Here is a 119,053-nt window from a genome sequence, read left to right as displayed (position 1 = left end):
TCAGAGACCTGGCAGTGTGGTGCCAGGACAACAACCTTTCATGACAGCACCTATTCCCCACTCAGGATACTGAAAAGATTTGGCATGGGTCCTCAGATCCTCAAAAGGTTCTACAGCTGCACCATCGAGAGCATGGTTGCTGACTGGTTGCATCACTGCCTGGTATGGCAACTGCTCAGCCTCCGACCGCAAGGAACTACAGAGGCTAGGGCGTAAGGCCCAGTACATTACTGGGGCCAAGCTTCCTGCCATCCAGGACCTCTATACCAGACGGTGTCAGAGGAAGGCCCTGGAAATTGTCAAAGACTCCAGACACCCTAGACATAGACTGTTCTCTCTGCTACCGCAAGGCAAGTGGTACCGGAGCGCCAAGTCTAGGTCCAAGAGGCTTCTTAATAGCTTCTACCCCCAAGCCATAAGACTCCTGAACAGCTAATCAAATGGCTACCCAGACTATTTGCAGTGCCCTCCCCCCTTTTACGCTGCTGCTACTCTGTTATTATCTATGCATAGTCACTTTTTCTCTACCTACATGTAAATATTACCTTGACCAACCTTATATTTCTTAACTGCATTGTAGGTTAAGGGCTTGTAAGTAAGCATTTCACTGTATTCGGCACATGTGACAAATACAATTAGATTTGATTTGATTTAGTCCAGGTAGCCATTTGATTAGCTATTTATCAGTCTTGTTTAGCAGTCTTATGGCTTGGGGGTAGAAGCTATTCAGGGTCCTGTTGGTTCCAGACTTGATGCACTGGTATCCGCTTGACGTGCGGTAGCAGAGAGAACAATCTATTGCTTGGGTGGCTGGAGGGGAATAGGCTTTGTCGTGCCCTCTTCACGACTGTCTTTGTGCGTTTGGACCATGATAGTTTTTTTTGGTGATGTGGACACCAAGGAAGTTGAAGCTCTCAACCTGCTCCACTACAGCCCTGTCAATGAGAATGGGGGCATGCTCAGTCTTCCTTTTCCTGTAGCCCACAATGATCTCCTTTGTCTTGATCACAGAGGGAAAGGTTGTTATCCTGGCACCACACGGGCAGGTCTCTGACCTCCTCCCTATAGGCTGTCTAATCGTTGTCGGTGATCAGGTCTACCACTGTTGTGTCATCGGCAAACTTGATGGTGTTGGAGTCGTTCCTGGCCATGCAGTCATGAGTGAACAGGGAGTACAGGACTGAGCACACACCCCCGAGGGGCCCCCATGTTGAGGATCAGCGTGGCGGATGTGTTGTTACCTCCCCTTACCACCTGGGGGCGGCCCGACTATATTAGCCACGACTTACCATTCTTCGCGCAGCTTCAAATGTCGAACAAAGTTGGAAGTTGTTGCTCCTCCCTCCATCTGATATTTTCTTCCTGCATGTTCTGCAAGTTGCAATACGTTTTTTTTTGATACAGCATTGTCTTTATATCCGAAAATAATCATTTTGGGTATCATCTTTCCAAGGGCTCCATCTGAATTCACCTGCTGACATTCCTCTGCACTCCCATGCGCAACATCTCTCAGCTGGCACAATCTGATTGGCTGCTGTCCTTTTCAAACTGTAAGACGTTACTTGAAGAGTTGATGCACTGCACTTTTTTAAAATAGCATCATTTTTAATATTTGGGCTTGGGGAGGGTATCATCGGCTATGAAAAGCCAACTGACATTTACTCCTGAGGTGCTGACCTGTTGCACCCTCGACAACCACTGTGATTATTATTATTTGACCCTGCTGGTCATCTATGAACATCTCCACCCGGCACAGCCAGAAGAGGACTGGCCACCCCTCATAACCTGGTTCCTCTCTAGGTTTCTTCCTAGGGAGTTTTTCCTAGCCACCGTGCTTCTACACCTGCATTGTTTGCTGTTTGGGGTTTTAGGCTGGGTTTCTGTACAGCACTTTGTGACATCAGCTGATGTAAAAAGGGCTTTATAAATACATTTGATTGATTGATCAAATCAGTCCAAGATAAGTCACGAGTCATTGGTGTTAAAGTTAAAGTTGAGTTGCAAGTCATCATGTTTGTGACTCGAGTCCACACCTCTGGTACATAGGCATGTCATTTTTACTCGTAATTTATTCACTCTGTATTTATGTCACTATTTCCTTTTTTTAATCTTTAACTCTGCATTGTTGGAAAAGGACCCTTAAGTAAGCATATCACTGTTAGTGTACACTTGTTGGCTTCAAAGCATGTGACAAAGACAATTTTATTCGATTTTTTAATTATTTTTCCTTTTCAAGTGTCCCTGTCTATCACGGAAAGCTTCCCAGACACAATGAATGCTGGGAAAGCACAGGAGAACAATGTATTTCACGACCCACTTCATCGAGAGAGCGCGATTATGAGAGACGTCTGTCAGGGGAAAACCAGTCGCCCATCCAGTCTCCTCTCCATCCGCTAGAGTAAACACACACACAGGGTCTCCAACTCCCCACCACACGGGCTGCCTCGTCTGCCCCTCCTGTCAGTATGTGTCATATCAGTAGGTCCATTGGGAAAGCTGCCATTTATGACAACTGCCCAAGTTACCAGACCGACAGCCACCAGGCAGCATATGGTGACTCCGATGGCCCAGTTGGTTGGAGCATGGTGTTTGGAGCACAAATCTTAGATTTGATTCCTGCATGGGCCAAATATGTTCAAAGGCCCAGTGCAGTCAAAATGATGTTCTTCCTGCAGTTATCATATTGAACAGCTGATGAAACAGAGTTTACCCCTCCCCACTCAGAGACAGTCCAAGCAAAATTCTTGCATGCATCTGTTGAAAGACTATCATGAGGCATATGCCCCAGTAAGAACCCAAGTTCATGACCCTTAGGACTCAATGACTGCGGTCAAATTCTCAAATGGCCTCATTACATCCATAATTGGCTCCTTCTCATGACTATAAAGATAAGAGGACTAATTAGGGTTGTATGAGATTGCTTTCACCTATAAAGACCTTCTGATCAGGTGAGAGGAGAGCTGACAATCAGCCAACGTCTACATCTCTAGGTAACTGTCCCCTTCTTTCTTAGGGTAGATGGATGGTGTCGCTGTTCTAGTGAATTGCAAAATTACAACATGTGCAGACAATTATTTTGCTATGAAATTAAATGTCTGACATGTGATTCTTAAGTGAATGTAGTTGATTTTATTGAATCGGCAGTGGATATTTGTAATAGACAGAGGCAATGAACACATTTGGCGTAAAGTGGTCCATCTGCACTTAGAAACCCTTTATTTTCAGATTCTGGGGTATTTACTTCATTTTCTGCTGCTTTCTGACAATATCACCACCATGAATCAACCAACGTCATTTAACACTCAAAATAGACATTACATTTAACATCTAATTCCAAAACAGTCACAACAAGCACTCTGGGTTTGGTTTCCTAGGCGAATATCATCATTCACTTTTATTAAAAGCGTCATAACAGTTCATCATACGATGTTCCAAAAAAATAATAGACACAAAAAAAAACATTTACAACGTATGTCTGTAAACTTCAAGGCTAGTTAGAATTGAGGTAATGCTGTTCAGCTTGGTGGCTAAAAGAAACAAAAAGTCCATCCAAAGAGAAAAGGTACCTGATTATTTTACTCTTACACCAGTGCATCATCAGGAATAGTGAGACGAATTGCTTGCAGAACGTTTTAATGTCATCCTTTGTATGCAATTTGGTTTCTCTTTTTCACCAACACTTGTAGTTGTGTTTAAATGGGAGAGCGATGTTTGAAACATTCAAAAGCTGCCTTGGGTTATTGCTGTCTCCCTCCGCGTTGTGGGAGAGACGACTCTCCTCCGCTCGGTTTTGTCAGTGTCAGACTCGGGGCCATCGGTCGCTGTGAAACTGGAAAACTGTTTCTATAACCGGTGTGACTTGGAAGAGTCAGACAATATGGGTGTTAATAGTAGACAGAAAACAGGTACTGAGAAGGGTAATGGGAGAGGAACGGTTGGAGGGTGACGGTAGGACCGTCAGGTTGGATTGTTAGAGTGTAAGACTACAGGAATAGACAGTCGGGTGTGTGTGTGGGTGTAGACGTGTGTGTGATTATCAGTGAGAGACTGGAAACAGTCAGGTTGGATTGTTAGAGTGTAAGACTACAGGAATAGACAGTCGGGTGTGTGTGGGTGTAGACGTGTGTGTGTGTGTGTGATCGTCAGTGAGGGACTGGGAACAGTCAGATTATTAGGCCATCTGATTTGTGAGAACTTCATCCTGCTCTTAAAAGCAGAACAACAGCAAAATCTAAATTACCCATGATCCTATTCATCAGCAGCATATAGACAGACGCTTAATGCCGTTAAATTGTACGCCACTGGAGAGATACGAGATGCTACATACTGTCACAATATCCACAAAAATATTTCATAATAAATGAACCAGAAAAGCAGCATAGCACTATTGGAACGATTAATTCCTATAATAATATTTGAGGAAATTTCCCATTTCATCTAGAATGCACCGTTCAGTGAACAAAGACCAAAAATAACACCCTTAAAACATCCGCAAAACTCTACTTCAGTTAGCTTTTTCCCTGACTATGCCATTAACAATACATTAAGAGCCTTTTAGCTACATATGCTCTCCCTGATTTAAATGTTTACCTGTGAAAGAAACAAAAACAATGAAAACAAAAGAAAAAACAAATTCATATGTTTGGATATCAAGTTGGTGGGGGGGGGGGGGGGGGGGTCAAAGGCCAGTTAGATTCAGTCACTTCTCTTCCTCTTCAAGGGCATCCTCTCCTTCCTCCAGGTCTTCCGGTGAGTCGGCTTCCCCTGCCAATGCGGAGGTCTCATCTTCTAGCGCAGACGACTCTGCAGTCTTCTCCAGGCTCTCAGCTGAGTCACTGTCATCAGCAGTCTCTGGGTCTGCGATAGCGGCAGCAGGGCAGTCCAGGGCAACCTGGTTGGGCTCCTTCTCCTGGCCCTGAGCTCCAGAGGCAACCCCCATGGCTCCAGCCATGGCACTCTGCAGGTCGGTCAGGGCAGTGGGGGGGAAGCCAGGCAGGGTGAGACCTCCCAGGCCAGGGGGCAGGAACATGTAGGGGGAAAAGAGCCCCGGGGCCATGGTGGAGAGCAGGAAGGGATTGAAGGCCATGGAGTTAGCCGACATGCCGGAGGAGGCCGTAGCGGCAGCAGCCACATTCAGAGCCGCAGCCTCCCCAATAGCCTTGCTCGACTCTTCTTCCTCCCCAGTGTCGTCTTTCTCCTCATCCTGCTCTTCTCCACCCTCCCTGGCGTCTCTCTTCGATGTCTCGTCCGAATCGTCCTCGTTGTTGGTGCCATTGGAGGCTGCAGCAGGGGAGGCTGCAGCCAGGTTGCTTGCGAACAGGCCTCCCAGGCCAAACATGTTGGGCAGAACGCCCATACCAGCCATGCCAGGCAGCATGAGAGGCAGCATGGCCGAGGCGTGTTTAGCGTCAGCCCCCCCCATGCCGGGGAAGCCCATGAGCTGCAGCTGCAGACTCTGGAGGCTCTGTAGGCCCTGCAAGCTGGTGAGGTCCATGCCTCCAAACAGGCTGTTTATCAGCAGGGGGTTAAGGCCCCCAGAGGATGCAGCCGCTGTTGCCTTGGCGATCTCCGATTTGGGACGTCTTCCCCGACGACGGACGCCCTCCTCACGCACCAAGGGCCCAGTTAGGAGACGGTCGAACATGGCCTCAGGGAGGAAGCCCTAAGGAAGGGAGAGGAGACCAGTTAGTTTGACATTACACTCATGGCAGTCAATGATAATTTAGCGATTAGGCATCAATTTCTATTCAAACATCAGAGTTCAAACTGCTTGTTGCAATTCCATCAGATAGTCAAAATATAAAACAAGTGCTGATTGGAATAATTTGATGGCTAAACAGGAGGACAAATGACTCACCGATTGCTTGACAATGTCAGTCCAGTCTGGAGCGACGGCAAAATCTGAGTTCTCCAGGAGCCATCTGGGAAGATCCTTCATGGGAGGGGCCATGGCTCCACCCATCTGGGAAAGAAATGGAACAAAATGGTTCATAAGCTACCAATACATTCAGTTCTGCTATGAAAAGGCAAATTAGGTCTTTGAAACTGTTGCTACACAGCGACCAATGCATTTGTGAAAATTGATTTGTACCGAAATGAGCCCAAACCTTTCTGTACCGAAATGAGCCCAAACCTTTCTGTACCGAAATGAGCCCAAACCTTTCTGTACCGAAATGAGCCCAAACCTTTCTTCCATTTCTCCGGTTGACCACGGGAACCCTCTCTTCTCCGGTGAGCGTGTTGATGTCGATCTTGTTGGGGTTCCGGCAGCGGTGTCTCTTTTGCTTGGGTTTGGGGAACTGGGAGGAGAGGAGAGTCTCCTCACTCTTCTACAGTGAGGCAGATGGGAGAAGGGACAGGGTTTAGGAACCATGACAGGACCAGACATGAGATTTTTTTATACTTTTTAGTATACTACAAACGTTACAAAATGGAATAGCTAAATGTTATATTTTGTAACCATAGTTGAATCACTGAAAGGGTTGTGGTAAGATTTGATTTAGGAAAGGGAACAGGGGGTTGAAGGTAAGGGGAAAGTCATATTCCACATGAATGGATAGTTCCACTGGATAGGGAAATCTGATAAATATTGTATACAAAAAAAGTCTAGTACATACTGGTGTGTACGCAGTAGGCATGTCCATGGTGTATGTGGGGTGCTGTCTGAGCCAGTCACTCAGGTCTTTGTTAGAGGGGGTACCAGCCTCCCTGTCCTCCATAGCGCTGACAGAGGGGACACGGGCGGAGGTGCTGGGAATGTTGTGGTGGTGGGAACGTGGGGGCATCTGCAACCCCTCCACTGAAGCTTTGGTCCTCTCTGAATCCTCCTGTTGCGGGAAGGCAGGAGAAACTGTTCACTACCATGTAAAATTAAATCATAATCTGGTCACTACCATGTCAAATTAAATCATAATCTGTTCACTACCATGTCAAATTAAATCATAATCTGTTCACTACCATGTCAAATTAAATCAGAATCTGTTCACTACCATGTAAAATTAAATCAGAATCTGTTCACTACCATGTCAAATTAAATCAGAATCTGTTCACTACCATGTAAAATTAAATCAGAATCTGTTCACTACCATGTAAAATTAAATCATAATCTGTTCACTACCATGTAAAATTAAATCAGAATCTGTTCACTACCATGTCAAATTAAATCAGAATCTGTTCACTACCATGTAAAATTAAATCAGAATCTGTTCACTACCATGTAAAATTAAATCAGAATCTGTTCACTACCATGTCAAATTAAATCAGAATCTGTTCACTACCATGTCAAATTAAATCAGAATCTGTTCACTACCATGTCAAATTAAATCAGAATCTGTTCACTACCATGTCAAATTAAATCAGAATCTGTTCACTACCATGTAAAATTAAATCAGAATCTGTTCACTACCATGTCAAATTAAATCAGAATCTGTTCACTACCATGTCAAATTAAATCAGAATCTGTTCACTACCATGTCAAATTAAATCAGAATCTGTTCACTACCATGTCAAATTAAATCAGAATCTGTTCACTACCATGTCAAATTAAATCATAATCTGTTCACTACCATGTCAAATTAAATCAGAATCTGTTCACTACCATGTCAAATTAAATCAGAATCTGTTCACTACCATGTCAAATTAAATCAGAATCTGTTCACTACCATGTCAAATTAAATCAGAATCTGTTCACTACCATGTAAAATTAAATCAGAATCTGTTCACTACCATGTCAAATTAAATCAGAATCTGTTCACTACCATGTCAAATTAAATCAGAATCTGTTCACTACCATGTAAAATTAAATCAGAATCTGTTCACTACCATGTAAAATTAAATCAGAATCTGTTCACTACCATGTAAAATTAAATCAGAATCTGTTCACTACCATGTAAAATTAAATCAGAATCTGTTCACTACCATGTCAAATTAAATCAGAATCTGTTCACTACCATGTCAAATTAAATCAGAATCTGTTCACTACCATGTCAAATTAAATCAGAATCTGTTCACTACCATGTCAAATTAAATCAGAATCTGTTCACTACCATGTAAAATTAAATCAGAATCTGTTCACTACCATGTCAAATTAAATCAGAATCTGTTCACTACCATGTCAAATTAAATCAGAATCTGTTCACTACCATGTCAAATTAAATCAGAATCTGTTCACTACCATGTCAAATTAAATCAGAATCTGTTCACTACCATGTCAAATTAAATCAGAATCTGTTCACTACCATGTAAAATTAAATCAGAATCTGTTCACTACCATGTAAAATTAAATCAGAATCTGTTCACTACCATGTCAAATTAAATCAGAATCTGTTCACTACCATGTCAAATTAAATCAGAATCTGTTCACTACCATGTCAAATTAAATCATAGAGTATGTGTGTGATTTATTTTACATTTTTTAAAATCAAATCTATACTGAAAAAGAATAAACGCAACATAAGCTATTTCAAAGATTTTATATAGCTCATAAGGAAATCAGTCAATTGAAATAAATTCATTAGACCCTAATCTATGGACTGGGAATACAGATATGCATCTGATATGCATCTGTCTAACCACTAGATACCTTAAAAACAATTGGCCTCACAATGGGCCTTGTCATGGTATTTCTGCCCATCCCATAACCTCACCTCCACCATGAGGCACTCTGTTCACAACTTTGACATCAGAAAACCGCTCGCCAACACGATGCCATACAAATGGTCTGAGGTTGAGGCCGGTTGGATGTACTGCCAAATTCTAAATCTACGTTGGAGGTGGCTTATGGTTGATAAATGAACATTCAATTCTCTGGCAACAGCTCTGGTGGACATTTCTGCAGTCAGCATGCCAATTGCACTCAACATTTTGGACATCACATTTTGGACATCTGTGGCATTGTGTTGTGTGACAAAACTGCATATTTTAGAGTGGCCTTTTATTGTCCCCGAGCACAAGGTTTACCTGTGTAATGATCATGCTGTTTAATCAGCTTCTTTATATGCCACACCTGTCAGGTGGATGGATTATCTTGGCAAAGATTTAATGCTCACTAACAGGGAAGTGAACAGAGACAGAGAAATCAGCTTTTTGTGATTATGGAACATATCTGGGATATTTTATTTCAGCTCGGGAAACATGGAACCAACACTTCACAGTTGCATTTTCCTTCAGTGTAATTTGATGTTTTCATTCCTATCAAATTTGTTTGAATGTAGTTTAGCCTAATTGAGAAAGCATGCCGTTTGCCAAAAATATCCAATCTGTATAATGTTCAGGGCATTTTACAAAAATGTTCAAAACTATATCCATCTGTGTATTTTCTTTATAGTTATTCACGCAACATGTATTTCTCTAGTAATGAGTCCTGTACCGTGGCTCCTCTCATGAACAGCAGCTCCAGCCCCTCCACATTTTTCCTGCGGCCCCGCCTCCTCCTGGTGGGCAGGTCAGCCTCGGCCAATGAGCAGTTGGCCCTGTGTCTGGAGGGTGTGGCCGCCTGCAGAAGCTCCATCTGTGCCTTGAGGGCAGCAGGTGACACCATGCTGCTGGAGAAGCTCACCGGGGACGGCGCTGAAGACTTGTGGTGCTGGTGCAGAATACCCTGGAAAAGATAAACCAGTATGGAAACTTTTAGAGTAAACGAATAGACTAAAATATAATATAATAATAATATAATACTTTACATATTTGATGAATTTATATAAATAGACGTTATGATAAATACATTTTATTTTAATGGGATCCATTTTACTCATACACATTTTATAACATTTTTATTTAACCTTTATTTAACTAGGAAAGTCAGTTAAGAAAAAAATATTATTTTCAATGACGGCCTAGGAACAGTGGGTTAACTGCCTGTTCAGGGGCAGAACGACAGATTGTCAGCTCGGGGGTTTGAACTTGCAACCTTCCAGTCCAACGCTCTAACCACTAGGCTACCCTGCCGCACATGATCCCATTGAGATTAAAAATATTTTAAAAAAAATCAGGGACCTGACCCAAAACTATAATTTAAAAAATTATACAATGCAGTTGTAAAAAGTGAAGCATAATTCTCATTTCTGAATGTAGTATTAATTCCTAATTCTAAAGACTGTGCCTTGGTAAGATCCATGGCCTGGCTCTGGGACTCTGCAGCGTGAGACTCTCTGAGCTGGGCCACCATATCCATCAGGTTCCTGCGCTTGGCCGCACGCTCCGCCTCTATCTCCACCTTCCTCCGCCTGCGACGACGCTGCTTCGGCAATGATATGCTTAGAGCATCCTCCTATACAGAGGGAGGGAGGGAGGGAGGGAGGAAGGGAAGAAGAGAGGGAGGGAGGGAGGGAGGGAGGGAGGGAGGGAAGAAGAGAGGGAGGGAGGAAGGGAAGAAGAGAGGGAGGGAGGGAGGGAAGAAGAGAGGGAGGGAGGAAGGGAAGAAGAGAGGGAGGGAGGAAGGGAAGAAGAGAGGGAGGGAGGAAGGGAAGAAGAGAGGGAGGGAGGAAGGGAAGAAGAGAGGGAGGGAGGAAGGGAAGAAGAGAGGGAGGGAGGGAGGAAGGGAAGAAGAGAGGGAGGAAGGGAAGAAGAGAGGGAGGGAGGGAGGAAGGGAAGAAGAGAGGGAGGGAGGGAGGGAAGAAGAGAGGGAGGGAGGGAGGGAAGAAGAGAGGGAGGGAGGGAAGAAGAGAGGGAGGGAGGGAGGGAAGAAGAGAGGGAGGGAGGGAGGGAAGAAGAGAGGGAGGGAGGAAGGGAAGAAGAGAGGGAGGGAGGAAGGGAAGAAGAGAGGGAGGGAGGGAGGAAGGGAAGAAGAGAGGGAGGGAGGGAGGGAGGGAAGAAGAGAGGGAGGGAGGGAGGGAGGGAAGAAGAGAGGGAGGGAGGGAGGGAGGGAAGAAGAGAGGGAGGGAGGGAGGGAAGAAGAGAGGGAGGGAGGGAAGAAGAGAGGGAGGGAGGGAAGAAGAGAGGGAGGGAAGAAGAGAGGGAGGGAGGGAGGGAAGAAGAGAGGGAGGGAGGGAGGGAGGGAAGGAGGGAGGGAGGGAGGGAAGAAGAGAGGGAGGGAGGGAGGGAAGAAGAGAGGGAGGGAGGGAGGGAGGGAGGAAGGGAAGAAGAGAGGGAGGGAGGGAGGGAAGAAGAGAGGGAAGAAGAGAGGGAGGGAAGAAGAGAGGGAGGGAAGAAGAGAGGGAGGGGAGAAGAGAGGGAGGGAAGAAGAGAGGGAGGGAAGAAGAGAGGGAGGGAAGAAGAGAGGGAGGGAAGAAGAGAGGGAGGGAAGAAGAGAGGGAGGGAGAGAAGAAGAGAGGGAGGGAGGGAGAGAAGAAGAGAGGGAGGGAGGGAGAGAAGAAGAGAGGAGGGAGGGAGAGAAGAAGAGAGGGAGGGAGGGAGAGAAGAAGAGAGGGAGGGAGGGAAGAAGAGAGGGAGGGAGGGAAGAAGAGAGGGAGAGAGAGAAGAAGAGAGGGAGGGAGGGAAGAAGAGAGGGAGGGATGATTAAGATGTGATCACAACAACACTTAAAATCAATGAAAGTAAACTGCAATGATGTAAGGAATAAGTGTTTTTAGGATTAATAAAGGAATATCTATTTACAGACTGCATCAATAAATTAACTTCAATCAATTTATTTTGAAGGATTAATATCTCGATAAAGTATGCAGTTAGAACAAACTAAACCTACTTTGGGAGGGTAGGGATAGTCTTCAGCTAGCGGTTTCGGGCCTAGCTAGCGACTTACATTAACCTGGGGCGAGAGGGTGAGGTCCTCGCTGCCACTGAAGTTGGTCTGAGCGGCCGCTGCCATCGACAGTTCGGCCAGGCTCCGCCTCGGCATGGGGCTTTCAGACGTCATGGGGCCGGGGTATCCAGGCAACAGGCCCGGGAAGTCGAAGAACTGGCGTCGGTTGGCGGGCCACTTGCCCTTGATGACCGCATCGCAGATGTTGTCCATGCGATTGATCATGACACGGTCCTGGAAGGAGGGGACAGAATTAATTCTAGAGCAGGGGTTTTTATAGAATACCACTAGTACTTTCATGATGGAGTGATGTCTGACTTGAACAGGGCTTTGCTTGTTATATCAATACAGAACTTAAAGGGAACTCATGGCTACCATTTTATGTCTCTGTGTGCAGTTTGACAAAAGTAGGTGGACACCTGCTTGTCAAAAATCTCATTACAAAATCATGGATATTAATATGGAGTTGGTCTCCCCTTTGCTGTTACAACAGCCTTCACTCTTCTGGGAAGACTTTCCACTAGATGTTGGAACATTGCTGCGGGGACTTGCTTCCATTCAGCCACAAGAGCATTAGTGAGGTCAGGAACTGATGTTGGGCGATTAGGCCTGGCTCGCAGTCGGCATTCCATTTCATCCCAAAGGTGTTTGATGGGGTTGAGGTCAGGGCTCTGTGCAGGCCAGTCAAGTTCTTCCACACTGATCGACAAACCATTTCAGTATGGACCTCGCTTTGTGCACGGTGGCACTGTCATGCTGAAATAAGAAAAGACCTACCATAAAGTTGGAATCGTCTAGAATGTCATTGTATGCTGTGACGTTAAGATTTTCATTCACTGGAACTAAAAGGTCTAGCCCGAACCATGAAGAACAGCCACAGACCTTTATTTCTCCTCCACCAAACTTTACAGTTGACACTATGCATTGGGGCAGGTATTGTTCTCCTGGCATCTGCCCAACCCAGATTTGTTCGGACTGCCAGATGGTGATGCATTATTCACCACTTCAGGGAACGCGTTTCCACTGCTCCAGGGTCCAATGGAGGCCAGATTTACACCACTCCAGATGGTGATGCATTATTCATCACTTCAGGGAACGCGTTTCCACTGCTCCAGGGTCCAATGGAGGCCAGATTTACACCACTCCAGATGGTGATGCATTATTCATCACTTCAGGGAACGCGTTTCCACTGCTCCAGGGTCCAATGGAGGCCAGATTTACACCACTCCAGATGGTGATGCATTATTCATCACTTCAGGGAACGCGTTTCCACTGCTCCAGGGTCCAATGGAGGCCAGATTTACACCACTCCAGCTGACGCTTGACATTGCACATGTTGATCTTAGGCTTGTGTGAGGCTGCTCGCCCATGGAAACCCATTTCATGAAGCTCCCGATGAACAGTTAATGTGCTGACGTTGCTTCCAGTGGCAGCTTGGAACGCAGTAGTGAGTGTTGCAACCGAGGACAGATGATTTTTACATGCTAATTGCTTCAGCACTCGGAGGTTCCATTCTGTGAAGTTGTGTGGCCTACCACTTCGCAGCTGAGCCGTTGTTGCTCCTAGACGCTTCCACTTACAGTAACAGCACTTACAGCACTTACAGTTGACTGGGGTAGCTCTAGCAGGGCAGACATTTGAGGTGGTGGCATCCTATGATGGTGCCATCCTATGATGGTGCCATGTTGAAAGTTGCTGCGCTCTCCAGTAAGGCCATTCTACTGCCAATGTTTCTCTATGGAGATTGCAAGGCATGCTAGCAGTTACGCTAATGCTAGTTAGCAACTTCCTTCAAACTGCAGACAGACATAAAAATGGTACCCACGAGTTCATCTGACTCTGGGGAAGTAGATAACGGGCTTCATGTCAAAATATTGAAGTATTCCTTTAACACTCTGTCCAAGGAGTACTTTATGTACACCAAACATTAGGAACACCTTCCTAAAATTGAGTTACACACAATTTTTGTCTTGATAATTCACCCTCAATGTCACACACACAATCCATGTCTCAATTGTATCAAGGCTTAAAAATCCTTCTTTAACCTGTCTCCTCCCCTTCATCTACACTGATTGGTGGATTTAACAAGTGACATCAATAAGGGATCATAGCTTCACCTGGATTCACCCGATCAGTCTGTCACGGAATGAGCAGGTGTTCTTAATGTTTTGTACACTCAATGTATATAGTGTGCGCCTAACGTCCACTGACAGTTCCAACAACGTGTGTTGAATACATATGTTGAAAAAAATTCATTTGTATATATTGTTGGGGGTCAATGGTCAACATGGACGGGTGTTTTCATTTGTGTATTCATATAATTCACCACTACATTAGTACATATGAGAATGTATATCTGACTGAATGTATATCGTTTACTACCAACCTTGGGCCAGAAGGATGAGGTAGTTCTCTCCTGGAGGGCCGGGATGGCAGAGGGCTCTTCCTCGGGGCAGAACCCGTCGCGGGTCTCGTCTCTGGCTGTGGTGCTCAGTGAGGCGTTGCTCTCCTCGTCAAAGTTCTTCTGCTCTGAGGTGGCGCCCGCTGAAAATCAACAACAGTGCTTTGTCAATACCAGCCACAGGAGAATCTACAAATGGCTTCATATACAGTACTTCCTTAATAATACAGCAGAATACTACGAGAACCATACAGTAAGTCCTCAATGCAAGCCTAAGAAGCCTAATTATACAAACACACAGCCATGTCCTTTCTAAATGCCATCTAAAGCAGACCAACTACACACTGCCACTAACTGTTGTGGCTGGCTTCAACATAAAGCAGTAGACCCAACTAAAGCAGACCAACTACACACTGCCCCTAACTGTTGTGGCTGGCTTCAACATAAAGCAGTAGACCCAACTGTTTGTCTAGACTTTTACAGACGCACTGTTGAAATGCATTCAAACACCACTTGCCCTAAAATGGCATTTTTCCATGTGAAAATACTTTTTTAAGCAATGGAGTTAGGAGTAGGACCTACCTTCAGCTTGAGAGGACTTCTCAGACTTGTCGTCTTCCTCCATCTTCTCCTCATCGGGCCCTTTCTCAGCCACTGGTTTAGGAGACTTGGCAAGGCTTCCTTCTTTCTCATCTCTCTCTTCCTTCTTGGTTCCCTGCTCTTCTGATGCTTTAGGAGACTCTGGTTTCTCCAGGAAGTCCAGCTTTTTGTCCTGGTCCTTGGTCTCCTCAGTGGGAGCTTTGTACTCCTTCTCGGGTTTGGCCTCCTTGGAAGTCTCTCCGTCAGCGTCGCTGGTGACCTCCACTTCCTCCTCTCTGTCTTCCTCCTCTCCCTTCACCTTCTTGGGAGACCCGGCCTTCTCTTCCTTCTTCGCCTCCATCTCTTCTTCCTTGCCTTCGTCTGGTTTCTCAGGTTTAGTACATGGAATATCATCACCTTCCTCTTTCATCTCCTTCCCTTCTTCCTCCTCCTGGACAGGTAAGGATTTCTCAGCACCAGCAGTAGCTGTGGCCTGCTCAGTGGAAGAGGAAGAAGCAGTAGAGAGAGCTCCATCGCGGGGCGGCTGAGGCACCCCAGCCGATGTCCCCTTGGTGAACTTCCTGTGGGCCTCCAGGAAGCCCAGCGCAGGGTCGTTGAGGATGTGGTAGTCAGTGCGGCTCACGCCGTGCTTGGAGGCGCCCAGGAGGAGGTCGTGGTCGTGCCGGCGGCAGGCCCACCACTCGGGCAGGTCGGAGCTAGGCTGGCAGAGGCGCAGGCGCTCACCTAGCAGGGGGTTGGGCAGCACCTGCTCGCGAATGCGACGCAGCAGCTCAATGCGGTAGAGGGTGCGTGAGGCGCGCTCCTCCGTGATGGGGTCGATGATCAGGGTAGGGTCTGGGAGCTCTGCCAGATAGAACAGAGGGAGGGAGGAAGGAGGGTGGGGGTAGATAAGGAGTAAGAGGGTGGGGGTAGATAAGGAGTAAGAGGGTGGAAGGGAAGAAGGAGGGTGGGGTAGATAGGAGTAAGAGGGTGGGGTAGATAAGGAGGAAGGAGGGTGGGAGGGGGGTGGGGAGAGGGAGAGAGAGATGGGGATAAAGGAAGAGTTATGTCTTTTCAGGGAAAAGTCCTTTGCTTAAGCGCAAGCATATTTAACTATGAGTGAGGGTTGTTGTGGTCGGAGACAACAGAACTAGATCATTGAGTGCCCTTACCTGTGTTGGCCTTGACCTGCATGCGACACACCCGCTTGCACATGGCCACGAAGGAGAAGTAGTATTTCTCCAGGCTCTCGTCACTCTTCTTGTCCAGCCGGGCGAAGGCCCTGAACTGGGTCCAGTCAAAGAGCTGGCGGTCCGTGTCATAGATCACACCAAACGTGGACACAACCCGGTAGAAGTCTGATTCCTCACGCCTGGTCCACCTCAGGGAACAAGACAAGGAAAGGGTTAATCCAACAACCAATGGGACGAAAAGCAATGCATGAATAGTGTATTGATAAGGAGACTGGAACATTGTGGGTACTGTAGTACAGTTAGAAGTAGGTCTTCTCAAACGATCATACAGGAACAGTTGATATTGGAGAGCTTCTTGTAGTTCTAATGCCTTCTATACAGCAGGCTAACAAATTATACTGTTTATTATACACAAGTCATCATAAACTGTTAATATGGTTTATCTTGTACAGCATCAGTCATCAGAGATTTATACCTCTGACGCCTCTCTTTGAAGGCGGCCCCTCCTTCCGCCGGGAGCACCGTCGCCTCAGGTATAAAAGCTCCGCCCTTGGCCATATAAGGACTTCCCTCTGCCATGAAGGCTCCGTCCTCCTGCACGTAGGCCCCTCCTCCGTCTGTGACCATGGAGAAGAGATGTTCTCGGGGCCGGCGGCGGCGGCGTCCGTCGGGCCGGGCCATGGCTTCCTGGCGGAGCTGCTCCCTCTTGTGCGTGCGCTGGTAGGCCGTGATGAGGCGGCGGAGTCTAGCGGTGAGGGCCGAGGCCGCCGGCCAGTACAGACGACCCGCCCCTCTGCTGCCTGCTATATTCTCACCTGGTTTAGCTGGGAGGAGGAGGAATATTAGAACTACTAAATGAGTCTGCATACTGTTGAAATGATTCTGAAGAGCAACTTTGGTTTCTTTGGATGTGCACATTGGTGGTTTGATACAAAATATAAATGTTTAAAATAAATCACTTAAATGATGGACTGATGAAGGGTAAATGATCCTCTGATTTGTAACAGATTGCTAGCAAATGTCATTTTCAACCTTTTTATTCCACTTATCCCAAATGGTGTTTTGTAATATATGACAAAGCTAGACAAGCCCAGTCACTCACTTACATTCACCACTCTCAATGTCCACAGTCTCGTCTTTGTCATCCAGGGGTGAGTTCGCAAAGTCCTCCATCTCATCTTTAAAGGTCATGCGGAGAGGCTTGTACTCGGGGTCTTCATCCTCTCTGTACACACAAAAAAACAGGGATGGAACGAAAGAGAAACAGAATGAAACAAAGGAGCAGGGAAAAGAGGGGAACACGGGAAAGAATATGGGGAGATGGGAGGTTGGAATGAAAAGGAAAAAAAGGTGGTGAGAGAAAAGATGAACAAATGGAGAGAGACAGGAGGTGGAAAAGAGGAGGGAAAATGTGGTGGTGGTGAATATTGGCTGAGTGTCTTACCCCTCCGGACCATCTGCCATCATGTCCGCCCCCCTCTGCTCTGCAGCGATGGCCTTGGCGTCGGGCATGCCCACCCGCTCCAAGAAACACAGCGCAGGGTCGGCACGCATCGAGTTATACTTCTCATAGCCTGGATAGACAGACAGGAAGACAGACAGACAGACAGGAAGACAGACAGACAGACAGACAGGAAGACAGACAGACAGACAGGAAGACAGACAGACAGACAGGAAGACAGACAGACAGACAGGAAGACAGACAGACAGACAGGAAGACAGACAGACAGACAGGAAGACAGACAGACAGACAGGAAGACAGACAGACAGACAGGAAGACAGACAGACAGACAGGAAGACAGACAGACAGACAGGAAGACAGACAGACAGGAACACAGACAGACAGGAACACAGACAGACAGGAACACAGACAGACAGGAACACAGACAGACAGGAACACAGAAAATGGGTAAGACAGTGATTGAATTACTGAGTTCTACTTTTCACATCGGGGGAGGAGGAGAGAGGAAGTGGGTGAGAGATTATTGAATTATTATGACTGGGAACCTACCTAACAAGGCCTAGAACTAAGTCCAGTTTGAATGACAATTCACATTGAAACTATATAGGCTACACACACCTAGCCGTCAGTCACGAAAGACACCGTAGCATCAATCATGAAAGATAACGAAATGCAATACCACGCCAGAAGGATCCACTTGCATACAGAGATAAAACTAAACCATTATGAAGTTCAATCAGAATAAAAACAACTGCCATCCGTATGAAATGCAGCTGAAGAGGAGAGAAAAACAGAAAGCATGACCCCAGGGTCCAGATGCAGACAGAGGGCAGCGCCTGTTGGAGTGTGTGTCTGACTGGTTGTGTCAGTGGGTGTGTGGACAAGAAAATCTGTGTCTAAGTGTGTGTGCGCATTTGCCCAAGTGTGCCAGCGAACGAGAGAGATGCCCGTTGAAGTCGTCCAAGCAGAACAGATAAGAGCCTGCAGATCCGACTAAGCACGGCGGGTGGGAGGAGGGAGGGAGAGAGGCACAGGCTGGACAACCGTGACAGTGAGCAGACCAGACCATCAGCCCCCCCCTCCCCAAAGCCCCCGCAGAACATCACATTTCAATTAGGATTTATGCGGTGACACATTGTTCCTAACCGCCGCTGTGCCCCGAGCCAAGCGCTAATCATGAGGGGCTTTTATAGGCCATCACTCTTCCCTCTTGCAGTCCTGGAGAGTGTGCGTGAGTGTTGTGTGAGACAGTGTGTGTTTGTACGTTGTGTGCGTGTAGGGTGTGTGAGGCAGAGAGCAGCATCCTCCCCAGGCCTCCCAAGTGAATGAGGATTATGATTAACTATAGGCTAGCTCTATTGTATCCATGTGTGTTTGAGACAGATGTGTGTGTGTGTGTGTGTGTGTGTGTATGCTTGTCAGGGCTGAGGCACAGGGTGGCAATTACAGAGAATAATGACAATTATCCCAAATGAATATTAATCACCATCAATATAATTACCACTATTAAATCATTACAATTCTAGCTTGTAATCTTGTTTGGCACTGTAATACAATTCAAATGGTCCAATGTAAACCAGCTAACTCATAGCTAGAAGAGATCAAACAGACGTGCGTCAACCAACTGTGGTGGACAGAACACTGTCTAACCATGAAGTACCACACGTCCACACACCGACAGCCTCTTCTCGGGCGGCTGGACATGGCCACCAATCAATCTCCTGACATCTCACTGAGCCAGCTGTGCTCCGCGGTCGCTATGGGAACACCAATCAAGCTGAAAAAGCCAGGGTTGTGCGTGTGAAGCGGAGGGGTTGGGCTTACCGTGTTTGAAGACACCGATGAGCAGCGATTTGTCTGCCTCGCTGTCCCACCAATCGGCGGGCACCTCGGCGTGGAAAGGCTGAGGGATCCAGATATCCATTTCACTGTGGGCTCAAACCAAGGAGAGAGAGAGAGAGAAAAAGACAGACCGAGGGACAGGCGGAGAGACAGGCGGAGAGACAGGCGGAGAGGAAAACGGATTAAAATGGTCTAAAATCAACACACAATCATTTAATCTGATGTGTGTCTGTAATGGGCCCCATCTCCAGGGGTCTGGAGGAAATATGGTCATTAGCCAACTCTGGAACATCTCGACAGAGGCCAAATGGTACCCTATTCACAACATTGCGCCTTGACCAGAGCCAAAAGTAGTGCACTATATATGGAAAAGGGTGCCATTTGGGAAGCAGGCCATCTGGAAAGAGACATAGGCAGAAGAGGCTGTCCCCACCACCGTCCCCACCACCCGACCACCGTCCCCGCCACCAGACCACCGTCCCCACCACCGTCCCTGCCACCCGACCACCGTCCCCGCCACCAGACCACCTTCCCCGCCACCGTCCCCACCACCCGACCACCGTCCCCGCCACCAGACCACCGTCCCCGCCACCAGACCACCGTCCCCGCCACCCGACCACCGTCCCCGCCACCAGACCACCGTCCCCGCCACCAGACCACCGTCCCCGCCACCGTCCCCACCACCAGACCACCGTCCCCGCCACCAGACCACCGTCCCCGCCACCAGACCACCGTCCCCGCCACCAGACCACCGTCCCCACCACCCGACCACCGTCCCCACCACCAGACCACCGTCCCCACCACCGTCCCCGCCACCCGACCACCGTCCCCGCCACCCGACCACCGTCCCCGCCACCCGACCACCGTCCCCGCCACCAGACCACCGTCCCCGCCACCAGACCACCGTCCCCGCCACCAGACCACCGTCCAGACCGCCACCAGACCACCGTCCAGACCACCACCCGACCACCATCACCAGTACCAGACTACTGTCCTGATGCCCGCAATACAGACATGCTGGCTGGCACATGCACACACACACCATCAAGTAGCACATTTATAGGCGTACCCAGACACACACTCTTCGTCACTAACTAGCTGGCACATACACACATGACCAAAGGTATGTGGACACCTGCTCGTTGAACATCTCATTCCAAAATCATCATCATTAATATGGAGTTGGTTCCCCCCTTTGCTGCTATAACAGCCTTCTCTCTTCTGTGAAGGCTTTCCACTAGATGTTGGAATATTTATGCAGGGACTTACATCCATTCAGCCACAAGCATTAGTGAGGTTGGGCACTGATGTTGGGCGATCAGGCCTGGCTCTGTGCCGGCCAGTCAAGTTCTTCCACACGATCTTGACAAACCATTTCTGTATGGACCTCGCTTTGTGCACGAGGGCATTGTCATGCTGAAACAAGAAGGGGCCTTCCCCAAACTGTTGCCACAAAGTTGGAAGCACAGAATCGTCTAGAATGTCATTGAATGCTGTAGAATTAAGATTTCCCTTCACTGGAACTAAGGGGCCCAAACCATGAAAAACAGCTCCAGACCATTATTCCTGCTCCAACAAACTTTAAAGTTGGCACTATGCATTCAGGTAGGTAGCGTTCTCCTGGAATCCACCAACCCCAGATTCATCTGTCAGACTGCCAGATGGTGAATCCAGATGGTGAATCACTCCAGAGAACGTGTTTCTACTGCTCCAGAGTCCAATGGCGACGCGATTTACAGCACTCCAGCCGACACTTGGCATTGTGCGTGATCTTAGGCTTGTGTGTGTTTGCTCAGCCATGGAAAACCATTTCTTGAAACTCCCGAGGAACAGTTATTGTGCTGACGTTGCTTCCAGAGGCAGTTTGGAACTCGGTAGAGAGTGTTGCAGAGGCAGTTTGGAACTCGGTAGAGAGTGTTGCAACTGAGGAAAGTATATTTTCGCGCGCTGCGTGCTTCAGCCCTCAGTGGTCCCGTTCTGTGAGCTTCTGTGGCCTACCAACTTCACGTCTGAGCTGTTGTTGCTCCTAGACGTTTCAACTACACAATAACAGCTCTAGCAGGCCAGAAATTTGACAAACTGACTAATTGAAAAGGTGGCATCCTATGACGGTGCCACGTTGAAAGTCATTGAGCTCTTCAGTAAGGCCATTCTAATGCCAATGTTTGTCTATGGAGATTTCATGGCTATGTGCTTCATTTTATACACGTGTCAGCAATGGGTGTGGCTGAAACAACCAAATCCACCACTAATTTGAAGGGGTGTCCACATACTTTTGTATATATAGTGTATATGCGCGATAACACACTAACTGGCGCACATATGCATGCACACACAATAACAGCATTTTATTCAGCGAAGAGCCTCAGATGCCATCAATACGGAGCACACGTTTCTGCATTATACATGCATGCACATCTGGGTGAGGGGCGGAACTCGGGGATGGAAGAGGGAGAGAGGGAAGATCAAGCAGGCAGGGGCTTGGGTGTGTTGGAGAGATGAAGGAGCATGGATGCCAACCTTGAGTCTGTTCCCTCTAGGATCCTGTCGGCGTGGTCACCGATGACTTCCTGTCGCAGATAGTAGAGCATACGGACCCTCAGGAGAACTCTGTGGGAGGGAGAGAGAGGGGAAAGAGAGAGAGGGGAAAGAGAGAGAGGGGAAAGAGAGAGAGGGGAAAGAGAGAGAGGGGAAAGAGAGAGAGGGGAAAGAGAGAGAGGGGAAAGAGAGGAGAGGGGAAAGAGAGAAAAGGGGGGGAGATATATATAGAGAGATTGGAGGGAGAAAGAAAATGATACGGAGAGAGGGGGAGGGTAAAAAAAAGAAAGTGAGTTTTTAAACTCTGGTCCGTGCACGTGTGCCAGCAGCAGTAGCTGGGTAGAGCGACAGTAGTGGCTCTTTGGCACGAACCCCTGCCCATCCATCATGCTGCCAGGCCTGATTAGCCACGCTGCGCACCAGCCTCCGCGCCTGACAGATGGCACCACATAATCACCCCTGTGTGTGCCGCCTTTCACCCACATCCAACAGGTCTGCCTGGCACCTGGCCTGGCGCCAGCCTCGGCCCCAAAAACCTGGCCATCGCAAAATCTCCCCAACAACAGCAGAGTAGAAAGAAGAAGAGCGGAGAGGAGAAGAGTTGTGGCCAAGGAAGGAGGAGTAAATAGGACACTGCCTAGAACTAAACAAAAGACTGAAGTGAAAAGTGTGTTGGTGTTTGTCACTAGCAGCTCATGGGAAATAGGATTACTGGGGACTGTGTTCTAAATGAAACCTCCATGTGTGGAAACTGGGTGTTTTGTGTTTGGTTTGAGGTTCGAGGTCAAAGGGCTGACAAAAGGCTCACTTCTTCTTGTGGCATTTGAACGACAGTGTTGGGGTTAGAGGTCAGAATTTGGGGTTAAAGGTCAGTTGTGACTTACTTGTTACAGTGGTGTTTGAGGTGTCTCTTGTAGCTGTCCTCCTGCAGTAGCAGGTCAGGGTTACAGCTGGCCAGCCACTCTGCCCTGGGGAGCTGGGGAGGGGGGGCTGGTTTCCCTTTCTTCCCCTTACGACCCCGCGGTACTGGAGTAGACAGACCTACAATTAGAGGGGGGAGTATTACAATGGGCAGACTCACAGGTTCAAAATGTCAAATTCAGATGACATCTCTTTAAACAAGAGACTTGGGTTGGACAAGCCTATTATCAGCAAATACTTGATTATTTATTTAAACAATTTGAAATGGCTATTTGCAAACTATCATTGAAAACAATAGCAACTAATTGAGCCAATTGGAGTTTTTTTTAACCAATCAGAATCTAGCGTTGGCTTCTGAGTGAAACCAATGAGGATTAAGGTCAAACAAGACAAGGAAGTTCAGAATCTGAACCAGTTGGAACCAGACCGCCACAATGTTAGAGAAAGGTCAGGTCAAGAGTTGTGGGGAAGGGGGCTTGAGTGAGGGAGGGACTTAAGTGGTGGGACTGTGAAAAATCCTATGGAATTCAATGGATGTTTATTCACTCTACTCCTACAAGTGGTTATTGGGAAGGCCTTGCGGAGCAGTTCATCAGGGTGTTACTGAGTGGAAAGTGTGTGTTTGTTATGTTGTAGCTAAGCTATAGTTGTGCTGCGTTAGGAGTGTGTAGGGATACATACCGGAGTGGTTGGTGAGTGTGCGGCTCTGTCCGTCCTCAGAGGGCGTGATGAGGTCCCAGATGAAGCGCTTGATGTTCTCGTCGCCACGGTAGTGCAGCAGGCAGTAGGCCAGCAGGGCGCGGCAGATGGTCTCCACGTCTTGTTCCTGCAGGGGCCGCTTGAAACGCCCACGGGACAGGATGTCTCCCCAGCGACCCCACCTAGCAGGGAGGAGAGAGAGAGGGAGGGGAATTTAGTCTGGAGTATTATCATATATCCTGATGATTGACATTTACAGTCTCGGGCTGGGAGGTTTCATATTGTTACATCCCTCCCTATCCACTACAGTAAATGAAGAGAGGAGGGGGTCGGTGTGGATGGGGCTGTGTTATGTCTGGCTCTCTGAACTTCAACCACGGTCCAATGTCACACCGCCATCTGATTCCGTGACACAATTCGTTCATGACTGCACATTCAACTGACATCCCATCTCCCTACCGCGGGTGACCCAGAGTAGAACACCAACAAGTGACAACCGACCGAAGACTCGTCTCTCCCTAAATGCTTTTACACAACGGTGAGATAACCCTAGTTGGCATGCAACCCACCAACACCTAAATTCTAGTACAATCAATTTGACTCTGTGTTTGTGGGTCGACGGAGACTAGGTCTGGGTTAGGGAAGGGGATAGAGAGAGGGAGTCAATGGCAGCACCGTCAGTTGAGGGGAAGAGTCCTCAGACGTGATGGCTCTATAATTTGCCCTATAGCCCAGTGGTCTAGACAGTAGTCGAGTCGGTCGGATTGTGAAAAACAATCCCAATCCCGTTGGTGCGTGCAGCCAGCCGTGATCTGTCACTATAGAAGGCAGTCGGGCAGGGCGACTAATAGTGTGGGTGTGTGTGATTGGTTCACTGTGCGGGTGTGTGTGATTGGTTCACTACTAGGATGTTGGGTCATATTAGGAGTGCATGCAAGATGGATCTGTGCTCGTGTGTGTGCAAGTATGCAGGCATGTTTAATGGTCCCATGCGTGTCGGAGCCTCAGATTGCTGTGTAAGTTAAATGACCCTACATGTGAGTGGACAAGCATTAGCACTCTGTGACCATTATTTCCCCCCAGACCACCGCAGCATGTGTTCAGCCACTGAAGTAAGCACACATCCCTAGACCTCATCATACTTCAAGGACCTGGCAGCCAATAAACCAGACAGGATATGAGATCTCTCAGGTGGACTCCCTGAGCGAGAAGATGTAGATATGGTAATATCCCTCTGGTATGCTTGTGGCAGTGTCTGACATATTTCTTACATCCCCCCTGCAGTCTCAGGAGTCTAGAGGTAGACATTGGAATGGGCACGTCTCCATACCAAATTTACCACTATGGCAAAACCAAGTAGTCTGTCAAGACTGCAAAGTGGATAGTTAACCAAATCATTAAACATCTACTAAATTTGCTCAGGTCTACGAGGGGTATGTAGTAGGTGTACCGACCTGCACATACTCTTAATCGTATCCATAAATTGACAGTCGGATTGGATGATACTAGTGATCGGAAAAAACTGTTTTCATATGCCTAAGTTGGTCAGAAGGTGCATCAGCGGTTCATATTTTCCCTACCCTCTCCCCGCTAGTTAGATGTTATGCACATTGATAGCTTGCTAAATATTATGCACATTGATAGCTTGCTAGATGTTATGCACATTGATAGCTTGCTAAATATTATGCACATTGATAGCTTGCTAGATGTTATGCACATTGATAGCTTGCTAGATGTTATGCACATTGATAGCTTGCTAGATGTTATGCACATTGATAGCTTGTTAGATGTTATGCACATTGATAGCTTGTTAGATGTTATGCACATTGATAGCTTGTTAGATGTTATGCACATTGATAGCTTGTTAGATGTTATGCACATTGATAGCTTGTTAGATGTTATGCACATTGATAGCTTGTTAGATGTTATGCACATTGATAGCTTGTTAGATGTTATGCAAATTGATAGCTTGTTAGATGTTATGCACATTGATAGCTTGTTAGATGTTATGCACATTGATAGCTTGTTAGATGTTATGCACATTGATAGCTTGTTAGATGTTATGCAAATTGACAGCTTGCTAGATATTATGCACATTGATAGCTTGTTAGATGTTATGCAAATTGACAGCTTGTTAGATGTTATGCACATTGATAGCTTGTTAGATGTTATGCAAATTGATAGCTTGTTAGATGTTATGCACATTGATAGCTTGTTAGATGTTATGCACATTGATAGCTTGTTAGATGTTATGCACATTGATAGCTTGTTAGATGTTATGCAAATTGACAGCTTGCTAGATATTATGCACATTGATAGCTTGTTAGATGTTATGCAAATTGACAGCTTGTTAGATGTTATGCACATTGATAGCTTGTTAGATGTTATGCAAATTTATAGCTTGTTAGATGTTATGCACATTGATAGCTTGTTAGATGTTATGCACATTGATAGCTTGTTAGATGTTATGCACATTGATAGCTTGTTAGATGTTATGCAAATTGACAGCTTGCTAGATATTATGCACATTGATAGCTTGCCATCATAGTATTTGGCTAGCAGGAGGCAGCAGCAATCTAAATGATCAAACCGAAAGAGAAGTGATTGGGTGAAATGATTAAACAAGCGAGGACACAAAGCAATCAAAGCAGCAGGATTAGCGTACAGCCTGCCCTTCTATTTACAAACAGACAAACTAGCCAGTTGAGTTTAGACTAAGTAGCACTTCGCACTTGATTGAAAGATGTAAGTTGGCACCCATAAATACAAGTTTTAGATCACAGACAATTACAAAAAAACCTCTTGATCATATATCGGGAAAATTGCTTATATCCATTATGATACCGGTTTTGTCCGACTACTCGGCACGCCCCTAGTATCTAGAGTTACCCTTCCAAAAGGGCCAGGGTTTAGAGAACAGTCAACCTTTCTGAAAGACTAACAAACATGTTAGAGATGTCCACTCACCCATAAACCAGCAGGTTCTTCTCCACCCTGAAGCACTCGCTGCGGGGGTACCCGTGAGCTCGGTCCTGGGGTCGCCTGAGTTTGGTCAAGGGCTTCTCATTCTCGCCGTCACTTTCCAGCTCAGAGAACTCTGCCAATTCGTCCTCCTTCATCGAGCTGTAGTGGCGTGTCTGCTTCCGCACCCTCGGAGTGTCAATCACAAGGGTGTTCTTGGAGAAAAACAATACGTGTCAAAAAAAGCAATCACACTTTCCCCTCTCCTCCATCTCCCAAGTGTTAAAATGCTAAAAAAAAAAAGGGTAGCATGTTTTTATTATTTACCTCATTAGCATAGTTTCCCTGCTAAACTCAATATAGCTATAAAAAAACAGCTGACGTGTCTGTTTATGCGGCTGGATTAAGTGCTATACTCCAGGGCCCTTGAGGAGAGGGAGGGCGAGTACGGGAGCGGCGTGGAGGAGAGGAGAGAAAGGACTTGCTTTAGACTGACTAAGTGATGTCTCTGCTCCCCTCCGGAGGCAGCGTAAGCTGCTTACTGCCTCTGGGTCCACTGAAGAGGAGGAACTCAGGGTAATTAAGGAATATAAAGAGATTCCCACGGCCACCATTTTAAATTAGCTCACCGCAGCCCAGTTATGATTAGGGCTCCACACATGGCTAGCCTGGGGTAATAAGACAAATTAATTAACGCTTATGAGGGAGAGAATACCACTGATCTCCGATATTGTAACGTGGCGTCTACAGGGAGGGGAAATGCTGGTGTGGTTTCTACCATTCCCATAGCGGTTAAGAGCGTTGGGCCAGTACCTTTCCCCCCTTTCCTCTCTCTCTAGTCTACAGAGTGACTCTTGGAAAGCCCTTTGTTAACAGAGAGTTGGGTAACATCAAAAGGGTGGTGAACAGAACCATATTTCGGTAATCCAACCAGTTGAAAATATGCGTTGGTACTTAAAGAATATGATGTCAGATCAGTTGTCATCTGAGACATTACTGATGATAGGATGACAAACTGTATCCTGGAAAGTCTACACATTCTAGTTATCAGATTCACATGGAATTGTTGTGCAATTTAAACATTTAAATATGAAACTATTTGTGAAAAGATGAAATGTAATTTTAGCTTCTAAATGAGAGAATTGTTTCCATAAGGTAAATTCTGTTCACTCTGTGGCCCCGCCCAAGTGAACAGACATTGGTTGTAAACTATGAAACACGCCCTTCTCTCCCCACTACATAAGCCCCTGTTAATGAAATTAACATGTGTTCCCGAGGAAGACGGTCCATACGTTAAAAGGGCTAATATCAAACTACAGAACTAAGCAAACTTCAGCATGAGCTTTAAGTATGGCAACTTGGTATGAACTTTGAACTTTTATTCACTAATGAAGTGATACTTCCTAGCCATTGAGTGAGCAGCAGCAGCTGTAAACGTGGGCTTGGAAAGGACGGACAAAGTATCTCTTCTACCAAACACACGACGGTACGACAACGTATGCGTTCTACCACAAGACATAGTGGGGCAAAAAAGTATTTAGTCAGCCACCAATTGTGCAAGTTCTCCCACTTAAAAAGATGAGGCCTGTAATTTCCATCATAGGTATACTTCAACTATGACAGACAAAATGAGAAACGAAAATCACATTGTAGGATTTTTAATGAATTTATTTGCAAATTATGGTGGAAAATAAGTATTTGGTCACCTACAAAGAAGCAATATTTCTGACTCACAGATCTGTAACTTCTTTAAGAGGCTCCTCTGTCCTCCACTCATTACCTGTATTAATGGCACCTGTTTGAACTTGTTATCAGTATAAAAGACACCTGTCCACAACCTCAAACAGTCACACTCCAAACTCCACTATGGGCAAGGCCAAAGAGCTGTCAAAGGACACCAGAAACAAAATTGTAGACCTGCACCAGGCTGGGAAGACTGAATCTACAATAGGAAGCAGCTTGGTTTGAAGAAATCAACTGTGGGAGCAATTATTAGGAAATGGAAGACATACAAGACCACTGATAATCTCCCTCGATCTGGGGCTCCACGCAAGATCTCACCCCGTGGGGTCAAAATAATCACAAGAACGGTGAGCAAAAATCCCAGAACCACACGGGGGGACCTAGTGAATGACCTGCAGAGAGCTGGGACCAAAGTAACAAAGCCTACCATCAGTAACACACTACGCCGCCAGGGACTCAAATCCTGCAGTGCCAGACGTGTCCCCCTGCTTAAGCCAGTACATGTCCAGGCCCGTCTGAAGTTTGCTAGAGAGCATTTGGATGATCCAGAAGAAGACTGGGAGAATGTCATATGCTCAGATGAAACCAAAATATAACTTTTTGGTAAAAACTCAACTTGTCGTGTTTGGAGGACAAAGAATGCTGAGTTGCATCCAAAGAACACCATACCTACTGTGAAGCATGGGGGTGGAAACATCATGCTTTGGGGCTGTTTTTCTGCAAAGGGACCAGGACGACTGATCCGTGTAAAGGAAAGAATGAATGGGGCCATGTATCGTGAGATTTTGAGTGAAAATCTATTTCCATCAGCAAGGGCATTGAAGATGAAACGTGGCTGGGTCTTTCAGCATGACAATGATCCCAAACACACCGCCCGGGCAACAAAGGAATACTTTTTTGCCCCACTGTATTCTTCAAAGGACAAGGGAGATCTTTGTTGGGCAACATGGCCTTCCATCTACGACCAACCTATTGAAGCACCGCTCAGAGTAGATATTTCTTGCATTTTCCTTTTCCAAATGGGCGGTTATTTAGAATGCATAAGATTCTGTATTTACGATAGCATAGCTTCACAAGGTCCGATCAGAGACCAAATTCCTTTGTTCCTAAGTCTTCCGGTGCTTTCATTCAAAACCCAACCCCCTTTCTTTGTGTAACCAGCCGTCATACCTGTTCTGTCCACCAGGGACGTTTTCTTTTATGACATAATTAGTAATCAATATATGACCCATCCTGTGTGTGTAACTGTGTGATTGGTTAGGTATTTAGTAAATAAATAATTAAACCAAATTTTGTATTGCTGATTCAACTTGTTAGCCAGGGTTTGTGAAGATATCTGAAGTCGTAGAATTCTTGGTTGAGACTGAATAAGGTGACGATTAAGAATTGACCGCTATTGATGTAAAAGATTATCAGGTCTAAGAGTTTATTCGGAAGATAACAGCTCTATAAACATTATTTTCGTCGTACCCCGACTTTCTAGTTAATTACATTTACATGATTAGTTCAATCAGGTAATATTAATTACAGAAAAATGATTTTATAGAAAAGCATGTCATTTCACTTAATCCGGCATAGCAAAGACACAACAGGCGTCTCACAGTAACACAATGCAATTTATTGCCCTGGCCACATCTGCAGTCCTCATGCCTCCTTGCAGCATGCCTAAGGCACGTTCAGGCAGATGAGCAGGGATCCTGGGCATCTTTCTTTTTGTGCTTTTCAGAGTCAGTAGAAAGGCATCTTTAGTGTCCTAAGTTTTCATAACTGTGACCTTAATTGCCTACCGTCTGTAAGCTGTTAGTGTCTAAATGACTGTTCCACAGGTGCATGTTCGTTAATTGTTTATGGTTCATTGAACAAGCATGAGAAACAGTGTTTAAACTTTACAATGAAGATATGTGAAGTTATTTGGATTTTTAAGAATCATCTTTGAAAGACAGGGTCCTGAAAAAGGGACATTTATAATTGATTTATTAAGACATACAAGGATGTCTCTGAAAAACACTGATGTAAAAAAATTCAAATGTAATGATATTGATCTCAAAAGATACCTAACGATTAAACAGAGCAGTAGCTAAGTTTATCTGTCTGAAACAAGTGCCACTGTGACTAGGGCTAATTAGCCTTCTTGTTTTTGCCTTGGTATCATTTTGGAATAGAGTATCTTGATGGTATCTAATATTGTGATATTAAACCTGGTATTGGTATCAAAGTCAAAATTCTGGTATCGTGATAACGCTACCGGTTACAGTTCAACCCTCAGTATTTTTTTGTTGTTGCATTCCTTGAGAGACAAATACTGACCAAGCCAAGTCTTTGCCCCTTACGTCATCCCTGTTACACTACATTTCCCACAATACATTTTCTCGAAGCTCACCCGTCCATTGATGGCTTCCATGTCGAGCTCCGCCTTCTTGGCCCACTTCTGCCAGAAGTCCGGGTCCTCCAGGGAAATGTCCGTCCTGTTCCCAGCAGCCACAAAGCTCGCCTGGGGAGTATGGGTAAAAGAAGAAACGGTCCCAACGGTGAATCTCCTGAATGCATTTTCTCCACCTTTCTTTTCCAATTACACTTTTGATCTCAAAAAAGTGCTGCTGGGTTGGCCACTGGAACAAGCTCCCACTGACACTGCACAGTTTGATTCTGAAAGAGCCTGGCTCTCTACTGGTAATGGGCCATCAATGGGCCATCAAAACACCTAGACCCATTGACTTGAATGGGAAATCTCTTATAGTAATTCAATTCCGATGTTACTGACCACGCTACAGAAATGGTGCTAAGAACACATGGGAGACAGCGTATTGAAGCTACCTTGGCGAAGGTGGACCCCTTGCCCTCGGACTCAATGGTGATGGTCTGGGTTCGTCTCAGGAGGATCTGGTCAATGTCCTCTTCACAGAACTTTGAGCCCTCGTCCTCCTCGTCCATCAGAGCTCCGTAGGCTCCTTTACGGAGGAGGTCCTCCACCTCCTTCTTAGACAGCTGTGGAACCTGAGGTGGTGGAGCACATTTGATGGTTTAGACTACTGAGCTCAGTATATCAACAATAGTTCACCTTTATTAAGACAATTAAGTATGGTTGAGAAGAACCTCTCTTCACAAAGGCAGGTGAGCAATCTGTTTTAGAGATGTTTTCAACAGGGGTGCACACAGAACGTTGAAAAACAATACTAACATGTCCCCAAGCCTTGTCTTACTTTTTAACTGTGTCAGAGCTGTGTTAACTGTGTGTTTGTGTGTCTTACCCCGTTGGCTGCATTTTCTCGGCCACTCATGGACTGCAGCACAGCCTTGTCGAGGCCCAGCTTGAGGCTGGCCTTGTCAAACATCTCCCTCTCATAGGAGTTCCTGGTGATCAGCCTGTAGATCTTCACTGCCTTGCTCTGGCCAATCCTGTGGCATCTGGCTTGCGCCTGAGAGAGGGAGAGGAAAAGAGTGAGAAAGATAAAATAAAAAAATAAAAAACTTGCTTAGATTGAGTAAAGCATAGACCAACTGACAACAACAAACAAAGTCATGTAGTGGTGTACCAGTGGTGTGATAATTGTTTGTTTCCTGTTTTATGAGTTTCTATGAACCCGTGTACTGTGTTTCAACATGTGTCTTTACTGTATCTTAACAGAACTGTCTTCTTTCAAAGTTTACTGAAGTAGCACGGTATTTACCTGTGTAGTAGTGACCACAGTATTCCAGAAATTGCATTTTCAACTTGAGTATTTAACAAAGTGGTAATGCTCTATTTGCAAGCCCAGCCCACTCACCTGTAAATCATTCTGGGGGTTCCAATCAGAGTCAAAGATGATGCAGGTGTCGGCAGCGGTCAGGTTGATGCCCAGACCTCCGGCCCGGGTACACAACAGGAATACAAAGCGGTCAGAGTCCGGACGAGAGAAACGGTCAATTGCAGCCTGCCGGAGGTTACCCCTCACACGGCCATCGATACGCTCATACGGGTACCTGGTCGGAAGGAGACAGTCATAGTCAGCTTTAGCAACAGATAAAACACAATCATAAAAAACAACCCACATTTAAGACTTTGTCATTGATGTGCTCACGCAGATGACTAGTAAAATACATTACATTTATATATAGTATGAAATATGGTGAAGCTCAAATGCATTACCCCTCACACGGCCATCATCAGAAGAAATAATCTATGGAGCAGCATTATAGGCTGACCACACCGCTCACGTCGCGTGCGTTGCAAAATAAATTTTGAGATCTATGTTATTCAATTATTGCATCCAAATACTCGCACGCGCCAACGAGCGTCTGCGTTGCCATGGGCTAAAATAGAAGTAATTCCTATTTCTGACGCAGATCGCGCTGCAAGCCCTGCCTCTCCCATCTCCTCATTGGTTTATAGAAGCAGGTACCCACGTGCCATCTCCTCATTGGTTATACCCACATGGGTGATTGAAAGACGAAATGTGTTGCCGGTTGTCGTGGTAATACTATGAAAGTGTAGATGCCATATAAGATCACCATATAAGTTCAAAGATGAAAAAGCCTGGAAGGAGGAGAGATGACTAGAAGTGATTCGGTTGACCGTTTTATATATGTGGATTAACTGTCGGAGTAGAGGACCTTGTGCATTTCAGGTAAAATAACAACTCAATGTTTATATTCCAGGACAAATTAGCTAGCAACAGCAAGCTAGCTAAATAGGACAAATTAGCTAGCAAGTGAAAGCCAACTAGCTAAATTGCCATACATGTTTAATGCTTTTCGACCTGTCCCCAAATTAATGTCATTGGTTCAGAATTTGTTTTGATATTTTAACCTGCGTGTCGTGATCGCGTTTGGTGAAGGGGGACAAAATAAATGTATGCATTATAGCGCACGATGGCGCACGCACGCAGCCAGTTTGGGTTCCGTGTTAGGGTAGGGTTCTCAAAATCACACATTTAAAAAAATATATATATATATATATATTTTTAAAAGAATTGGCTTGCAGGCCGCATCTGGCACACAGGGCCCCAGTTTCAGTCCCCTGGGTTAGGTAAGAGTGGAATGGAAAAGAAAATCTGGGAGAGAACATAAAAGGGGTACTTCGAATCAAATCTTCAGGGGTAAAAGGTCAGATCCGTACCGTTTCTGGATGAGGTAGTCCTCCAGGATGTCCAGGCAGCGCACCATCTGGGAGAAGACGAGGACCCTGTGTCCCCCGGCCTTCAGCTTGGGCAGCAGCTTATCGATCAGCACCAGCTTGCCCGCTGCCTGGATCATGGCCTGTAGGTGGAATTGGGGCATCTCGGCATGGTGGTTCTCACGGAAGTCGTCCAGGATCTTCTCCTCTGCACCTAGAACATCATTAAACAAACAGCCATGCATCAGAATCATTAAAAGCAGTGAGACTAAACCCAGCAAGTTCACAAACCAACCCAAGCTAAGTACTAACAGAGGTTAGGGCACGTCCTGTTCCCCCTCCCCCCAAGAAAATTCAACACTCAGAGCATCCAAAATAAACACTTTAAGCCAAAGGACTGAGTGAGGACTATGTTAGTGTGTGTTAAGCCTGGCACCTAGCTAAACTCAGCTAGGTGACCTGAACGAATGTGTTCACATACTCCCTTAAAAGACCTTCCCTTGAAAAATGTGAGATAAAAGCAGCAATGGTACTGTTTGTCCATATTGGAGATGCCGTAGCCAGTACAAAGACTTCAAAATAGTCAGAATTCATCTAAGATTACTCAAGACAACTGTCATTCATATAAACTTGTTTGTCGAGGAGATCTTAGAACCAATCACCAACGAAGGGACGTAGACTTCGAGAACAAATGTAGCGTGCACGAACAGCTGGAAAAACCTTTGCGGAAGACCAAAACGTCACAAAATGGTGTCATAATATATGCATAAACTGTTCAGGATGGGAAGCATGCGGACGCCTTTTGTGTGTGTGTTCCATACCATTGATGAGGTAGGGGTGGTTGCAGCACTTCCTCAGCTCCATCATGGTGTTGAGCAGGTTGGGGACCTGTGCACCTCCGCCTCCCCATGCGCCACCTCCTCCTCCCGGTCCTCCTTTAGACAGGAAGGAGAAGTTCTTCTCCAGGATGGCCCGGTAGTACTTCTTCTGGATGTTGGTCAGCTCCACCTGAGAACAGGAGATGGGAAAGACATCAGTTAGGTAAACTCAGTGGAGAGAAATGACATCAGTTAGGTAAACTCAGTGGAGAGAAATGACATCAGTTAGGTAAACTCAGTGGAGAGAAATGACATCAGTTAGGTAAACTCAGTGGAGAGAAATTACATCATTTGACCATGAGGAACGGACACAAAGTCAAACACAGAAACAAACACCTCGATGATGGTCTCCTCCTTGGGGGCCAGGTTCTTCTCCACGTCCTCCTTGAGACGTCGCAGCATCATGGGCTTCAGGATGGCCTGCAGCTTCTGGACCTGCTCCTCAGTCTTGAGGTCTCCAAACTCCTGCATGAAGGTGTTCTCAGAGGGGAAGCGTTCAGGCTCCAGGAAGTTGAGCAGACTGAAGAGCTCCTCCACCGTGTTCTGCAGGGGGGTCCCGGTCAGCAGCACCTTGTGCTCCTTTATAGAGGGAGAGGAGGACTTGGTTTTTACTATACTTAGGTCCTTCCAGTATGTCATTATAGATGGGTTTTTTATTACTCCTGTGATAGGAGAGGACGAAGGGGGAAACGTCCAACTGATGTCCATAAAATATGAGCATTTTATCAATAACTATTGCTTATTTTCCAACAGGTTCAATGGCAAGTATTCCAAAAAAACACAGGAGAAATAGAAGTTAACAACTAGACATCTCTCCATGTCAACTCACCATGTCCATCATCTTAAGACCCTCCAGCAGTTTGCAGTTCCTGTTCTTGAGGCGGTGAGCCTCGTCGATGACCACACAGCGCCACGAGACGCTGCGCAGCTCCGGACAGTCTGTCAGAATCATCTCAAATGTGGTGATGACCGCATGGAATTTGTACGCTCCCTTTATCACACGACCCTGAAGATGGAGGGAGGAGAAGACAGAGAGCGAGGTCAGAACACAGGGACGAGCGTCATGGTGTATGGCCAGTAGTTTTTCCTACTTAACTTAAATCGGGAAAACTCTGGACCCTGGTCAGGGAAATCTGGCCTTTGGTCAATTTACTGAATCAAAATGGACTCAACATAATGTAAAACATATTTGCTCAATATGAGGTTGGTGGAGTAAGTTTACACATTTAAATGGTTAGTGGAGTAGGTTATGGTCACATTTCAGTCACTCATTATTTGGTCGGTACAGTCAGTGTGGAGCTCTGATTAATGTTGTTAAATACCTGACTGTCTAAGGTGCTTCTTGTGGGATTATTCCTAGATTAGGGTTAAGAACCAACTGTACCATACTATACTGTATCCATGTGGCTAGGAAGGCTTGAGTGTCTGTCACTTAGGCCTGAGTCCTGTGAGGTTATGGTTTGTTATGTAATGGTAAGTTTATGGTGTGGTTGGGTTCGCCTCGCAGGCCGGAGTTACATAGCTATAGAACCGTTGCATTAAGGTCATGTTACGTCAGGTCATGCCTGTAGTGGATGGTACTGTTATAGTCATGGTTACAGTACGCTCACAACGTACCTGCACGTCGCGGTAGTTCATTTCGTAGGCCTGGATGGTCTTGCGGCTGGCCTGGCTGCCGTGGTAGACGATCACGTTGAGTTCGGTCCAGGTGCGGAACTCCCTCTCCCAGTTTGGAATGGTGGAGAGGGGGGCGATGACCAGGAAGGGCCCGTGGATCCCCTTCAGGTAGATCTCATAGAGGAATGTGATGGACTGGATGGTCTTGCCCAGGCCCATTTCATCTGCTAGGATGCAGTTCCGTCTGGAGGGGAACAAAGAGAGAACATGATGAAAGGGGAACAATGAGTCACCAGTCACTGTATTAGCAGTAGTGAGTAATGTGAATGGGTCTCCTAGGAGGGCAGAAAGGAGAGAAAACAGTGCAAATGAATGAGATGTAACAGGGATAGTCCGCGTCTCAAATTACACCCTATTCACAGTGTAGTGCCCTACCTATGACCAGAGACCTAGATAGAGCACTATATTGGCACTAGTGTGTCCTTAAGTCTCTGTGCACTCTATTTGTGAGTGAGTAATCTAATGAACAGTTAGATAACCCTGTAAAGGCAGATCAATGACACTCAAACTAAGAAGTTGGCTGTGTGGCTATTGCATCATACTGACTGACTGTTTGTGTGTTGTGTGCAGCAGTGGTAGATCACACATTAATGATTGGTGTGAGAAAAGCACAGATTGGGTACACACATGTCCCTGCAACACATGGGTTGGAGGACACAATATGGGGCATGGATGTGTTGATTGTATTTACACATGCTGGGTGACATGGTTCAGTATTATCTATGCGAGTGTGTTGGATAAACACATAGCATATATGGTCCTACTTGTTATTGAGTAGTTGTGGGTTATGAAGGCAGACTTTAGTCTGTAGATATCTTGTATATTATACTATGTAATAGTTCCATAATATATACAGTATCAGTAGATATCTTGTATATTATACTATGTAATAGTTCCATAATATATACAGTACCAGTCAAAAAATTGGACACCTATTAATTCCATTGTATTTCTTTATTTTTTACTATTTGCTACATTTTTGAAATGTCTTTCCTTCTTAATGCGTTTGAGCCAATCAGTTGTGTTGTGTATACAGAAGATAGCCCTATTTGGTTAAAGTCCATATGGCGAGAACAGCTCAAATAAGCAGAGAAATGACAGGCCATCATTACTTTAAGATTTGAAGCTCAGTCAATCCGAAAGACTTCAAGATTCTTCAAGTACAGTCGCAAAAACCATCAAGCACTATGATGAAACTGGCTCTCATGAGGACCGCCATAGGACAGGAAGATCCAGAGTTACCTCTGCTGCAGAGCATGAGTTCATTAGTGTTAACTGCACCTCAGATTGCAACCCAAATAAATGCGCCAGAGTTCAAGTAACAGACCCATCTCAACATCAACTGTTCAGAGGAGACTGTGTGAATCAGGCCTTCATGGTCAAATTGCTGCAAAGAAACCACTACTAAAGGACACCAATAATAAGAAGAGACTTGCTTGGGCCAAGAAAAACTGGCAATGGACATTAGACCAGTGGAAATCTGTCCTCTGTCCAAATTTCAGATATTTGTTTCCAACCACAGTGTCTTTGTGAGACGCAGAGTAGGTGAACGGATGATCTCTGCATGTGTGGTTTCCACTGTGATGCTTTGCTGGTGACACTGTCAGTGATTTATTAAGAATTCAAGGCACAATTAACCAGCATGTCTATGAACAGCATTCTGCAGCAATACACCATCCCATCTCGTTTGCGCTTAGTGGGACTATCATTTGTTTTCAATAGGACAATGACCCAACATACAAGCTGTGTGAGGGTTATTTTTTTATTTAACTAGGCAAGGCAGTTAAGAACAAATTCTTATTTACAATGACAGCCTAGGAACAGTGGGTTAACAGCCTTGTTCAGGGGCAGAATGACAGCTCGAGGATTTGATCAAGCAACCTTTGGGTTACTGGCCCAACGCTCTAACCACTAGGCTACCTGCCACCCCTATTTGACCAAGAAGGAGAGTGATGGAGTACTTAATCAGATGACCTGGGCTCCACAATCACCCAACCTCAAACCAATTGAGATGGTTTGGGATGAGTTGGACCGCAGATTGAAGGAAAAGCAGCCAACAAGTGCTCAGCATATGTGGGAACTCCTTTAAGACTGTTGGACAAGCATTCCTCATGAAGCTGGTTGAGAATGACAAGAGTGTGCAAAGCTGTCATCAAGGCAAAGGGTGGCTTTTGAAGAATCTAAAATATATTTTGATTTGTTTAACACTTTTTTGGTTAGTACATGATTCCATATGTGTTATTTCAAAGTTTATGTCTTCACTATTATTCTACAACGTAGAAAATTGTAAAAATAAAGAAAAACCCTTGAATGAGTAGGTGTCCAAACTTTTGACTGGTACTATACATGTTATATACAGTGGGGAGAACAAGTATTTGATAACCTGCAAAATCGGCAGTGTATCTTACTTACAAAGCATGTAGAGGTCTGTAATTTTGATCATAGGTACACTTCAACTGTGAAAGACGGAATCTAAAATCCAGAAAATCACACTGTATGATTAAGTAATTCATTTGCATTTTATTGCATGACATAAGTATTTGATCACCTACCAACCAGTAAGAATTCCGGCTCTCACAGACCTGTTAGTTTTTCTTTAAGAAGCCCTCCTGTTCTCCACTCATTACCTGCACCTGTTTGAACTCGTTACCTGTATAAAAGACACCTAAAACAGACTCTAACCTCTCCACAATGGCCAAGACCAGAGAGCTGTGTAAGGACATCAGGGATAAAATTGTAGACTTGCACAAGGCTGGGATGGGCTACAGGACAATAGGCAAACGGCTTGGTGAGAAGTCAACTACTGTTGGCGCAATTATTAGAAAATGGAAGAAGTTCAAGATGACGGTCAATCACCCTCGGTCTGGGGCTCCATGCAAGATCTCACCTCGTGGGGCATCAATGATCATGAGGAAGGTGAGGGATCAGCCCAGAACTACACGGCAGGACCTGGTCAATGACCTGAAGAGAGCTGGGACCACAGTCTCAAAGAAAACCATTAGTAACACACTATGCCGTCATGGATTAAAATCCTGCAGCACACGCAAGGTCCCCCAGCTCAAGCCAGCGCATGTCCAGGCCCGTCTGAAGTTTGCCAATGACCATCTGGATGATCCAGAGGAGGAATGGGAGAAGGTCATGTGGTCTGATGAGACAAAAATAGAGCTTTTTGGTCTGAACTCCACTCGCCCTGTTTGGAGGAAGAAGAAGGATGAGTACAACCCCAAGAACACCATCCCAACCGTGAAGCATGGAGGAGGAAACATCGTTCTTTGGGGATGCTTTTCTGCAAAGGGGACAGGACGACAGCACCGTATTGAGGGGAGGATGGATGGGGCCATGTATCGCGAGATCTTGGCCAACAACCTCCTTCCCTCAGTAAGAGCATTGAAGATGGGTCGTGGCTGGGTCTTCCAGCATGACAACGACCCAAAACACACAGCCAAGGCAACTAAGGAGTGGCTCCGTAAGAAGCATCTCAAGGTCCTGGAGTGGCCTAGCCAGTCTCCAGACCTGAACCCAATAGAAAATCTTTGGAGGGAGCTGAAAGTCCATATTGCCAAGCGACAGCCCCGAAACCTGAAGGATCTGGAGAAGGTCTGTATGGAGGAGTGGGTCAAAATCCCTGCTCTAGTGTGTGCAAACCTGGTCAAGAACTACAGGAAACGTATGATCTCTGTAATTGCAAACAAAGGTTTCTGTACCAAATATTAAGTTCTGCTTTTCTGCTGTATAAAATACTTATGTAATGCAATAAAATGCAAATTAATTACTTAAAAATCATAAAATGTGATTTTCTGGAATTTTTTTTATTTTTAGATTCCATCTCTCACAGTTGACGTGTACCTATGACAACAATTACAGACCTCTACATGCTCTGTAAGTAGGAAAACCTGCAAAATCGGCAGTGTATCAAATACTTGTTCTCGCCACTGTAATTGAGTCTCACACACACACACGTCATATATCTGAACACATGCACACACGAACAGTAGGTTTTAGTACTTCTCCTTACGTATTGTACCAGTTGAAGAGCAGCCAGTTCACTCCCTCCAGCTGGTAATCCCTGAGTGCGTTGTCGTTTTTATAATCCCTGGAACTCTCGGATTTCTGCCAGTTTTCGGTGGGAGGTCGCTCCTGTTTAAAATAAAAGTCTACCGTTAGTGGTTTCTGTGCGACCGTTAAAGGGCTGGGACCGTTAAAGGGCTGGGGCCAGAAAAGGGCAGCAGGGGAGTGTATAGTGTGTCTACCGTTAGTGGTTTCTGTGCGACCGTTAAAGGGCCGGGGCCAGAAAAGGGCAGCAGGGGAGTGTATAGTGTGTCTACCGTTAGTGGTTTCTGTGCGACCGTTAAAGGGCCGGGGCCAGAAAAGGGCAGCAGGGGAGTGTATAGTGTGTGTGATGTTTTTATTTTACACACCACGCGTTTGGTCTCGGGCTGACGGGCCGCCACGGCCTCGTACTCATCGATCTTGGCCTGGTCGATGTCGGCCTTCAGCTCCCAAGTTATATCCTCATAGGGCAGGGAACACCACTTCACCAGGTACAGCTTTACAGGCTGGGGGGGCAGAGAGAGGTTGGGGTTAGTGTGTGTGTTGGGGGGGGGGGAAGGCGTGCGCGTGTTGGGGGGGTTAGTGTGCGTGTGTACTGTTAGTGTGAGTGTGTTGGGGGGGTGTTAGTGTGCGTGTAATTTGGGGGGGGGGGGATGTTAGTGTGCGTGTGTGTATTGGGGGGAATAGTGTGCGTGTGTGTGTTGGGGGGTTAGTGTGCGTGTGTGTGTTGGGGGGGTTAGTGTGCGTGTGTGTGTTGGGGGGGGGGTTAGTGTGCGTGTGTGTGTTGGGGGGGGGGTTAGTGTGCGTGTGTGTGTGTTGGGGGGGTTAGTGTGCGTGTGTGTGTGTTGGGGGGGTTAGTGTGCGTGTGTGTGTGTTGGGGGGGGTTAGTGTGCGCGCGTGTGTGTTGGGGGGTTAGTGTGCGCGCGTGTGTGTTGGGGGGGGTTAGTGTGCGTGCGTGTGTGTGTATTGGGTGGGGGTTAGTGTGCATGTGTGTGTATTGGGTGGGTTAGTGTGCGTGTGTGTGTATTGGGTGGGTTAGTGTGCGTGTGTGTGTATTGGGTGGGTTAGTGTGCGTGTGTGTGTATTGGGTGGGTTAGTGTGCGTGTGTGTGTATTGGGTGGGTTAGTGTGCGTGTGTGTGTATTGGGTGGGTTAGTGTGCGTGTGTGTGTATTGGGTGGGTTAGTGTGCGTGTGTGTGTATTGGGTGGGTTAGTGTGCGTGTGTGTGTGTTGGGTGGGGAATAGTGTGTGTGTGTGTTGGGTGGGGAATAGTGTGTGTGTGTGTTGGGTGGGGAATAGTGTGTGTGTGTGTTGGGTGGGGAATAGTGTGTGTTGGGTGGGGAATAGTGTGTGTTGGGTGGGGAATAGTGTGTGTGTGTGTTGGGTGGGGAATAGTGTGTGTGTGTGTGTGTGTTGGGTGGGGAATAGTGTGTGTGTGTGTGTTGGGTGGGGAATAGTGTGTGTGTGTTGGGTGGGGAATAGTGTGTGTGTGTGTGTTGGGTGGGGAATAGTGTGTGTGTGTGTTGGGTGGGGAATAGTGTGTGTGTGTGTGTGTTGGGTGGGGAATAGTGTGTGTGTGTGTGTTGGGTGGGGAATAGTGTGTGTGTGTGTGTGTGTTGGGTGGGGAATAGTGTGTGTGTGTGTGTTGGGTGGGGAATAGTGTGTGTGTGTGTGTTGGGTGGGGAATAGTGTGTGTGTGTTGGGTGGGGAATAGTGTGTGTGTGTGTGTTGGGTGGGGAATAGTGTGTGTGTGTGTTGGGTGGGGAATAGTGTGTGTGTGTGTGTGTGTCTTCCTGCAACAGGAAAGGAAAGGGCAACGTTTGTTCGGAACTTAAAAAGGAACATTTAGCCAAAGCATCAACTTCAATCAACGGACATAACCAAACGTATTCCAACGTTTGAGGTCGTTTAGAGGCCATATAGAACAGGAAGGAGGGAGAGAGCAAGAAAAGGAACGCACCTCTCCGTTCTCATCTGTGCTCTCTGACACGTCCAGTACCCGGTCCACCTCAACGTAGTCTGGGTTGAAAGGCTCGTCATCCATCTGGAGGGAGGGAGAAAGGGATGAGAGAAGGATGGAGACCTCGGTGTTTGTGTTACCATAGCAGAGAGTGAATGGCCTGGTGAGGGAAGACAGAAAGGAAGACACCGAGGGAAGACAGAACTGTGGGACTGACCTCTGTCACGAAGGTGGGGAGGGCCTGTTTGGCCCTGAACCGCTTGACCTTCTGGTGGATCCTTTTGTCCTTCTCCAGCTCCTCCAGATCTGCCCAGCGACAGTGCAGGTAGGAGCTACACAGAGAGAGCGGGGGAACACACACCATTACATACATATACACTATTAACTCACTCAAATACACCCACCCGTGACAGATGCTATAATATACACATCATATCTCATACACCATAAACACACCTCACAAAAAGACAATGCAAAACACAGACACACCATCACAAAACCAAATGTGCTAATCTAGAGATTTATAGCATTATAGAATTTCCTCTTCAGTCCAAACATTAAACCTGTGGTTTACAGAGTGTTTATTTGATTTCACATTAATCCACCATTTCCCCCGAAGCTGGAGGAAATAAAATGACACGGTGAACCAAGGCCACAGTCGTGTTGGTACTCACAAGCTCTTGAATTTGACATAGAATTCTTCCACTTCCATTTTCTCTCCCGATTCCATCTTTGGAAAAAGTTACATTTGTGTCAGTTGTTGATTAGTCAGAAGATGGGTGAGTTTTAATGTCTCTCAAAAAATATATCAAATCAAGGCCACCATTTTCTAACAAAGTAGTCATCTAACAAACGTCTTCTGGCAGAGTTCTGTATATTTTAGGAGACAATAACAAAACACTGACAATAACCCCCCCTACCAACCATCTCCACATGGTGCTGTACGATGAATACCCCCCCCCCACCAACCATCTCCACATGGTGCTGTACGATGAATACCCCCCCCCACCAACCATCTCCACATGGTGCTGTACGATCAACAACCCCCCCCCACCAACCATCTCCACATGGTGCTGTACGATGAATACCCCCCCCCCCACCAACCATCTCCACATGGTGTTGTACGATCAACAACCCCCCCCCACCAACCATCTCCACATGGTGCTGTACGATGAATACCCCCCCCCCCCCCCACCAACCATCTCCACATGGTGCTGTACGATCAACAACCCCCCCCCACCAACCATCTCCACATGGTGCTGTACGATCAACACCCCCCCCACCAACCATCTCCACATGGTGCTGTACGATCAATAACCCCCCCCCCCCCCACCAACCATCTCCAAATGGTGCTGTACGATCAATAACCCCCCCACCAACCATCTCCACATGGTGCTGTAAGATCAATAACCCCCCCCTACCAACCATCTCCACATGGTGATGTAAGATCAATAACCCCCAATACCAACCATCTCCACATGGTACTGTAAGATCAATAACCCCCAATACCAGCAATCTCCACATGGTGCTGTAAGATCAATACCCCCCCACCAACCATCTCCACATGGTGCTGTAAGATCAATAACCCCCAATACCAACCATCTCCACATGGTGCTGTAAGATCAATAACCCCCAATACCAGCAATCTCCACATGGTGCTGTAAGATCAATACCCCCCCACCAACCATCTCCACATGGTAATGTACGATCAATACCCCCCCCCCCCCCACCCACCATCTCTACATGGTGCTGTACAATCAATAACCCCCCCGCCCCACCAACCATCTCCACATGGTGCTGTAAGATCAATAACCCCCCCCCCCACCAACCATCTCCACATGGTGCTGTAAGATCAATAACCCCCCCCTACCAACCATCTCCACATGGTGCTGTACAATCAATAACCCCCCCCCCCCCCACCAACCATCTCCACATGGTGCTGTAAGATCAATACCCCCCCACCAACCATCTCCACATGGTGCTGTAAGATCAATCCCCCCCCCCCCCCCCCTACCAACCATCTCCACATGGTGCTGTACGATCAATAACCCCCCCCCCCCCCCCCCCCACCAACCATCACCACATGGTGCTGTACAATCAATAACCCCCCCCCCCCCACCAACCATCTCCACATGGTGTTGTAAGATCAATAACCCCCCCTACCAAACATCTCCACATGGTGCTGTAAGATCAATAACCCCCCCCCAACCAAACATCTCCACATGGTGCTGTACGATCAATAACCCCCCCCCCCCCCCACCAACCATCTCCACATGGTGTTGTAAGATCAATAACCCCCCCTACCAAACATCTCCACATGGTGCTGTAAGATCAATAACCCCCCCCTACCAACCATCTCCACATGGTGCTGTAAGATCAATAACGCCCCCCCCCCCCACCACCAACCATCTCCACATGGTGCTGTAAGATCAATACCGCCCCCCCCCCCCCCACCACCACCAACCATCTCCACATGGTGCTGTAAGATCAATAACCCCCCCCTACCAACCATCTCCACATGGTGCTGTACGATGACTCATGAAGCCCTTACCCATGGCCCCTATGCCCCTTCCATGATGCGTGGAAATGTTGGACTATATTCTATGACTTCCTGCATTATACTTTGTGCTAAAATGTTAATTATATTCTACTGAGCCATTTACTTTGTGTTGAAATTCTTCTATTACTTTTTATTGTTGTTGACTTATCAATAAGGAACCTGCCAGTAAGCATTTCATTGGACAGTGTATACCATTTGTATCCTGTACATATGACTAATAAAACTTAAACACGCACACACTCGGGCCCGCTACACTGTGCACGCTCAGACACACATGGTCCCGCTACACTGTGCACGCTCACAGACACACTCGACACCTCTCTCCCACTCCCGCACACACACACCTCACTCCCGCACACCTCTCCTGTACACACACACACACCTCTCCCGCACACACCCCTCACATACCCACCTCACCACACGCACATACCTCTCTCTCACACAAACACCCCTCTAACACACACCTCTCCTCACACAAACCCCACCCAGTCACATACACACCACTCACCCCCCCGCTCTCTCCACACACCCTCGCTCACTCCATACACTCACACTCGCCACCCCTCTCTCGTACTCCACCCCCCCTCTCTCCACACACACACCCCTCTCCACATAACCCTCCTCTCTCTACACACACCCCATCTCTCACTCCACACACACACCCCCAAACCACACTCACACAGACCCCACTCAGTCACTCCACACACACACACACACACACCACTCACCACAAACATCACACACCTCTACCTACACACCCGCACCTCTCACACAACCTTACTCCACACACACCCTCACCCCCCCGCTCTCCACTCCACCCCCCCACACAAACCCCACTCACTCACACACAAAAACACCACTCACTGCACATACACACCCCTCTACCCACACACCCGCCCGTCTTACTCCACACTCACCCCCTCTCTCACTCCACACTCACCCCCAATTACACACACCCACAAACCCAAACCCCACTCAATCTCTCACACAAACCCCACTCAGTCACACACAACCACTCACATACACACCCCCCTCTCTCTCTACACCCCCCCTCTCTCTACACTCCCCCACTCCATCACACCCCCGTACATAGCCCCCCACTCACACACACACACACAGCTACCTCTCTCTCACACATCACACACACACAGCTACCTCTCACACACACACACACCTACCTCACACACACACACACAAACACACACCTACCTCTCAACACACAACCTACCTACACACACACACCTACCTCACACACACACACACACACACCACCTACCTCACACACACACACACCTCACACACACACACACACACACCTACCTCACACACCCTCACACACACACACCTACCTCACACACACACCACCTACCTCACACACACACACACACCTCACACACACACACCTACCTCCACACACACCTACCTCACACACACACACACACCTACCTCACACCTACCTCACACACACACACACACACCTACCTCAAACACACACACACCTACCTCAAACACACACACACCTACCTCACACACACACACACACACACCCTACACACCCTACACACCACACCTACCCACACACACCTACCTCACACACACACCTACCTCACACACACACCTACCTCACACACACCCCTACCTCACACACACCCCTACCTCACACACACACACCTACCACACACACACACACACACCTACCTCACACACACACACACACCTACCTCACACATACACACCTACCTCACACATACACACCTACCTCACACACACACACACCTACCTCACACACACACACACCTACCTACCTCACACACACACACACACACACACACACACCTCACACACACCTACCACACACACACCTACCTCACACACACACACACCTACCTCACACACACACCTACCTCACACACACACACACACACCTACCTCACACACCCTCACCTACACACACCTACCTCATACACACACACCTACACACAGCTACCTCATACACACACACACACAGCTACCTCACACACACACACACACACAGCTACCTCACACACACACCTACCTCACACACACACCTACCTCACACACACACCTACCTCACACACACACACACCCTCACACACACACCTACCTCACACACACACCTACCTCACACACACACCTACCTCACACACCACACACACCCTCACACACACACCTACCTCACACACACACACACACCTACCTCACACACACACCTACCTCACACACCCTCACACACACACCTACTCACACACACACCTACCTCACACACACACACCTACCTCACACACACACACCTACCTCACACACACACACCTACACACAGCTAACTCTCACACACACACACCTACCTCTCACACACACACCTACCTCTCACACACACCTACCTCACACACACACACACACACAAACACACACACCTACCTCTCAAACACACACCTACCTCACACACACACACACCTACACACACACCTACACACACACACACACCTACCTCACACACACACCTACCTCACACACACACACACACATACCTCACACCTACCTCACACACACACACACACACCTACCTCAAACACACACACACCTACCTCACACACACACACACACACACACCTACACACACCTACACACACACACACCTACCTCACACACACCTACCTCACACCACACACCTACCTCACACACACCCCTACCTCACACACACCCCTACTCACACACACACACCTACCACACACACACACACACAACACCTACCTCACACACACACACATACCTACCTCACACATACACACCTACCTCACACATACACACCTACCTCACACACACACACACCTACCTCACACACACCTACCTACCTCACACACACACACACACACACCCACACACACCTCACACACACCTACCACACACCACACTACCTCACACACACACACACCTACCTCACACACACACCTACCTCACACACACACACACACACCTACCTCCACACCCTCACCTACACACACCTACCTCATACACACACACCTACACACAGCTACCTCATACACACACACACACAGCTACCTCACACACACACACACACACAGCTACCTCACACACACACCTACCTCACACACACACCTACCTCACACACACACCTACCTCACACACACACACACCCTCACACACACACCTACCTCACACACACACCTACCTCACACACACACCTACCTCACACACACACACACCCTCACACACACACCTACCTCACACACACACACACACCTACCTCACACACACACCTACCTCACACACCCCTCACACACACACCTACCTCACACACACACACCTACCTCACACACACACACCTACCTCACACACACACACCTACCTCACACACACACACCTACACACAGCTACCTCTCACACACACACACCTACCTCTCATCACACACACCTACCTCTCACACACACCTACCTCACACACACACACACACACAAACACACACCTACCTCTCAAACACACACCTACCTCACACACACACACACCTACACACACACCTACACACACACACACACCACCTACCTCACACACACCTACCTCACACACACACACACACACACCTACCTCACACACACACACACCTACCTCACACACCACACACACACCTACCACACACACACACACACCACCTACTCACACACACACACCTACCTCTCACACACACACCTACCTACCTCACACACACACCTACCTACCTCACACACACACACACCTCACACACACACACCTCACACACACACACACACCACACACACCTACCTCACACACACACACACACCTACCTCACACACACACCTACCTCTCACACACACCTACCTCTTACACACACCTACCCCTCACACACACACACACCTACCTACCTCACACACACACACACACACACACACACACACCTACCTACCTCACACACCTACCACACACACACACACACCTCACACACACACACACCTACCTCACACACACACACACCTCACACACACACACACCTACCTCACACACCCACACACACACCTACCTCACACACACACACACACCTACCTCACACACACACACCCCTACCTCACACACACACACCCCTACCTCACACACACACACACCTACCTCACACACACACACCCCTACCTCACACACACACACAAACCTACCTCACACACACACCTACCTCACACACACACACCTACCTCACACACACACACCTACCTCACACAAACACACCTACCTCACACAAACACACACACCTACCTCACACAAACACACACCTACCTCACACACACACACACACCTACCTCACACACACACACACACCTACCTCACACACACACCTACCACACACACACACACACACACACACACCCTACCTCTCACACACACACACACCTACCACACACACACACCTACCTCTCACACACACCTACCTACCTCACACACACACACCTACCTACCTCACACACACACACACACACCTACCTCTCACACACACACACACACCTACCTACCTCACACACACACACACCTACCTACCTCAAACACACACACACCTACCTACCTCAAACACACACACACACACCTACCTACCTCAAACACACACACACACACACCTCACACCTCACACACACACCTACCACACACACACACACCTACCACACACACACACACCTACCACACACACACACCTACCTCACACACACACACACACCTACCTCACACACCCTCACACACACACCTACCTCACACACCTACACACAGCTACCTCTCTCTCACACACACACACAGCTACCTCTCTCTCACACACACACACAGCTACCTCTCTCTCACACACACACACAGCTACCTCTCACACAACACCTACCGTCACACACACACAGCTACCTCACACACACACACCTACCTCACACACACACACACACCCTCACACACACACCTACCTCACACACACACACACACCTACCTCACACACACACACACACAGCTACCTCTCACACACACACACACCTACCTCTCTCACACACACACACACCTACCTCTCACACACACACCTACCTCACACACACCTACCTCACACACACACACACCTACCTCTCACACACACACACCTACCTCTCACACACACACACCTACCTCACACACACACACCTACCTCACACACACACACCTACCTCACACACACACACACACACACACACACCTCACACACACACACACACCTACCTCACACACACACACCTACCTCACACACACACACCTACCTCACACACACACACCTACCTCACACACACCTACCTCACACACACACACACCTACCTCTCACACACACACCTACCTCACACACACACACCTACCTCACACACACACACACACACACACACACACACCTCACACACACACCTCACACACACACACACACCTACCTCACACACACACACACCTACACACACCTACCTCACACACACACACACCTACCTCACACACACACACCTACCTCACACACACACCTACCTCACACACACACACCTACCTCACACACACACCTACCTCACACACACACACACACCTACCTCACACACACACCTACCTCACACACACACACCTACCTACCTCACACACACCTACCTACATACCTCACACACACACACACACACACCTACCTCACACACACACCTACCACACACACACACCACACACACCTACCTCACACACACACACCTACCTCACACACACACCAACCTACTCACACACACACACCAACCTACCTACCTCACACACACACACACCTACCTACCTCACACACACACCACACACACACACACACACCTACCTCACACACACACCTACCTCACACACACACCTACCTCTCACACACACACACCTACCTCACACACACACACACACACACACACACACACACCTACCTCACACACACACCTACCTCACACACACCTACCTCACACACACACACCTACCTCACACACCCTCACACACACACACCTACCTCCAAACACAAACCTACCTCAAACACACACACCCACACACACCTACCTCACACACACCTACCTCACACACCTACCTCACACACACACACCTACCTCACACACACACACCTACCTCACACACACACACCTACCTCAAACACACACACACACACACACCTACCTCTCTTACACACACCTACCTCTCTCACACACACCTACTCTCACACACACACCTACTCTCACACACACACACACCTACCTCTCACACACACACACACACACACCTCTCACACACACACACACCTCTCACACACACACACCTACCTCACACACACACACACACACCTCACACACACACACCTCTCTCACAAACACACACCTACCTCACACACACCTACCACACACACACCTACCTCTCACAAACACACACCTACCTCTCACAAACACACACCTACCTCTCACAAACACACACCTACCTCACACACACACCTACCTCACACACACACCTACCTCACACACACACCTACCTCTCAAACACACACCTACACCTACCTCTCAAACACAAACCTACCTCACACACACACACACACACCTACTCTCACACACACACCTACCTCACACACACCTACCTCACACACACACACACACCTACCTCACACACACACCTACCTCACACACACACACACCTACCTCACACACACACACCTACCTCACACACACCTACCTCACACACACACACACCTCACACACACACACACACACCTCACACACACACACACCTCACACACACACCTACCTCACACACCTACCTCACACACACACACACACACCTACCTCACACACACACACACCTACCTCACACACACACACACCTACCTCACACACACACCTACCTCACACACACACACACACACACACCTACCTCACACACACACCTCACACACACACACCTACCTCTCACACACACACACCTACCTCTCACACACACACACCTACCTCTCACACACACACACACACCTACCTCTCACACACACACACACACCTACCTCTCACACACACACACACCTACCTCTCACACACACACACACACCTACCTCACACACACACACCTACCTCACACACACACACCTACCTCACACACACACACACCTACCTCACACACACACACCTACCTCACACACACACACACCTACCTCACACACACACACACCTACCTCACACCTACCTCTCTCTACACACACCTACCTCTAACACACACCTACCTCTCTTACACACACCTACCTCTCTTACACAGCTACCTCTCTTACACACACCTACCTCTCTTACACACACCTACCTCTCTTACACACACCTACCTCTCTTACACACACACCTACCTCTCTTACACACACCTACCTCTCTTACACACACACCTCTCTCACCACACACACACACACCTCTCTCACCACACACACACACACCTCTCTCACCACACACACACACACACCTCTCTCACCACACACACACACACCTCTCTCACCACACACACACACACACCTCTCTCACCACACACACACACACCTCTCTCACCACACACACACACACCTCTCTCACCACACACACACACACCTCTCTCACCACACACACACACCTCTCTCACCACACACACACACACACACCTCTCTCACCACACATATACACACACACACACACACACCTCTCTCACCACACACACACACACCTCTCTCACCACACACACACACACACACACCTCTCTCACACACACACACACACCTCTCTCACCACACACCACACACACCTCTCACCACACCACACACACACACACACCTCTCTCACCACACACACACACACACCTCTCTCTCACAAACACACACATACTTCACACCACGCATACACACACCTCTCTCACACACCTACCTCACACACACACCTCACACACACACACACCTACCTCACACACACACACACCTACCTCACACACACACACACCTACCTCACACACACCTACCTCTCACACACACACACCTACCTCTCACACACACACCTACCTCTCACACACACACCTACCTCTCACACACACACCTACCTCTCACACACACACCTACCTCTCACACACACACCTACCTCTCTCACACACACCTACCTCTCACACACACCTACCTCTCTCACACACACTACCTCTCTCACACACACCTCTCACACACACACACCTCTCACACACACACACCTCTCACACACACCTCTCTCACCACACACACACACACCTCTCACAAACACACACACATACCTCACACCACGCATACACACACCTCTCACAAACACACACACCTCACACCACGCATACACACACCTCTCACTACGCATACACACACCTCTCACCACGCATACACACACACACACACACACACCTCGCATACACACCTCACCACGCATACACACCTCACCACGCACACACCACTCACCACGCACACACACGCACACCTACCTCTCACACACACACACACCTACCTCTCACACACACACCTACCTCACACACACCTACCTCACACACACACACACCTACCTCTCACACACACACACCTACCTCTCACACACACACACCTACCTCACACACACACACCTACCTCACACACACACACCTACCTCACACACACACACACACACACACCTCACACACACACACACACCTACCTCACACACACACACCTACCTCACACACACACACCTACCTCACACACACCTACCTCACACACACACACACCTACCTCTCACACACACACCTACCTCACACACACACACCTACCTCACACACACACACCTACCTCACACACACACACACACACACACACACACACACACACACACCTCACACACACACCTCACACACACACACACACCTACCTCACACACACACACACCTACCTCACACACACACACACACCTACCTCACACACACACACACCTACCTCACACACACACACACCTACCTCACACACACACCTACCTCACACACACACCTACCTCACACACACACCTACCTCACACACACACACACCTACCTCACACACACACCTACCTCACACACACACACCTACCTACCTCACACACACCTACCTACATACCTCACACACACACACACACACACCTACCTCACACACACACCTACCACACACACCTACCTCACACACACACACCTACCTCACACACACACCAACCTACTCACACACACCACCAACCTACCTACCTCACACACACACACACCTACCTACCTCACACACACACACACACACACACACACACCTACCTCACACACACACCTACCTCACACACACACCTACCTCTCACACACACACCTACCTCTCACACACACACACCTACCTCTCACACACACCTACCTACCTCACACACACACACACCTACCTACCTCACACACACACACACACACACACACCTACCTCACACACACCTACCTCACACACCTACCTCACACACACACACCTACCTCACACACCCTCACACACACACACCTACCTCAAACACAAACCTACCTCACACACACACACCTACCTCAAACACACACACACACACACCTACCTCTCTTACACACACCTACCTCTCTCACACACACCTACTCTCACACACACACCTACTCTCACACACACACACCTACCTCTCACACACACACACACACACACCTCTCACACACACACACACCTCTCACACACACACACCTACCTCACACACACACACACACACCTCACACACACACACCTCTCTCACAAACACACACCTACCTCACACACACCTACCACACACACACCTACCTCTCACAAACACACACCTACCTCTCACAAACACACACCTACCTCTCACAAACACACACCTACCTCACACACACACCTACCTCACACACACACACCTACCTCACACACACACACACACCTACCTCTCAAACACACACCTACACCTACCTCTCAAACACAAACCTACCTCACACACACACACCTACTCTCACACACACACACCTACTCTCACACACACCTACCTCACACACACACACACACCTACACACACCTACCTCACACACACACACACCTACCTCACACACACACACCTACCCCACACACACCTACCTCACACACACACACACCTCACACACACACACACACCTCACACACACCACACACACCTCACACACACACCTACCTCACACACCTACCTCACACACACACACACACCTACCTCACACACACACACACCTACCTCACACACACACACACCTACCTCACACACACACCTACCTCACACACACACACACACCTACCTCACACACACACCTCACACACACACACACCTACCTCTCACACACACACACCTACCTCTCACACACACACACCTACCTCTCACACACACACACACACCTACCTCTCACACACACACACACACCTACTCTCACACACACACACACACCTACCTCACACACACACACACACCTACCTCACACACACACACACACCTACCTCACACACACACACCTACCTCACACACACACACCTACCTCACACACACACACCTACCTCACACACACACACACCTACCTCACACACTACACACACCTACCTCACACCACCTCTCTTCTACACACACCTACCTCTAACACACACCTACCTCTTACACACACCTACCTCTCTTACACACACCTACCTCTCTTACACACACCTACCTCTCTTACACACACCTACCTCTCTTACACACACCTACCTCTCTTACACACACCTACCTCTCTTACACACACCTACCTCTCTACACACACACCTCTCACCACACACACACACACCTCTCTCACCACACACACACACACACACACACACACCTCTCTCACCACACACACACACACCTCTCTCACCACACACACACACACCTCTCTCACCACACACACACACACCTCTCTCACCACACACACACACACACCTCTCTCACCACACACACACACACCTCTCTCACCACACACACACACACACCTCTCTCACCACACACACACACACCTCTCTCACCACACACACACACCTCTCTCACCACACACACACACACACCTCTCTCACCACACATACACACACACACACACACACACACACCTCTCTCACCACACACACACACACCTCTCTCACCACACACACACACACACACACCTCTCTCACCACACACACACACACCTCTCTCACACACACACACCTCTCACCACACACACACACACACACACACACACCTCTCTCACCACACACACACACACACCTCTCTCTCACAAACACACACATACTTCACACCACGCATACACACACCTCTCTCACACACCTACCTCACACACACACCTCACACACACACACACCTACCTCACACACACACACACCTACCTCACACACACACACACCTACCTCACACACACCTACCTCTCACACACACACACCTACCTCTCACACACACACCTACCTCTCACACACACACCTACCTCTCACACACACACCTACCTCTCACACACACACCTACCTCTCACACACACCTACCTCTCTCACACACACCTACCTCTCTCACACACACCTACCTCTCTCACACACACACCTCTCTCACACACACCTCTCACACACACACACCTCTCACACACACACACCTCTCACACACACCTCTCTCACCACACACACACACACCTCTCACAAACACACACACATACCTCACACCACGCATACACACACCTCTCACAAACACACACACCTCACACCACGCATACACACACCTCTCACTACGCATACACACACCTCTCACCACGCATACACACACACACACACACACACCTCTCACCACGCATACACACCTCACCACGCATACACACCTCACCACGCACACACCTCTCACCACGCACACACACGCACACACCTCTCACCACGCATACACACACACACCTCTCACCACGCATACACACACACACACACACCTCTCACCACGCATACACACACACACACCTCTCACCCCGCATACACACACACACACCTCTCACCCCGCATACACCTCTCACCCCTCACACACACACACACACACCTCTCACCCCGCATACACACACACACACACACCTCTCACCCCGCATACACACACACACACACACACACACCTCTCACCCCGCATACACACACACACCTCTCACCCCGCATACACACACACACCTCTCACCCCGCATACACACACACACACCTCTCACCCCGCATACACACACCTCTCACCCCGCATACACACACACACACACCTCTCACCCCGCATACACACACACACACCTCTCACCCCGCATACACACACACACACACATCTCACCCCGCATACACACACACACACACCTCTCACCCCGCATACACACACCTCTCACCCCTCACACACACACACACCTCTCACCCCGCATACACACACACACACCTCTCACCCCGCACACACACACACACACACACCTCTCACCCCGCACACACACACACACACCTCTCACCCCGCACACACACACACACACCTCTCACCCCGCACACACACACACCTCTCACCCCGCACACACACACCTCTCACCCCGCATACACACACACCTCTCACCCCGCATACACACACACACACACCTCTCACCCCGCATACACACACACACACAGCTCTCACCCCGCATACACACACACACACACCTCTCACCCCGCATACACACACACACCTCTCACCCCGCATACACACACACACACCTCTCACCCCTCACACACACACACACCTCTCACCCCGCATACACACACACACACCTCTCACCCCGCATACACACACACACACACCTCTCACCCCGCACACACACACACACACACACCTCTCACCCCGCACACACACACACACCTCTCACCCCGCACACACACACACACCTCTCACCCGCATACACACACACCTCTCACCCCGCACACACACACACACACACCTCTCACCCCGCATTCACACACACACACACCTCTCACCCCGCATACACACACACACACACACCTCTCACCCCGCATACACACACACACACCTCACACCCCGCATACACACACACACACCTCTCACCCCGCATACACACACACACACCTCTCACCCCTCACACACACACACACACCTCTCACCCCTCACACACACACACACACACCTCTCACCCCGCATATACACACACCTCTCACCCCGCATACACACACACACACACCTCTCACCCCGCATACACACACACACACCTCTCACACCGCATACACACACACACACACACCTCTCACCCCGCATACACACACACACACACCTCTCACCCCGCATACACACCTCTCACCCCGCACACACACACACACACCTCTCACCCGCATACACACACACCTCTCACCCGCATACACACACACACACACACCTCTCACCCGCATACACACACACACCTCTCACCCCGCACACACACCTCTCACCACGCATACACACACCTCTCACCACGCATACACACCTCTCACCACGCATACACACACACACCTCTCACCACGCATACACACACCTCTCACCACGCATACACACACACACACACCTCTCACCACGCATACACACACACCTCTCACCACGCATACACACACACACACACACCTCTCACCACGCATACACACACACACACACACACACACCTCTCACCACGCATACACACACACCTCTCACCACGCATACACACACACCTCTCACCACGCATACACACACACCTCTCACCACGCAAAGTCTCGTAACTTTCCAGTGTGTCCTCTCCAGACCACTGCTAGTGGTGACCTCTCCAGACCACTGCTAGTGGTGACCTCTCCAGACCACTGCTAGTGGTGACCTCTCCAGACCACTGCTAGTGGTGACCTCTCCAGACCACTGCTAGTGGTGACCTCTCCAGACCACTGCTAGTGGTGACCTCTCCAGACCACTGCTAGTGGTGACCTCTCCAGACCACTGCTAGTGGTGACCTCTCCAGACCACTGCTAGTGTGTCCTCTCCAGACCACTGCTAGTGTGTCCTCTCCAGACCACTGCTAGTGTGTCCTCTCCAGACCACTGCTAGTGTGTCCTCTCCAGACCACTGCTAGTGTGTCCTCTCCAGACCACTGCTAGACTGCTCTATGAAGTGGCTGTCTAAGAGGCAGGGTATGTGGGTGTGTAATCTACTTGGAGCTGGTTGAACAGCACATCATAAGATGACACCAGGGCACTGGTACCCTCTCTCTCTCCACAGACCCAGCTGTCTCACCTCTTTCTTCCCCATGCGTATGGACAGGATCTTCTCCACCACAGGCCCCTCTGTCTCCACCTCCTACAGTCACACAGATTGAACAACATTAGCACAGTCAAATGTAAGAGCAATGAGCACAAACCTATTCACACATTTTCTCTCTGGAACGCATGCACACCTGCACACATTGTGGGTGCTGACCTGCTGTTCAGAGGTGTTGAAGGGCGACTTGGGAGTGGGGGAAACATCTCCATCATCGTCTGAGATCCTGAACTCCAGTTCCTCTGTATAGCGCTTCCTCTTCACCTGACGACTGGAACGACGCTTCTATAGAGAGAGCGAGGTGAAAAGAGAGCGAGGTGAAAAGAGAGCGAGGTGAAAAGAGAGCGAGGTGAAAAGAGAGCGAGGTGAAAAGAGAGCGAGGCGCGTGAGAGAGAGGCGCGTGAGAGAGAGGCGCGTGAGAGAGAGGCGCGTGAGAGAGAGGCGCGTGAGAGAGAGGCGCGTGAGAGAGAGGCGCGTGAGAGAGAGGCGCGTGAGAGAGAGGCGCGTGAGAGAGAGGCGCGTGAGAGAGAGGCGCGTGAGAGAGAGGCGCGTGAGAGAGAGGCGCGTGAGAGAGAGGCGCGTGAGAGAGAGGCGCGTGAGAGAGAGGCGCGTGAGAGAGAGGCGCGTGAGAGAGAGGCGCGTGAGAGAGAGGCGCGTGAGAGAGAGGCGCGTGAGAGAGAGGCGCGTGAGAGAGGCGCGTGAGAGAGAGGCGCGTGAGAGAGAGGCGCGTGAGAGAGAGGCGTGTGAGAGAGAGGCGTGTGAGAGAGGCGTGTGAGAGAGAGGCGTGTGAGAGAGAGGCGTGTGAGAGAGAGGCGTGTGAGAGAGAGGCGTGTGAGAGAGAGGCGTGTGAGAGAGGTTAGACAGGTGTACCATATTGAGCTAACGGCCCTGAATTAAGACTGCAGTCATAACACACCTGGGTCCTGTTCAATACGCACACAAATAGGGCCTAAAATGTACTTTTAGATTTTTTTAAAATCTACCAGCCACTCAGATTTTTTACCAGGCCAAATATTGCCACAAAAAAATTAAGCAACAAAAAAAATGTATTGTAATGTTTCTAAAACAATACATGTATTACTTGTAAGAAGTAAATTAATTTATGATTTTTTTGAGACCTGGGTCTTTTAACCAAAATATCAGAGATAAGACAAATGTTCACCTGCCCCTTTAAAGGTTACCGTGGTAATGCAACCCTAGAGTCATGTGCCTGTGAGATTGAGAGTCTGACTAATAGCCGTGTTGTCTTCAGCTGAAACTCAAACATAGAAAAACAACCTGTGAACAAAACAATGTAAATAGACCAAGAAACACAAGGACAAAGTCTCACTTCAGTAGACTTTCATTTCAAGTAAACTAGACCAACTGTTATGCCTGTCCACAGCGCTTCTAAAAACTAATCTTTCACTCAGCGCTTCAGCCAAGCAGTGTTGCAGAGCGAGGTGGGATAGGCTATAGGAGTCATAGTTCTTTGACGTTGTGTGATTCATTTACCAGTTATGAAACAAGACGGCAGAAATACTTTCAACATAATACTTTTTATTCACAAATGCAAGTGAAATGCTCACACTGGAGCCCTGAGCACCTGCAAACGTGGCTGGTTAAATGGACATCTTACCCGCCAATGTCAAAATCCACCCATATTTGGCAGGTGGCGGGTGTTCATTTTAGGCCCTGCACACAAACACCGAGTTCAGACGGTGCCTCAGTTGTCTTCTGTTTGGTGTTTAACGAACATGACCCAGGTATCTTATTGATCATAGATAAATCACAGGAGAAACGTCTACAGATTCATTTTAAATCAGGTAAGCTCACATCACTCCCACAACCTCCACAATATACAGCACAGTCTAACCTAGGAGCAAGCCACACAACCAGTGTCTAGCGCGAGGCAGGCAGCCCTCTCAGTCTGTCCTGAAGGGGTAAACCGTAACCGCTGCAGACATGGTATTTCATCGGTCAGGCAGTGCCTACTGCTGAAGGCTGGTGAACATCGGGGCAGTGCCGACTGGTGAACATCGGGGCAGTGCCGACTGGTGAACATCGGGACAGTGCCGACTGGTGAACATCGGGACAGTGCCGACTGGTGAACATCGGGACAGTGCCGACTGGTGAACATCGGGACAGTGCCGACTGGTGAACATCGGGACAGTGCCGACTGGTGAACATCGGGACAGTGCCGACTGCTGAAGGCTGGTGAACATTGGGCAGTGCCTACTGCTAAAGACTGGTGAACATTGGACAGTGCCCCAGTATCAGCCAGCTGGGTCTCCTGGATATTTGGGTTGGTTTAGTAATTTGCTGCTAACAGCTCCCATATTCCTGCATCAGAGTGGAGGAGTGTGTCACGATATTTTGATTAAAATCACTCCTGAAAAATGCCAGGACCAGTCCAAAACCCCAGAACCAGTCCAAAGCCCCAGGAGCAGTCCAAAACCCCAGAACCAGTCCAAACCAGTCCAAAACCCCAGAACCAGTCCAAAACCCCAGAACCAGTCCAAAACCCCAGAACCAGTCCAAAACCCCAGAACCAGTCCAAAACCCCAGAACCAGTCCAAAACTCCAGAACCAGTCCAAAACCCCAGAACCAGTCCAAAACCCCAGAACCAGTCCAAAACCCCAGAACCAGTCCAAAACCCCAGAACCAGTCCAAACCAGTCCAAAACCCAAGAACCAGTCCAAAACCACAGGACCAGTCCAAAATTGAACAAGAATGCCGGTAGAAACTAGTCAGAAAGCGTCTCAATCTGCACCCTAGTCCCTATATAGTACACTACTTTTGTATGGCTGCAGAATTTATTCAAACAATTAAGACCAGAAGTATGTCAATAAATGAACACAGGCATCTTCATAGAGGGTCTAGAACGTCGCAGAGACCTGGGTTAAGAGGTTCTGAATGTGTAATCTCTGTTCCAATACGTTTCTATTCGAGCGTTCTGTGGTGCTGAACAGTTTCATCCCAAACTTGTTCTACAATAAACACCACTAGCTTCCATGATTAAGAGTAATAGCGGATGTTTGTAGAAAAGTGCTGCTTGCTTGTATTGTCACTACGCCACCCCCAGGCTCATGCCAACATTGGATAACTTTTTTGCATTTAATTTGGAAAGTGTTTGTCTGTCTACTGTACCACCGATGTTACGGTGTGTGTTTACAACTAGCCTCTGCAGAGTCCCCCAACAACCGGATGTTCTGGTTTTCAGAGGAAATGGAAAGAGAGCCTGCCACATGACTTCCACTTTTGGATGTTAAAAAGGAGACTCAGTCTTCTCCTCCACATTTACCGGATTGGTTGAACAGTGCAGGAGATAACGAGAAAAAAAAAACAGTGTTAAGAGGTTAAGACCAGTATGTCGGGGATCTAGCTTCAGGCCAGTATGTAGGGGATCTAGCTTCAGGCCAGTATGTCGGAGATCTAGCTTCAGGCCAGTATGTAGGGGATCTAGCTTCAGGTCAGTATGTAGGGGATCTAGCTTCAGGTCAGTATGTAGGGGATCTAGCTTCAGGTCAGTATGTAGGGGATCTAGCTTCAGGTCAGTATGTAGGGGATCTAGCTTCAGGTCAGTATGTAGGGGATCTAGCTTCAGGTCAGTATGTAGGGGATCTAGCTTCAGGCATTTATTTTACACCTGCTATGTTAGGTTAGCTCAAAACTGATGTTACTGTGTGTGTCACTAACGTTACAGTGTGTGTGTGTGTGTGTGTGTGTGTGTGTGTACCTGGACACCGTCATCGTCGTCGTCCTCATCGGAGGGGCCTGGGGGTGACTTCTCCACATCGGAGCTGACCGAGGGCTCCCTCGTCCTCTTAATCTCCTTCACACTGCTGCCACTGCCCTCCGCTGACTCCACCTTCTTAGTGCTTCTAGAAGCAGGAGGGGAAGAGCAGTTAGGAGAAGGATGAAAGAGCGACAGAAGAGGAGGGAAGGGATTAGGAAGAGAAGGATGAACGAGAGGTTGATATGAAAGAGGGAGAATATGTAGAGAAGGACTGATGAGTGAACACCATCTCATGTCATCATCTTAAAACAGGTATTACAGTCAGCTTTCGCTTCTGTCTCTGATAGTATGAAGTCAACAACGCTTGAAACAGTGTTTCCCAACCCCAGGCCTCAGGTACACTCAACAGCATACATTTTTGCACTGAAGGACTGGAGTTAGGATACACTGGCCTAAAGTATAGTTAACTTTACACCACAATCGTTAAACTCCTGGAAAAACTCATCATCTGTTTCCACTATATAGACTTTCCACAGCATGAGGCCCCACCGTAGACACCAGCGGAAACCAGACTGTTGGAACAGTCAACCATCATCCGTACACAAGAGCATTTAGCAAGTTAAACCTGTGGTTTCAAAGTTGATGTTCAGATACACAATGAGAAGGAAGTCGTGGGATTTCTAGTAACCATCTTGGAGATGCCATGTTTTAAATTAACAGTTTGAGGTCAATTAATTTCATTGAGGCTGGATGACAGACGGTTGAAACAGGAACAGCTAGAGAAGGGAAGAGGAGAGGGAAGCTGTGTGTCTCTTTCCACACAGAGAGCACGAGAGACCGCTCCGCTCCTCCCTGCCACAGATTACACAAAGCCCTGGAGGCGAGCAGTCAACCCCCCTCTCCTTAGCTCACTCCCTTGCTGGCTCTACTCTAGGGTCCCCCTCTACTTTCATTTGCAGCCAAGAGCAATCACATCGCCCTGGTAACCCGCGGTCACGTGATCCGCACCTGTTCCTCTGGCTGGACTCCACAGGCTGGAGCCATCTGCTCTACTCAGACACTCTACTCCTCTCCCTCTATCACTTATCTCCTCTTCTCCTCCTACTGCTGCTACACTGAACAAAAATAAAAATGCAACATGAAACAATTTCAAAAGATTGTACTGATTTTGTCTGATTTCCTTAAATGAACTATTTGAGTGAATGAATTAGGCCCTAATCTATGAATTTGACATGACTGAATACAAATGTGCATCTGCTGGTCACAGCGATCTTAAAAAAAAAAAAAGTAGATGGATCAGAAAACCAGTCAGTATCTGGTGGGACCATTTGCCTCATGCAGCGCGACACATCTCCTTCACATAGAGTTGATCAGGCTGTTGTGGCCTGTGGAATGTTTTCCCACTCCTCTTCCATGGCTGTGTGAAGTTGCTGGATATTGGCGGGAACTGGAAAAAGCTGTCGTACACGTCGATCCAGAGCATCCCAAACATGCTCAGTGGGTGATATGTCTGATGAGTATTCAAGCCATGGATGAATACATTTCAGCTTCCAGGAATTGTGTACAGATTCTTGTGACATGGGAACGTGCAGTACCATGCTGAAACGTGATGGCAGAGGATGAATGGCACAACAATGGGTCTCAGGATCTCGTCACGGTATCTCTGTGTATTCAAATTGACATAAATAAAATGCAATTGTGTTCGTTGTCCATAGCTCTTGCCTGTCTATACCATAACCCCACCGCCACCATGGGGCATTCTGTTCACAACGTCGACATCAGCAAACCGCTCACCCACACGACACCATACATGCTGTCTGCTACCCGGTACAGATGAAACTGGGATTCATTCACGAAGAGCACACTTCTCCAGCGTGCCAGTGGCTTTCGAAGGTGACACTGAAGTGTAATGACGCTGAACTGCAGTCAGGTCAAGACCCTAGTGAGGACAACGACCACGCAGATGAGCTTCCCTGACTGTTTGACAATTTGTGCAGAAATTCTTTGGTTGTGCAAACCCACAGTTTCCTGTACAAACCGGGTGGCTGGTCTCGGCCGATCCCGCAGGTGAAGAAGCCAGATGTGGGGGTCCTGGGCTGGCATGGTTACATATGGTCTACGGTTGTGAGGCCGGTTGGACGTACTGGCAAATTCTCTAAAACGACATTGGTAGAGAAATGAACATTTACTTCTCTGGCAACAGCTGTGGTGAACATTGCATGCTCCCTCAAAATGTGAAACTGCACATTTTAGAGTGCCCTACTGTCCCCAGCGCAAGGTGAATCTGTGTAATGATCATGCTGTTTAATCAGCTTCATGTTATGCCACCCCTGTCAGGTGGATGGATTATCTTGGCAAAGGAGAAATGCTCACTAACAGGGATGTAAACACATTTGTGATCAACATTTGACAGAAATAGGCTTTTTGTGCTTATGGAACATTTCTGGGATATTTTTCTTTCAGCTCATGAAACATAGGACCAACACTTCACATGTTGCGTTTATATGTTTGTTCAGTGTACATAACTATATAACTCCATTGCGTTTCCCCGTTTCTCTCATCTTGGTTAGATAAGCTTCCCCATCTTCCCCCCTCCTAGTCAACCACAGACTTGCTCCTCTCGGTCCGCTCCTCTCCAATGCATCTCCCTCCAACAATCAGAGGCTCTAGCTCTCTCTTTTCATTCTAATGTTCCATCTTATTGATCAGCTTCTTCATCCCTTCGCTCTCATTCTCTTGCTTTTCTCTGTCGACCTAATGTCCCTTTCCCCCGTTCTCTCACCCCTCTTTCCTTCTCCATCTCTTTCCACTTAGTCAGCCTCTCAACCTCGTCTCCTGTCTCCGCTCCATCTCTACCTCGCTATCAAGTCTCCCTTTCTCTCCTAACCACTCCTTCTCTACCTCGCTATCAAGTCTCCCTTTCTCTCCTAACCACTTATTCTCTACCCCGCTATCAAGTCTCCCTTTCTCTGCTAACCACTCATTCTCTACCCCGCTATCAAGTCTCCCAACCACTCCTTCTCTACCCCGCTATCAAGTCTCCCTTTCTCTGCTAACCACTCATTCTCTACCCCGCTATCAAGTCTCCCAACCACTCCTTCTCTACCCCGCTATCAAGTCTCCCTTTCTCTCCTAACCACTCCTTCTCTACCCCGCTATCAAGTCTCCCAACCACTCCTTCTCTACCCCGCTATCAAGTCTCCCTTTCTCTCCTAACCACTCATTCTCTACCCCGCTATCAAGTCTCCCTTTCTCTCCTAACCACTCCTTCTCTACCCCGCTATCAAGTCTCCCTTTCTCTCCTAACCACTCATTCTCTACCCCGCTATCAAGTCTCCCTTTCTCTCCTAACCACTCATTCTCTACCCCGCTATCAAGTCTCCCTTTCTCTGCTAACCACTCCTTCTCTACCCCGCTATCAAGTCTCCCAACCACTCCTTCTCTACCCCGCTATCAAGTCTCCCTTTCTCTCCTAACCACTCATTCTCTACCCCGCTATCAAGTCTCCCTTTCTCTCCTAACCACTCCTTCTCTACCCCGCTATCAAGTCTCCCTTTCTCTCCTAACCACCCATTCTCTACCCCGCTATCAAGTCTCCCTTTCTCTCCTAACCACTCCTTCTCTACCCCGCTATCAAGTCTCCCAACCACTCCTTCTCTACCCCGCTATCAAGTCTCCCTTTCTCTCCTAACCACTCATTCTCTACCCCGCTATCAAGTCTCCCTTTCTCTCCTAACCACTCCTTCTCTACCCCGCTATCAAGTCTCCCAAACACTCCTTCTCTACCCCGCTATCAAGTCTCCCTTTCTCTCCTAACCACTCATTCTCTACACCGCTATCAAGTCTCCCTTTCTCACCTAACCACCCATTCTCTACCCCGCTATCAAGTCTCCCTTTCTCTCCTAACCACTCCTTCTCTACCCCGCTATCAAGTCTCCCTTTCTCTCCTAACCACTCCTTCTCTTCACTATTATCAAGTCTCCCTTTCTCTCCTAACCACTCATTCTTCTCTTCACTACTATCAAGTCTCCCTTTCTCTCCTAACCACTCATTCTCTACCCCGCTATCAAGTCTCCCTTTCTCTCCTAACCACTCCTTCTCTACCCCGCTATCAAGTCTCCCTTTCTCTCCTAACCACTCATTCTCTACCCCGCTATCAAGTCTCCCTTTCTCTGCTAACCACTCCTTCTCTACCCCGCTATCAAGTCTCCCAACCACTCCTTCTCTACCTCGCTATCAAGTCTCCCTTTCTCTCCTAACCACTCATTCTCTACCCCGCTATCAAGTCTCCCTTTCTCTGCTAACCACTCCTTCTCTACCCCGCTATCAAGTCTCCCAACCACTCCTTCTCTACCTCGCTATCAAGTCTCCCTTTCTCTCCTAACCACTCCTTCTCTACCCCGCTATCAAGTCTCCCTTTCTCTCCTAACCACTCCTTCTCTACCCCGCTATCAAGTCTCCCTTTCTCTCCTAACCACTCATTCTCTACCCCGCTATCAAGTCTCCCTTTCTCTGCTAACCACTCCTTCTCTACCCCGCTATCAAGTCTCCCAACCACTCCTTCTCTACCTCGCTATCAAGTCTCCCTTTCTCTCCTAACCACTCATTCTCTACCCCGCTATCAAGTCTCCCTTTCTCTCCTAACCACCCATTCTCTACCCCGCTATCAAGTCTCCCTTTCTCTCCTAACCACTCCTTCTCTACCCCGCTATCAAGTCTCCCAACCACTCCTTCTCTACCCCACTATCAAGTCTCCCTTTCTCTCCTAACCACTCATTCTCTACCCCGCTATCAAGTCTCCCTTTCTCTCCTAACCACTCCTTCTCTACCCCGCTATCAAGTCTCCCTTTCTCTCCTAACCACTCATTCTCTACCCCGCTATCAAGTCTCACTTTCTCTCCTAACCACTCCTTCTCTACCCCGCTATCAAGTCTCCCTTTCTCTCCTAACCACTCATTCTCTACCCCGCTATCAAGTCTCCCTTTCTCTCCTAACCACTCATTCTCTACCCCGCTATCAAGTCTCCCTTTCTCTCCTAACCACTCATTCTCTACCCCGCTATCAAGTCTCCCTTTCTCTCCTAACCACTCCTTCTCTTCACTACTATCAAGTCTCCCTTTCTCACCTAACCACTCCTTCTCTACCCCGCTATCAAGTCTCCCTTTCTCTCCTAACCACTCATTCTCTACCCCGCTATCAAGTCTCCCTTTCTCTCCTAACCACTCCTTCCCTTCACTACTATCAAGTCTCCCTTTCTCTCCTAACCACTCCTTCTCTTCCCTACTATCAAGTCTCCCTTTCTCTCCTAACCACTCATTCTTCTCTTCACTACTATCAAGTCTCCCTTTCTCTCCTAACCACTCCTTCTCTACCCCGCTATCAAGTCTCCCTTTCTCTCCTAACCACTCCTTCTCTACCCCGCTATCAAGTCTCCCTTTCTCTCCTAACCACTCCTTCTCTACCCCGCTATCAAGTCTCCCTTTCTCTCCTAACCACTCCTTCTCTACCCCGCTATCAAGTCTCCCTTTCTCTCCTAACCACTCCTTCTCTTCACTACTATCAAGTCTCCCTTTCTCTCCTAACCACTCATTCTTCTCTTCACTACTATCAAGTCTCCCTTTCTCTCCTAACCACTCATTCTCTACCCCGCTATCAAGTCTCCCTTTCTCTGCGAACCACTCCTTCTCTACCCCGCTATCAAGTCTCCCTTTCTCTCCTAACCACTCCTTCCCTTCACTACTATCAAGTCTCCCTTTCTCTCCTAACCACTCCTTCTCTTCCCTACTATCAAGTCTCCCTTTCTCTCCTAACCACTCATTCTCTACCCCGCTATCAAGTCTCCCTTTCTCTCCTAACCACTCCTTCTCTACCCCGCTATCAAGTCTCCCAACCACTCCTTCTCTACCCCACTATCAAGTCTCCCTTTCTCTCCTAACCACTCATTCTCTACCCCGCTATCAAGTCTCCCTTTCTCTCCTAACCACTCCTTCTCTACCCCGCTATCAAGTCTCCCTTTCTCTCCTAACCACTCATTCTCTACCCCGCTATCAAGTCTCCCTTTCTCTCCTAACCACTCATTCTCTACCCCGCTATCAAGTCTCCCTTTCTCTCCTAACCACTCCTTCTCTACCCCGCTATCAAGTCTCCCTTTCTCTCCTAACCACTCCTTCTCTTCACTACTATCAAGTCTCCCTTTCTCACCTAACCACTCCTTCTCTACCCCGCTATCAAGTCTCCCTTTCTCTCCTAACCACTCATTCTCTACCCCGCTATCAAGTCTCCCTTTCTCTCCTAACCACTCCTTCCCTTCACTACTATCAAGTCTCCCTTTCTCTCCTAACCACTCCTTCTCTTCCCTACTATCAAGTCTCCCTTTCTCTCCTAACCACTCATTCTTCTCTTCACTACTATCAAGTCTCCCTTTCTCTCCTAACCAATCCTTCTCTACCCCGCTATCAAGTCTCCCTTTCTCTCCTAACCACTCCTTCTCTACCCCGCTATCAAGTCTCCCTTTCTCTCCTAACCACTCCTTCTCTACCCCGCTATCAAGTCTCCCTTTCTCTCCTAACCACTCCTTCTCTACCCCGCTATCAAGTCTCCCTTTCTCTCCTAACCACTCCTTCTCTTCACTACTATCAAGTCTCCCTTTCTCTCCTAACCACTCATTCTTCTCTTCACTACTATCAAGTCTCCCTTTCTCTCCTAACCACTCATTCTCTACCCCGCTATCAAGTCTCCCTTTCTCTGCGAACCACTCCTTCTCTACCCCGCTATCAAGTCTCCCTTTCTCTCCTAACCACTCCTTCTCTACCCCGCTATCAAGTCTCCCTTTCTCTCCTAACCACTCCTTCTCTACCCCGCTATCAAGTCTCCCTTTCTCTCCTAACCACTCATTCTCTACCCCGCTATCAAGTCTCCCTTTCTCTCCTAACCACTGATTCTCTACCCCGCTATCAAGTCTCCCTTTCTCTCCTAACCACTCCTTCTCTTCACTACTATCAAGTCTCCCTTTCTCTCCTAACCACTCATTCTTCTCTTCACTACTATCAAGTCTCCCTTTCTCTCCTAACCACTCATTCTTCTCTTCACTACTATCAAGTCTCCCTTTCTCTCCTAACCACTCCTTCTCTACCCCGCTTTCAAGTCTCCCTTTCTCTCCTAACCACTCCTTCTCTACCCCGCTATCAAGTCTCCCTTTCTCTCCTAACCACTCCTTCTCTACCCCGCTATCAAGTCTCCCTTTCTCTCCTAACCACTCCTTCTCTTCACTACTATCAAGTCTCCCTTTCTCTCCTAACCACTCCTTCTCTTCCCTACTATCAAGTCTCCCTTTCTCTCCTAACCACTCATTCTTCTCTTCACTACTATCAAGTCTCCCTTTCTCTCCTAACCACTCATTCTTCTCTTCACTACTATCAAGTCTCCCTTTCTCTCCTAACCACTCCTTCTCTACCCCGCTATCAAGTCTCCCTTTCTCTCCTAACCACTCCTTTTCTACCCCGCTATCAAGTCTCCCTTTCTCTCCTAACCACTCCTTCTCTACCCCGCTATCAAGTCTCCCTTTCTCTCCTAACCACTCCTTCTCTTCACTACTATCAAGTCTCCCTTTCTCTCCTAACCACTCATTCTTCTCTTCACTACTATCAAGTCTCCCTTTCTCTCCTAACCACTCATTCTCTACCCCGCTATCAAGTCTCCCTTTCTCTGCTAACCACTCCTTCTCTACCCCGCTATCAAGTCTCCCTTTCTCTCCTAACCACTCCTTCTCTACCCCGCTATCAAGTCTCCCTTTCTCTCCTAACCACTCCTTCTCTACCCCGCTATCAAGTCTCCCTTTCTCTCCTAACCACTCCTTCTCTACCCCGCTATCAAGTCTCCCTTTCTCTCCTAACCACTCCTTCTTCTCTTCACTACTATCAAGTCTCCCTTTCTCTCCTAACCACTCATTCTTCTCTTCACTACTATCAAGTCTCCCTTTCTCTCCTAACCACTCATTCTCTACCCTACTATCAAGTCTCCCTTTCTCTCCTAACCACTCCTTCTCTTCACTACTATCAAGTCTCCCTTTCTCTCCTAACCACTCCTTCTCTTCACTACTATCAAGTCTCCCTTTCTCTCCTAACCACTCCTTCTCTACCCCGCTATCAAGTCTCCCTTTCTCTCCTAACCACTCCTTCTCTTCACTACTATCAAGTCTCCCTTTCTCTCCTAACCACTCCTTCTCTTCACTACTATCAAGTCTCCCTTTCTCTCCTAACCACTCCTTCTCTTCACTACTATCAAGTCTCCCTTTCTCTCCTAACCACTCCTTCTCTACCCCGCTATCAAGTCTCCCTTTCTCTCCTAACCACTCCTTCTCTTCACTACTATCAAGTCTCCCTTTCTCTCCTAACCACTCCTTCTCTTCACTACTATCAAGTCTCCCTTTCTCTCCTAACCACTCCTTCTCTTCACTACTATCAAGTCTCCCTTTCTCTCCTAACCACTCCTTCTCTTCACTACTATCAAGTCTCCCTTTCTCTCCTAACCACTCCTTCTCTTCACTACTATCAAGTCTCCCTTTCTCTCCTAACCACTCCTTCTCTTCACTACTATCAAGTCTCCCTTTCTCTCCTAACCACTCCTTCTCTACCCCGCTATCAAGTCTCCCTTTCTCTCCTAACCACTCCTTCTCTTCACTACTATCAAGTCTCCCTTTCTCTCCTAACCACTCCTTCTCTACCCCGCTATCAAGTCTCCCTTTCTCTCCTAACCACTCCTTCTCTTCACTACTATCAAGTCTCCCTTTCTCTCCTAACCACTCCTTCTCTTCACTACTATCCCGCTTACTCCTTAATAATGCTCTCCAGTAACAATGGCTTGTGGGCAGGGTTCAAGGCTGTGTGTATGCAACCAGGGGAGGAGGAAGGTAGTGGAGGCAGCAACAGAGGGCTAACGCTTCTAACCAACGTTAAAACGTAATCTTTATTTAACTAGGCAAGAACAAGTTCTTATTTACAATGACGCCAACCCCGGCCAAACCCGGACGACGCTGGGCCAATAGCGCGCCGCCCTATGTGACTCCCAATCATGGCCGGATGTGAAATACCAGGTTTTAGAAGATGGTGGCTCTAGTATGTAGGGCTTAAATACCGTTGGCCATTATGGTGCTTAACTACATTAACAAGTGGGATTTGTTAAAGTGGACCACTGGAATTCATCTGGAATGCAGTGTCTGAGGTGCACTGGGTGGCATTTAGGCATGTGGTCCTCCAGCAGGAGGAGAGTGAAGGAAGAGGGTCCGAGGGGGAGTTACAGGACATCTGCTGTTCGCTGGTGAGAAGAGTCATACACAGCTAGACCACCTGACACTTTCTCCTCCTGCCTGCCCCCCCCCCCCCCCCACACACACACACACACACACACACGCTTTTGCATACTCGCTAAGGACAATGCATGTACACAGGGGTATATACACAGAGCTTCAGCATAGTGCCTGCAATAACTCTGGAGACATTAACAAGGTACGGTTATCTCAGTCATGTCACTGGCTTGGGAGGGGAGATGCCTCGCGTCAGAGAGAGAGTAAGTAACAAGATAAACAGATGGAATGGTGAGAGCTGTGTGTGCTGATTGGGGGCTGAAGGCACTTCTGTCCTTTCAGTATGAGTAGGAGACATTGTAGTACCACGCCTCTAAATGCATAGCGTTCCTCTGCGCGTTGTTTTAGGGACGACCCGCTGACGACCCGCTGTCTGACTGCCGACATTTTTTTGCAAAATAGGTGTGCACGAGGTCAGCAAATTCTGTTCAGGGGTACTCTTAGCCAGCAAACACTTTTGGTGTGTCTGAGCCCTTAAGGGTTAACACATGGTTTAGTTTGTTTGCATTCAGGGAGAGAAACACACACAGGTGAGGTGGCTGCAGGTGTGCTTCCTTCCTGACAGCTGTGTGCAGTGCAAACAAATCTAGGACACACCACGTCACACCCATCTGTGGGTGTGGCAGCAAGAGGAGTGATGACACAGGAGACAACAGGCAGCTATTAATAGCTCAGCTTTCTCCCAGGATGACCAAGCACACAAACAAGGTCAAAAGCCAGCCTGCTACCTACCTGCCATTGGCTCACGGACCGTCCCCCTCTTGCCTGAAGCCTCGCACTCCACCCATGTCAGTGAAGCTGGCTAGGCAAGCAGGGGACAAATAAGTCCACTCTCTCCTCATCGGTTTAAGCCAAACTGCCACTTGACACAGTGCAAAGGACACTTATTTATTTTTTATACATACATACATACATACATACATACATACACACACACACACACACACACACACACATATATATACATACACACATATATACATTCACACATATATACATTCACACATATATACAGTGCCTTGCGAAAGTATTCGGCCCCCTTGAACTTTGCGACCTTTTGCCACATTTCAGGCTTCAAACATAAAGATATAAAACTGTATTTTTTTGTGAAGAATCAACAACAAGTGGGACACAATCATGAAGTGGAACGACATTTATTGGATATTTCAAACTTTTTTAACAAATCAAAAACTGAAAAATTGGGCGTGCAAAATTATTCAGCCCCTTTACTTTCAGTGCAGCAAACTCTCTCCAGAAGTTCAGTGAGGATCTCTGAATGATCCAATGTTGACCTAAATGACTAATGATGATAAATACAATCCACCTGTGTGTAATCAAGTCTCCGTATAAATGCACCTGCACTGTGATAGTCTCAGAGGTCCGTTAAAAGCGCAGAGAGCATCATGAAGAACAAGGAACACACCAGGCAGGTCCGAGATACTGTTGTGAAGAAGTTTAAAGCCGGATTTGGATACAAAAATATTTCCCAAGCTTTAAACATCCCAAGGAGCACTGTGCAAGCGATAATATTGAAATGGAAGGAGTATCAGACCACTGCAAATCTACCAAGACCTGGCCGTCCCTCTAAACTTTCAGCTCATACAAGGAGAAGACTGATCAGAGATGCAGCCAAGAGGCCCATGATCACTCTGGATGAACTGCAGAGATCTACAGCTGAGGTGGGAGACTCTGTCCATAGGACAACAATCAGTCGTATATTGCACAAATCTGGCCTTTATGGAAGAGTGGCAAGAAGAAAGCCATTTCTTAAAGATATCCATAAAAAGTGTTGTTTAAAGTTTGCCACAAGCCACCTGGGAGACACACCAAACATGTGGAAGAAGGTGCTCTGGTCAGATGAAACCAAAATTGAACTTTTTGGCAACAATGCAAAACGTTATGTTTGGCGTAAAAGCAACACAGCTGAACACACCATCCCCACTGTCAAACATGGTGGTGGCAGCATCATGGTTTGGGCCTGCTTTTCTTCAGCAGGGACAGGGAAGATGGTTAAAATTGATGGGAAGATGGATGGAGCCAAAAGACAGGACCATTCTGGAAGAAAACCTGATGGAGTATGCAAAAGACCTGAGAGTGGGACGGAGATTTGTCTTCCAACAAGACAATGATCCAAAACATAAAGCAAAATCTACAATGGAATGGTTCAAAAATAAACATATCCAGGTGTTAGAATGGCCAAGTCAAAGTCCAGACCTGAATCCAATCGAGAATCTGTGGAAAGAACTGAAAACTGCTGTTCACAAATGCTCTCCATCCAACCTCACTGAGCTCGAGCTGTTTTGCAAGGAGGAATGGGAAAAAATGTCAGTCTCTCAATGTGCAAAACTGATAGAGACATACCCCAAGCGACTTACAGCTGTAATCGCAGCAAAAGGTGGCGCTACAAAGTATTAACTTAAGGGGGCTGAATAATTTTGCACGCCCAATTTTTCAGTATTTGATTTGTTAAAAAAGTGAAATATACAATAAATGTCGTTCCACTTCATGATTGTGTCCCACTTGTTGTTGATTCTTCACAAAAAAATACAGTTTTATATCTTTATGTTTGAAGCCTGAAATGTGGCAAAAGGTCGCAAAGTTCAAGGGGGCCGAATACTTTCGCAAGGCACTGTACATACACACATATATACATACACACACACATACATACATATATACACACACACATACACACCAGTGAGGAAAAGGATTGTGAAAACAATATGGCAGAAGCTTTCACATAGCCACTTCTTTTAGATCAGTGTAGTAATACATCCAGGACTAATAGAGTAAACACCTAGGTGCTAAGATACTAATACATCAGGATTAATAGAGTAAACACCTAGGTGCTAAGATACTAATACATCAGGACTAATACAGTAAACACCTAGGTGCTAAGATACTAATACATCAGGATTAATAGAGTAAACACCTAGGTGCTAAGATACTAATACATCAGGACTAATAGAGTAAACACCTAGGTGCTAAGATACTAATACATCAGGACTAATAGAGTAAACACCTAGGTGCTAAGATACTAATACATCCAGGACTAAGAGTAAACACCTAGGTGCTAAGATACTAATACATCAGGACTAATAGAGTAAACACCTAGGTGCTAAGATACTAATACATCAGGACTAATAGAGTAAACACCTAGGTGCTAAGATACTAATACATCAGGACTAATAGAGTAAACACCTAGGTGCTAAGATACTAATACATCAGGATTAATAGAGTAAACACCTAGGTGCTAAGATACTAATACATCAGGACTAATACAGTAAACACCTAGGTGCTAAGATACTAATACATCAGGACTAATACAGTAAACACCTAGGTGCTAAGATACTAATACATCCAGGACTAAGAGTAAACACCTAGGTGCTAAGATACTAATACATCAGGACTAAGAGTAAAGACCTAGGTGCTAAGATACTAATACATCAGGACTAATAGAGTAAACACCTAGGTGCTAAGATACTAATACATCCAGGACTAATAGAGTAAACACCTAGGTGCTAAGATACTAATACATCAGGATTAATAGAGTAAACACCTAGGTGCTAAGATACTAATACATCAGGATTAATAGAGTAAACACCTAGGTGCTAAGATACTAATACATCAGGACTAATACAGTAAACACCTAGGTGCTAAGATACTAATACATCAGGATTAATAGAGTAAACACCTAGGTGCTAAGATACTAATACATCAGGACTAATAGAGTAAACACCTAGGTGCTAAGATACTAATACATCAGGATTAATAGAGTAAACACCTAGGTGCTAAGATACTAATACATCAGGATTAATAGAGTAAACACCTAGGTGCTAAGATACTAATACATCAGGACTAATAGAGTAAACACCTAGGTGCTAAGATACTAATACATCAGGACTAATAGAGTAAACACCTAGGTGCTAAGATACTAATACATCAGGACTAATAGAGTAAACACCTAGGTGCTAAGATACTAATACATCAGGACTAATAGAGTAAACACCTAGGTGCTAAGATACTAATACATCAGGATTAATAGAGTAAACACCTAGGTGCTACGATACTAATACATCAGGACTAATAGAGTAAACACCTAGGTGCTAAGATACTAATACATCAGGACTAATAGAGTAAACACCTAGGTGCTAAGATACTAATACATCAGGACTAATACAGTAAACACCTAGGTGCTAAGATACTAATACATCAGGACTAATAGAGTAAACACCTAGGTGCTAAGATACTAATACATCAGGATTAATAGAGTAAACACCTAGGTGCTAAGATACTAATACATCAGGACTAATAGAGTAAACACCTAGGTGCTAAGATACTAATACATCAGGACTAATACAGTAAACACCTAGGTGCTAAGATACTAATACATCCAGGACTAAGAGTAAACACCTAGGTGCTAAGATACTAATACATCAGGACTAAGAGTAAAGACCTAGGTGCTAAGATACTAATACATCAGGACTAATACAGTAAACACCTAGGTGCTAAGATACTAATACATCAGGACTAATTGAGCAGGAGGCGAACACTGAGGTTATTTTCCCTCTGAGGAGAGAGGACAGGGTCAAGACCAAGTTTGACTGGGTAGGTGTGGGCAGGCATGTCTAGGATTAGTTCAAATTTTCCCCACCTCATGGTTGAGACCTGGGTTGGGGGAAATCTGATAACCCAATTTCAGAGTTGAAAACTTCTGCCTGGAGCAATTAGACAGAGAAGGGTTTATTTAGTCCACCCTTCCAGTATACGGTGGAGGTTGAGTAAATGTGCTGCCATCATGCTAAATTAAAACGACTGGCCTAGCCATCACAGAATGGAGGAAGGTTGCAAAGAAGGGACTTAGCCCCAGTTGATTGGAGCTCATTTAGTGACACAGCCTTTTTACTGTGCCTCATTCCGGTGCTAGTCAGGCCTGGAGGCTAAATGAAGAAGCCTTGCCTTGATTACCATAGGCAGCCATTTTACTCCACAAGATTCCCCACTCCCTCCACTCCCTCCACACACACACAAACATGCAAACAAACAGAAACACGCACACACTTCCATCCCCCTCACATGCATACTTTCCCCCCTCCCCCAACTCACACACCTCCCCCATCTGCTGACCCCTGCGCTGTCACTGGCTCCTCCCTCTTCCTCTGGATGAAAGTGGCAGGAGGAGTGACAGCACTGCGGAGGAGGGTAGGAGAGGGATAAGGGCAGTGGGATGGAGCGAGAGCAGAGAAAGAAGTGGGGATGGGGAGGCTTTGCTGACACATTCCTCAGGAAGCTCATGTTACTTCCTACACAATGAAAAGGACTCATCTCTCACTGGCTCGTTCACACGCTCTGTCCCCCTGCTTTGCATTTCCACCCAGGTCGGCAGAGAGAGTAAGAGGCATTGACCAGATGCTCAACGTGCTCTGCTCAAACCTAATGGTCCAAAACTAAACTACACGAATAACACTGGACACTTTGGAAAATTAAGCTTTTACCATTTCATGCTGGAATATACAAGGTCTGAAGTAATCTGCCTTTGGCCTGGGAGACAGACCCACTGGTTGCACTTTAGGTTAGAGAGCTGGGAGTCAAAACCACCAAACTACCAGGAGTGAAACAGGGAAGGTACATTGTGTCCTGTGTGCTACATATTAGGCTTGGGCGGTATACCGTATACGGCAAATTGATTATTTTTTTTATATCTTTAAAACTGTTGAAACTATTTTTTTTTTTACACATTTGAATATTTGTAGTTACTTTAAATAACTGCAGACAACTTGAGCAACATGCTAGGAGATAAAGACTTCTTCCAAAATCAACTTGGCTTGGTAACACAGAGAAATCCCTCCTGGATCAGGAGTCTTGCTGTCTAATATTTGTTATATGCATGCGGCAAACTATTTTGCTGGGATGCTGCAGAATGACAAATTTGGCTGGGATGCTGCAGAATGACAAATTTGGCTGGGATGCTGGGACTGCCGTCTTTCAGGGGCAGAATGACAGATTTGGCTGGGATGCTGGGACTGCCGTGTTTCAGGGGCAGAATGACAGATTTGGCTGGGATGCTGGGACTGCCGTGTTTCAGGGGCAGAATTACAGATTTGGCTGGGATGCTGGGACTGTCGTGTTTCAGGGGCAGAATGACAGGTTTTGCTGGGATGCTGGGACTGCCGTGTTTCAGGGGCAGAATGACAGATTTGGCTGGGATGCTGGGACTGCCATGTTTCAGGGGCAGAATGACAGGTTTTTACCTCGTCAGCTCGGGGATTCAATCTAGCAACCTTTCGGTTACTGGTTCAATGCTCTAACCACTAGGCTACCTGCCGCCCCATAACCGGTCTTCTCCCCTTCATCTACACTGATTGAAGTGGATTTAACAGGTGCCATCAATAAGTTATCATAAGTTTCACCTGGTCAGTCTTATGGAACGAGCAGGTGTTCCTAATGTTTTGTACATTCATTGTGTATACAGACCACAAATTCAAATGGGCTAACATCCCCAGCTCTGGTATCTAACCCCAAAATTTGGAACCATTGTCTGGTCACCCCAAACCACAAAAGTGGAGATGAATTTGACCAATAATTAGTGAAATCTGCATCAAAAGCAACCTTGGAAAAATGATCTGCAGTACTAACAGCAAACTCCAGCATTTCCTCAGTGAACAAATTGGCTCCTTATCAAAATACCGTACTACAGACAACATATACACCCTGCATACCATTATTGACAAACAAAAATATTTGTCTCATGCTTTGTTGATTTCAAAAAATATTTTGACTCAATTTGGTCTGCTTTACAAATTGATAGAAAAACATGACATAATGTATGTAATAGAGGTCGACCGATTATGATTTTTCAACGCCGATAGAGGACCAAAAAAAGCCGATACCGATTAATTGGCTGATTTTTTATATTTATTTGTAATAATGACAATTACAACAATACTGAATGAACACTTATTTTAATTTAATATAATACATCAATAAAAATCCATTTAGCCTCAAATAAATAATGAAACATGTTCAATTTGGTTTAAATAATGCAAAAACAAAGTGTTGAATTAAAAGTGCAGTATGTGCCATGTAAAAAAGCTAACGTTTGAGTTCCTTGCTCAGAACATATGAAAGTTGGTGGTTCGTTTTAACATGAGAATTCAATATTCCAAGGTACCATATTTTAGGTTGTAGTTAATATAGTATTTACAGGACTATTTCTCTCTATACCATTTGTATTTCATACACCTTTGACTATTGGATATTCTTATAGGCACTATAGTATTGCCAGTGTAACAGTATAGCTTCCGTCACTCTCCTCGCCCCTACCTGGGCTCGAACCAGGAACACATCGACAACAGCCACACTCGAAGCAGCGTTACCCATCGCTCCACAAAAGCCGCGACCCTTCAGAGCAAGGGGAATAACTACTCTATAATAATAATAATAACTAACTAAGTCTCAGAGCGAGTGATGTTTGAAACGCTATTAGCGCGCACCCCGCTAACTAGCTAGCCATTTCACATTGGTTACACCAGCCATTAGGCTGATAGGCTTGAAGTCATAAACAGCGCTGCGCTTGCGAAGAGCTGCTGGCAAAATGCACGAAAGTGCTGTTTGAATGAATGCTTACGAGCCTGCTGCTGCCTACCATCGCTCAGTCAGACTGCGCTATCAAATCATACGAGCCTTTGGTCATTAATATGGTCGAATCCGGAAACTATCATTTCGAAAACAAAATGTTTATTATTTCAGTGAAATACGGAACCGTTCGGTATTTTATCTAACGGGTGGTATCCCTAAGTCTAAATTATCTTGTTACATTACACAACCTTCAATGTTATGTCATAATTACGTAAAATTCTGGCAAATTAGGCAGCCCAAACTGTTGCATATACCCTGACTCTGCATGCAATGAAAGCAAAAGAAGTGACACAATTTCACCTGGTTAATATTGCCTGCTAACCTGGATTTCTTTTAGCTAAATATGCAGGCTTAAAAATATATACTTCTGGTATTGATTTTAAGAAAGGCATTGGTGTTTATGGTAAGGTACAGTCGTCCAACGATTGTGAATTTTTCGCAAATGCGCTTTTGTTAAATCATCCCCCAGCGTTGCATTGATTGTATGCAACGCATGACACACTAGATAAACTAGTAATATCATCAACCATGTGTAGTGAACTCATGATTAATTGATTATTTTTTTATAAGATAAGTTTCATGCTAGCTAGAAACTTACCTTGGCTTTTACTGCATTCACGTAACAGGTGAATGCAGGTGCCTCCTTGTGGAGTGCAACGAGAGGCAGGTGGTTATAGCGTTGGACTAGGTAACTGTAAGGTTGCAAGATTGGTTCCCCGAGCTGACAAGGTGACAATCTGTTGTTCTGCCCCTGAACAAGGCAGTTAACTCACCGTTCCTAGGCCGTCATTGAAAATAAGAATGTGTTCTTAATTGACTTGCCTAGTTAAAAGTATACATATTTAAAAAATATTTTAAATATTTAATTTTTTTATTATTATTATTATTATTTAAATCGGGCAAAATCGGCGCTCCAAAAATACCGATTGTTATGAAAACTTGAAATCGGCCATAATTAAAAAATCGGCCATTCCGATTAATCAGGGGAAAACAATTGGCAATAAAGATGTGTTCTCAGGGCTGCGAAATGAGACAGGGATGCAGCTTGAGCACCACCCTCTTCAACATGTATTCACAACCCTTCACTTTCCACATTTTGTGTTACAGTCTGAATTTAAAATGGATTCAACGGAGATGTTGTCACTGGCCTACACACAATAGCCCATAATGTAAAGTGGAGAATTTTGACACTTTTACAAATTAATAAAAAATGTAAAGTTGAAATGTCCTTGGGTCAATAAGTATTCAACTTCTTTGTTATGGCAAGCCTAAATAAGTTCAGGAGTAAAAATGTGCTTAACAAGTCACACAAGAAGTTGCATGACCTCACTGTGTGCAATAATATATAGTTAATGATAACATCTCTCTACCCAACAAATGATCTTTAACCTGTTGAGTGTATGGTATGGGGCAGGATTTTGATGTTTGGTTGAAAAACATACCCACATTAAACTGCCTATTTCTCAGGCCCAGACGCTAGAATATGCAGATTAGGATAGAAAACACGCTAAAGTTTCCAAAACTGTCAAAATATTGTCTGTGAGTATAACAGAACTGATATTGCAGGCGAAACCTGCAAGGAAAATCTAATCAGGAAGTGCCTCTTATTTTGAAACCCCTGTCTTTCTATGCATCCCTATTGCCCATTGAAAGGGATATCACCCAGATTCTTTTTTTCTGTGGCTTCCCTAACGTGTCTACAGCCTTTAGACGTAGTTTCAGGCCTTTATTTTGAAGAATGAGCGTAAACGACTACATTGCGTCAGTGGCCAGCTGAGGGCTCTCAGAGTGATTCATGCGTAAAAGACAAAGGTAGTCATTTTCTCTCGCTCCTACTGAAAAGCCAATTGTCGCGGTTGTTATATTATCGAATAGATATTTGAAAAACACCTTGAGGATTGATTATAAAAACCGTTTGCCATGTTTCTGTCGACATTATGGACATCATTTTGTCAAAGGTATATTAAGTACAAATGGTATAGAGAGAAATAGTCCTATAATTCCTATAATAACTATAACCTGAAACTTCTTAAGTGGGACTATTGAAGACTCATGTTAAAAGGAACCACCAGCTTTCATATGTTCTGAGCAAGGAACTTAACCTCTTGGAACTTCCCATCTCAGATCCGGGAGAATTGTCATCAACTGCACTAATTAGCATAGCTCAACGGTCAAAAAACATTTACTAGAAAATATTCATATTCATGAAATCACAAGTGAAATATAGTGAAACACAGCTTAGCCTTTTGTTAATAACCCTGTCATCTCAGATTTTTAAATTATGCTTTACAGCCAAAGCAAGACAAGTGTTTGTAAGTTTATTGATAGCCTAGCAAAGCATTATGTCCAGCTAGCAGCAGGAAGCTTGGTCACGAAAAGCAATCAAATGAACCGTTTACCTTTGATCTTCAGATGTTTTCACTGACGAGACTCCCAGTTAGACAGCAAATGTTCCTATTGTTCCATAAACATTATTTTTATACTCAAAATACTTCCGTTAGTTGGTTACGTTATGTTGAGAAATCCTCCGGAAATAGCGGTCACGACAAAAATAAATACCTTTAACTATTGGATGTTCTTATAGGCACTTTAGTATTGCCAGTGTAACAGTATGGCTTCCGTCCCTCTCCAACAGCCACCCTCGAAGCAGCCACCCTCGAAGCAGGGTTACCCATGCAGAGCAAGGGGAACAACCACTAAGTCTCAGAGCGAATGACATTTGAAACGCTATTAGCGTGTGCTAACTAGCTAGCCATTTCACATCGGTTACACCAGCCTCATCTCGGGAGTTGATAGGCTTGAAGTCATAAACAGCTCAATGCTTGAAGCATTGCGAAGAGCTGCTGGCAAAACGCACTAAAGTGCTGTTTGAATGAATGCTTACGAGCCTGCTGCTGCCTACCACCGCTCAGTCAGACTGCTCTATCAAATCATAGACTTAATTATAACATAACACAGAAATACGAGCCTTGGGTCAATATGGTCAAACCCAGAAACTATAATTTTGAAAACAAAATGTTTATTCTTTCAGTGAAATACGGAACCGTTACATATTTTATCAAACGGGTGGCATCCATAAGTCTAAATATTCCTGTTACGTTGCACAACCTTCAATGTTGTCATAATTACATACAATTCTGGCAAATTAGTTCGCAACGAGCCAGACGACCCAAACTGTTTCATATATCCCGACTCTGCATGCAATGAACGCAAGAGAAGTGACAATTTCCCTAGTTTAATATTGCCCGCTAACCTGGATTTCTTTTACCTAAATATGCAGATTTAAAATAATATACTTCTGGCATTGATGTTTATGGTTAGGCACATTCATGAAACGATTGTGCTTTTTTCCACAAATGCGCTTTAGTTCATCCCCCGTTTGGCGAGGTTGGTCTTCACACAGTTTGCAACGAGCCAGGCGGCCCAAACTGTTGCATATAGCCTGACTCTGTTGCACAGAAAGCAAGAGAAGTGACACAATTTCCCTAGTTAAAATAAATTCATGTTAGCAGGCAATATTAACTAAATATGCAGGTTTAAAAATATATACTTGTGTATTAATTTTAAGAAAGGTGTTGATGTTTATGGTTAGGTACACATTGGTGCATCGACAGTGCATTTTTCGCGAATTCCCTTGTTAAATAACCGTTTGGCGAAGTAGGTTATGATTCAATGATACATATAATCGATGCGGTGCCTGTTAATTTAACTCAGGACAAGCTAGTTAACAAGTCCAATACAGCAAATGAAAGATAAACATCTTGTTAATCTACCCATCGTGTCCGATTTCAAAAATGCTTTACAGCGAAAGCACAACATAGCCAAGTCGAAAAAACACCGCCATTTTTCCAGCAAAAGATAGGAGTCACAGAAAGCAGAAATATAGATAAAATTAAACACTAAACTTTGATGATCTTCATCAGATGACACTCATAGGACATCATGTTACACAATGCATGTATGTTTTGTTTGATAATGTGCATATTTATATCCAAAAATCTCAGTTTACATTGGCGTGTTACGTGCAGTAATGTTTTGATTCCAAAACATCCGGTGATTTTGCAGAAATACTCATAATAAACATTGATAAAAGATGCAACTGTTATTAACAGAATTAAAGATAGACTTATCCTTAATGCAACCACAGAAACAAGTCAAACGATGCATGGAATAAATCTTTAGGATGTTTTTAACATAAAACATCAATAAGCTTCCAACCGGAGAATTCCTATGTATGAAGAAAAGCACTGGAACGAGAGGTAACTCTGTCGGGAGTGCGCGTCACGAGCCTGAGACACTCTGCCAGACTCTACCAACTCAAACAGGTCTCATGAGCCCCTCCTTTATAGTAGAATCCTCATTCAAGTTGCTAAAGACGGTTGACATTAAGTGGAAGCTGTAGGAAGTGCAACTTCATCCATATCCCACTGTGTATTCAGTAGGCCAAGCTTTGAAAAACTACAAACCTCAGATTTCCCACTTCCTGGTTGGATTTCTCAGGTTTGCACATGCCATATGAGTTCTGTTATACTCATAAGACATCATTCCAACACTTCAGAGTGTTTTCTATCCAATACTAATAATAATATGCATGTATTAGCATCTGGGACAGAGTAGGCGGCAGTTCACTCTGGGCACGCTATTCATCCAAAAGTGAAAATGCTGCCCCCTATCTCAAAAGAGTTAAACTAGTAATATCATCAACTATGTGTAGTTAGCTAGTGATTATGTTAAGATTGATTGTTTGTTATATGTTTAATGCTAGCTAACACCTTAACTTGGCTCCTTGCTGCACTCGCATAGCAGGTAGTCAGCCTGCCCCCGCAGTCTCCTCGTGGAGTGCAATGTAATCAGCCATGATCGGTGTCCAAAAATGACCATTACCGATTATTATGAAAATTTGAAAAATCGGCCCTAATTAAATTGGCCATTACGATTAATCGGTCGACTACCGCCTACCTCTTCGTTATGGTTCAGGGACGCACTGCTGTAACTAGCAAACTGCCTTCCATTTCACCCTACTGCCGTCTTTCCAGAGCACGCGCTGATGCTGTAACTAGAAACTTGGTTGTCTCTTCTCTCTTCAGTGGCGTGCTGCATTCTGTTGTGCGAATGATTGGCTGAGCCTTGGATACAGCCAGCATTGCTCCAAACACGCATCACTCGTTTGCATACAGCCAGTAGTGAGCCAAAGCCACCCACCCCCACACTTCTCATTGGAGTCACACAAATCCCATAAGGCCACCTATAATCGGATTCAAAACGGAACATTTTGCCAAAAAGGTGAATAATTTGCATCCCTGGTGTAATTTAATAGATTTCCAAAAATGTCTAAAAACATGTTTTCACTTTGTCATTATGGGGTAGTATGTGTAGATCTTTGGAAAAAAATGTACTTAATCAATTTTGAATTCAGGTTGTAACATGTGGAATAAGTCAAGGGGTATGAATACTTTCTGAACATATGGTATACATTGGCATGGGCACTGGAACAGTCAGCAGCAACCGGCCTCCCCCATACTGGACTGGGAATTGATGGGAAATTATGTAAAATATATCACTAGCCACTTTAAACAATGCTACCTAATATGTTTACATACCCAACATTATTCATCTCATATGTATACATATATACTGTACTCTATATCATCTACTGCATCGTTATGTAATACATGTATCACTAGCCACTTTAACTATGCCACTTTGTTTATATACTCATCTCATATGTATATACTGCACTCAATACCATCTACTGTATCTTGCCTATGCCGCTCTGTACCATCACTCATTCATATATCTTTATGTACATATTCTTTATCCCCTTACACTTGTGTCTATAAGTAGTAGTTTTGGAATTGTTAGCTAGATTACTTGTTGTTATTACTGCATTGTCGGAACTAGAAGCACAAGCATTTCGCTACACTCGAACATCTGATAACCACGTGTATGTGACAAATAAATTTGATTTGATTTTGATTTGAGAAATCAAATGTCTGTTTACAGATGATCTGGTGCCTACAGCAGCACCTATATATTCAGCCAATTACAGAATCTCAGTACGACTAAAATAATGCAGCTCCAAAAGGCCCAGTTGCCAGAACAAAAAGTACAAATTCTAATCTAGACACCATTGCCCTAGAGCACACAAATAATTATATCTACCTCGGCCTAAACACCACCACAGTTAACTTACACAAGGCTGTGAACGATCTGAGACAAGGCAAGGGCCTTCATGCCATCAAAAGGAACATAAAACTCGACATCCCAATTAGGATCTGGCAAAAAATATATATACTTCAGATCAGTTATAGAACCCATTGCCCTCTATTGTTGTGAGGTCTGAGGTCCACTCCCCAACCAAGAATTCACAAAATGTGACACACTCAATTGAGAATCTGCATGCAGAATTCTGCAAAAATATACTTAAATGTACAACACAAAACCCCAAACAATGCATTCAGAGCAGAATTGGGACTATACTAGTTATCAAAATCCAGAAAAGAGCTGTTACATTCTACAACCACCTAAAAAGGAAGTGATGCCCACACATTTCACCACAAAGCCCTCAACTACAGAGATTAACCTAGAGAAAAGTCCCCTCAATCCGCTGGTTCTGTGGCTCTGTTCACAGACAGACCCCACAGACCCCCAGGATAGCAACAATTGGACCCAACCAAATTATGAAAAAGCAAAAAGGATACCTATTTCACACACTGGAAAGAAATCAACAAGAAAACAGAGCAAGATTGGAATGCTATTTGGCCCTAAACAGAGAGTACACAGTAGCAGAATACCTGACCACTGACTGATCCAAAATCCTTGATCATGTGCCGATTCAGTGAGCATTGCCTTGCTATTGAAAAAGGTTACCATAGGCAGACAGGATATTTCCCCACTGTCCACAAAATGAGGTGGAAACTGAGCTGCACTTAACCTCCTGTCAAATGTATGACCACAGACATTTCCCGCAGATCACAAAACCACAGCATTTAAAAATTAAAAAAAAATCCCCCCCTGCATGTACTAAGACCATGGACTTCACTCCTCATCCACCTAGGAGTTAGCGAACTCTGGGTCTTAACCTGCGTTTCTCACTGACTGGTCACTTGAGTGAGGGGTGGTATAAAGAGTGCCGCACAGCTCAGCTGCAGTAATGGCAACAATTTTTGCTATTGGCTCCTTGATTTGTCGCTAGATGACGTTTGCCATTGCCGCGACATCACAGCACCAATTTGCCTTGTTGTGCCATGGCTGCGGTCCCATAAATAATGTTTTTCGGACCATTTCCCAACCCACCCCCCATGTTTACTTTTCTGCTTGTGTATTCAGTGACTGTTGCACAGGCAGCTTCTCTTACTCTCGTTTGCACCAGAATTGAGTGAGAAAAGTGGTAAATGCTATAAAAACCCACTGGCAAAAAACTCCAAAGGCAGACTGAAATGTAGCTGTGTATTTGTTGCTAGACACTTACCAATAAACGTTGCTGGAAAGGTTTGAAAACTCTGTAAATATAGCGACAAAGTCGCTAAATTGGCAACATTGATACGGTGATGTTGATAGCTTGAGGTGACCCTCCCATATGGCCTGGGAAACAGGCCAATGAAACGTAGATCAAATCTCTGATCTTGGAAATTAAGTTGCTGATGGTGGGGATGAGTATGCGCTATCAATTCCAAGTCGACTTGAGAGTAACGTTTATCCAACAAAGTCCTAAAAGCATAAATACTGACCTGAACACAAATCAGCTTTAAGACCCTAGCCAAAACACATTCACACCGGAGTAAATACTGATCCCTGAGGAACACCAAAGCTTTCATTCAAAGCATTCAATAAAAGTAGTAACAGAGAAGCTGACTTCGAGGTACGGGCCCTGCATAGATCTAGCCTAGCTAATGTTGTGTTGGTATAAATGGCCTAGATCTAGCCTAGCTTGTGTAGTGCTGGTATAAATAGCCTAGATGTAGCCTAGCTAATGTAGTGCTGATATAAATAGTTAGGCCTAAACTAAAGTGACATTTAGTACATTTAGCTTATGTAAAGCAAATGTAACCTACCTGGGCTTCTTGGGCATCTTGACCTTGGGGGTAGTGCTCTTGGCCTTCTCCTTGGGCTCTTTGGGGGTCTTGGGTGTTTTCGGAGTCTTGGGCTCTTTAGGCTCCTTCGGTTTCTTCTTTGTCTTCACCACAAGTGATTCCTCCAGGGCACCTGTCAGACAGTTAACCTCCGCCCAGGGACCGTCCCCGACCTTTCGTTTCCCCTCCTCGCCACATTCCTCTATACATCCTCCTTTCTTCTTTTTGGGCTTCTTTTCCCCCTCCACCATCACCTTCGCTTTCTTCTTTTTTGGTTTCTGCTCGGTGGGCTTCTTGTCACGGTTGGCTGGCTGGAGGTTAGCCCCCGAAGCGGGTGTCCTGTCAGAAGCTGTCATCTCAGATGACGTAGAATACTGCCAGGAGAAGGGGAAGGAATAATAAACTAGTAAATATTTTCGGCAGCAGGAGAAACAAAAACCAACCAGCCGCTCTGAGGCGGTTCATCAGACAACAAACAACTCGAGGTTTAAACAGTTTTTGTCAAGATTTGAACAAAAGATATTTGCCACAAGTCAAATGTCCACTGCCTACCCGAGTCCTTACCTTTATCTCCATATGACCACTACCAGCTTTATACTATTCTTAAGTTCAGCACGGTGACAACGATAATTTATAGCTCAATAGAGAAAGAGCAAATGTCTAACTTAAACCTATAGAGACAACACATGTAATTTATTCAGACTGCTGGTTCAATTGAGAATTATATACCTAAAGAGAGTGAGGGGCTAGGACTCCTCAAATCCTAAAAGAGGGACTTGGAAATGATTGTCTAACCTCTATTCCTATAGAGACTGCGCTGGCCCTCTCCCCACCACAGCCCCAGCAGAGCTGGGCTGATAGGGAACCAGTTGGCAGCTATTTGGGTCTTCCAGCTGGGAGGGGGAGGGGGCAGCATTTATGGACATCAGCAAATGTACTGCAATATGCCACACTGCTCTCCAAAAGGAGTCTTCGAAAACAACACCCTTGTCTGAGCTAGTTCAAGTGTGTGCAAGTGTTTCCACTAAAGACAGTAGAGTTCTGGGTTCTGTTTGTAGAGCACTTGCTTTATCCCAGAGGCCCGCAGTTCACTCAAAAACAAAACTTGAGAAACCACATCAACTGCGGCAGTCGAATGCAAATTTCCTGTAAACAGGCGAGCAGACAAATTGGTTGCATGGTGCATGCCAAACGTCACCAAGGTCACAGAGAAAGCGATCGCGCCCATCCCCAAACAGAGGTGTGCAGAAGACAGAAGAGGGCTGCTGCTTTAAATGGATAAATGTCTCCTCTTGCCCAGCTTCCCCGATAATCAATCCCATGAATGACAATGGGCCCGGTGCGCGCACTTACTGCATCACTAATGTGACAGCAGCAGTGACGAATACGATACGGACGGTATTGGGTTTCATCTCTCGGAGGGGGAAGAGTGACGTGTCGGTTAATCTGACAGCCAAAGTACACGCTCTAGAAGCTAAATACTCCATAAAGGAGCAGAGCAGAGGCCTGCCACCGCTGTTGAGTGGCTGTGGTCTTTCATACCCAACACTATCAGGGTGGGCAAAGGGCCTGACGTCGCTATCGAGACTAGAGGTTGACTGATTAATCGGAATGGCCGATTAATTAAAGTCGATTTCAAGTTTTCATAACAGTAGGTAATCAGCCTTTTGGACATTGCAATCCACGAGGAGACCGTATGGCAGGCTGACCACCTGTTATGCGAGTGCAGTCAGCAAGGAGCCATGGTAAGTTGCTAGCTAGCATTAACTTATAAAAAAAACAATCAATCTTAACATAATCACTAGTTAACTACACATGCTTGATGATATTACTAGTTTAACTAGCTTGTCCTGCGTTGCATATAATCAATGCGGTGCCTGAAATTGTGTCACTTGTCTTGCTTTCGGTGCAAGCACAGTCAGGGTATATGCAGCAGTTTGGGTCGCCTGGCTCGTTACGAACTGTGGAAGACGATTTCTTCCTAACAAAGACCATCATTTGCCAGAATATTATATAATTATGACACAACATTGAAGGTTGTGCAACGTAAGAGCAATATTTAGACTTAGGGTTGCCACCCATTCGATAAAATATGGAACAGTATTTCACTGAAAGAATAAACGTTTTTTTTTTAAATGATAGTTTCCGGATTTGACCATATTAATGACCTACGGCTCATATTTCTGTGTGTTTATTATAATCGAGTCTGATTTGATAGAGCAGTCTGACTGAGTGGCGGTAGGCAGCAGCAAGTTCGTAAGCATTCATTCAAACCACACTTTCCTCTGTTTGCCAGCAGCTTTTTGCAATGCTTGAAGCATAGCACTGTTTATGACTTCAAGCCTATCAACTCCAGAGATTAGGCTGGCAATACTAAAGTGCCTATAAGAACATCCAATAGTCAAAGGTATATGAAAGACAAATGGACAAGAGAGAAATAGTCCTATAATAACTACAACCTAAAACTTAATAACTGGGAACATTGAAGACTCATGTTAAAAGGAACCATCAGCTTTCATATGTTCTCATGTTCTGATCAAGGAACTTAAACGTTGGCTTTCTTACATGGCACATATTGCGCTTTTACTTTCTTCTCCAACACTGTGTTTTTGCATTATTTAAACCAAATTGAACATGTTTCATTATTTGAGACTAAATTGATTTTATTTATGTCTTTTATTAAGTTAAAATAAAAGTGTTAATTCAGTAATTGTCATTATTACAATATTATAAAAATAAAAATGTATTTTCTAAATTAAATTTTACACAAATTAAAAAGCAGATTAATCGGTATCGGCTTTTTTTGGTCCTCCAATAATTGGTATTGGTGTTGAAAAATCAATCGGTCGGCCTCTAATCGAGACGCTACAAATATGTTTATTTTTTTATATTCAGTATTCCTTGAAAGAGCCATAGGACAGACAATGATGCTAGTGATGTGACAATAGCAGTATGGCAATATTTTTTATATGGCAAAAAGAAAACGCAAAGCAGACCAAACTCTATGGTCCTTTAAAAACCTACCATATGTAAAAGGCCCTAGAGGTGGGATGGCCAATAGTGATATTTAGATGTGTCACACACCCTTGTGACCGTTCTATATAGCAAGCAGCACCAAAGGTCATGGAACCAGCTCAGCGACCTTGAGCTGCTGACTAGCTTTTTAAGAGTACGTAGGTAGCCCGGTGCAGTGTGCACTACACACCCATAACCATATTACAGCATACAGGGCAGACACGGCTAAGAGCTGCAGGAGGTGGTCTCAGACATTTAGGAATACGTAGCCCTGCATGCCACCTTATAACCAGAGAGAGTACTGCGAGACAGCTACCACGACCACGCATCAGAAAACACCATCATGGTCAGACATCCTCCGGGCACATTTCCCTCAGCCAGACTAACAGATAATGGGGGTACGTTCTTGCAGCCAGGGACCAAAGCGATGCTATGAGACTTAACTGTGTGCCTAACATCTAGGTCATTCGCATTGGACAAATTAACTCCAACATCTTAAAATGTCAACCACAAAACTCCCCAATCAGAGCCCCAGTATCGGGAGGATGGGGGAGGGGGACACTCTGGTAAAGGGGAAGAGGACTGGAGAGTGGCGACGATGGTGTGAATGAGGAAGACGCCTAATAGAGATGCTAAGTGCTGGATGTGTGCGCTGCCACAGGGCGACCATTGTATGTTAATGGGTCAGCAGAGGCGGCGGCTTTGAGCACAAAACAAGCTAATGGAACCCAGGACACGTGACTGACACACAAACACACACAGAGTGAGTTATTGAGAGCTGCTAACCTCCACTCCCCACCGGCTGCCCCATCCTCCCTTCTCCGCCCCCTTTCCCCCTCCCCCGACAGGGCACATCCTGCTGTACACCATTAACTCACGCATGAGTCCTCAGAGACAGACAAGGCAAACACACACAGAGAGCGAGAAGGAATAGAGGGAGAGAGAGCAGAGCGGGCGGAAAGACAGCAGACGGGAGAGGAGAGATTCTTAGAGAGCAGGAAGGGAGTATTCCCACTCAGAGAGGGGGTGGGGATGGGAGGGGGTTAAGAGATTAGCACAGTGGCGCCTGGAACTTGGGGAGGGCCAGGATATGCAGTGGAGAGGAAACAAACAGCTGTAAAAATCTATTTCCCCACACACAAACACCTCAAAACCCCCAATCAACAGAGGAACGCTGAGTTTTTAAATGTCACGCACCCACTCTCCCACACACACAAATACACACATGAAAACAAACTCACAAAAAACCCCACACACACAAACATCAAAGCAAACTCACCTGAATGTGAGGCACTTTCTGGGGGGTTGTAGGCGACTGGTGTCCTGCCGGCGCCCAAGGTGGCTGGTTGGGCGGGGAGCTCTGGTGGTGGGGGCCGGCCAGATGTGTCTGAGCCTGCGATGGGGGCAAAGCGGTCTGGGCTGGGTGCACCTGCTGCTGAAAGGCCATGGGAGGAGGCTGCAGCCCAGATTTGGGTGCCTGTTGCTGGGGAGTGAGCAGCTGCTGGTCCTGTGGTCCTGGATGCTCACCGTGGGCCATAGGACCTGGAGGTCTCACCTGGTCGAGAGGGCCTCTTTGGTTGGGGGACATACCCTGGTAGAGCTGCTGGCTCGGGGGCATGTGGGGGTGCTGCTGTGGGTGGGAGAGGTGCTGGGGATGATGTTGCGGTTGCTGCACGCCCAGGGGAGTGGTGTTTCTCTGAGGTGGGGCCATGGGGTTAGGGGCCTGGAGTGGCACTCCGGGGTACGCCCCTACCTCGGGAGCAAGACCTGCACTAGGGGGTCGGACCTGTTGAGGCAGAGGTGTGACCGCGGTGGTTCCCATGCCCTTCATGGGGGACATGGAGGTGGGAGAGCCGTAAGATCCATGAGGTGGTGTGGGGAGGTGGGGCTGCTTATGGGGGGTGGCCTGGGCCTGGGAGGGGTGCATGGGCTGGCCGGTGATTTGGTTGGGGTGGACAGGCTGCCGGTGTACCTGAGGATCCGGGTAGCACTGTGGGGCCCCCCCTGCGTTGGGGTAACACTGGACTTGGTCTGGCCCCATAGGCCCGCAGGCACTACTGTTGTTGTTGCTGGTACTGCTGAGGCTCATGCCGGGACTCATCCCTGCACTGCCGGCTAATCCCTGATTAAGGTTGCCGTACTGGGGGTAGGGGGGGTACGGCCCTGAGCTGGTTACAGCATCAGGAGAGGCTGCCTGGCCGTGCATGTTGAACCCCATGTTCTGGTGTGGCCTCCCGGCCAAGCCCTGGTGCTGCTGGTGAGAGGTGTGGGAGGCCATGTGGTCCTGGGTGTGAACAGGGCCCTGGCCGGGCCGGTGGAGGAACTGCTGGGGGGGCTGCTGTTGCTGTGCCGGGTGGGCCGTCATGCTGGAGTTCTGCTGGAGCCCCACATGGCCCATGTAGTGGTTGGGCTCCTGGCCCATGCCCGGAGGGAAGTGGTTGATCCTGGGTGGCGTCTGGGTCTGGCCAGGGTGGCCCTGCATAGTGGCATAGTCGGACCGGCCCATGTAGGGGCCCATACGGTGGCCATGGTCCTGGGGCCCTGAGGGGTCATGCTGCTGGTGGGAGGCGGCCTGGGGCCCAGAGGGGCCATGCTGCTGGTGGGATGGGGCCTGGGGCCCAGAGGGGCCGTGCTGCTGGTGGGATGGGGCCTGGGGCCCAGAGGGGCCGTGCTGCTGGTGGGAGGGGCCCTGGGGGGATGCCTGTTGCTGCTGGAATGGAGGCCTGCCCTGCCCGGGGCCAGTCTGGGGGCCCCATACGGCTCCTCCGTCAGGGAAGGACTGCCCGTGCCCATCGCCTTGGGCTCTGGGGTAGACATGGTGCCCCCCTCCGGGTTGTTGGGGGCTGTTGTGGTAGCGCGAGTGCGGGGTCACCATGCCATTGACGGCGGGACCGTTGCCCTGCTGCTGCTCGTAGCCTGCAAAGGGGTCGTAGGGGTGGCCCATCTTGGGCTGTCCGGGGCCGGCCTGCGAGGGGTGGTGGAGTGAGTTGGAGGAGAGCGACCTGTAGCCCTGGTGCTCCTGCTGTCCTATGGGGTTGGGCTGGCCCTGGGGGAAGCCACAGTCCCCCAGGCCCTCCAGCTCGTCCGAGAACAGGTTGGCATCATCCCCGAACAGGCTCAACATCCCCGGGTCAGCCATTGCTGCTGGGGGGAATGAGGCTCCAGGGAACCTGCGCTCACACAGAGGTGGATGACCTCAAAGCCTCTAATCCGCTAACTAATCTGCAGCATGTCACTCCATATTTCCCTAATTCTCCCAGAGAATGAGAATGCAGAGTCAGGCAAAGAAGGTTACAGGACCTGGAGGAGAGAGAGATAAGAACAGAGTGTCACCTCTCTGAGCACGGAACCCGCTAGCAGACTGAAATTCCACAACATACGGTGATCGCTACATAGTCATATTAAACAAGTGTCTCACAAGAGTCTCACATGTATCGAAAGCCTAGAATCTAGCTAATCCAACTGCTTTGTCAGATTTAAAAAATGATTTACTGCGAAAGAATACGATGCGATTATCTGAGCATAGAGCCCCATAAAAACAACTATTTCAACCAGCACAGGCGTAACATAATCACAAACTGCATTAAAATAAGTTTACCTTTGACGATCTTCATCTGTTTGCAATTCCAATGCTCATTGTTGCACAATGAATTATCTTTTGTTTGATAAAATCTGTTTTTATAGCCTAACACGAAACATTTTGTGAACCGCTTGTCGTGAATTCCGTCTCATTCCATTAAACGACACATTCCAGGTAAATAACCCACACAGAACGTGGCTTTTCCAGTCATGTTTGGTTTCACTGCAATTAACTGGTTTGTTTGTAACACAATCAAACCTGATGGGCCATTTCGCGGGACATATTGACTGAAAGAAACCGATTTGAAGACAAGTCATGACATCATTGTGCACCAATGATTTGCCCGCTGTTTCGTTGATTGACTGTATTTTAACCCAATGACCACTGATCGTCTTGAAATCTAGCTGGGTAGATAGCCAATGAGCTGAGGTAAACGGCAATAGGTCATGTTTATGTGTTGCAAGACCAAACCATGTAGTAAGCTCCAGCGTAAAGAGAGTAATTCACTATTGAAGTTTCATACCGGAAGGAGAAACACATTACGCACTGCATTGTTTGGTAAATGTGCAGACTCAGCTGTGTTATATATATATATATATATATATCAATCAGTATGACGACTAAGTCAGGGAAAGCTAAATCTAAGTCTAGATATACAGATGTACACACAATTTTAGAATAAATTGATTGGGAAAGTGAGACAGATTGTTGTAGGACGATTCATTTAGCGATTGTGGAGGAATATTTTTTGAACGGGAGAGGACATCGTTTTGGACTGGTAAGTTATTATCATGCTAATGCCCTTGTTTGAAATTAATAATATAAAATGTGATTTTTAAAAAATTTTAGACATGTAATGTCATGAAATGTGAGATGCGTGTGTCTGCCACCCCACCCCAACCCACATGAAATAGCCTATTTGAGGCTGTTGAGGGGAGGGCAGGCCCACAACAATGGCCAAAGTGAAATGGAGACAGTAGATACAGCTGCTGGTCTGTCATAATATAATAGAGACAGTAGATCTATCAGGTCATAATAATATATTCAACCTTATGTTCCCTGTACTCTATCTTTATATCTGTTCATTATACCTGTTGATACAGAGCTCATATGTGAAACTATTCTAACTGAACATTTTCTTTCAGTGACACTGACTCTGAATGGCAGCCCCCAGGGCCAAGGTTTCCATCCCCCACTGAAGCTGGTTCATCCAGCTCCTGCCACAAGTGGTGTTCATCTGCCCAAATATATTTCCACAGGCATGGATGTGCCTCAGGGCCAAAAGGGCACAGCATGGAGGCATCGCTGTGTTCTTTGCAAAATTAAGTCCCATATCACCTGCGCCACATGCTTGGTGACCCCCTGCTTTACAGCAGAAAGAGACTGCTATGGCACCTGGCATCAGCAGCACAATATTGTGTAGAGCTTTGGCAAAGTGGGTGGGGTTATATCCTTTCTGTTTGGCCCTGTCTGGGGGTCTCATCGGATGGGGCTACAGTGTCTCCTGACCCCTCCTGTCTCAGCCTCCAGTATTTATGCTGCAGTAGTTTGTGTCGGGGGGCTAGGGTCAGTTTTGTTATATCTGGAGTACCTCTGTCTTATCCGATGTCCTGTGTGAATTTAAGTATGCTCTCTCTAATTCTCCTCTTTCTTTCTCTCTCTCGGAGGACCTGAGCCCTAGTACCATGCGTCAGGACTACCTGGCATGATGACTCCTTGCTTTTCCCAGTCCACCTGGCCTTGCTGCTGTTCCAGTTTCAACTGTTCTGCCTGCGGCTATGGAACCCTAAACTGTTCATTTTTACTCGAGGTGCTGTCCTGTTGCACCCTCTACAACCACTGTGATCTCCACCCGGTACAGCCAGAAGAGGACTGGCCACCCCTCATAGCCTGGTTCCTCTCTAGGTTGCTTCCTAGTTTTTTGCCTTTCTAGGGAGTTTTTCCTAGCCACCGTGCTTCTACACCTGCATTGCTTGCTGTTTGGGGTTTTAGGCTGGGGCTATTTAAATTGATTTGATAGAGGACTGAGGGTCTTCCAAATATTGAAAGTTTTCACTTTTTTTTTCTTCTTTTTTTTTCAGGGGGTGTGTTAGAGAACCATTTTGGTATTTTGTATATAGTTATTTGTTTCAAAATGTATACCTTCACCAATTTGGCCACTTGGGTACATTTGGGCTACTTGTGTGGGACACCTGGGTGACTTCATGATAAAGGTCATGTAGCACAATCATTTTGGAAGCTATCATTCTGAAACTTTGCACAAGTACTGTTGCCCTCTTATATTTTTCACTGATATTGTCCCCATCATCCTATCTGAATGTTTGTTTGATCTTGTTCATTTTAAAGATGATACAAAAATAAAAATAACGTATGTTTTTTTTCATTGTTTTATCTAAACCAGATCTAGAGTGTTTTCTTTCAAATGGTACCAAGAATATGCATATCCTTGGTTCTGTGCCTGAGCTACAGGCTGGTAGATTTGGGTATGTCTTCAGGCAGAAATTGCACAAAGTAGGGGGGTAGCTTTATTATTAAACTAAGCAGGGGCTATATCAGATGAGGTCCATTGTGCAACCTTACTCCCGTTCTTTAACCTCGTGCTCATTGTGGAACCTTACCCGTTCTTTAACCCCGTGCTCATTGTGCAACCTTACTCCTGTTCATTGTGCAACCTTACTCCCGTTCTTTAACCTCCTGCTCATTGTGCAACCTTACTCCTGTTCATTGTGCAACCTTACTCCCGTTCTTTAACCTCCTGCTCATTGTGCAACCTTACTCCCGTTCTTTAACCTCCTGCTCATTGTGCAACCTTACTCCCGTTCTTTAACCTCCTGCTCATTGTGCAACCTTACTCCCGTTCTTTAACCTCCTGCTCATTGTGCAACCTTACTCCCGTTCTTTAACCTCCTGCTAACTGAATTGGAGTTTGTGGCACATGTTCAGCAGTTGTAAACAGTTGTAAGCAACCCCCACCCCCCCCCACAAGATGGCCCTTTCATCGCATCCCCCACCATCCCATCCCACCTCTGTTTCCATTTGCTTTCAAACAAAAGATTTTCTTCCGACAGACAGGCACCAAACCAAAAACCCATTCATTCTTTAGGGAAAGAACAAAGGCCTGGGCAGAAGCAGGGGTGTTTAAACAGCAGCAGCTGCCAGATCAGCCCGGCAGATGTGAAAATACAAGGAGGGAGCCACCTGCTCAAGTGTGTTTTGTTGGGCAGAGAGAGAGGGAAGGAGAGAAATTCAGAATGTGAATGTGTAAGGGTGAGTGTATGCACATATATTTTAGAGTAGCTGTGTGTTTGTCCTCAACCTGCTCATCCCCTGAGCTCTGTAATCAGATGAGCAGGGGTTATTATGGAGGTGTGAGAAAACAGGCTGAAAGCAGAGCCAGCACAGGGATTGGATGTCCAACTCAACACGCGACGTGTGTTTATGTGTGGGCCTGTGCGTGTGCAGACTTGAGGCTATATGTGTGCCTGTATTACTATCCTCATAGGTACTGGAAATACCCAAAAGTCCCCACAAGGACAGTAAAATAAGGAAAATTCTACTCATGGGGATATTTCCCAGAGGACAAAGCCTCTCCTAGTGGCTGCTAGCACCACTACCACTGACCTTACGTCAATGAACAGAAGGGAAATCATTTTCTGCAAAATGGCGACTTTTCAAAAAGGGACATTAGCATTAGCCCTTGTAAAACAATTCGGAGACACTGAACTTCACTTCCTCAAACTCAAAAAAGGTAAGAAATCCCTGAGGTGAGAAAGAGAGTGCATCCCGCAACTTAAGTTGCTACACAACATGCTTTAGCAACAGACTAGAAATGGAATTAAAAGAAACTGGCTGGGCGACTCGCCAGATGAAGAAACCAGCTGTAACCGATCTCTAAAGACAAACCGCAACACAGGTAGCAGTGTCGACAGAGAGGAGACAGACATGTAGCCTAGGCCTACGCAGTAGTGAAAACACCGTATAGCAAACAGATATACTACAACATATTAATTAAACTAGAATTGCTACATTTGTAGAACAACCATAATACACTTATTGCTTACATCTACAGATACGATTGGACAAGTCTCAACCTCAATATGGACCTAGAGCACAGACATCTAATACTACCACTTACAGTACTCGTTTCCACAGTCACCTTCAATTACACGCCCACACCATCATGCTCCTTACATTTGCCCTACGTAGTTTCAGCCATAGTAGAAGCCCAGTGAAATATATGATAATAAGTCAGTAGCAATCAACACAACACTCAAATTAATTTAATGCCACTTGGGCCTTCGAGGAAAAGACTCACGAGGGATGGAGAATTAACGAGGCAGAGGCAAGCTCGTCCATTCAAAATAAAAACTGTCATATTACTGCATGGCTGGGAAAGGATCTCTTCCGTCATCTGGCTTACATTTGGAGAGATTGAGTCTTATGATTTAAAATGTCTTTCATCATCTCAAAGATCTCACTGAGCAGGTGGAATTTCCCTGCTTACTCACCTCCTGGGCCATAGATCCCCTCTGCTGCCATTCAGCAGCTCAGCTCCTCCAGCATAGAGAGAGAACTCCCATGGCCTCCTTATGACACCACACCCTGGGGGTGGAGACGAGGCAGTGGAAGTGTGTGTGAGGAGGAGTGGGTGTGTGTGTTCATTTCGTCAACAATATGACGACAAATACTCAGCAATGACCCATTTTTCCTGACAGACGCCCTGGAAAAAACGGTAACTATTACAACCCAGCACTGAACACACGGGGCGCTGTTCTCAAAACACCATTGATACTCTAATCCGAAGGTTAGCAATGCTAACATGTAAAATCACAAAGAGAATGCTAAATGCTAACAAACGCATGTAAAATCCCAAAGAGAATGCTAAATGCTAACAAGCACATTGTGAACATTTTGTACAGTTTCTGATCAAAACTACACAAATAAGTCGAAAAATTGCACTCTTTTGCTGCAAACACAAAACAAATATTAGCAGGCAAGGCTCTTGATCCAGAAGGGGATTCTCTGTAGTTCCCAAGTGAATGTTTGATTTTTGAAGAAGCTAACCACTTAGCTAACTAGCAACTAAATGAGCAAACCAAATGCACAACTGCAAAGCATTTGGAACATTTTAGACAGTTAACTTGATAGTCATAAGATATTTAGCTGGCAAATATTTAGCTGTGAAAATCATACTGTAATTATACTTAAATATAGTATAAGATGCAACAATTTCAACTATGTTACTGAGTTAAAAGGAAAAATCTGTCAATTTAAATAAATTCTTTAGGCCCTAATCTATGGATTTCACATGACAATGCAGGGGTGCACCCACTTGGGAGCCAGGCCCAGCCAATGAAAATGAGTTTTTCCCAATAAAATTACTTTATTACACACAGAAATACTCCTCAGTTTCATCAGCTGTCCAGGTAGCTGGTCTCAGACGATCCCACAGGTGAAGAAGCCGGATGTGGAGGTCCTTGGCTGGCATGGTTACACATGGTCTGCGGTTGGACGTACTGCCAAATTCTCTAAAACGACATTGGAGGCGGCTTATGGTGGAGGAAACAACATTCAATTCTCTGGCAACATCTCTGGTGGACATTCTTGAAGTCAGCATGCCAATTGCACGCTCCCTCAAAACTTGAGATCTTGTACTGTGTGACAAAACAGCACATTTTAGAGTGGCCTTTTATTGATGCAAAATCATTTGTGCACAAAATGGGAGAAATAAGCATTGTGCGTATTAACCATTTATTTATCTTTTATTTCATGAAACCAACATTTCACATGTGTTTATATTCCTGTTCAGTATAGATCACCTGACACATGCTGCACAACAGTGAATGACTTACAAGGCTCCGTTGTATCGCGTCATTGTGTGCTTGTAAACAAACACCACGTGACATGTGACTGGGGACTACCGTAAGCTTCATAATGTGTCAGGTGAAATGAAGAACGCAATGTACTTTATCTCCTATCGTATTGCAAAAGTTGACTGGAGATATTCACTTAAAAAGTAGCTACAAATATTCAAAATTATTTTAAAAACTTCAAAAATAAGTAGTTTCAACAGTATTGATGGTATTGAGAAAAACATTTTGGTTTTTTCCAAATAACCCCGGTATACCGTATATAGTGGTATACTGTATATACAGTAAACCACTCAAGCCTAACGTAGGTTATTTTTGCTTTGATCACATCAGAATTTCTATTGTCCCATGTGAAAAACTAATACTATTTGTTGAATATTAGGAGTGCAGTAAAACACTTCTGGCATTTTTTGGGGAAAACTCATCTTTTCAATGAAACCACTTATTTACCCCCTTGACAGATGACAGGGAGAAAATCAGAGCTATAAATTGTTTATATCCTATATGGTTAATTAGGGCTAGCATTGGTAACAATCTGCCACAATATCAATGTTGCCAGGTATACGAGGGGATAGTAGGCAGAGTTGGACAAGGCTATCTGAATGTGCACATGGAAGTTAGAGGTAGCCTAAATATTAATTATTTAATAGAAAAAATATGCACTGACTATGTGACTAAAAGTAGACTAAAATTGTCCTAAGTTTAAGTTGACTGATAACTAAGGGTGAAATGACAAACGGTGAACCAGACTAAAATGGTATAACAAGACTGAAACAGATGCCAAAAAGAACAGTGTGTGGTCAGGATGGTGTACATGTCTGTGTAGGGTGATTGGGTGCCAGGCAGTAGGCTAGTAGGGGGCGGAACAGAGCCATGCCAAAAGCTGAAAATTTGAATCCCTTCGATCTGATTTGGAGTCTAAGCTGGCGGGCTGACCGTTCACCTAATTCCCTCTACATGTGGCTTATTGACAAGGCCATTCCATTGTCTCTTTCCCTCTTTCTCTACACCCCAGTGTGTGTGTGTGTGTGTGTGTGTGTGTGTGTGTGTGTGGGGGGGGGGGGGGGGGGGGGGGTGGTTTGGAAAGAGAACAAGCTGGAGGTATAGGGGGTTGCAAAATCCAAGATGGCAGCATGTCAGTAGATTTGAACCTACTAATAACCTATTAATTTATGGTTGAGTAAATCCACAATTTCCTTGTTGTGTAGTGCAAACTATTTTGTTTTGCTGGTGTAAAGATTGCGGGTCTCCCTCAACTCGGATACATTTTTTCCCCTCGCTATTTACACTTCTTTACTTGAGGTTTACCAAGGTAACCCCATCTCTGGCTGGCCTGAGTTCTTTCTTCAGTTTTCCCTCCACGGCGTGTCTCGACCAAGCTGCTCCTCTTCCCTCTCCGCCTGGCTGTCAGAGGCAGCTCAACAATCCCCAACCCGTTCTCTCAATCTACCCCAACACCCAATCTACTCACACACACACACTGTCCCTCTCTCCCCTTACCTTTCCCTCTACTTCTTACATCTCTCAGAGAAAATGACAATTTGTGGTATTGCTTTGTGCACTGAATTTACTGAACATTGTCTGCAGGAACTCGCTCTTTTTCACTCCGTCCAAGTGCCGATGCATTTGTGGTATGATGTGAACAGTACAAACTTGTGTCACTACCAAAGTCTAATGGTTTTAAATGGCTGTTTTGTATTGTCTGGAAACTCACTTGTAGAATTCGCTTGCAGTAGGTCTCTTAAAAAAGAGAGTCGGTGCAAGGTTATTAAACAGAGGTGCCTAGTTCTTCTTCTTTTGTTGATATCAGGTAACGTACAACCTGGCCCTGATATACAATGTCTCTAAACCCCCTCTGATTTTAAATCTAGATCTGGTTTTGGTATTTTTCATTTAAATGTACACAGCCGGTTCTCAAAAATGGATGGGATTTTGGGCTAAAACAACTGATGCAATTGTGTTTTCTGAAAGCTGGCTCAGCAAGTCTGTTTTTGAGAAGGATATTTGTATAAGTGGTTACAATGTTAATCACACTGATCGAGTTACGGTGGGGGTGTGGCTATACATGTAAAGACTAAATTCCTTGTAAGTGTGGCAAATTCTGAAACTATTTGTAAACAGTTGGAATTTCTTGCTTTGAATAGTGGGGTTTCAAAGGGTCTCTATAACTGTGATTGGCTGTTATAGACCCCCGCCCTGTATCTGTGATTGGCTGTTACAGACCCCCGCCCCGCGCTCTGTATCTGTGATTGGCTGTTATAGACTCCCACCCAACGCTCTGTATCTGTGATTGGATGTTATAGATCCCCCCCTCCGCTCTCTGTGATTGGCTGTTATAGCTCTCTGAACCTTTCGACTATTACTACCTGTCAGGGCAATGAGACAAACCTCAAATATCGTGAATTTTTATTGATGGCATCTTTTAAATTGCATATTCAACAACTTAAGTTGGGATTTTATTTTAGGAATAAGGCCCGTTTTTCTTTTGAAGCCAGGAGGCGGCTAGTATCAGCTACATTTATGCCTTTACTAGACTATGGGGATATTTTATATATGAATGCTTCCGCTCAGTGTTTGAGATTAATTGGACACCCTTTAACATGGTGCTTTGAGATTTATTTTAAAACAGCAAAACCCTTATGCACCACTGCACTTTGTATACCAGGGTTGGCTGGCCTTCTCTAGTCACTCGTAGGCTCACTCACTGCTATACTTTTATTTAGAAAGCCATTTTGGGTTTACTACCATTTTTGGGGGGCATTTTTATTGTTCAGAAATGTGGTAGGTACTCTTTGTTTACAGGACTTTATCCTGCTAACTGTTCCAAATGTCCGAACTGAATTTGGTAATAGGGCTTTTACGTACTCTGCGCCATCGTCTTGGAACACATTACAAAATACTTTTAAACTGGAAGAACTTTTCCTGATTGGTGTTTTTAAAATCACTGATGAAGGATTTTGAGGCTGATTCCCTGACCGGTAAATGTTTTTAATTTGCTGTTTTATGATTTTGTTATGTGGTTTTTACTAGAGTACTTGTAGTTTTGCATGTTGTCTGTCTGTAATTGTGTAATGACTTGGTGCTGCCTATCTTGACCAGGACGCTCTTCAAAAAGAGACTTCAAATCTCAAATGAGCCCTTCCGGAGCCCTCCCTTGTTAAATAAAGGTTAAATAAAAATAGGGGAGGGAGCCAGCAAGAGGTGGAATGAGAGAAAAGCATTAACCTGTTAGATTAGGGGGCAGCATTTTCACTTTTTGATGAATTGCGTGCCCAAACTTAACTGCCTCCTACTCTGTCCCAGATGCTAATATGTGCATAGTATTATTAGTATTGAATAGAAAACTCTGAAGTTTCTAAAACTGTTTGAATGATGTCTGAGTATAACATAACTCATATGGCAGGCAAAACCCTGAGAAGAAATCTAAACAGAAAGTGAGAAGTCGAATTTCAAAACAATGCCTATTTAAATCCCTGATAGTTATGGATGTGCCTGCACTTCCCAGGGCTTCCACTAGATGTCACCGTCTTTAGATCCTAGTTTTAAGATTATACTATAAAAGCGGGGCTCATGAGACCTCTTTTAGTGAGTGGTCTGGTAGAGATCCTCGGTCTCATGACGCGCGCTCGCGAGAATGTTAGCTCCCGTTCCAATGCTTTTATTCAGACAATGAAATTCTCCAGTTGGAACCTTATTGATAATATATGTTAAAAACATCCTGAAGATTGATTTGGAGACATGTTTTGACTTGTTTCTACGACCTGTAACGGAACTTTTTGAGTTCTTGTCATGGAGGAAATGGTCGCGCCTCATGAAGATGGATTACTGGGCTGGACAAGCTGAGAAATGGCTAAATGATGGGCTTTATGGAACAAATCAGTCATTTATTGTCAAACTGGGATTCCTGGGAGTGCCTTCTGAAGAAGATCAAAAGGTAAGTGAATATTTAGTGTTTTTTCTAACTAATGTTGACTCCAAGACGGCGGAATTGTCTAATTGTTTATTTGCAGGTACAGAGCACCGTTCTCAGATTATGCTTTTTCCGTAAAGTTTTTTTGAAATCTGACACAGCGGTTGCATTAAGGAGAAGTCTACCTTTAATCCTGTGAATAACAGTTGTATCTTTTATCAATGTTTATTATGAGTATTTCTATAAAATCACCGGATGTTTTGGAATCAAAACATCAATGCACGTAACGCGCCAATGTAAACAGATTTTTGGATATAAATATGCACATTATCGAACATACATGAATTGTGTAACATGATGTCCTATGAGTGTCATCTGATGAAGATCAAAGGTTAGTGATTAATTTTGGCTGTATGTTGTTTTGACTTGACTATGACCTAACATAATCATATGTTGTGATTTCGCTGTAAATCATTTTTGAAATCGGACATCATGGGTACATCATTCCTTTGCGGTATTGGACTTGTTAATGTGTGAAAGTTACACAATTTCGCGCACTGCTTTTTTCATTGGAATGTTGTTGTTGGGTTCCGCTAGCGCAACGCTCAACCTAGACAGGTTAAACATTTATGGCAAATTTGGCACGCTTGCTGTTGCTAGCTAATTTGTCCATGAATATAAACTTCAGGTTGTCATTTTACCTGAAATGCACAAGGTCCTTTACTCCGAAAATGAATCCACAGATAAAGCGGTAAACCTCCGTCTTATTCTTCTGGTGGTTGGCAACCAACTTTAAAAAGGTGTACTACCACAACTAACTGGATTCTGGACCTCAGTTCAGCTTTCAAATCACCCACGTGGGTATATGCTCCTAAAAACCAATGAGGAGATTTGAGAGAGCGTTGAGCATCACAAACAGAACCAAGTTATATTTTCGCACCTGGCTACTTGAGCAGTGTGGGTCAATGATTGAACAACATGTAAGTGTACATTTATTTAGCAGCACACACAACATGTCCGGTCAGCATGTATGGGTCGTTGCTTGGCATTCAGGCCAAAGATTTTCATCTTGGTTTCATCAGACCAGAGAATCTCGTTTCTTATGGTCAGAGTCTTCACCTGCCTTTTGGCAAAGTGCCTTTTACTGGATGTCCTCCTAGAAAGTTCTCCCATCTCCACAGAGGAACTCTGGAGCTCTCTGATCATCGGGTTCTTGGTCACCTCCCAAACCAAGGACCTTCTCTCCCGACTGCTCAGTTTGGCTGGGCAGCCAGCTCTAGGAAGAGTCATGGTGGTTCCAAACTTCCATTTAAGAAAGTTTGGCCTAGAGGGACCTTCAATGCTGCTGACATTTTTTTGGTACTCTTCCCCAGATCTGTGCCTGGAAACAATCCTGTCGTCTCGGATCTCTACGAATAATTCCTTCGACCTCATGCCTTGGTTGTTGCTCTTACATGCACTGTCAACTGTGGGACCTTATATAGTCAGGTGTGTGCCTTTCCAAATCATGTCCACTGAATTTAAATAACCACAGGTGGACTCCAGTTAATTTATAGAAACATCAAGGATGATCAATAGAAACAGGATGCACCTGAGCTCAATTTCGAGCCACATAGAAAAGGGTCTGAATAGTTATGTAAATAAGGTATTTACATTTTTTATTTTTAATACATTTGCCAAAAACTCTAAAAAACCATTTCTGCTTTATCATTATGGGGTAGTGTGTAGATTGCTGGGGATTCTTTTTCATTTAATCCATTTTAGAATAAGGCTGTAATGTAACAAAATGTGGATAAGTCAAGCGGTCTGAATAATTTCCAAAGACACTAACGACCCAAACCATAACTACTAATCGACAGCTGTCTAACTACTATTGTACATGAACTACTCACAAAATTGAATGTAGCGAGTGAAGTGAAAGAGCAGGGCTAGTCACACCCCCCCCCCCCCCCCCTGCTATCTTGTTGGTTTAGCTGAAGAGACATATGTCCAGGCAATCCCCAAAATGTGACCAGGAGACATTTCCTGCTCGTGGGGAGGTGAGCTGACAATGCCATTTTTGCTTTCACACTAACACAATAGCATCATAATAATAGCCTTTCATTAGAAATACTATCAGAACATAGCCATGACCATGTATAGAAGGTAGACAGTGTGGGGAAGGAAGGGAAGTCGAAATGTTGATTGTTCCAGATAGCGTGACCACAGGTCTTGATAAAATGTGCGCTGCTGTTTTGTTTTGAAGGTTGGCTGGCACGCCCAACGGCTGTGCTGCTATTGACACGAGCAACGGTGACAAACAGACAAGCTTCTAATTATACGTGATTAGGGATAATTCAAAACAGTTGGCCTCCACTTTAGCTACTCTCACAGTGCTCGTGGTTTTGTGCAGTTTAGATTGCGAGAGGTCTAGGAAGAACATTGAAAATTCAAATGAGAAAAACCTGACGCCATATTTATCCCAAACTGCACTGTATCCGTATGTGTTTAAAAACAAAGGAATGATTCAAGTCATAACAAAACAGCAAAAGCAACAGACTACTTTCCCAGTTGGAAAGGTAAAGAAGTTCTGCTTTCCAAATGCTCTTGTTCACACCTTTCTAAAACAGGCCTATCTTTATTTTACCTTTAACTAGGCAAGTCAGTTAAGAACAAATTCTTATTTACAATGAAGGCCTATCCCAGCCAAACCAATTGTGTGCCGCCCTATGGGACAACCAATCACGGCCAGTTGTGATACAGCATGCAATCGAAACCAGGGTCTGTAGTGACACCTTTAGCGCTGAGATGCAGTGCCTTAGTATATGGCTCCCGAGTGGCGCAGTGGTCTAAGTTCTCCAGTAGCATTCAGTGGAGTTTGTTTACACATTTTGGAGTGTGCTCAAGAAAGGAGAATATTTGACACTGGAAATGGGGTTCATTTCAGCCACTTAATTTTATGCTACAGCAACTAGCCTACTTCTCACTTCATAAACACCCTAAGCTAATGACGGATTATGTTCTTTAGCTTTAATTATAACACTAATTATGTAAATGTGCGAGTAGCAAACAAGCTTAACTATGAGAATAGTTTCACTGCAGGGTATCTAAACAGGTTGGTGCAGAAACTGTTCTCAAGGACTTAATTTGAAGTGGGTTAGTATATCTGGCTATCTACTACTGATATATTACAAGTAGAGTGGTGGTCTAAGTTTGTTGGCTACTGGCTAGATCTCTGCTTATCAAATGACACTAAGTCATTTTCACTTGGCATGTTGAAAAGATCTCCTCAAAATCTGAAGACAAGTTTAGCGTTACTAATTGGGTACCTGACAAATGACTGACATGTCCTAACCAAACTGTCAACATTTCAAGATTAATTGTCATACTCAACTGCCTGCTCTCTTTTATGTATAGCCTACTTAAGGCAGTCCCAGTTGAATAAACCTGAACACTGCCATTGCAACTTCCAAAAGCTAACCACGCTTCTATTTCAAAAGTAATGGTCACAGGGGTCCTATTTTTAGACATCGAATTACACATAAAACATTAGTAAAATGCCTCAGAGCTCTCAATGTCTTGGTCCCACTAATCCGGGGCTATCTGATTCAGTGGTGTCCCTGTGGACTGGCCTGGTATAACCAACTGGGGTGTCTCCCTCCCTCAGCCTTGAGAGCCCTCAGAGTACAGGTGGCACATCATGCCCCAGCGAGAGGCCAGCCCTCTAGAGGCACACCTTATCACTGATTTTATCTATCCTAACCCCCTCCCTCCCCCAATCTACTAAACTCCCTCTACTACTACCCCCACAAGGTGGGCAGGGATGCCTGTTGTAGCTAATCGCACAGTGTGAGAATGTGAATAGATGTGAGCAGGGAGGGCTGAGCAGAATGTTTGGGCTGTTATTTGCATGGGGGGAATCTGGTTATTTCACACACGGCTGCCTTTCTCTTAAATGTAAAGTCCCCATATTTGGGGACCCTATTTGATTTTTTCTATTCAATTCAGTCTGGTATGAGAATGGTAGCCCCTATCTGCAAAAGCAGGGTATCTTGGTTATTGATCTGTGCCTTCAAAATCTTGTGTGACTTACTACAATATGGGCATACGAATATATAAGGGCAGGTCGAGACGATGACCTCATTTCAAGATGGCTGCCATCTACATTTCAATTAGCGTTGTGAAGCATAAACACGGAATACATTGATAAACACCGAAAGACGGGACTCCACAGATCATGAGGATTTCAACACGACCAACGAAGATTGCTTTCTAGAAGGATTGGATCCACTCTAAGACCTATAAGAAAAATTATTTGACTTAATATTGCTAATTTCATGTATTTTGTTTTTATAAGTTGTCTGTTTTTGTACTTTTAGTTTACATTAGGCCTATGTAACAAGTCATTTCAATGTAAAATAATTCCAAAGTAGTTAGTCTGTTTCATATTAGTTCACTGTTCTAAGTTTCATCCTTGTAACTTTGGAGAGGCCACTACACTCTCATGGCCACTTTATTTGTGGTTCTCACCTCTGCCTTTGGAGACAGTGTTACTGTTTACATTGTATGTGTGTGCTTCACACCTTCTGTGTGAGTCACTACAGATATAGGTTAGGCTTGTGTTTTTACTTTACAGCAATGTCGTTTTGTAAATTGAGTCAACTGTAATTATGTGTCTTACAACAATATATCCCTTTATTTTATTCAGGATGCAGAGGATTTGAATGATGACGTTTGGGAGCCACCCCTCCCCAGCAAGCCCCCCCTGCCGGTCAAGGTCTTCAGTCCCCCACTGCTGTGCCAATCATCCTATCTGATGGTTATACATCCACTTTTCATAGACCCATTGAAAAATAAAATAGGGGCTTGTGGCACCATTTGTCCTAACAGAACCGGTTTCCCCAAGTCCAAGGTAAACAAAGTCACAAAGACAGCGGAGAGGGGGACCATACGTTGGGTCAGGACTAACATGCCGTTTGTGTTAAATGGAAGGACACTAGGGAAGTAACCATGCTTACCACACAGCATGAGGTATTCAATAATGACCATGTCTCAAAGAGGGTGAAAAATGCCAATGGGGCATGGGTGAGGAAGAATGTCCCAGTTCCTGTGAAGGACTACAATGCCAGCATGGGGGTTGTCAACCTATTTGATGCTCTGATAGGCTACTACCAGGTCCTCCACCACACCAGGAAGTGGTATAAGACTTTTTTTGAACACTTTGTGGACATTGCAACAGTAAATGTTTTCATTCTCCACAAGCAGATGTCCAAAGCAAAAGGTCAAACCCCTCTCTCCCAGTTGGCCTTCCGAGAGCAGCTGGTGTTGGAAATGGCTGAATTGGGGGCCCAAAGCAACCTCACAACCATCACAAGACCCCCCACTCAAGGTCAGCATCATTATCCAACACATATGCCAAAAGGAAGAACTGCAAGTTTTGCACAAAATACATGGGGAAAGAAGGGGTGAAATACCAGTACGCCTTTTGTTTCCTGGCAGAGGGACTGCTTCAAAGACGATCACGACAGGCACAAGCTATGGTGAAAGTGAAAGCTAATCTACACCTGGAATGTAAACTAACACAAATGCCATTTGTAAATAGTTCAGCTTATTTCTATTTTTGTGAAGGACAAGTGTAACCAAGTGTGTGTTTGATAAGACTTTAAAAATATATATATATATAGAATTTCTATTGTTTGTTGGATATGCCTAGGCCAAACAGGATATGCCTAGGCCAAACAGGATATGCCTAGGCTAAACATTCAGGCACTTTGTGGTGGTGTCGGGGGACATCAACCTCTCCAATGTTTGAGAGAGGTTGGTATGGTAGAAATTGTTTCTATTCTGAACAAATAGCATTTAGGGAATGCAAATATGTAATTATCTAATTCACAGATATAAGTCACTTAGGAGAGGTTTAGGGACACATGGGCATGTCCCGTGAACACACCTGACACCACTTACTAAAACATCTGCCCATTTCAAGTTGTTAGGTCTATCATCAATCCCTTTTTTTCCTGATATTGTTCACGTTGTGGAAGCCGTCTGATGCGTTTCCAGGTCTAGTCGTTAAAATTCACTTATTGCTTTTCAATCAAAGATGACATTCATTTTTTTTATGTTTGTGTGTGCGCTTGATCTTGTGTATTCTGAACTATATAACTCCTGTTTTCTGAGCATTTCCTCATAATCGCCTAGATTTCTTCTTTCCAAATAAACCCAGTTTTTCATTGTCAGAATCAAGTATTTACACATGAATAGCAGTTACTTTTGGGTATGTCTATTTAGGCGGAAATCAAAATTTTGCCATTACAGTGCCTTGCGAAAGTATTCGGCCCCCTTGAACTTTGCGACCTTTTGCCACATTTCAGGCTTCAAACAAAGATATAAAACTGTATTTTTTTGTGAAGAATCAACAACAAGTGGGACACAATCATGAAGAGGAACGACATTTATTGGATATTTCTAACTTTTTTAACAAATCAAAAACTGACAAATTGGGCGTGCAAAATTATTCAGCCCCTTTACTTTCAGTGCAGCAAACTCTCTCCAGAAGTTCAGTGAGGATCTCTGAATGATCCAATGTTGACCTAAATGACTAATGATGATAAATACAATCCACCTGTGTGTAATCAAGTCTCCGTATAAATGCACCTGCACTGTGATAGTCTCAGAGGTCCGTTAAAAGCGCAGAGAGCATCATGAAGAACAAGGAACACACCAGGCAGGTCCGAGATACTGTTGTGAAGAAGTTTAAAGCCGGATTTGGATACAAAAAGATTTCCCAAGCTTTAAACATCCCAAGGAGCACTGTGCAAGCGATAATATTGAAATGGAAGGAGTATCAGACCACTGCAAATCTACCAAGACCTGGCCGTCCCTCTAAACTTTCAGCTCATACAAGGAGAAGACTGATCAGAGATGCAGCCAAGAGGCCCATGATCACTCTGGATGAACTGCAGAGATCTACAGCTGAGGTGGGAGACTCTGTCCATAGGACAACAATCAGTCGTATATTGCACAAATCTGGCCTTTATGGAAGAGTGGCAAGAAGAAAGCCATTTCTTAAAGATATCCATAAAAAGTGTTGTTTAAAGTTTGCCACAAGCCACCTGGGAGACACACCAAACATGTGGAAGAAAGTGCTCTGGTCAGATGAAACCAAAATTGAACTTTTTGGCAACAATGCAAAATGTTGTTTGGCGTAAAAGCAACACAGCTGAACACACCATCCCCACTGTCAAACATGGTGGTGGCAGCATCATGGTTTGGGCCTGCTTTTCTTCAGCAGGGACAGGGAAGATGGTTAAAATTGATGGGAAGATGGATGGAGCCAAATACAGGACCATTCTGGAAGAAAACCTGATGGAGTCTGCAAAAGACCTGAGACTGGGACGGAGATTTGTCTTCCAACAAGACAATGATCCAAAACATAAAGCAAAATCTACAATGGAATGGTTCAAAAATAAACATATCCAGGTGTTAGAATGGCCAAGTCAAAGTCCAGACCTGAATCCAATCGAGAATCTGTGGAAAGAACTGAAAACTGCTGTTCACAAATGCTCTCCATCCAACCTCACTGAGCTCGAGCTGTTTTGCAAGGAGGAATGGGAAAAAATGTCAGTCTCTCGATGTGCAAAACTGATAGAGACATACCCCAAGCGACTTACAGCTGTAATCGCAGCAAAAGGTGGCACTACAAAGTATTAACTTAAGGGGGCTGAATAATTTTGCACGCCCAATTTTTCAGTTTTTGATTTGTTAAAAAGGTTTGAAATATCCAATAAATGTCGTTCCACTACATGATTGTGTCCCACTTGTTGTTGATTCTTCACAAAAAAAATACAGTTTTATATCTTTATGTTTGAAGCCTGAAATGTGGCAAAAGGTCGCAAAGTTCAAGGGGGCCGAATACTTTTCGCAAGGCACTGTACATTTAAGAGGTTAATGAACTTTCAGTTGTCTACAGCAGGGAGGGGTAAAACAGGAAGGAGTTCTGTTTATGCAATCTGCTCTCCGCTTTAAACATGTGGGCTTAATATCTCCCGAAAAAAATCACTGTCCAACTCCGAGGCCTTTCCCTGGTCAAGAGTGGGGCCAAGAGTGGGGAGGAGTATTCTGGGGAACACAAAAGGTCGTCAGTAATATATTCAGCACAACTTGACTCCCAGGGAATGGCGGCACCTTGCCTTCCTCTTTGGCACTCCTCGTCTGACTGGCTGCCCACCGGCAGAGGGACCTGCTGCAGCTCCCCCTAACCACTCACCCCTGGGGCTTTTGGGCTGGCCCGTAGCAGGCCTGGGGGCGGCAGCCATGCATGTGGCCTTGACACTGGCGTGTGGGAATAAGGGGGGGGACTTTAACTTCCTGTCAGGGATGTCTGGCTCAGCAGAAAGAAATGACAGAGAGCCAGGGGAAGAGCGAGACAGAGACGAAGTTAAGAGGAAAGACGTGGGGAGAGAAGTTGTTCAGCTTTGGAGGTTATCTTTTTCTGTCTGGAGTCCGTGGCATTGAGGGAATTAATTTGTTCTTCCATAAATTCAGTCTGAAACAATCCCCCAAACTGTACTGTAGTTTGTGTGTGCCATTTTTCCTGGAAGAGTCTTGTTTGCAAATCATCCGGTTATACGTAAATAACAAATAAAAAAACGGGCTGGGTCACACTAAAAATGTATCCCAAGTTTGCTCCAGCACATTTTTTATGTTGAGATGACTAATCAAATGTTATTGGTCACATGTTTAGCATATGTTCTCAGGTGTAGCAAAATGCTTGTGTTTCTAGCTCCAACAGGGCAATAATATGTAACAAGTAATATCTAACAAATTCACAAAAATATACAAATCTAAGTAAAGGAATGGAATTAAGAATATATAAATATATGGACGAGCAATGTCAGAGCGGCCTAGACTAAGATACAGTAGAATTTAATTATACTACTAGCCTCTGCTTTAAAACAGACTATTGAGCAATTCAATTGGACCCAAATACCATGTTCAAAGTTGGTCTTACTATAAGTTTAACAGTTTCCATGGTGAACAGTTAAAACACAAAACCTCTATCCTTCCATTAAGAATAATTCATTACAGGATTCCCAGGCCTCCCAGAGAGCTAAATCATTTTTCCAGAGAGACCACCAACCCAACCACGCTGAAAGTATTCAGTCAGTGGCTGTGAGTGTGACTGGGTGGGAGGTGGTGCAGGGGCTACCAATGCACAGTTAAAAGCTGAAGCCTCCAGGTGGGTTTAAGACGTCAGCATGCTTCAGTTTGGCTGGCGCCTAGCCAAAATTGGCTAGCCGAACAAGCGTGCTTGTTTGTTCATATTGAGATGCCATAGCCAGTATACGCTCCTCACAAAAGTTAAAATGAAACTAAAAGTACGCAAGAAAGCTGTCATTAATTAACATTTTTGCAGAGGAGATCTTAGTCTAACAGCACCAACCATCTAAGATGTTTGGTGCAGTATTTTTCAATTAAAAAATGTGCATTGAAAACAAGGTATTTCTCATTGAATGAGACGATTGAAGAATCCCTACTGTTGCCCAATCACCAACGAAGGGGCGTAGACTTCGGCTCCGAACTTCAGCTTGTATTTAGAGAAATGTGTCCCAGAACAGCCAAAGTCCAAAACATCACAAAATACTGTAATTAATATATACAAACTCTTCCGAACTGTTTCAGATTGGAAGCATGCGGATGGATGCCTTTAACCTATTGGTTTTATGACACGCTCCCTCAGGGCAAATGATTTCTGACTGTATTTCCTGAGGCCCTTCCGACAGAACACAAAACTTGCCTTAGGGGCGAGGTGTAGGGGCAACTTCATCCCACTCCTGCGGTAGGACTCAAGTCATGAATGGTGTCTCCTTTTCTACTGCTGCACTGATAGCCCTGGACAGGTCAACATGAGCCCTTTTGTCTCTAGCTGTATTGCCTTCATCTACACAGTGTACATTAGGAACACCAGCTCTTTCCATGATTTAGGCTGACCAGGTGAAAGCTATGATCCCTTACTGATGCCACTTGTTAAATCCACTTCAATTTGTGTGGATGAAAGAGAGGACAGGTTAAAGAAGGGTATGAAAGCCTTGAGACATGGATTGTGTATGTGTGCCATTCAGAGGGTGAATGGACAAGACTTGATTTAAGTGCCTTTGAACGGGGTGTGGTAGTAGGTGCCAGGCGCACAGGTTTGAGTGTCAAGAACTGCAGCGCTGCTGGGTTTTTCCATACTAAACAGTTTCCCATGTGTTTCAAGAATGTTCCACCACCCAAAGGACATCCAGCCAACTTGACGCAAGCATTGGAGTCAACATGGATAGTGTGTCAACATCCCTGTGGAACACTTTCAACACCTTGTGGTGTCCATGCCCTGACGAATTGAGGCTGTTCTGACAGCGGGGGGGGGGGGGGGGGGGGGGCTTAATTTTAGAATGTTCCTCTAATGTTTTGTACACCGAGTGTATATGATCATACTATCATTTCAAATCAATGCCTAGGAAGGACCTACTTTACACTAATCTAGTGAGATGCTACACTGACTAATGTCTCCTCTAGGCTATCTTGAGATGAATTATCCTTCAGACACTAACACTTAAGCACTACACTGAATCGCAGCTGTGACTGTGCCATGGTTTGAATAAGAGGATGAGGACTGAGAGAAAAGGCCACCTAATGAATGGATAGAGGGAAATACCCTCTACTTCTGTCATAACTAGATGATGCTACTGGATGAAAATGGGGCATCTAGAAATACAGATTTGACAAAAGCTGCCTCGCAGGAGCCATACAAAGGTGAGCAGAGTGAATAATACAATCTAATCAGCTGTGGCCAATCTTTAAACATGTTCTATTCAGAAGAAAGGAACTGTGACACACAAGCAAGGCTTGGGGGCTGGCTAGGCTTCACTTCAGATAGATTTGAGTTGCTGCTTCTTCACCACTACTAGAGGTAGACAGATGGGTGAAGAGTGGGGGGGGGGGGTTGCTTGTTTTCCAGGCACACGAGGCCAGCACAGCCCTCCCGCTAACCTCGGAGGAGAGGCAGAGGAGCAAAGGGAGGCCTGGGGGAGAGGGGCATGATGACAGAACCATGTGAAGCGTCTTCCACTGACAGGAGCAACAACCGCCACATAACTAAAACAAAATGGCAGCGATAATAAGTGGTCAGATGTGATGATCCACACAGACAGTGTCCATAGCATTCATACAAGGACTCAGTTGAGAGTCTTAAAACTGTCTTTATAGAACCATTTAAGTCCTGATTAAGTCAGAGTAGTAGTTTGAACGTGCAACTGAAACCAGTAGGAGTAAAGATGCAGATTTCTGGACAGGGCTGCGCTCAGAGTTTTTTGCCTTGGTAAATCGCGCTGTTAAGACACTGATGCCCTTTGCAACCATGTACCTATGTGAGAGTGGATTCTCACAGACACAAGACTCTCCAATACAACCCAACATTGCAGAGTTATGTGCATCCTTTCAAGCACACCATTCTCATTAACCTGTGGTGAGTTATTCACAATTTTTGATGAACAAATAAGGTTTTATGTAAGATGCTTAAAGAGCAATGGCAAAACACATTTGAGAGTGCTCTGACCCTGGTGCTAGAGGAGGCACGCAGCTGGAGGTTGAATGTTCGAAGGTGTACAGGACTAGAAAAAGTTTTGGAACCACTGCTCTACACCATAAAAATGGGGAGGGGCGCTGCTAAACAATGCTAATTTTCAAAGAAAAAACAACATGGAACTGTTTACAAGGGTCCCTAGTGTTCACTCTGTCAAGAGGGAAACAATGTATCTGTTTCCTCTTGGTTTCCCCTCAACTCTCTATCTTTACATTTTAAGTTTAGTTTCTCGAGCGTGACACCTAGGGATTGACGGTGTATGCTTGTTAGTATCCTGTAGTTGCATCTATTTTTACATTTTAGTCATTTAGCAGACGTTCTTATCCGGAGCGAATTACAGTAGTTAGTGAGTGCATACGTTTTCATACGGGTCCCCCGTGGGAATCGAACCCACAATCTTATGCTCTACCAACTGAGCCACACGGGACATATGGGGCTAAGATCTGAAACTGGGTTTTGGCTTTTTTTGTTTCAAATAATGACACCACAGATCTTAAAATCTGATCTCGCATACATCTTGCCGAACCACAGTTTCTCTCCAGTCTAAAGATGGATGAACTGGCACAATATCATACAAATATTAGATAGTAGAGATTACTCCCAAAGTATTGTATGCAATTTTCCTACACCTGTGCTAGGCTGATTCAGAAATTCCATGGTCATAATCCTTCAAATGATCTTGAACTCTGACAGGGCCTTGGATTTTGTCGTCAAATAAATATATATTTTTGCAAAAACTGTTTAACAGTAGGGCATCAAAGAAAGCTGAACTCAACACTGGTACCATTGCTAAAAACGTTTGTTCAAAAGAACCCCACCACACTTCATACCCGACCACTTCATGAAGTTAACGCAACTATACAAGCCAGTCGAATAAAGTACCTCAACAACCACAAGAAAGGGCAGGCTATGGTGGAAGCCACAATAGTTAAAAACATCTGTTCCGCCCGACATACCGGGACCTCTTATCTGTTGGCTGAGTGACCCAACTGACTTTAGAAGCTGCCATCTTAGGTTAGAGACTTCGCGGAAGGTGGGGTAGTATTTAATGGGATGCTCTATTATCTGTGAACACGTAGCTAGCCTGGTCGTTCAATAAAAGTGTGTTTTTTCTATGTGCACTGTTTTTTTAGTTTTTTAAATAACAGTTCGTTTTCGTTCTGTTATGAAAGGTTGAAAGTAGTCACGTCTGTAGTTGCTGGCGACCCATTATGCTGGTTGAATGATTACAAAAGAATGGAGAGAAGACCGACGCGTTCGGGAAAATAATGGCCATCTCGCACTTAGAAATACAGCCAGGAACTATACAGCGGCAGGTGCTTTTTAATCGAAAATACATGGATGAACCGATGGTAACAAGTGAAGTTATTCCAAGTTCACCCAGATCCAATGTTTATGATAAACAAGCCCCCTTAAACGTTAAAATGCGGAAACGCACTAAAACTGCAACCATCGCTTGCTGTTGATCAAAGTGGCACCGCAGGAAAATGTTTGTGCAGGTTTTTTTTCGACGAGCAACAACCGCCATCAGTGTAGTCCACTGGCACAGGATTAGCCTTTGGGCTAGCAGTAAAGACAACGAGGGCGATGATACAGTGCTCGAATGTTGGCTACAGGCTCAACTTCTCCACTCAACAATGGGGCCACTTCCAACTAGCTAGCAGCAAGCTAATTAAGGCCATCACACAGCTGACGGAAACGCAGAGCTCGCCTAGTTATTCCCTACTAAAATATAATAATCCCGAACCATATAAAATGAATATAGTCCATGTACTTTAACAATTATATATAGATATAAAGGGTGAGAAAAAACATATGGCTAAACAGGGATGACCGTCTGGCCTCAAGCAACCCTCTGTCCATATTCATCGTCCAATAACACTACAGACAGGCTACTTTTTTTATCCCGTCATTAGCAAGTTAAATACCATGTGAATGAACTCAATTTAAGAAATGCAAATTGGACTTGTCTGGACTATATCTAAATCCAGCTGTGTGGTATGCCGTATTTTTAAAAAATATAGTTTTCATAGCTAGCGTGCACCCAGGGAATATCCCTTGCGCTAGCAACCTACAGTATTAAATAATTCAGCTCGGCCACCGACTCACCTCTAACTACATTTGAGCCACCTCGTGTCTCTCTAGCTGAACACACAATTAGCTAGCTAACCCAAGCTAACGAACACTCACCCTTGTCAATTGTATTATAAATAAATAACAATTCAAAATGTTTCTAAATTCAACAAGTTGTTCATATTTGTCTGCTTATCGAGATCTCACCGTGTTGGCTAGATAATATTCTTCACCTAGTGAAAAAAAAAAACTATTGGGCTCAGAGCGGAAGGCGAGTTAAACTTGCTAACTGTAGTTAGCGTTTCAGCATGGTAGTTTACGGACCTGCAGTAACTTGTGTTGGGAAATTATTGTATCCCCTTCTCATTTACTTTCCAGAATAAACTGCGTTTACAGTAATTCGCTGGATAGACCAAGTCAGTTTCCAAACAAACTTGCATGGTAGATTAAAAGTCGATTGTAAGTGGGAAAACCCGTTCTATAACATTACATGGGTTACTTACAGGTAAGAGTAACACACAACTAATTTACCATGTGAACAAATGGGATATAGAGCGACTACGGAATTCAACCATTCAAAAAAAATCATTGCTCGCTTACCCAACAAGCTTGGTCAATTCAGGGTTTCTCAAATTAACTCCCGTTAGTATCTCCAGTACAATCCTTTCTGGTCCGTTAATAAATTACGAAATTCAAGTTATTTTATAATGTTAAGCAGGTCGGTATCCCGTCTTCACCGGCTCGTTTTCTCCTTTGTGTTAATTTCACTCAATCCGAGTTTAATCCGATCGATCCCGGCAGTCGCGTACTCGAGTCGTCTCTTCCAGATACTCTCTCACCTTCTACGGGCAGGGGGCGCGTTCATGGCTCCAATGGATAAACATGCGTGCGCGTGAATGACCCTGCTGGGCTGTGACGAATGTGCGCTTTATTTTTCAGTTCTTGTAACATAGTAGATGCGATTAAAGCTGCCCCTTTTAATTTCTTATTTTGGCGTAGGGTTATGGGAGTTATTCATACATGCAATGTGGACATCAAGTTGCTTTTAAATTGCTCCAATTGATTCTCAAATTATAAACTGGAACTTGGCATGGGATAATGACGTCTATAAATTATAAACCTCAAATGATATGGTATTCTAAAAGCTCATACAGGTTCAAAACGAGTTCAAAACATGTTCCCAATTGAAATGGAACTGTATCAACTGAAATGATTGGATGGTTTTATTTGTTTGGAGCATCAGTTCGTCCCCGATAATGACTTTCATAATAATTCCATGTGAACTGCAGATTAATAATTATGATTATTAGAGATGGACATCATGCAAGTTCACGATTCAAATTTACATAATACTTGCTCTTCTACCGAGCCTGAGAGCCTATTCTACCTGGTCCCTTGGGCACGCACAGGGCCAACCTGAGGATTTCAGAGTAGTTCGAGTCCTTGCATTTTGCGAAGTTAAAAGCTAAACATGTGCAACCATTTTCGATAGAAATATATCAAAATGAAGAAATATGTATTCCACACTTGTGTGAAGGTCTCATCCTTGATGAACACTACAGAGGAATTATCGGGCAAGTAACCCGCAAATCCTTTGCGCGGTCATTCATTTGCTTAACA

General features: G+C 45.9%; 1 protein-coding gene across 3 annotated transcripts; it reads right to left on the bottom strand.

Moving 5' to 3' along the window:
* Positions 1–3,178: 3,178 nt before the first annotated feature.
* LOC110508821 (ATP-dependent chromatin remodeler CHD7) lies at positions 3,179–118,356 on the bottom strand. Of its 3 annotated transcripts, XM_090224935.1 has the most exons (38): positions 118,034–118,356; positions 91,678–93,698; positions 87,366–87,757; positions 62,313–62,457; positions 58,753–58,878; positions 58,570–58,632; positions 42,368–42,423; positions 41,911–42,025; positions 41,694–41,777; positions 40,103–40,240; positions 39,700–39,821; positions 35,625–35,868; positions 34,837–35,013; positions 34,344–34,586; positions 33,951–34,137; positions 33,133–33,343; positions 31,802–31,997; positions 31,286–31,453; positions 30,852–31,031; positions 30,418–30,528; positions 26,301–26,509; positions 23,316–23,515; positions 22,598–22,754; positions 21,696–21,785; positions 19,158–19,261; positions 17,316–17,445; positions 16,978–17,096; positions 16,347–16,695; positions 15,851–16,059; positions 14,682–15,542; positions 14,085–14,242; positions 11,699–11,932; positions 10,100–10,267; positions 9,368–9,598; positions 6,618–6,827; positions 6,186–6,329; positions 5,858–5,962; positions 3,179–5,662 (listed from the first exon to the last, which is right to left on the bottom strand). In XM_090224935.1, exons 2-38 carry the CDS (start codon positions 93,535–93,537, stop codon positions 4,700–4,702), a joined length of 9,459 nt encoding a protein of 3,152 aa, XP_090081061.1. In that variant the 5' UTR covers positions 93,538–93,698; positions 118,034–118,356; the 3' UTR covers positions 3,179–4,699. The 3 variants fall into 3 exon arrangements, with proteins under 3 accessions (XP_090081061.1, XP_090081062.1, XP_090081063.1); XM_090224936.1 differs by lacking the exon at positions 118,034–118,356 and having other exon boundaries at positions 58,730–58,878; positions 91,678–91,862; XM_090224937.1 differs by lacking the exons at positions 62,313–62,457; positions 87,366–87,757; positions 91,678–93,698; positions 118,034–118,356 and adding an exon at positions 60,449–60,594.
* Between the last annotated feature and the right edge of the window lie 697 nt (positions 118,357–119,053).

This window comes from Oncorhynchus mykiss, chromosome 28 (assembly GCF_057628025.1).
Source record: "Oncorhynchus mykiss isolate SJ-2025 chromosome 28, ASM5762802v1, whole genome shotgun sequence".
Classification (NCBI taxonomy): Eukaryota; Metazoa; Chordata; class Actinopteri; order Salmoniformes; family Salmonidae; genus Oncorhynchus; species Oncorhynchus mykiss.
The sequence above is the reverse complement of the archived record's forward strand: the minus strand, read 5'-3'. Positions and strand labels throughout refer to the sequence as shown.

Excerpts from the sequence above, each read along its gene's own strand:
- LOC110508821 (XM_090224935.1), bottom strand. The coding sequence starts at position 93,537 with ATGGCTGACCCGGGGATGTTGAGCCTGTTCGGGGATGATGCCAACCTG. Across the intron at positions 35,014-35,624 it reads TGAACTACCGCGACGTGCAG|GGTCGTGTGATAAAGGGAGC; the intron begins GTACGTTGTGAG and ends CTCCATCTTCAG. Across the intron at positions 15,543-15,850 it reads GCAGGTCAAGGCCAACACAG|AGCTCCCAGACCCTACCCTG; the intron begins GTAAGGGCACTC and ends TCTATCTGGCAG.